The 143,882-nt window shown below is 49.0% G+C and overlaps 4 protein-coding genes across 7 annotated transcripts; 3 read left to right on the top strand and 1 right to left on the bottom strand.

Moving 5' to 3' along the window:
- Positions 1 to 24,940: 24,940 nt before the first annotated feature.
- LOC122365357 (S-adenosylmethionine decarboxylase proenzyme-like) lies at positions 24,941 to 67,341 on the bottom strand. The gene is made up of 10 exons (XM_043336501.1): positions 67,324 to 67,341; positions 63,133 to 63,268; positions 59,659 to 59,745; positions 59,158 to 59,284; positions 58,704 to 58,806; positions 58,079 to 58,317; positions 57,359 to 57,451; positions 29,048 to 29,203; positions 27,511 to 28,663; positions 24,941 to 25,896 (listed from the first exon to the last, which is right to left on the bottom strand). Exons 2-9 carry the CDS (start codon positions 63,240 to 63,242, stop codon positions 28,526 to 28,528), a joined length of 1,053 nt encoding a protein of 350 aa, XP_043192436.1. The 5' UTR covers positions 63,243 to 63,268; positions 67,324 to 67,341; the 3' UTR covers positions 24,941 to 25,896; positions 27,511 to 28,525.
- On the top strand, positions 38,231 to 47,015 carry LOC122365356. Its single transcript, XM_043336500.1, has 2 exons — positions 38,231 to 38,500; positions 45,653 to 47,015. The coding sequence occupies exons 1-2, from the start codon at positions 38,243 to 38,245 to the stop codon at positions 46,592 to 46,594; spliced, it is 1,200 nt and encodes a 399-aa protein (XP_043192435.1). The 5' UTR covers positions 38,231 to 38,242; the 3' UTR covers positions 46,595 to 47,015.
- A 1,997-nt stretch (positions 67,342 to 69,338) lies between the features above and the next one.
- On the top strand, positions 69,339 to 81,478 carry LOC122365360 (GDP-fucose protein O-fucosyltransferase 1-like). 4 transcript variants are annotated; one of them, XM_043336509.1, is made up of 8 exons: positions 69,339 to 69,424; positions 72,133 to 72,288; positions 75,244 to 75,359; positions 76,854 to 76,977; positions 78,197 to 78,406; positions 78,780 to 78,952; positions 79,752 to 79,994; positions 80,534 to 81,478. In XM_043336509.1, exons 2-8 carry the CDS (start codon positions 72,168 to 72,170, stop codon positions 80,780 to 80,782), a joined length of 1,236 nt encoding a protein of 411 aa, XP_043192444.1. In that variant the 5' UTR covers positions 69,339 to 69,424; positions 72,133 to 72,167; the 3' UTR covers positions 80,783 to 81,478. The 4 variants fall into 4 exon arrangements, with proteins under 4 accessions (XP_043192444.1, XP_043192445.1, XP_043192443.1 ...); XM_043336510.1 differs by having other exon boundaries at positions 69,387 to 69,407; XM_043336508.1 differs by having other exon boundaries at positions 69,418 to 69,516.
- Positions 81,479 to 88,427: 6,949 nt separating this feature from the next.
- Positions 88,428 to 117,570, top strand: LOC122365358 (homogentisate 1,2-dioxygenase-like). Its single transcript, XM_043336503.1, has 10 exons — positions 88,428 to 88,677; positions 93,059 to 93,244; positions 108,210 to 108,343; positions 109,378 to 109,555; positions 110,001 to 110,180; positions 112,354 to 112,580; positions 112,770 to 112,896; positions 115,261 to 115,442; positions 115,741 to 115,870; positions 116,256 to 117,570. Exons 2-10 carry the CDS (start codon positions 93,088 to 93,090, stop codon positions 116,264 to 116,266), a joined length of 1,326 nt encoding a protein of 441 aa, XP_043192438.1. The 5' UTR covers positions 88,428 to 88,677; positions 93,059 to 93,087; the 3' UTR covers positions 116,267 to 117,570.
- The last annotated feature ends 26,312 nt before the right edge of the window (positions 117,571 to 143,882 follow it).

Raw genomic sequence — 143,882 nt, 5'->3', positions numbered from 1 at the left:
AAACGAGGTTCGTAACGCCGCGAAACTTGGCAAGGCCCAAAACACATCGAATGGTGCATCCCGTTTCCAAACTTATCCTAGGACACCTAAGATCGATCACCTTTTCAAGCATCCTTGCCTCTAAATCAAAATTTGCAGTCTTGCCAACTCAAAGCTGGTTTCCTACAAGCTGCGAATTGCTTAGGTATGAGTAGCAGTGCCAGCTATTCTTACGTTTCGGACTTTCAAATTTTCGATCTTACGTCTGGTCAGCTTCAGGGCTTCACCATCATATAGTCATGGAGGGAAAGTGGGAATGTCTTCTGCTCTGACAAGTGCGCCAAAACTGCAATATAATTTCAGAATCATGACATCACTACCTGCAATCCATATGCATCGGGCAGGGTGCAGCTAATGGCTAGCCGTCAGTGGTCATGTCATCGGTGGTCACTCAAAAGGCCATGCTAGGTCATGGAAGCTCACCAGCCGTTATTTGATCACACTTTCTGATGAATTTTACTTGCCAAGAGCTTCGCGGGAAAAACGAGCGCATGCACCGTTGAAAAAATTGAGTGAAAGGGTCTCAGGTCCGGCGACCTCTGCAGGTGAAATGTCCCAGGGTAGGATTCCGGTCCTTGTTGATTAACTTCGTCAAAAATGGCAGTAGAGCTGTGATGTCGGCACCATTGTGTTCGTCATGATCGAGCTGGCACGACCTGCATCGTTCTCATATTCACCCTCCAATCGTAACAACTACAGCAGGGATTGGCAAATGGCGGCCGGCACCCCCTTTGGGAGGTAATGAAGGTCTCTGGAAACCTCATCCCATATCTCTTTAGCATTAGTGGCTCTCCTTATGGAACAGGTTTCTTGACTGGTCTGTTTCACCCCAGAATTCAAAGACTAGTCAAGGTAAAACCGAGCGCACCACAGTGAGCACAATTTGATAAGCTGGTGTATCTCAATTTTCATGTAGAACCTTTCACGTATCACGGACCTAAAACCCTTTCGTGCACTCATGCAAAAGCAACTGCCATGTTTCAACAGCTGGTAATGGCATTTTCACAGCCGCTGACGTAAGAAGGGGAGGGATGGGGGGCTCGATTAGACCCCCAGCCGTTCGGCCGCCGACCGAACTTAGTTTTGCAGAAAAAAAAACGAGTGCTATCGAACCCCTTGACGAGAGGGAGCCGATCCAATTATAAGGTCTTGGGCTACTGCGTGCTTTTTTGGTCCTGCCTGTGATCTATCCGAACACTTCTCCCCACAAGTGCTGGGGTTCAATGGCATAGATTTCAAATGGTTCCTGTGGTAGAACTGCCATGCTTGAATTTGACTAATTAGGAATGGAAAATTTTCATATAGTAACGGAAATCTATGGAATTTCAGTGAACATGGTTTTATCGGCAATGGGGTCTGGCAGTGGGGTGGGGAGGTAATAAGTAATAAACCTGCCTGGCGCCCCAAAAAGGGGGCACGATCCCCGAGGCCCTGCCGATCACCTTATAACTACAGGCATCACAGCTCCACACCTTTTGCAGATGGCCAGGACCCCCTGCGATGCATTCCAACAGCAATCTTTATTCAGAACCTGCCTTGATTAACCAACCATGCATTAAATGCGACGGGTAGCTCTATAATGCATTATTATCAACTATTGAACGGGCCTCGCCGATAGGGGGGTACTGTACCCCCCTAACTTTCGATAGCGGGGGACCTGTCCCCCCCGTCCCCCCCGGTGGCGCCGCCCATGCGTATAACCTTTTTTGTTACGTCTTGATTCCTTTAAAAATGAAGATGTTAGCGGCGTTTGAAATTTTGCCGTTTTTGAGGCGAAAATGGCGAACATGACGTCACTAAAACGTCAATTTCTCAAAAAAAATTCCGACAGATTTCGCTCAAATTTTCAGGGAACGTGTCAAATTGATTTAAGAAAAGGTACTGAAAGTTTGGCGGCGCTGCGCGCCGCCATTTGCGAGATATTGCAAAAATTCGCGAGGGGGGGGGGTAAAATTTACCCCCCAGCCCCGCGCGGGCTAAGAGACATGTGTGGTGCCAATGCGACCCAAAATAGACACAACTAACGACATGGGGCTCTCAGAGACTAGCAGCGGCCCTTAAAAACCTGCACGGGCCAAACAGATCGACAGGGGCCCTCCGAGATCGGCAGAGAATAAGAAGATAGCATGAGACGCCTATGATGGGCAGGCCCGGGCTCTCAAAGACCTAAATGGAACTATCAGAGACCAGGGACCCTTGGCAGCAGACATGGGCCCTCAGAAACCGATGCGACCCCGATATGGTAATAACTATATGGTAATAACTATATGGTAATAACTAGTTAGATTAATGCCGGCCCGCTGCGACGAGATAACGGCCTCAAATTCCGAAATTCCGACATGGGGACCAACAGAGACTGACAGGGAACCTTGGAGGACGGCATGAAACGCCAAAGTTCTTCCTTGGACCCCATAGACTAAAGATGGGGCTCTCAGAGTCTGGTGCGGGGCCCTCTGAGGCCTATTTTGGGCCACCAGGGTCCGGTTCGGTCCATCAGATGCCGGTTATGACCCTCAAAAGCCGGTTTGGGACCCTGAGTGGCCACTGGCCAGTACTGGCCCTCCAAAACTAGTTGGTCATCAGAGGCCAGCCCAATATGATCCCTTACAGGCCAGTGTGGAGCACTCGGAGGTCAATGTGGGCCCTCAGAGCCCAGTACGAGGCACCCAAAGTTCAATCTTGAGCCCCCAGCGACCGGAGTGGGTTCATCAGAGGCTAGTGTGGGTCCCTCAGAGGAGCCCGATTCGGGGCCCTCAGAGGTCGGTGTAGGGCCCTCAAAGGCCAGTATTGGCCCTCAAAGGCCTGTATGGGGCCCCCAGACTCAGAGGCCGATGTGGGCCCTCAGGGGCCAGACTAACCTGGCACCCCAGAGACCATAATAGGGTCATCAGTGGCGATGTAGAGACCCCATAGACCGGCTGGGGCCCATTGAGGCCAGTTTGGGGCCCTCAGAGTCCAGTGTGGGGCCTGTCATAAGCGACAGTAGGGCTCCCGCTTGCATTGTGTCTCGAACAAGACTGGTCCACATTCCAACCGCGCCCGCTGACCCCAGCCGTCGGCCCATGCGCCGGTGGGCAAGTCATCGCAGAGGCGGCTCCAGGAAGACAATCGAGGAGCACACTACCACAGGGCCCCTAAACACCGTCATGGGTCCTCAGAGGCCGGCATAGAGCCTTCAGAACTCAGAAGCCAGTACGGGGCCCTCAGAGGCACCCAAGGGACAAGGGCCAGCCTTGGGTGTCAGTGACAGAAATGGGGTTATCAGCAGCCGGTGTGAGACATTTAGAGGCCAGTTTGGGGCCCTCAGAGGCCAGTTTGGGACCCTTTAGAAGCCAGTTTAGGGCCCTCTGGGCTCTGAGACCAGTACAGGACCTTCAAAGGTCAGTTTGGAGCCATTAGAGGCCGACGTGGGTCTTCAGAGGCCAGTGTGATTTCTACAGGCTAACGTGGAGCCCTCAGAGGTGTCAGTATGGGGCCCTAAAAGACCGAACATAGCGTCCTCAAAAGCCAGGATGGGCCCTCAGAGGCCAATGTTGGTCCTAAGAGACCGGCATCGGGCCTTCAGAAGCCAGTACGGGCCCTCAGAAGTGCCCAAGGGTTAGTCTTTGTCCGCCAGAGACAGAAATTGGGCCATCCGAAGCCACGGTGTTGGGCCCTAGGAGGCCAGTTTGGGCCGTCAGACACCAGTTTGGACCCTCAAAAGACCAGCGTGGGTCCGTACCGGCAGTGTGAGGCCCTCAGAGACCAGTACAGAGCCTTCAAAGGGCAGTTTGGAACCATCAGAGGCCGACGTGGGCCCTCACATGCCGGTGTGGTATTTTACAGGCCAGCGTGGAGCCCTCAGAGGTCAGTGTGGGGCTCTAAAAGACCAGCATGGGTCGGTGTTGGACCCCAGAGGTCAGCATAGGGCCCTCAGAGGCCGATGTGGACCCTTAGAGACCGGCATCGGGCCTTCAGAAGTCAGTACGGGCCCTCGGGGACACCCAAAGGCCAGTCTTGGGCCCCTAGAAAAAGAAATGAGGCCATTAGAGGCGTGGACCCCCAGAGACCAGTTTGGGAGCCCTCGAGACCAGTACAGGGCCCTCAAAGGCCAGTTTGAGGCCTTCAGAGGTCGACGCGGGCTCTTAGTGACCGGCACCCAAAGGTCAGTCCTGAATCCCAGAGATAGAAATGAGGCCATCAAGAGATCAGTGTGGGGCCCTCAAAGGCCGGTTGGGGGACTCCTGATGCCGCTTTAGGGCCCTCAAGGGCCAGTGGAGGGCCCTGAGAGGTCGATGTGGGCCCTCATCGGTCAAGGTGGGCCATTGAAGGCCACTGAAGCGCCCTCAGAAGTCAGGATACTCCAAGACAGGTATGAGGGCTGTTACATAATACCTGGCGTTGGTTTCTTGAGCCTCGTGACAATCGGGTAAGAGCCAGGGCCCCTACGCCCATCGGGGCCCATCGGTTGTTTAAGGTGGCAAATTATATGATGGCCCCTGATTTGTCTTTGGGGGGCCATGGCCCTGATGCCCCCCTGCGACCTCCACTGGGCACCACCCCCACCCCCCACTGAGCGGTGAGCGGCGCACCAATAATCGAAATCCACGATTTTTTTAACTGGTCATTTTTGCATGTCCGACAGCTCTATACGGCCTTGTGACAGCTCAAGCTCTTGAGAGGAGGGTAGTACCTACATTAGAGGGGGCGGCGATGGCATTTGCACTTGAGGCGGCAGCGCCTACACTTAGAGGGGGCGGCACCTACATTTTATGGGCAGCACCCTAACTTGAGGGGCGGCACCCACGCATGGGGGGGCGGCATCTATCTACATGTGAGGGAAAGGCATCCTCATTTCAAGGGGTGGCACCTACACTACACTTAGGGGGTGGCACCTACATTTGAGGGGGCTGCACTGCAACTAGGTCTTAGGGGGCGGCAACTACACCCTAGGGGGTGCCATCTACATTCGAGGGGACGGCACCTACATTTTAAGGGATGACCGATGACACCTATGCGGACGGCAGGACGGTTAATACGCTTCAGCATAGTCGGACGTAGTATTGAATGCTCCGTAATTATAGCGTAAATTCTGCTGAAGTGTATGGAACTAGAGTCTGAAATGCAGATTAGAAGATAGCTTAGATGTTGGTGTGCCTAATGGTTGTTGTTTCATCTGGAAGTATGAACTGGCTTAGATGCATTATTTAATTTAATTTTCTTGTTTTTCGCTGTGAAAACATATTTTGCATAATTTTTCCAGCAAGAGATCCTCAATTTTCTTGCTCGAATTTTGAAGATCACGAGAAACAGCATATATACCTCTTTGGTCTGAGCCTCTTCTTTAGTGGGATCCAAGAGTTCGGCTATCAGTGCTAGCGCAAAAATCGAAGTTTCTTTTTGAAAAAGGCAGCAAGCAGTTCGTAAAATGACAACAATCATCAACGAACTGCTGTGCTACATGCTGAATAAGGTCGACAGTATACCTCAGGATACACTAGTGCGCCTGATTTCCGAGAATTTTAATGACGATGAAGTTGAAACTGCAAAAAGTCTTCTTTGTTCTCACGTGGATGATTCTGTCAAGGCTGGTAATCGTCGTGGGCAGAATAAAAAACAGCTGAATATTCCAGATATCTTCAAGATGATCCTTGAATGCAACAGAGGTGACCTGCCGAGGTTCGTCGCACTGAACCTTGATAAGCTGCCGCCGATATCGATAGACTGCATCGATGTGAGCGCGCTCCTCAGGAAACAGCAGTTGATGGAGATGGACATGTCTCAGCTGAAGTCCACTGTTGATGAAGTGCTGAAGGTGAGCGCTGAGACGTCGCGAAGAGTCGAGACTGTGCTGTGCGCCGGTGCTGGTGCCGGCCGGGTCAGTCTGACGACGCTGAATGCTCCCGAGCGACCGGTCCCTCAGGAGAGGACCTCTGCCACTGCCAGCACGGAAGGACCGACTGCTTCGACCCGTCCTGGAGGACACCCCGCCACCCAGAGAACGCCTGGATCTGCGCCAGAGCTTGGCGAGTCGCGTCTTCCTGCCCATCCAGAGGATAGGGTGCCGGAGGCGGCGGTGGCGGCGGCGTCATACGCTGCTGTTGCTGCTGCACCTGTGCCTTCAACGGAGGAGGGCTGGAACATTGCCAACAAGGCTAAGCGCGGTACCAATCCTGCTGAGCGAGGTAAGGTGGCTGCTGCGAAACCGAAAGGCAAAGTTATGCCAGCGAAAAGTGTAGTTGGGCTCCAAAAATCAAATGTGATCAAAGCTGTTCAGTCTGTGAAGCGCATCTCGCTTTTCGTATCTCGGCTCCCACCTGGCACAGACACTGTCACTCTGCAGGAGTATGCCAAGGAGCAGGTAGGAGCGTCAGAAGTGGTGGCAACCAAACTGGAGACTAGGTATGACTCTTACGAATCCTATCGTCTCGATGTGACCGATCCGTCAGTGGATGACGTCCTGGAGCCAGAGATATGGGCACAGGGCCTTCTCGTGCGCCGTTATTTCGTGAAAAGATCTGATCCCGATTCATCGGAGCCCCGTAGACCTGTATCTTCTCGATGACTTGTTATTTTGGCGTCCTCTCCATCTGTCTGGTTCATGCTGTACTGTCCCACATATTTTACAATCAGATGCGGATAAGTTCATATAACTGCCAGTCTTCTAAACGTAACATTGGAGGAATCAAATTGCTTTGCGATGTTTCAGATATAGTTTTGCTGCAGGAGCACTGGCTCTATCCTTTTGATCTGTGAGAAAATTGGTTCCTGGCTGCAGATAATCGCGAGTACAATAAGGGCATAACGCAAAGCACACCTCACGGAACAGAGAAACAAATGACAGTGACAGAATGACAGACGAACGCTTGTTCTCTCTTTCTCTCTCCTCTCTCTCTCTCTCTCTCTCTCTCTCTCTCTCTCTCTCTCTCTCTCTCTCTCTCTCTCTCTCTCTCTCTCTCTCTGTCTCTCTATCTCACCCTCTCTCTCTCTCTCTCTCTCCCTCTCTCTCGCTCGGCACCTCCCCGGTCTGACAGTGTTCCTAGCAGAAGAGCAGTGCCTCTCCCCGGGGGCATCTCCATAATTACGCATTTCCAGAGTTCCATGACCCATGGCCTCAAGAAGCGAGCGGCGCGGACCAGCGCGGACGCTGAGAGGTCATTGTGCGTTTCAGCGCGTCAAGGTGATGGCGTGCCCACGCATTTACATAACCTTAGGAAGTAAAGATACACCTGGTGTGGTTTCATCGCTGTACTATCTGCACACCACAGGGTAGCTTTTGGATATACAGCTTGAAAGAAAGGGCAGTTGAAAAAGTATGATCAACTTCCGTATCTATCCTACCCCATTTCATCAACAGGTCTCAGGGAGGGGAAAAGGTGACTATGCTTGTGTTCACAGCTGTTGGCTCCGGTGCACATATCTTGCTATCAACAGGTGATGGCCGATCAGAATCAGATGCAACATCGGTGCCAGATTACGAGCGGCAGCCCGCGGTTGCGGGAGGGTCGTACACTGCTCAGCTCTGACCCTGAGCGCGCGCTGTCAGTACTTCGGCTGGAATGGAGCGGACAGACCATGGACAGTGCATGATCTACATGCAAAGCAGCAATGCCGGCTCTTCGGTGCGACCGATTTCTTATCAACTCAACTCGTATCTTCTGCACACCTACTTCTGCACAAGTATGAACTGAGAGACAAACCGGACGACCGAGGTGTTGCTTTCGCGGTCATCGAGGGAATGTGAGATGAAGGTACCCCGGCTAACGATTAATTATGCGAACCGTGAAATGGCGATATCCCGTTATTGGAACAGTGTAACAAAAATATTCCAGATAGGCACTCGCGCAGTGGATAGACAGTCGGAAATAGGGACAGCAGCTGGCGCAATGCATCGGTAATTTTGCCGCAACAAGACATCGAGTGAGTTTCGTGTTATCAACATCAGGAAGGGTGATGAGGAATACACATTTAGAAGGTACATGGTTATGCCCGAGCGTTAATTACGGCGTGGCTGTTCAGATACGCGACACACAAAGTACGGCGCACTGATTGGAGTGATGGTGTCAATGTTACGCAGCGACATGTTATTTTGACATGCTTGCGGTAATAGCGGTGACGGTAATTAGGTATGCAATTGCAGGTGGCGGCATGTGTAGTTTAAACGTTGTGGGTAGTATGAACACCGGTATAGATTGTTGTGCATTGTTCGATACTCGATAGGGAACGTATAATGATGCTACATTGCACTATGGTGGTGGTAGATTAGAATATTGTGATATGACAATTGGTACGATATGTGAACGCCATATAGAAATACCATGTGCCGATCACCGGCCGCGCCAGCCCCGAGACGGGCTAGAGACGGGCGCGGCCCTGTGCGGTGAATGTGCGAAGGTATAAATAGGCGCGTTTGAGACCTTCGGGGGCTCTCTCTCGCTCGGGCTCTTGCTCTCTGGTTCGCGCGCGGGCAGTGGTGGTCCCGACGCCGCCCGTGGTGGTCGCCTTGTGCGTCTGGTCTACAAACATGTAAGTTCTTGGGCCTTATCTCCTGCCCAGTCGGACGTCTCTAACCGGACTCTTGCCAAGCCCTATCCACGACACTGGTTCCGACCGGCGGAGTGAAAGGGTTAGAGCCTGACTTCGGTTGAGTCTCTGCTGCGGTCGGAGATATGTCTCAGGCACAGCCACGCACATATAGTCACACTGGCGTAGGTAACAACACTTCAGGATGGCCGCGGTACTGTGGGCAGTTTTTAGGTTCGATTGATTGGTCTATATGTCTTTTTGAGACACCGTGTTTCGGGACTCGACTCAGTCCATTTCGGCACGTTTGGCTGCTATGAGTCAGTTCCACCCCTTTGGCAATATTATTTCGGTGTCATGATTTCGGCTTGATCATTGTTTCGGGTTCCATTGAATGTTTCGGCAATCAGCACTTTGGCAATATTTATTTTAGCAGTGCACGGTTACCGTGACATTGCTCGTTTTCTTGTACTTTTGTTTAATTTGTTCGCTTTTATTTATTTCGGCCTTTTCATTTTCAATACATATTTAATATGTATATCTTACTCCGTTCTTTTTCGAGGCTGGAAATGTCGGTGAGAACGCTGGCAATATGAAGATTCGGACACGAAAGGGTTTGTGGGTCGCATAGTTTTTGGTCGATCAGTAAATACAACTATAGACGGTTAAATGATTGTTGAGAGTAAGACGATACCCCTAGACAACGATGATAGGATTGTGCAGATGACACAGATTAGAATACCCCTAGACACACGAGGAATATTAGCAGAAGCTACCACAACAGCCAGTAAGCGGGCCTGAATCCATTCTTACACCCATCCTTTACCCACTCTACATCCTCATCCTTCTCCCAGTCATCCTTATCCTTATCCCCATCCCAAACACCACTTATAAATTCACAGATCTTCCCAGCCTTAATACCTTGCACAAAGATTTCATGACATTTGGAATTTCATCCATTGATGTATCCGATGGTATTGTGCTAGGACGCCCGTACGGTGGTGTAGCAGTTATGTGGAGAAAGGACTTAACATCTCAGGTGAAACCCATCAGTTTTGATGATCGGAGAATAATTGGACTGGAATGTTGTTTTAATGGTATCAAAATGCTGTTATTGGGAGTGTATTTGCCTTATAACGCAACTCATAATTTTGATGAGTTTGTATTTTCTCTCGGTAAAATTAGGTCAATTATTGATGAGTTTGATTCCCCCTACGTTTTCGTCTTCGGTGACTTCAATGCTGATATAGAGAGGCAGACCTCTTTTGGTAAAGAACTAGATTCATTTTGCCAGGAGTCTGACCTTATTGTTGCTGATCCAGTGTTCCTGGGAAGGGGATCTGTGACTCATGTAAATGACGCTCATGGTACAGAGTCTTGGTTGGATCATATTGTGTGCACGAAAGGTGCGTATGGGCTAATTCAGGCAATCGATATTCGTTACCATAGTGTAATAAATAACAAGTGAAGACACTTCGTTTATTTCGTGTAATGCATTTTCTTCTGCCAGGGGTGCCCAATGAGAAAACGAACGAAAAAGCATGACGTTTTGATGACGTTTACATCTTTTGTAGTAGAAAACATCGTCCGTAGTTCTTATTTATTATCATACAAGATTATAGCTGTTTCTAGCATATAAGTTTCCGTCATTTTAACTACAAATGTAGCCTTTCATCTGACACAACACATTTAAATCGAATAATTCCGCAAATACACAACGTGAAAAATCAGTTAGATTTTCTTGTAGCTTGTAAAAACCTAGGTGATAGCCATTGGCTTGGCTGTCAGGGTTATGTCAAATATCTTAGTCCTTATTTTACTGATAAGTTACCGAAAAAAGGCTGATGAGAGAAAAAAGAAACTTAATTATGTTATTATTAATCATCACTTATTCGGCATACCTACAGCCGTGAAATAGCGAGATCACTGGCCTAGTGCTCAACACAGTGAGCACGCCATAAATCAGCTGGGCTTTTCGTCGGACTGGTACATATCGAAGTCCTCTGATTTTGCATATTCTAACACAATCTATGCCTAAATGGTATTATTTTCTTGTAATAGGTGCAATAAAAAACATGGGTTCTCACAGGTAAGTGTATGAAAGAACCGACTCCAGCAAGACATGCATGAGTGGTTTTTGTCAAAATGCACTACGCTTTTGACGGTCGTGTAAGACTGTGATGTCCTCTGTTTTTGAATATTTTTTCGCCGGCAATGCGAAATTACATGTATTACGCAGCAATCGAAACAATAAAAACAATGGGTTCTCGGATGTAACGTTGTCAAATAGCGCGATCACTCGCCTAGTGCTCAACACAGTGAGCACGCCATAAATCAGCTGGGCTTTTCGTCGGGCTGGTACATATCGAAGTCCTCTGATTTTGCATATTCTAACACAATCTATGCCTAAATGGTATTATTTTCTTGTAATAGGTGCAATAAAAAACATGGGTTCTCACAGGTAAGTGTATGAAAGAACCGACTCCAGCAAGACATGCATGAGTGGTTTTTGTCAAAATGTACTACGCTTTTGATGGTCGTGTAAGACTGTGATGTCCTCTGTTTTTGAATATTTTTTCGCCGGCAATGCGAAATTACATGTATTACGCAGCAATCGAAACAATAAAAACAATGGGTTCTCGGATGTAACGTTGTCAAATAGCGCGATCACTGGCCTAGTGCTCAACACAGTGAGCACGCCATAAATCAGCTGGGCTTTTCGTCGGGCTGGTACATATCGAAGTCCTCTGATTTTGCATATTCTAACACAATCTATGCCTAAATGGTATTATTTTCTTGTAATAGGTGCAATAAAAAACATGGGTTCTCACAGGTAAGTGTATGAAAGAACCGACTCCAGCAAGACATGCATAAGTGGTTTTTGTCAAAATGTACTACGCTTTTGATGGTCGTGTAAGACTGTGATGTCCTCTGTTTTTGAATATTTTTTCGCCGGCAATGCGAAATTACATGTATTACGCAGCAATCGAAACAATAAAAACAATGGGTTCTCGGATGTAACGTTGTCAAATAGCGCGATCACTGGCCTAGTGCTCAACACAGTGAGCACGCCATAAATCAGCTGGGCTTTTCGTCGGGCTGGTACATATCGAAGTCCTCTGATTTTGCATATTCTAACACAATCTATGCCTAAATGGTATTATTTTCTTGTAATAGGTGCAATAAAAAACATGGGTTCTCACAGGTAAGTGTATGAAAGAACCGACTCCAGCAAGACATGCATGAGTGGTTTTTGTCAAAATGTACTACGCTTTTGATGGTCGTGTAAGACTGTGATGTCCTCTGTTTTTGAATATTTTTTCGCCGGCAATGCGAAATTACATGTATTACGCAGCAATCGAAACAATAAAAACAATGGGTTCTCGGATGTAACGTTGTCAAATAGCGCGATCACTGGCCTAGTGCTCAACACAGTGAGCACGCCATAAATCAGCTGGGCTTTTCGTCGGGCTGGTACATATCGAAGTCCTCTGATTTTGCATATTCTAACACAATCTATGCCTAAATGGTATTATTTTCTTGTAATAGGTGCAATAAAAAACATGGGTTCTCACAGGTAAGTGTATGAAAGAACCGACTCCAGCAAGACATGCATAAGTGGTTTTTGTCAAAATGTACTACGCTTTTGATGGTCGTGTAAGACTGTGATGTCCTCTGTTTTTGAATATTTTTTCGCCGGCAATGCGAAATTACATGTATTACGCAGCAATCGAAACAATAAAAACAATGGGTTCTCGGATGTAACGTTGTCAAATAGCGCGATCACTGGCCTAGTGCTCAACACAGTGAGCACGCCATAAATCAGCTGGGCTTTTCGTCGGGCTGGTACATATCGAAGTCCTCTGATTTTGCATATTCTAACACAATCTATGCCTAAATGGTATTATTTTCTTGTAATAGGTGCAATAAAAAACATGGGTTCTCACAGGCAAGTGTATGAAAGAACCGACTCCAGCAAGACATGCATGAGTGGTTTTTGTCAAAATATACTACGCTTTTGACGGTCGTGTAAGACTGTGATGTCCTCTGTTTTTGAATATTTTTTCGCCGGCAATGCGAAATTACATGTATTACGCAGCAATCGAAACAATAAAAACAATGGGTTCTCGGATGTAACGTTGTCAAATAGCGCGATCACTGGCCTAGTGCTCAACACAGTGAGCACGCCATAAATCAGCTGGGCTTTTCGTCGGGCTGGTACATATCGAAGTCCTCTGATTTTGCATATTCTAACACAATCTATGCCTAAATGGTATTATTTTCTTGTAATAGGTGCAATAAAAAACATGGGTTCTCTCTTCTTACCCTTATGTATTTGCGTTACCAATTTATTTTATCTGTTTAAACACCGGTCTCCTGTTTCGATGTTATTTGACTGAAAACTGATATATTCGTTATGAGCAAAAACCTCACTTAGTGTTGCACGTGTATGAAGGGCATCACACCATTTATTTTAAGACTGGAAAGACAGACCAGTCTGTCAGCCGGTTTGATCTGGTTTGATCTTAGATTCTTTTTGAAGAATCTGATGTTATAACTGGTGGCCCCAGCTTAAGGACAGGTGTCATCTGAGTTTTTTTTCATTCATTCTTTCTACTTCCTTTTTACCACGTCATGCATCACTTAGACTATGGTTAGGAAATCTTTAGCGTGCTCTGATCCATTGAAGAAGCACGACAAACTAATAATCACATCCCTTCGACGGCCATCAACTTTGTTACTGAAACACCACCGGGGACTTATCACAGCTTCTTCATGGCTATGCAGTCAATGTCGCAAAGATTTGGGCAGGGGCAGCAAATTGAAATGTTCGACAAGCGAAAACGGCCAGGAAGGCAAACATGATGGAATGCCAAAAGATCCAGAATCAAACATACCGTCAGGCTCTAATTCCAGTTATACGTGCCCATTCATTCCCTCGGATTTGAAGGACAGGAAACACAGCGAACAAAAAAAACGATGGAAGAAGAACATCAATCGGCTCAGAATTCGGCTTTGGCGGAATCAGCGACAGTTGGAGAAGGCAAAAGAAGACCTGAAAAATGTACACCTTTCATCAGAAAATCTTGTGAAACAACTTTCACATTATTTCAAAGGACAGAAACTTGATTTTCTTGCTTCTCAAATTAGGCTGGCAAACAGAAAAAGCAAAGGAAAGAGATACACAGAAGTGGATAGAAAAATTGCATTGGAATTGTACTTGAAGAGTCCTCAGGCTTACCGGGTTTTCTCAAAAATGTTTTCTTTGCCATCACCGAGGTCCCTATCTCGCTGGAAAGAATCCATGAAGACCGGAACGGGGTTCAACGATGAGTGTCTCCAAATGATTCGCCTGCTGGCCAAGAACATGTCGCGCAAAGAAAAGATGGTGGTGTTGACCTTCGATGAAATGCAGATCAGGAAAGGATTGGACTACAATACAAAAGAAGATTGCGTCGATGGTTTCGTCAATTACGGCGACGAAGAGCAAGAGAACGTTTTTGCTACACAAGCATTGACATTCATGATCCACGGCCTAACGTCACGCATGAAGATGCCCTTGGCCTACTTCTTCACTGGACCATGGCACCAGCAACGCTCCTCGAGTAAAGGTGAGACTTACCTGCATTTCACTATGGCCAAACTCGGGGAGGGGGTTCTGCCACATTATACCGGGTGGCCCAGAAAAAAACGTCTCCAACTTAAAATAAGTATTTCTCAGAAAGTGATAAAGATACAACATTGAGACTTCCAATAGTCAATGCGGCATATATTTTCAGTAAATGGTATAATTTTTATGTTATTCGGTCAATTATTTTTTAAACGGTTCGTGTTTCTAGCATGCCATGTAAAAATTACTTTTTTGCTCAGACGTTTACTAGTGAACGGGCCACTTCCATCTCGACGTCACGGCCTGCAGCTATGGATGCTACTGGCAACTAGTCTCATTGATGGTTCAGGCCTCAGGGTGACACATTCCCTCTAGGTCGCAAAATTGACCTGACCTTAGGTCATCGATATCAAAATTCTGAGATATATATTTTGTACATGCTATTGCTCTTAGCAATCGCTGAAAGTTTCAAAGCGATCGGTCACTCGGTGTAGCTATGGCAGACATTGAAACTCTTTATGAGGTGAGGTCACTTCAAGTGACCTGGTGACCTGACCTTGAATGACCTTGGTCTGAAATTTTCACAACATGTGTAGAATTGATGTATGATAAGGTGTACCAAAAGCGGCGGCGCGGAGCGCCGCCGTTTTTAAAAAAAAAGTCAAAATTTTCCATTTTTTCGGAAAAACCTGCGCATACTTTGTGGAGCGATTGAGCAATGGTTTTGTAGGTAAGCTCGATGGGTGGCTCATATAAAGCTTTTTTGCTTATGCTTCGTTATGCAAGCATTAAGCCTACTCAATATGCTTTCAGCCAGCAAGATTGAACAGCTAATGAGAGAGGCGGTGGATCATCTGGAGGAGGCCGGCCTAGACGTCCGTGTCGTCATATGTGACCAGGGTGCCACCAACCGCTCGCTGGCATCATCTTTGGGCGTCTCTCCGAAAACTCCTTTCTTTCTACATAGAGCAAAGAAAATTTATTTCATGTACGATCCACCCCATCTTCTGAAAAGTTTACGAAACAACTTAAAGTCGTACGATATCCAGGTGCAAGGTGGTACTGTGAAATGGGAGCATATTGCAAACTTATTTGATTTCGATGTGTCACAAAAAATCAAACTGGTTCCACGGCTTACTGAGAGACACATTTTGCTGCCGTGCTTCTCAAAAATGAAAGTTAAATTAGCTAGTCAAATATTTAGTCACTCGGTAGCTAGTGCTATAGAGCTGTTGGCGAGTTTGGGAAAACTTCCAGAGGAGGCGAAATGCACAGCACGGTTTATCGCCGAGGTAAATGATCTGTTTGATTGTTTCAATGGCATGTACACGGATTCAGTTCTTCTAAGGAGGCGTATGACGGCCAGCTCGTGTCACGAGGCTGTCCTTAGGAGAAGTCTTATCACAATGTCTACATTGAAAGTCCTTTGCGGCAAGAACACTCAAATTCACTGTGTTAAGGGATGGGAAATATCTATCGAGGCTTTGCTTGGCCTGTGGCAGGATGTGCAGCGTGACGGCATCGATTTTCTCATGACGCGTAAGCTTAATCAGGATAGGTTGGAAAATTTCTTTGCAACGGTCAGGAGAGGGCTAGGAAACGCTGATAACCCGTCATGTCAGAAGTTCCGGTTTTCATTTAGGCACGCTTTCGTAAGCGGTCTCCTGCAGCCCACCGGATCCAACTGCGAAATGGATCCAGACGACTTTTTTCTCCAAATTTGTAGCGCGCTCCGTTCAAAAGAATCAGTCACTAGACCAAGCCGATCATTGGATACTGTCACACCAGACCATTCGTGGGCAATGGATTTAGCAGTAGCAAACGGGTTTCGTTACATTTCAGGCTATTTTGCTAGACGGATGTTAACTCGATGTAAATGTGAAAATCTGCGGAGACTTATCACAGTGGAAAATGTAGGCGCGGGGGAGACTAGCAAATTCTTGGTATTAAAATCGTACAAAAATGAAAAAAGTTTAGGTGGTTTGACTATTCCCAGCGATATGCTCTATGATACTCTCTCACAGCTAGAAGATGTTTTCTCGAGCAATGCAGGCGTTCTTTTGCCAAAGTCCAGGGTTCGCTGGCATCTTGAGGCAATCTGCCACTCCCAACTGCAGGAGTCGCCCTTCCACGAGCATGATCGGTGCTGTGGCTGTTTTAACACGTGGCAGTACTTCTTGAAACTGTTCATGACAGTGCGTATTAAATGGGAGATACGGGAAGAGAACAGGAAAATGTGTGCGACAAGCAAGAGATGCACTAAACAAAACCCAAAACAGCGAAAACTGTCACAGTGATGATGTCAAATGTGTCTTGCGACTCTCAGCATTTGTGTTAGCAACAGCAAGTGACTGGCGAGTCACGCGTATTTCGTTGATTACTGGCGTGTAGGATACTTGTGATGTAGGATAGAATTTCTCTCGCCGATGGCCCCCGCCCCACCCCATCCGGGCTAACCCGTGCCCGGCCCCCCAGCATATGCTGGGCAGGCCGGGCCGCCGGCCCGTCGCGCGGACCGCCTGTGGCCCGCGCTGGACGGGCCCGGTGGTCAGGGGGCGCCGCCTCGTGTGGGTAGTCGCACCGAGGTGCGAGGCGGCGCGGGCGGGGGCAGAGGTCGGGTACACGACTTTGTGGGACTCTACCGAATTGTCTGTGTTTTCCTGAGATATTTACGTCTTGTGTTATTCGTAAATATACCTAGGCATGCGCTGTTACGCTATGAACAATATTATGTGATGGGTAAAGACAACCAATGGAACTTGGAAATGGACGCCCTCCATTCACCACCACCACCACCACCACCACCACCACCACCACCACCACCACCACCACCACCATCATCATCATCATCATCATCATCATCATCATCATCATCATCATCATCATCATCATCATCATCATCATCATCATCATCATCATCATCATCATCATCATCATCATCATCATTATCATCATCATTTTCACACCACTTTTTCGCCTTTTTGCCATAATTTGCCTTTTATGCGTCAGTGAGGGCAGTGACGGCCACTTGGCATCAGTGGGTTGTTACATGAGCCGAGGGTTGCCCACATGCATAGAGAGTATTAGATATTTAGTATAAAGGATGCACCTACCCTAAAAAAGATAACCGCAAGTCAATCACCCAAGTGCGGCGGTTGCTGATATATGGGCATCTCATAAGCACTTCTTCACCAGATTAGCTTGAACATCCTTGACTTTTTGCGTGCCACGACGGTTTCCTACATTTATCAGAACCGCCAATTACGGGGTAGAAGGGATGCGGCTACCCAACGAAAAAGACTGCAGATCAATCTGCCCAGCGGTTGCTGAGATATAAGCCTCTTAAAGGTGCTACAGGCCAGGGCGGGCCGGACAGCCTGTCCAGCCTCTACCGATATTTTCCCGTTATATTGAAAAGACTTCGCTTCACTCGCTCGCTCGCAATAAAACTACTACGCAGAGTTCAACGATCTCACAATGATGACGTTATATGACGTAATGATGACGTCATGCGTTGAAAAAGTGAAGCGTGAGTAGCTACCTATCCCACCCCTAGCTGAAGAAAAGTTGTTACATGAGTTTGCATTATAAATTGGTGAAGTGTCTTCACTTGTTATTTATTACACTATGTCGTTACTCTATTTCTATAGTTCGTTTTTCTTAAGTTCGACCCTCACTGTAAACATCTTTTTGGAAACAGCACGAGAATTGCTAGCTGAATTACTGAGAAAACTCGTTGGCGCACAATAATTTCGCATACGATCAATTGTATCAAAATTATTTCTACCTGGCTTCTTTTTCCCAGACTCGCAGCTCGGTATTTGCAGCCCCACAAGGATCGAAGAATTGTCAGAAAGTATAAGTAATTTAATTGATAAATCGCAACGGCGTTTAGCGTAACAGTATATCATTGGTGTTAGAAACTTATTTTGAAAATATTAATTCATATCTCCAGTACAAAGTGCGCTAACCAGTTTTCTCAGTAATTCAGCTAGCAATTCTCGTGCTGTTTCCAAAAAGATGTTTACAGTGAGGGTCGAACTTAAGAAAAACGAACTATAGCTCTGACCATTTCCCTATGACTGCTGAGCTCAGGATCCCCAGTGGGGTTTCAGTATCGCCAGATGCCCTAGACAGAGAGGATTTCAAATGGGTGGTTGACTGGTCAACGGTCGATCGTGCACGCCTTGAACTGTACAGTCTGTCTTAAAAGTACCGCGCAAAGTGGCGGTGGATCCATCAAGCCTGACCGAGAAAGGGCCTGTTTTAATTTAAAAGTCACCGACCAATTGACCTAGGGAATGGATAAGGATGTCAGTTGCTTCAGTGACCCAAATATAGCAGGCCCTTGCTCAGTCAGGCTCGATGGATCCACCGTCACTTTGCGCGGTACTTTTAAGACAGACTGTACACTGCGGGTGTGAATGAAAGGCTAAACGAGATAAATGCTCCTCTTAATGTTCTAAATTGTAACGATACGCACTGTGTTGATCACTGTTCAGATATTGATAGATATTATAGTGAAATAATATCTTGCTTGCATGAATCATCTCGCCACAGTATAGCTAGAGAGGTGCGCGGCGGACATAAGCCGGTGCCGGGCTGGAGTGAGTTTGTACAGTCTGTCTTAAAAGTACCGCGCAAAGTGGCGGTGGATCCATCAAGCCTGACCGAGAAAGAGCCTGCTTTAATTTGAAAGTCACCGACCAATTGACCTAGGGAATGGACGAGGATGTCAATTGCTTCGGTGACCCAAATTTAGCAGGCCATTCCTCAGTCAGGCTCGATGGATCCACCGTCACTTTGCGCGGTACTTTTAAGACAGACTGTACAGAAGGCTCACTCGACGCTTGGTGACATATATTGTCTGTGGGCTATTGTCGGAAAGCCCAAGACCGGCTACATCTATGATCAGCTGCGTTTAGCAAAGGCTCGTTTCAAATACTCCCTGCGATGGTGCATTCGCAATGATAAGGATCTTCGGGCTAGGAACTTAGCTGATAAGCTCGCAAGGTACCCACGTGATCCCGCTTCCTTTTGGAAGGAGGTCAGAAATCTGAATAGCTCCCCTCCTCTTGCTACAACAGTGAATGCTGTGAGCGGGACGAAAGACATTGCACACATGTGGAAAGACCATTTTTCTGGTATACTGAATTCAGTTTGTGATGATACGTTAAAGGAATCTGTACTTCATCGAGTGAGAGAGAACATGGGTGTTGTGCATAACATTTCTGTGCAGGAAGTGTCTAACTCTTTGCGAGACCTGGCGTCAGGACGGAGCAGTGGTCATGATGGCTTAAGTGCAGAGCACTTTAAGCATGCTGGTCATATGTGTCTCACCCACTTGTCCTTGTGTTTCACCATGATGTTAAAACATGGCCACCTGCCCAAAAGTTTGACCAAAGTTGTGATTGTTCCCATAGTGAAGGACAAAACTGGGAATATTTCTGATAAGGATAATTACCGGCCGATTGCCTTAGCGAGTGTCAGCTCCAAAGTGCTGGAGTCAATCGTTTTAAATCGTAGCCGTGACGTCTTTTGTACCAGTGACCATCAGTTTGGTTTTAAGCCGTCACACTCTACTGACATGGCCATATATGCTGTAAAGGAATTATCTGAGTACTACTTGCGAAACAATAGCCCAGTGTTCTTGTGCTTTCTTGATGCTAAAAAGGCGTTTGATCGAGTTAATCACTGGAAATTGTTTGACAAGCTTTTGCGTAGGGGAATGGATGCTTGCCTTGTAAATCTTCTCGTGGAATGGTATGGTACACAATCATTTCATACGCAATGGGGACAGTACGTTACAAGTGGCTTCACTGTCTGCAATGGGGTCAGACAGGGGGGCATTCTTTCACCATTTTTGTTTAATCTGTATGTTGATTCTTTGTCTGTGAGCCTTGATAATACTGGTGTTGGCTGTCGCTACCTAGGTAGTATGAACCACATAGCATATGCTGATGATATGATTCTTTTGTCACCCACGCCGTTTGGCCTTCAGGTCCTACTAAACACATGTGAAAAATATGCGAATGAACATGACATTGTTTATAATACGAAAAAGACTGTGTGTATGTGCTTGCGCCCAAAAATGTTCAAGAATATGTGTTTGCCACAGCTTACTCTTTGCGGTGAAACTCTGAAATATGTGAATAGCTATAAATATTTAGGTTTTAATATTTCTGAAGACTCAACTGACAATTTGGAAATCCAGCAGCAATATCGTTTACTGTGCTGTCGAACGAACTCGCTGATTCGGAAATTCTCGATGTGCTCGTATCAGGTAAAGAAGTTTCTGTATATGTCCTATTGTGCCACTGTATATTGCCTTCACCTTTGGCACGTGTTCAATGTGTCTGTTATCAACAAGTTTAAGGTTTGCCTGAATAATGCTGCTCGAATGTTTTTTGGCTATGAGAGATTCTGTAGTGCTTCTACAATGCATGTTCGCGAAGGCATTGATAGCTTTGATGTTATGTTCAGAAAGTCATCATGGATATTTCTCCGAAGGCTCGGTTTGACCAAAAACACTGTTTTGAGCGCTCTTGTGAACAGTGATGTGAGCATACGCTCTAGATATAGGGCTGTGTGGAATCGGGCACTGTTGGCAGTGTAAAGTGGTTCTGTCTCATTTACAATTGGACCATGAGTCCGTAAATACAGTTCTCTCTCTCTCTCTCTCTCTCTCTCTCTCTCTCTCTCTCTCTCTCTCTCTCTCTCTCTATGCATAAGTGGCCGGGGCCAACATTTGAGGGGGCGGCGCGGCACCTTCATTCGAGGGGGCGGCACCTGCATTCGAGGAGGGCCGGCACCTACATTCGAGGGGGCGGCACTAACATTTGAGGGGGCGGCACCTACATTCGAGGGGCGGCATTTAGGTACATTTGAGGGGGCGGCACCTGCATTCGAGGAGGGCCGGCACCTATATTCGAGGGCGCGGCACTAACAATTGAGGGGGCGGCACCTACATTCAAGGGGGCGCACTTACATTCGAGGAGGGTCGGCATCTACATTCGAGGGAGGGGGCGGCACTAACAATTGAGGGGGCGGCACTTACATTCGAGGGGGCGGCACCTACATTCGAGGGGGCGGCACCTACATTCGAGGGGCGGCATTTAGGTACATTTGAGGGGCGGCACCAACATTCGAGGGGGTGGCACCTACATTCGAGGGGATGGCGCCTACATTTAATGGGCGGCGCCTACATTCGAGGGGGCGGCACCTACATTCGAGGGGGCGGACATTCGAGGGGGCGGCACCAACATTCGAGGGGCGGCACTTACATTCGAGGGGGCGGCACCTACATTCGAGGGAGCGGCACCTACATTTGAGGTCTGAGGAGGCGGCAACTACACTAGATAGTTGAGGGGTGACTATTGCCTACATGATGGGTAGGGCTCTTTTGAAAGATGGTGCCAAGTCAACGGGTGGCATAGAGTTTTGGGATGGCTCAGGGTTATGGGGGCGGCACCATTCGAGTCGCCCGCCGATTTATTTCAGTTGTAAAGTTGGGGTTGCACAAACCGATGTTGGGGTTGCACAATTCAAAGTTGGGGTTGCACGTGCAACCCCAACTTAATATAAAAATCCACCCCTAAGCATGAATCGCTACTTCGCTGATGTTGGCACCCAGATTGCGAGACAAGTAGACACCTCAGGTCCCGAGCTGCCTGTGCGTCTGCCTCGGGTTACCTCGGGACGCTTTCAGGTTCATCCCGTTACGCCGGAACGATTAGTCAGTATTATGGCCCAAATGAACAACAGCTCAGCATGCGGCGCCGACGGACTCAGCATGCGTTTCATCAAACTGTGTTTTGAACCAATTTGCCACGTCATCACGCACATTATTAATTCTTGTTTAACGTCTCACACAGTCCCTCGGTCATGGAAGCTCGCAGTGATCCATCCCATCCAGAAAAATCCTAAAACTACAGAGACATCAAACTTCAGACCAATATCCATCCTTCCAACGATCGCCAAAATCACTGAACGAGTAGTATATGAGCAACTTTTTTCCTACCTCTCAGCCCATCATCTCTTTTCCCCCAGCCAGCATGGTTTCCGAAACAACCATTCTACCGAAACTGCACTTCTGACCTTAACTGACAGGGTTTTTGAGGCGATGGATCGACGACAGGTGGCGCTACTTTGTATGCTGGACTTGTCTAAGGCCTTTGACGTACCCCACGACCGATTGCTCGTCAAACTTGAGCAGTACGGCGTCGACGTCCGCTGGTTCTCCAGTTATCTTGCCGATCACCAACAACAAGTCCAGATTCGTACACCGGACGGTCGTGGTACTCTGTCACGGCCTTTGGACAACCCCATCGGCACCTATCAGGGATCCGCGCTCGGGCCGTTGTTGTTCAACGTGTACACCACCGATATGTCACTGTTTTTGCCGGAAGGTGCCTTGTACGATCGTTGTCTTGTACAATACTGTGATGACACGCAGCTAGCTGTACTGGGGAGTCCAAGCGATGTCGGAGCTATGGTAACCCAGTTGGAGCGGGACCTTGCAGCTCTGTCACTCTGGTTCCGAAAAAATGGGCTAAAGATTAACGCAGATAAAACTCAGATCATTGTTTTGGGCACAAGGCAGCAAATTCGTCAACTAGCCCCGATAGAAATCAGGTTCATGGGTACCACTACCGTGGGAACGTCCTCAGCTAAAAACCTCGGCGTCACTTTTGACGAGAGCATGACCTTCTCAAATCATGTGACTGATGTAGCCCGCCGATGCACCGGTATTCTGAGCGGCCTGAGTCACAGTAGGCACTACCTACCGAAAAGTACGCTGGCCACTCTGGTTCAGGCTCTAGTAGTCTCATCGATCCGGTACGCCATTGTTGTCTATGGTGGATGTGGTGTCACCCAGATGTCTCGGCTCCAGCGGCTTATCAATTTCGGTGCTCGTGTTGTGTCGGGCAAGCGGAAGTATGACCATGTAAGCGAAGTGCTGAAAGAGTTGCGGTGGCTCTCGGCCGAGAATATGTGGCGTCTACAGTCTGTCACGCTATTAAAGAAAATCCTCGAGACAGGAGAGCCCGAAGCCCTATCCAACGCGATTGTGTCGCGAGGTAGCGTGCATGGGCGTGATACGCGTCAGGCCGACCTGCTCGATTTACCCGTGATTAGAACGGAATCCGGGCGCCGCCGGTTCCTATACGCCACTGTATCGCAGTATAACGCTCTGCCTCAGGCGCTGCGCAATCTCGGTCACAGGCTCTTTCGGAGGGAGTATCGGAAGCTCCTACTGCGTGAGCAACACGGCGACCCAGCCAGTGTGTAGCGGCGCGGTGGCGCAAATGTGAATATGTGTGCAAATGTGATGCGTGTGTGTTGTATGTAATGTTGTGCCCACCTCATTCGTTTCACCTGACTCGGCAGCCAATAATAGCCATTTTCGGATGGATCGGCTTGCCACGATAAGTACAATACAATACAATACAATACAAATATTTAATTTATAGGTAAAAGGGTATCACTATCACTACTAAAATTAATATCGGTAAATAAAAATATATCACTATCACCAGCTATCACTGCTGCGTTCCTTACATAATACATATATTAAACCAGCGAGCTTGGGCCTGGGCCATAGACCACCCCAAGGGCCTAAATACAGACCACCCTAATCCATGGCCCGCTCTCCACGACCGCCAGCGTTTGGGAACTAAGGGAGGTTTGGGAGGAAACAGTTTTTATTGTTACTGGATTCGACAGATACATTTGATTCACCATCCGCATCGTGGCCTCCAGTGATGTAGCACACTGCTTGAGAGCCGCCATCACCCCTCGGCCCTCACGTCCCTAGATTCACTCCACCATCTGTGAATCTAATCTGCCAGTCGTGCCAGATCCTTCCGTTCTTTTTCTTGAGGCCTCTCGGCTCTCCTCCGTGCTCCAGGCCGAGAAGTCGCCAGCGGCTGGGAGGGAAGAGAGCATCGCCTTCCTTCGGAGCACATTCTCCGGAGTCCGGACTGGTCGTCGGAGCGGTGATGTGGCCAGTCATCCGAGTGGTTTCGTGTCCCTCGGGCCTGCTGAGACGCGCTGATTTACCCGATTTACCTACGGCGGGCTCTACACACCGCGCTAACGTCTCACCCGAGGGCTGGCCGCTGGGATGTGACGGGAGCCGCATTTGTCCGTCCTGCATATGGGACATCGTGAACCACGACAGCTCTGTAGAACCTGCTCGGTGCAAAGGGTCCTCCAGTTTCGGGGCATTGGTAGGACGCCGATCCGCCAGTCATATAATGAAGAAACTTTGAAGTTAGAAATTAAGTGACTGAGAAAAAAATCTATGAAAATTTAAGGCTGAACATGAGGCAGAGCGACCATACTCTCAAATGAAACGGGTTACGTTTAGGAAACGGGTTTCACAAACGATCAAGCACCTCCCAGCAGACAACTATGTGTAATGGATAATGTAAATGTAAGAAGAAATGACAAAGTATCCATTAAGGAGCAGCTGGCCGAGTAACACCAGAAGTACACATGACTACGTACCAACGGCCTGTGCCGGGGAGGATTTTAGTGCATCGGCCCAATTACGAACTTGGCTAGTGCATATTCTTTTAAACATTTCACCACGCATCAGCACACAGTCGCAGACGGAAACCAGAGAGCTGGGTCGTAGGCGTTGCCACGAACCACCACCGGACGGCGCGCTCTGTGGCCGGCATTAGAATAAAGAGCCACACTACTGTAAACCCCAGCTCAGTCCTGGCTGGTACCGGCACAAGCGGCTGAACTTCAGCGCTGAGGAAATGGCAGACACATTCATTTTTCAGGATGCTGTTTATTTCCGGTTTGAAGAGGGCTGTCAGAAGTGCAATCAGCGTAAATTCGCCATTCGCCATCCAAATTCATTCTAGAATTACCAACAGACGTAAAACTATTTGGACTACAATTTACCACATAATAATAATGTTAGATTCTGGCTCAGTGAAAGTACAGAAAGAAGATGAATAGTCTAGGCCATCTAGCAGGTTTGCAACAAAAAGGCCATCGAGATTCGCTTCAATGCTGAACAAATGGGAATAGATCGTGCTGGACCGAAAAAATACACCGAAAGGAAACTTTTCGAAACACAAAATCTGTGTTCAAAATCGGATCTCAACTATCGTTAATTAAGGCCAAAATTACGTTCGAAATAGCTTTCACCTTAACTACTTCGGATCTGAACTACAGAGGTCTCACTTCAGTCTAAAGCACCAAACGGCCATAAACCACTGCAAAGCTATCCGAATGAGGAACAATAGCTACGGTTAGAGTCCATAATACCCTATATTGCGGCAGCATTTCCCTGCCAAACTGAGCGTCCTACATACTTAGTGAAACTCGAAATAAGGCAACAGCCACGGCTCGGCTTTTATAAACCGGAATCTCTAAAGTTAGGAAAAAACAGAAACCTCGTAAATTGCATATTAACCAAATTTCCCTATTTACACCACGAAAAGTTAGTACTCCCCTGTACTCCGACTCTTCCTGAACCAACGACCCGGACAGCCGCGGTCAGATCAAATTATGTAGAGCTTCTAGTTAATGCCTGCATACAATATAAACAAAATCAGCGTTTAACAGCACAAGGGTACTTCTATGAGAAGACGCATGAACCACAAACTGCTGAAGTAAGGGGTTTGGTCGCTCCCAAACTGGAGCAAAAAAAAAGTGGTACGAACGTGTCCTATGTTGTCCAGCCTGAGGATTAAGAACAACAATATCAAGGAAAACACCAGGGCCCAGTTTCACCAAGTGGGGTAATTTCGGCATGGGGTAGATTTCCATTCTGCCCCATGGGGTAAAATCCAGTTTCACCAGCTCAAACTACCCCCATGGGGTAGTTTCGGCGTCTCTTGTGAATGTTTGCTAAGCAAGCAGCATCAGCAAAACAACGGAACGTTTTGATTGGTCGAGAATTTCATTTCACGACGGCGTGAAATGAAGAACACATTTGATTTGGCTTCTTGTATTTGTCTACCAATCACCTTGGTAACGATGGCACAATGGCACCTCAGTTTCCAAGATTCACAACTTTATTGAGAAAGGAATGGCAATGCACAACCGCGAATCTTGATGGATAGGTTACAGAACAATGGCATGTTTTATTATCGAATAGTATCGAATGTTTTAAAATTAATTAGTGTTTTAGTAAATTTGATGTTTATATTAGATGTTTAAATTATTTATAGTCACCGTGGTTTAAATTAGATGATTTAGATTAGATTAGATGTTTACCTAGTGTTTTATAATTAGAATGTTTCAGTAAATTAGTGCATGTTTTACTAGTATCGAATACACCTTGCTTGGTATTTTTGGCGACTTTTAACTACGAATCTTTTGCACCAGATGCTTTTATTTCTAATGTGCATTACAAAATACATACAGTACCTACAGATGCACGGCCCATTTAACGCAACTTTATTGAGATATGCACAACAGCGACAAAAATAAAAAAATAGATATGGAAAGTATCGAATCCACTTGGCCTGGTATTTTTAACAACTGCTTATTACGCATTACTTGCACCATTTGCTTTTTATTTCTAATGAGAATTACCTAGGTATGCACGACATTCTCTTGCTGATTTAGGTACGGCATTTTTATTTTTATTTCAGTTGTTAGCGTCTTGACATTTGCTGGATATTTGCACATTGACCGTAAGGCATATAGATACCTCGAATGATAATTTGAATAGATCACACAAGTTGAAGTACTATGATCATTTCAACAAGACACATCGTCAGCATGTAGATAACCACCGTGAAGAATGTGCATTTTTATTGTTTATATTTCAAGGCTTCCTCATCCGGTATTCAAGGTCACTGTTGAAGGAAAACCTTTAATAGTTAAAAAAGTAAAAATCCTGGCATTCAGCTATCGGCGACATCTATAATGCTTCTTTTGGGTGTTGCAATGCAGATCACAAGCATAGGTGGTGCAGGCTACATGCAGTAAAATATTTGGATGAAACTTGAAGTATCTATGCTATGAATAATGCATACTCAAACATGACAGGTGATTGGACTTCAATAAAATATGTTCTTATTACTATTTTACTGTCAATTGTTGCTCACAATTCGTATCATATTCACAGATTACCCCACGAATGTCAGCCGTAATTTTGGTCGGATATTTGGGGTAGAATTGCCGGCAAACAGCTGATTGATTGGCTTGTTCAGATGCTCACGGACCGTGAGCATCTGTTTGCATGGCAAATTTGGGGTAAAATAAAAACTACCCCATGGGGTAGTTTGGAAGTGGCCAATCAGAACCTACCCCATTTGGTGAAACTGGTTTGGGGTAGTTTCGCCGAAACTACCCCAAACAGAGCTTGGTGAAACTGGGCCCTGCAGTTCTCTTTCTAGCATTCGTCAAGAATAGCGGAAAAACACGAGAACTGTCAACAGCTAACATTCCCTTTAACTGATGAATTATGGCAAAACATAGCCCTTCTAAACGTTTACAAGACCTACCCGTTCATGCACGCTAAAAGTACATACAACATATCTCCCGAATGGTTACCCTTCTGGATCTGCATCTATAGCAATAAGGCATATTAACTGTTAAGCAATTGTTAATGTTAAGTGCACCTGGTAAAAGCTGCCCCGATAAATAAAAAAACGTTTTGTTTCTTAGCAGATGCATACAAAGCAAGGCAGTGAAAAATTCACCCCAAAGGCTCTATTAACATTCGAATCCCGTTAATTTTGTTTTTGAGAACATATTAAAGAAAATGGGGGATTTAAGCAGGAACGACAATTTCCCTGGTAGCTGAGTAACGATATTCTTATATCTTGTACCCGAAGGGCTGCCAAGGCGGGGCAAAACTGAGCCGGTTTTGGGTCACAACAGCCTACAGAGCGTGAACAAAGGACGAGCATTGTGTCAGGACCAAGGAGACGGGAGCGCCAACAGAGGCGGCCCGCGCGGCGGACAGACGGGCCGACACCGCTTTGTACACGACACATTGAGATCTGAGGAGCGACTAGCGAGCCGACGTAGCTCTGGACGCAGCCAACACAGCACAGTACACGGCCGACCAACGACAACCCATCCCTGAAGGAGACCGGTACTATCACAGGAGTGAACCTGAGGGCAGCGGGCGGCCCGGGCGCGCCGCCCGCTGCAGCCTACCGACGGCCGCGGACCGGCGGCGCGCACCGCCCGCCGCGGCCGTCCCATCCACGCAGCCATACTCGTGTTAATTGACTCGGCTCAGGAGATGTTATCCACGCTAGCGTCGACGCGCCGGCTGGTGGCGGGTGTGCGCCGGCCGGCGTCGCTCCTCAGCTCGCAGTGCGGTGCGGTGCGGTACGGCCGCCGTCCGCCGACGCGGTGCCGTCGGCGGGCCGGCGGCGCCAGTCCCTAGGAGGGCCACTCCTCGAACAGCGCGTAGACGAGGTCGTAGCCGCGCACGCTGCAGTACTGCAGGTCGCGCTGCCGGTACTCAGAGCGCAGCGTCGGCAGCTTCAGCTGGCGCGCGAACTCGTTGGCCTCCGACGACTGGGGAGCAGCGAACAGAGGGGGTCAGGCGGAGCTCGGACGGTGCCGAGGTTAGGTTGTCCCAGGGCCAGGACTTCGCACCTCTGTACGAGCCAGAATCACCACTGAGCAATGAGCATTCAGGACGAAACAGGGGCTTTCGGTGATCGTTGTGGCGGTATACGCTTAATTTCAAAGAAACTACGAATGCAATGGCTGTGGTAGCTATCTGGTCGGATACAATCGCCTTCCGTTCGTCCTACCCTTAGATCAAGTGTCCGAAATGTTCACGCAGTTCCAGACAGCACAGCAGCTCTGCTATTGAACTAGTTAAGTAAGTAGCTAACGAGTTAGCCAGCTCAGCTGTACCTAACTGACGTCCAGTTGATGGACAAAGTTACCCACCTTGTTGGCGAAGACGGTGACGAGCACCTTGCCGGGCTTGAAGCAGTCGACGACGCGGCTGATGACGTCTTTGTAGCACGACTGCGGGATGTTGGTCTCGAACGACACGTAGCTGAACTCAGTCTCGGGCGTGATGTGGATCGTCACGTAGCAGCCCTGGGGGACGGCGGTGGAGGCCGGTCAGCGGGACGGCGGTGGAGGCCGGTCAGTGATATTACCCTGGGTCAGCGGGGACGGCCGGCCAGTGATATTACCCTGGGTCAGCGGGGACGGCCGGTCAGCGGGGACGGCGGTGGAGGCCGGAATATCACCTGTCAGCGGGGTCAGCGGGGACAGCCGGTCAGTGATACATATTACCCTGGGTCAGCGGGGACGGCGGAGGAGGCCGGTCAGCGGGGACGGCCGGTCAGTGATATTACCCTGGGTCAGCACTCAGCGGGGACGGCGGCGGCGGCGGTGGAGGCCGGTCAGCGGGGACAGCCGGTCAGTGATACATATTACCCTGGGTCAGCGGGGACGGCGGAGGAGGCCGGTCAGCGGGGACGGCCGGTCAGTGATATTACCCTGGGTCAGCGGGGACGGCCGGTCAGTGATATTACCCTGGGTCAGCGGGGACGGCCGGTCAGCGGGGACGGCGGTGGAGGCCGGAATATCACCTGTCAGCGGGGTCAGCGGGGACAGCCGGTCAGTGATACATATTACCCTGGGTCAGCGGGGACGGCGGAGGAGGCCGGTCAGCGGGGACGGCCGGTCAGTGATATTACCCTGGGTCAGCGGGGACGGCCGGTCAGTGATATTACCCTGGGTCAGCGGGGACGGCAGTGGAGGACGGTCAGTGGGGACAGCCGGTCAGTGGTATTACCCTGGGTCAGCGGGGACGGCCGGTCAGTGATATTACCCTGGGTCAGCGGGGACGGCAGTGGAGGACGGTCAGTGGGGACAGCCGGTCAGTGGTATTACCCTGGGTCAGCGGGGACGGCGGCGGCCGGTCAGCGTGGACAGAAACCGGGACCAGGTGAGCGGCACTGGTGACCCAGGTCAGTGGTGCTAGTGACCCAGATCAGCAGTGACCGAGCGGCACTGGTGACCCAGGTCAGTGGTGCTAGTGACCCAGGTCAGCAGTGACCGAGCGGCGCTGGAGTCTACAGCTATTTTTCGTGCACTTTAGTTCACCAATGGCATACATCAAGGTTTGCGGCATGATATGAACTACATCTACAGGGTGTCCCAGAATTACCCGGACATCTATTTTCTGGCTAAAAGTACGACTGCGCTCGCTTCTAATGATATACAAGCATCATACTTTTATAAGATATCCCTTAGCTATCGAGATTGGGGACTGTGTGCTTTTGGTGGCCGGTAACGACTCGAATCAATTATTATCCAGAGTCAAGTAAGAGTAGTCCTTTTCCGTTTTCAGCTTAAGCCACTAATAGGCAACCATGGTGAATCAACTCCCGTTCTCAACTTTGTAAACGAACTTTCGGCATGGTTTTTGCTGGAGAGCTTCAGTAGCTCATCTGCAAGCAGTAAGGATTGAGCAAAGCGCAATTATATCAGCTAACGAAGCCAGAGAGAGCAAGAGATAAACCTGATTGACAAGCTTGGGCTCGGCCAAAAAGGGCCATGCACCAGTTGTCAAACAAGTGGTTGCTTGTCATAGACAACAAACGTCACCGATCTAGCTAAAAACTAGCTAAACAATAGATCAGGATTATCTACAAAACATCAGTCTACTTTGCACCACTATCTTCGACAAAATTTTGGAATTTGGGGTCCTTCGCCAGAAAAATATGCGAAAACTACGGGAAAAGCAGCGCAAATCACTACAATTCATCCCAAAAGCATAACATATACAACAAAACAGTATATTGAGGCACACTTTGTGGTCTAACGAAGGTATTATGTCATTTGAACCGGCCGAAAAAGGCTTGTGTGATCGTCAGATGGCTACAACGCCCCAACAGCAGAGACGGCCAGGCACCCGTCGAAAATCAAATTGTGAGACATTTTGAGCCACCGCGCACTCATTGGGCTTGATATGATGGCCCAAAGACAGCCGTTAGCACAGGGTACTACTGCGGTAATATTCTACCAGTGCGAAAACTGGATGCCGTGAACCAAATGGCCATGAACGGGTTTGTTTTGGAAACCAAATCTGTTGGAAGCCAAAGGTTGCGCAATGTTCAGACATGGAGCTTCTCCATTCCAGATGTAAAAAAAAAACGCAGCAAAAGTGGCGTAGGCAGAAATTTTTGTTTTGGGGGATGATACCTTACGGCCTGGGAACACTTTGATGTCAAGTTTATCTTATATGATCGTATTATCCTCCGGCAAGAGGTCAAAGAAAACAGGCCTACACCCAGTTTCGGGAGACCCGTAAAACAACTGAGACCAGCAATGGCTGGCATTTTCCATCATTGTCGGCTGATCTTGTAACAAGCGTATCTATTGCATGTGCTATTTCACAGCCACCCTAGTTGACTACATATAGGACGGTAAAAAGGAAAAAGCGCAATCATGTTTGCCTTATTTTATACGCTAATTAACAATGTCCGGGTAATTATGGGACACCCTGTACTTATCGACGCATTGGGTGAGCAATGCAAAATGTGAGAAAAAAATCACACACAGATATCTTTTTGCAATGGCTCGCAGGATTCACTCCAGTCTAAGGTGCATAAAAATACCAAATGTCGCTAAAACGGACCATGACCCAATCTTATCGAGGGCGTACTGTTATATTCACGGCAATTGTTAGCATTTACAGACGTGATACCAGTAGTATTTTCACTTCAGCCAGTGCTGTCATATCCATTCTAAAGCACTTATAAGATTGGGTCCATGTTAAAGTTACATTTGCAGCACTGTAACGAAAGTGGATTACATATGCTTTGCATTCCAGAATGCGTCAAAAGATGCCGTCACAGATGAAAAAGGAGCACGGGCCATGCGTCACAAGGGCATTTGCTCGGAATCAGAATGTAACGGTAAATCCGCTATTGGTCATAAGCCAATCCGCCATTGGTCGATCCGCCAAATCCGCCCCCTTCTAGCAGAGGCGGCGGAAGGTATTTTGGGATGGGGGGGGGGCACACCTGATCCTTCCCGGAACCTAGGGTACCCCCAAATCTAGTTTTCTCACCGGTTTTAGGCCACTTATTTTTCACCCCTTGGCCTTTACAACGAAAAATCGAAACGAAAACATTTGCAAAAAGTGAGATATCCCGTCTCATCTGAGTCAAGGAACTACCTTTTTGGTAACTTGGAATAAACGTTTAAAGCTTTCACACATGAGCTGTCAAATCAGGTATAGAGGGGGATTTTTTTACTTAAATAGGTATTGTCTTCCATTCAGCTTTTCTTTGAGGCCCACGGCCGCTAATATAGGGAGGACAAGCTGCCCCGACGGTTCCTGGCCCTATGAAACTTTGTGGGGGCAGCGCCTGCGCCCCCCACGGCCCCAGAGTTGTGGGGGCAGGCTACCCCCATGCTGCCCCCCGGCTCACGAGTCTATGCCGGCTGGCGTCTGGCAGAGTCGCGGGGAAAGGCCTGTGGCACGCTCAGACGCGCTTCTGTGACGTCCGCATGCCGGGCCACTCGCGTTCCGTCCTACTCTTCCGGTTACCGGTAGCTCGTAGATAGCTGCTTGATTTCTGAGCATTATGTGTGGAGGGCGTTTGGTGGAAATGTATGGTATTTAGAGAATGAATATGTGCTTACATGTTGTCACAGTCTTCTGCGTTAGAACGCTCCATAATGAAGGTTGTTTCTGGTTAACATTTCGAAAAGGTAATAAATCTATGAAATTATGTTGGTAGATTTCCGATTTCGATTCCTCCGGTTGGAGGGTCTCAAATACCTACATTACGAGCCCTCCCCCCGCCGAAAAGTTGGAGGGGCTCAGCCCCCGCTAGCCCCTCCAGCCGGTTCCCGGGAACCGCCCCTCTGGTTCCCGCGCCACTGCGGCAAGTCCAGTTCAAATACGTGTAGCACGCTGTGGCTGTCACCGTGACTGTTGTTCGCGTTGAACAACTTGCTTCCTTTAAACCAATGACGTCATTAAAGTTAGCCAATTATTGGCTATTGCAAACCTTTTTGGTTGGTAACACTCGCACTGCAAAATGCTAGCCAATGTGATCAAAATATGTACGACGACATTGACAACAATATCAATCCATTCCAAATTACTCGCTCTATTAACTTAAAAAGGTACTCAGCCAAACTGGCATATGTTCATGACGTAGTATGGAAGTATTGTGGTACTTCGTCGATAACAATTTGGGGGGGGGGGGCAAAAAGATATGTTTGCACCCCCACCCTGGAAGATGGGGGGGGGGGGCGCCGTGCCCCCGCTGCCCCCCCCCCCCCCCGCTTCCGCCGCCACTGCCTTCTAGATAAGTCATTGTTTGCATTTCTTCTTCGTAGTCTCAGAAGTCATTACTATTCTGACATTGTCGGCACGAGAGCAATATTTGTGCAGCGTGCAATGGCAGTCAGACCAATATGCAACTAGTGGCCCTGGCGCTGACAGCATGGACGGTGGAGTGCAAAACAACAGGCCTATTGCCGATAAGTATCACCGTGCGTGAGAAAAACGTTAAAGCACGAGACACCACTGTGCCATAGACTAGTGCCAAACACTCCTCAGTCCTCGTATATCATACTCAGTGATAATAACTACATAGACTAGCGTCACAGTCAAGTAACATAAGACTCGTTCAGTTCGGCCGGAGCCTCGGCCAGGTGCGGACGTGCGTGCGCGGCGCTCCGCAGGCCGGGCGGTGTGGCGGGGCGGTGAGGTGACCCGGTCAGGTCGGGCAGTCACTGTTGGCTGACGCCACTGCCGGCCCCGGGCGGCGGTAACAGAACCGCTGAGAGACAAGTGTAGAAGGACAGCAAAGGTGGAATCGTGAAAAGTGTGAGCGGACTGGTGCTTTACCACGCGGTGCTGGACGGTGCTGATCGGGCGTGGCTGAGGCGGCGCAGTATGAACGGCGCTGCTGCGCACGAGTCCGTCGACTCGCCAGACTCGCCGGTGGCGGGGCCACGCCCCACACCGCCGGTAAGGAGGAACGAATCCACGCTGCGACAGCGCTCAGTCACGGATATGATCCGCCAAATGGACAGCTCTAGCGCCTCGTCAAGTAAACGCGGCAGGGGGGACTCCGAGTCGCCCGTAAATCCAGTCTCCAAGTCTCGCGATACAGCGAGCGACTGGGAGAAATTCGAGACGATGCTCGACACGGCGCTGGCCAGGCTGAGAGAGCAAATCCAGTCTGATTTCGATCAATTTAGAGAAGTCATGAAGGAACAGTTTGTAACAATGGGTCAGCGGCTGCGGAAGGTGGAGGACCGGCTGGCGGAGAAGGAGGCAGAGCTGGCGGGAGTGAGGGCGACTCTGAAGGACACCCAGCGGGAACTCGGAGAGCTACAGACGCAGGTGGAGGAGAACGAGCGGGTCTCCAGACTGCCGTCGCTCATCCTGTCTGGCTCCGTCGTCCCCAAAAAGCCGTCGGCCGGCCAGATGCCGGCGGCAGGGGAGAGCGTCGAGCAGCTGGCGGTGGACCTGCTGCGCCGACACTTCACGGACCTGAAAGTGACACTGCGCGACATCGACAGAGCTCATCGGCTGCCGGGTAGAGGGGACCCGCGGATCATCTGCCGATTCGTACAGTCCGGGACCGGATCCATCCGAGACGCCGTCTATCAGCGCAGACTGGAACTGAGAGGGAGCGGACTCTATGTCAGCGAGTGCCTGTCCCGTAAGCGTGCAGAGGTGCTCCGGACACTGGGTGAGGCCAAAAAGGACGGTAAGATTTATACGGCTTTTTCTCGACAGGGACATGTGTTCTATAAGCTCAAGAAGTCTGGTGAAAACGTACGCGTCGACTCGGTGCAGGAGGTGCTCCAGAAATTCATGACCTAGTGATTTGGGCTGTATATGCATAGTCAGTGGAGCCTTCTCGTACAGAGACGCGGGCACCGAGCCGGGTAAAAGCCGGCAGCTCTAGCGACGCCCACTGTGCCTGAAGTCTGAGCCAGGTCAGACTGACAGCGCGGTCGGCCGGTCGGCGCAGCGGGGAGGGGTGTGGGGAGACGGCGTCTGGCCGGTGGACGGGACCGGGAACTGGGCCTGGGCCTGGGCCTGGACCGGGGGCTGGTGTTGTGAGAGGGATGGGGTGGGGTATGCCGGAGGGGATGTTCGAATGAACTGGCCGGAGTTGACGTTCCTGTGTCACAGTGACGTCACGTCATACCTGGACTGAGTAGAGGTCCAGACCAGACGTCAGGGAGGGGCGGGACGAAATAGGGAGCTGACAGGACCCGGCGGCCGCTCTGCGCTGTCGGGGCCGGCCGTGTACAGGGATGTCGCGCGACTAAGACCCGTTCGGAGCTTTCGTGCAATTACGCTCAGTTTTTGTTTTCGCTTCGTAGGTTAAGGGACGGTGAAGTGTCCGCATGTGTTGCTAGCTTGTTAAGGAAACTGTGTCTGGTGTTGTGTGTGCTCCGGGCCGCACCGTACCGTGGTTAATCTATACGTGTCGCCGCTCGGGGGTTGTCGGTGGCGTCGGCGTGCCAAACGCCGAATTAAAGTAGCTGACAATTCATATAGTATCATTGAACGTAAATGGGCTCAAAGCAACAAGTGGCACAGTGCCAAAACGACGTAAGCTGTTTACATGGCTGAAAAACATGAACGCCGATGTAATATTATTGCAGGAGACGCACAGCGACCAACAATTAGAAGCAATCATTAGAAACGAGTGGGGCGGCAAATGTTTCTTCGCCCACGGCGACAGTAGGAGTAGGGGTGTGGCCATCTTCCTGCTCCCAGGAAGTAGAATAGAATCTCTTGGAATTGACACTTGCAAAAATGGGCGATATATTGTCATGCAAGCCGAAATAAATGGGGCAGTGATTGTAATCGCGAACATATATGGACCCAACTATGATCAACCTGGAGCTTTGGAAGAGCTGTTTCAAAGTATTGAGCGCTTCAGTTGTGACGCTATGATTTTGGGAGGCGATTGGAATACTGTGTTAGACATGAAAATTGACAGACTTACCAGGGCAAAACGAGTTGTTAACAACCACAGGTGTCAAAAAGCAATTGCACAATTCATGGATTACAAAGACTTGGTGGATATCTGGCGTGTGAAAAATCCGGGGAAGAAAAAGTTCACCTACCAGCGAAGTCGCCCGATGAGCAAATCGAGGATCGATTTTTTTCTTATTAGTGAATGTTTGCTTTCACAACAAATCAAACCGACAGCAAAAATACTTGATGGATATCTGGCGGATCACAAACTGATTACCTTAGAAGTGCAAATTGGGAAAACAGCGTGGGGGAAGTCTTACTGGAAATTAAACAACAATCTTCTTCTCAACGAAGAATACGTAGATTATATGAAGCGTTTTATTCCTGAAACCATAGCATCAAATGATACTGAAGGCATAAGTAAACATACGGTCTTACAGACTGTGCTATGTGCTATCAGGGGAGAGTCGATTAAGTTCTCCAGCAGAATGAAGCGAAAAAGATCAGAACGACTTGAGCTGCTGCAAAACGAAATAAATTCAATATGTGACGAGCCAAATGAAAAGGAAAGAGAACGACTTTTTAAACTAAAACAGGAGAGGGATGAATTAGTAGGTGAACAAACTCAACGAAACATGTTTCAGTGCAAAGTAAATTGGCGAGAATTTGGAGAAAAGGGTTCAAGATACTTTCATAAATTAATGCGTGTTAAAAAGGGTTTTAGGCCATACATGGCCTTAGAATTAGAAAATACCGCTCCCGGTAAAATATCCAGTAACATTGAGGACATGCTGGAGGAGTGCGTTGTTTTCTTTGAAAAACTGTACGCGCCATGCCGAGTATCACCAGAGGCAAACTCGGGAACTTTCCTATCCAATATTAAGCCGTTACCTCACGACCGAATTCAGATTGGGGAACAGCCAATAACCATCACGGAACTGGAATCAACTTTGAAAACGATGGGAGAAGGGGCTAGCCCAGGTCCCGATGGTTTTACGTCTGAGTTTTACAAAGTTTTCTGGAACGAATTAAAAGAATTGATTTTCGGGGTAATTCAGGAATTGATAGAGATAGATAAAGCTCCATCGTTGTTAACATGTAGTACCACCACCTTAATACCCAAAAAGGGTAAAAGTACTCACTTGGTGAGGAACCTGAGGCCTATTAGTCTCTTGAATGTCTTGTACAAGCTTATTACGAAGACATTAGCTATAAGACTCGGCAAAATGATTAATGATCACATCAATGAAGATCAAACAGGATTTTTAAAAGGAAGATATATCGGGGAAAACGTAAGACTCTTAATAGATCTGATGAACGAATCTAGCGAGCAAAACATTCCAGGTCTCATAATGTTTTGTGATTTACAGCAGGCATACGATAGTGTGAATTGGAATTACTTGATTGAAGTAACTGATAAGTTCAACTTTGGACCGAAATTTAAACATTGGATATCCATGTTGTACAGAGACTCGGATCAAGATCCTGTTACGGCGCGAATAACTTTGAACGGACACCTGTCTCGGCCTTACAGTATCAGAAGGGGATTGCGGCAGGGGTGTCCCTTGAGTTGTCTTCTGTTTTTACTATGCATCGAACCTTTCGGCGAAACTGTTCGTGCCAGAAATAGTATTGCTGGCATACACATAAACGGCTTTGAAGTTAAGATGTCCGCTTACGCGGATGACACAGCATTAATTCTAGACGGAACGGAAGGAAGTTTACTTGCAGCACTGAAAACCTGTGAGGAGTTTGAAACGGTGTCAGGACTAAAACTGAACAAAAGTAAAACGAATATCATGTGGATAGGAAGAAATAAAATAAGACAGGATATTCTATGTAAAGAATATGGGCTAAATTGGACAAAACAGGTGAACTATTTAGGAGTTGAAATAGGCCCGATGATGAGGAACATGGCAGAGGAAAATTATGCAAGCAAAATAGCTAAATTAAAAAATTTATTAAACCCATGGATAAAACGTGGATTAACGCCTTTTGGTAGAATTCACTTAATCAAATCAATGGCGCTGTCCCAACTCGTTTATCATATGTCGGTGTTAGAAAAACCTAGTAAGAGGATGCTGAAAGAACTGGAGTGTCTAATGTTCAACTTCATATGGAACGGGAAAAGAGATAGAATCAAAAGGACCACGATGAAAAACCATTATGGTGAGGGAGGGCTGCAGGTTCCTGATCCATCAGCGCAAGCGGACAGCCTGAAAATAATGTGGATCAAAAAATTTTTGGATGAAAATAATCACGCTAAGTGGAAATTTGTAGTGCAAAACAAACTCCTAATAGGAGGAAATCTTTCAATATTTGAATGTAAGCTATCCAAAAGGGAGGTCGAATGCAAGTTCCCGGACAAATTCTGGAGGGAGATTTATCTAGCTTGGCAAACAATGGTTGAAGTGTACTGGGCACTGGCAGCGCTGATTGTACTGTGTTGTATTGTGTACTGCAGCGCTGATCTATTTCGCCGGCACGCTCGGATTGGTGCACGTGCGGGCGATCGAAAAATCAAGGATGTGCCGGCGGCCGGCGGCAGCGGCCGACTCGGCAGTGCGAGTCAGGCGGGTGCGGGGGAGTGTTGTTTTGTGTGCAGGTGCCCATTGCGAGAGTGAAAATATAATTTCGGATCACAAGCTATTTCGGCACAATGGCGGGCCTGGACGTTAAGCTGATCCCAGAGTTTGACGGGTCGGGAGAAGATCACGTGGTGGACTGGATCGAGAAAGTGGAGATGGTCTGCACGCTGCAGACGCCGGCGGCCCCACAGGAGTGCGTGATTCCGCTTAGGCTTAGAGGTGGTGCGCTCTCTGTGTACCGGCAACTTCCCAGCGAGGATAAGAAGGACGCCGAGAAGGTGAAGTCGGCCCTGAGAAGGGCATTTGCCTTGGATAAGTTTTCTGCGTATGAACGTTTCGCAGAGCGGCGGCTCAGGCCAGGCGAGTCCGTGGACATATTCCTCGCTGAGCTGGAACAGCTGGCGTCACTTTTTGGCGGCATGACAGAAGAAGGCATCAGCTGCGCCTTCGTGACGGGACTACCGGACAGTGTCAGGCAAGTGCTGAAGGCAGGGGCTCGCGTCGACTCTCTCCCCCTGCGTGAGCTGGCTGATCGGGCTCGCGCCATCTTGCGTGAGAGTCAGGGAGTGGTCGCCATGGCAACCGGCAGTGACGTCAGCGGACCCCGGCGCCGGTGGAGCCGCGGGTCGGCGGTGGAAGCGGGCGCAGGGAGACGGGGACCGTGCTATTCCTGCGGCCAGTTCACTCACTATGCTCGCGCGTGCCCGGCACGTGACGTTACGGGACGCCCCGCTGGTGGTGAGGCGCGGACCCCGCGACAGCAGCGGATCTCCGACGAAGGCGAGTCACCGTCGCCTTTCGGGCGTGCGGGCAGCCGGTGCACCCAGATTCAGTGCTATCGGTGCAGGAATTGGGGCCACATCGCCGCATATTGCCCGGAGGGAAACGACCAGCGAGGGGAGGCACCTGCGCCGGCCTCTTCTCGGGATTGAAGTGGGCTGGCGCACTGCCGATAAAGGAGCTGGATGTGAATGGGGCGAGGTGTGCAGCGCTCGTGGACACCGGCTGCAGTCGGACTCTCGTTCACGTCTCGCTGTGCAGGCGGTGGCACCGGCGTGAGCTGCACGCGGTGACTGTGAGCGGTGAGCATCTGAAATGTGTTGGCATTGCTGATGTGCGAGTGGCCGTACCGGGGCTGCGGCGGGTGACGGTGAGCGCGCTGGTGGTGAGGGATAAGCCACTCGGCTTTTCCATGATAGCGGGCATGGATGCAGTGAGAGAGCTCGGTGGAGTGCTTGTCCACTCGCCCGGTGATGTGCACTTCGGCTGTGAGCCGGCAGGAGAGGCGTGCGCTGCGTCGCCGGTGAAGGAGGGGTCGCTGCGAGTCGACAGAGAAGATTTCTGCGTCACCTTCGACCCGGTCCGGCGGGAGTGGACAGTGTCATGGGAGTGGTCCGCTGGTAACCCACCGCCCGACCTGGCCAGTCACGTGGACGAGTACCCAGTGCCGGCAGAAGCGCGTGCCGAATATGAGGCGGAGCTAGACGACTGGGTGAAGAATGGGTGGCTGCGAGAGTATGATGAGAGCGAGATGGGTCCCCCGAAGGGGCTCATTCCGCTGATGGCGGTCGTCCAGAAGACAAAGGTCAGGCCGGTCATGGATTTCCGGCCCCTCAATCGTCACCTGACAACTCATACGGCAGACGCCGACGTCTGTGCAGAGCAGACGCGCAGGTGGCGGCGGATGGGAACGGACGTGGCCTTGTTGGACCTGAAGAAGGCTTACCTTCAGATTCACGTCGACAAGAAACTCTGGCCTTACCAAACAGTGATCTACAGAGGAAAGCGGCATTGTCTGACGAGATTGGGTTTCGGCATGAACCTGTCGCCCTCCGTGATGAAGGCCGTGCTGGAAACTGTGCTATCGCAGGACGCGAAGGTGGAAGCGGCCGTGTCATCATATGTGGACGACATTCTGGTGAATGAGGCGGTGCTTCCGGCCCGAGACGTGGCTGAGCACCTGAGGAACTTCGGACTGGAGAGCAAGGAGCCGGTGAGGGCAGACAGCGGCGCTCGCGTCCTGGGTCACCGTGTCTGGGGGGAACGTGACGGGCACCTCCGGTGGCGCCGGGACAGTGAAGTGTGCGCGGACGTGCTGGCGACACCAGTGACAAAGCGAAGCGTGTTCTCGCTGTGTGGACAGCTTACAAGCCATTACCCTGTGTGCGGCTGGCTCCGTCCTGCCGCCTCGTTCGTGAAACGACTGGTGAGTGAGGCTGCGCACGGGTGGGACGAGCCAGTTCGTGATGAAAATGTCGTGCGGCTGGTGAACGAGTTGGTGGCGAGAGTGAGAGCAGATGACCCAGCGAAGGGTCAGTGGGATGTCGGTGACGGTGTAGCGACTGTGTGGACTGACGCAAGCTCACTCGCTCTCGGTGTTGCTCTCGAAGTGGGAGGTGAGATTGTAGAGGACGCGAGCTGGCTGAGGCCTCGTGATGACGTCAGCCACATAAATCTGGCCGAGCTGGACGCGGTGTTGAAGGGGGTTAACCTGGCCATTCAGTGGGGAGTGTCAGTGATGCGTCTCATGGTCGATTCTCGGACTGTGTATCATTGGGTTAGTGACCTGCTGAGTGGTCGGGCGCGACTTCGATCGAAGGCGACGTCTGAGATGTTGATCAGGCGCCGGCTCGGCACACTGAGGGCTCTCGTCGATGAGTATGGCTTGAGTGTGAGCGTGTTCAGTGTCTCGTCTGCCTCTAACAAGGCCGACACACTGACGAGGGTGCCGGAGAAGTGGATGAAGGGGCGGACGGCGAACGGAGACGCCGCAGCGGTCGCCGACTCCGGCGGGGCGGCTGTCTCAGACACAGCCGCGGCCGGTGGCACCGCCTCGTCCGACTCCGACGGAGACGCTGTCAACGCCGCGCTCGGCACGGCCGGTCCCGCGCCGGCTCGCGGAGACGGAGACGGCGAGACAACCACGTCGGGGAACGGCCGCCAAGAGGACGATGACGCCCTATTGAATGAGGTGAGGAGAATTCATCACACGGCTGGGCATCCGGGCATTCGAATGACGTACTTTTTCGTGAGACGCGCCCTCCCGGAGGTGTCTAAGAGTGTCGTCAGAGAGGTTGTTTTGGCCTGTGAAACGTGCCGCTCTATCGACCCTGCGCCGGTAAAATGGAAGAAAGGTGAACTGTCAGTTGCTACGGTGTGGGAGCGCGTAGCGATGGATATCACGCACTTTCGGGGCGGCACTTACCTCACGCTGGTCGACTGTGGTCCGAGCCGGTTTACCATATGGCGGCCCTTGCGGCTGCAGACGAGTGCAGCGGTGATTGACCAGCTTGAATCTGTGTTCTGTGAGCGCGGCGCGCCGAGTGAGATACTCACTGATAACGACCCGGCTTTTCGGAGCAGGCAATTCCGAGCCTTTGCGTGTCACTGGGGGATAAAAATGCGTTTCCGGTGCGCTCATGTGCCCTCTGGGAACGGAATGATTGAACGCTGTCATAGAACTGTGAAGGTCATCGCGGCTCGAAAAGACTGCACTATTAGGGAGGCGGTTTTCCGCTACAACGTGCTCCCACAAGATGACACGACGGCGGACTCAGCTCCGGCCTGTCGGCTGTATCAATACAGAGTGCGCGTGCAGGGCGTGGATCAGGATAACGTAGCTCGTGAGTGGAAGGCGACGGACCCAAGTGTATTTTGTCCAGGAGACAAAGTGTGGGTTAGGCCGCCCGACGGGCGGTGTGACAGCAGGGACGGCGCCACAGGGGGGGCAGAGGGGGCAGCCGCCCCCCCAACTCTGAACACTGGGGCCCTCTTTCAGCCAGCAGGTCAGGTATGGGCGGAATACTCTCTGACTGTGCAGAAAGAAGACTTCTGGGCAGAGCTGTAGAAATGACTTCAGGAGTGGGGAATTAAGCCAAAAGGGGCCTTCTCAAGGTGCCGCCGCCAAGATAAAACTTACGGGCTTTGGCCCATGTTTTTGGAAAAGGGCCCAATTAAGCACAAAAAAAGTGAAAGAAAATCATTTATTTTGTATCTTGGGTGATTGTGGCCCTGTCCTATCTTCCCAGGCTGTAGAAAGGGCCCGGGCCAAAGAGGGCCCATGCCACGTCTGAGAGGGCCCATTCAATATATGAAAGGGCCCAGGCAAGGTCTGGGAGGTAAGTACCATATTATGTCTGAGAAGGAGAGGGCCCATACCAGTCATGACAGGGCCCGCAGCGGTGCTCAGATGGCCCTTGGAAGGAGTGCGAGAGCATGTAAAATGCCTGAGAGGGCCCATACCAGCCGTGACAGGGCCCATATCAGTACTGAGGGGGCCCATAACAGTACTGAGGGGGCCATCGCAAGTAATGTGAGGGCCCGTACCTTGACATATTACTGAGGGTTATGTCAGTCAATGGCAATCATGGAAGGGCCCCCAGCAGTACTGAGAGGACTGTTGCAATGACATGGGAGGGCCCGCACCATACCTGAGAGGGCCCATACCACTCATGCGAGGGCCTGCAGAGTGCAGCAGTACTGAGAGGGTCATTAAAAGGTCTGGTGAGGTCCTTAGAATGTCTGAGAGGGAGTACATAGCAGGCCTCAGAAGCCCCCTAGTAGTATAAAAAGGCCCATATCAAGCCTCTGAGGGTCCCTACCAGTCAAAAAAGGGCCTTTACCGGGCTCCAATGGCCATGCCAAACTGAGGATCTACCGAACTTCAGAAGGCCCATACCAGGCCTCAGGGGCCCCAACTAGGCTTCAGAAGGATCATATCAGGTCTCAAGGGGCCAAGCCAGGTCTCTGAGGCCTCTACTAGGCCTTAGAAGGTTCATAATAGACTTAATGGGGACCAGGCCACAAAGTGCCTATACCAGGCTTCAGAATGTCCATACTAGGCCTAATGGGGCGTAACAGGTCTCTGAATGCCCATTCAAGACCTCAGAGGGCCCATATCCAGTCTCGGGGGAACATAGAAATTAGGCCTCATAGGGTCCCTATGATATCGAAATCGCCCGCGAGTACGCCGCACTAAACCCTGGCCGCCGGTCAACCTTCGGGGTCAACCGTACCATACTTGAGAGGGCCCATACCACTCATGCGAGGGCCTTAAGGTCAACCTAATCGCATTACCCCAGGCGCCGCTCCTGTGTCATGTGTGTAACGGTGTTTTTGGGCCGGCCCTGTCGAGCCGAGCTCCTGTTTGAGCCACTCTGTCCGTCCGAGTCACTTTCCAGCCGGGAGGCGGGGCATGATAAACTCGAGTATTGAAAACACGCTTTTGTTCAGAACTTTGGCTGCTCAGGCTGATTCAGGTTGTTTAGTGGAATTCGTTGGTCAGGATAGTAAACAGCTTCCAAAAAAGGTTACCTATTCATGTTACCACACGAACAATGTCTTGCCTGTTGTCGAACGGACCCCCTCGGTTTTTCGCGAATAACTCGCGTAAAGAGCGGCTGATCGAGACGGAACTTTCAATACCGTCGCGTTGATCAATTTTACACCTATCCTAAAGATTTAATGACCCTGACCCTAATGACCTTTGACCTGTGACCTACTTTTTTAGACCATGTTTGGCCGGAATCGCGATTCAGCGTATGTCGGCTCGCATGAGCCGCGCGTTTGCAGTCTTTTCGTGGTTTCAAGCGTTCAAACATGGGATATGATGCTGCTTCCATGAATTAGGGTGGGTGACAAGGTCACCGGAAGGTCAGGTCAGCTCATTGACCTTTGATGACCTCGGTTCACTTTGTTCCAGTTTTACATGTTTATAGGCTAGTTTTTGGAGCTGAATTCAAATTTAGCAGCCATTTGAACATTTACGAAGTAATTTTGGTGCTTTCGTAACATGTTACGAAGCTGTCAGAGGCGGTTGCCACCTACTACGAATACGCGGCAAAACCCTTACTGGTTGACCTGACTTGACCTGACCCGACCTGGCCTAAATGCATGAAGATATCGTCTAGGTTCATCACTTACATGATATTCGTGATCATCACCTCGAAAAAAACCATAGCAGCCATCCTTTGCGACGTTCTAACATGTCCCGATTTTCCCGACTTTTGGGTCATTGGCCTGACCTGGAAGGTTACCCGATGACCAAGGACCTTAAAATTGGGTATCATCGGCTTCCTTTCGTCACGAGCAGCACGCTCGTTTTTTTCTGCGAAGGTCATGGGCGAAACGGCAAGGGGGGCAACGGACTCCCGCCCATACGTTCGTGGCTAGAAAAACACCAATACGGGCGAGGGTTAAGAGTGTGTCTTTTAACACAAAAGTTATTGTGTAGAAGGCAACGGTTGTGGGAATGGTAGGTCAATGTACAAATAAAGGCTTGCATAGTATTGACGGTATTGACGATATTTCGGAAAGTTTGGCCCCCATCTTGTTTGGGCCCTTTTTCTGAAAACCTGCCCCCGCAAGGCAAAATCCGTGGCGCCGTCCCTGTGTGACAGCCGTTACGAGACGGGTGAAATAACTGGTATCGTTTCACCTCAGTGCGTGGAGGTCGGTGGTGTGCCGCGACACGTAAAAGACCTACGCCCGCGTGCGCCGTCTGAGTGTTATGAAGCGTCGTCTGCGAACGACGACGGTGATGAGCCCGTGATGTTCTGGACGGGAGACGCTGGAGCGCACGCCGATGCGGCGGTGGATGGAGATAACGATTTGGCTGCGGATGCCGGTGGTGTCGATGCCGATGGGCGGGCCGAGCCGCCTCTGAGGAGGTCACAACGTCTGCGGAATCCGTGTCCGCCGTGCAATTGTGGCCGTGAGTGACTTAAAAGTCAGGGGGGAATGTACTGGGCACTGGCAGCGCTGATTGTACTGTGTTGTATTGTGTACTGCAGCGCTGATCTATTTCGCCGGCACGCTCGGATTGGTGCACGTGCGGGCGATCGAAAAATCAAGGATGTGCCGGCGGCCGGCGGCAGCGGCCGACTCGGCAGTGCGAGTCAGGCGGGTGCGGGGGAGTGTTGTTTTGTGTGCAGGTGCCCATTGCGAGAGTGAAAATATAATTTCGGATCACATGAAGAAGAGGACAAAACAGACGGATTAGTATTGTATGAGTCTTTGTGGCACAATAGATATTTGAATTTGGACGACATGGTTGGAATACCGAAAAAGAAGCTTCAAAATAGTGGTGTGCTACGTATTAACGACATTTACGATAGAAATGCAGGCAGGCTGATGCCACCCGATCAACTGACAGAAAAATATGGCATTGGGAACTTCCTGTTGTGGCATAGAATCTTAAAAGTAATCCCAAAGGAATGGAGACAAATACTGCGTGAGAAAAGACCGAGGGTGAGAGAAGTAAGGCCGGAGATATACGTTACTTTACAGGAAACTATAAAGGTAGCAAAGTGGGCATATTCCGTACTTATGAAATCAAATAAGCTGTCTTGTCCTCGCAAAGCACAAACCAAATGGGAGCAGGAACTGCAAGGAGTGCAAAGCTCTTGGCCATCAGTCTTTAAGATACTATATAAAAGTACACAAGATTTTAAACTGAAATGGTTGCAACTGCGTATCCTGCATCGAATATTGCCTACCAATAGAGTACTTAATTGGATGAAAATAAAAGAGTCTAGCATGTGTGACCGTTGCTTTGAGCCCAACGAGGATATATATCATGTTTTTTGGGGTTGTAAAGACGCAAAGAGATTTTGGATGAGACTGAAACATACGCTTGTTTTACCGAAACATTTCACACCAGAAGATATCTTTTTAGGTAACGTAACTGGAAAAGGAAAATGGACGGCAGCCCCCTTACGCGTGTGTGTACTGTTAGGAAAACAGTTTATATGGCAATGTCGATGGTCTGGTGAAGAGCAAAGCGTACAGCGGTTTTCTTTGTATCTTGCAAAGTATATATCAGTTGAGAAATGCATCGTAGCACGCAGAGGGGGAAGAAAAAGGTTCGATGAAACTTTTGGGTTACTGTGGGAAGCCTTGTGTACGAGTAGTACCTGATTGTGAAATGGACAGACGTGGGCTCAGGATTGGAAGGGGGAGGAGTGTATGTAGTGGGATTCCTGTTCTAGGTACAAACAAAAATCAGCCACCGCTCCCATGACCCATCCGGGCCAACCCGGGACCGGCCTCTTTGACTAGGGCCGGTCGGCCGGCCGGGCGTGCGGGGCGCCGGCCCTACAAGTCGACGGCTCGCACGCCCGGCCGGTGGATAGGGGGCGCCGCCCGCGATACCCCTTCGCCGGGCGGCGCGGGCGGTGGCTGATGGCCCACGGTGGCTGATGGCAGGCGGGCCACACCACGTCGCGTGGTGGTGAGTGGTGACGAGCTATACTTTTATAGCTCGGCCGCCGCCCAGTCAAAATGCAGATGAAATGTGGCGGGTGCACACCGCAACGTTATGTTGATGCTCATGTAGGGTTGAGGGGGTTGTTTGCCGTGCTCGATGCCGCTACTTATCTCCCGTTTGCCAGCTGTACAGGGGACTAAGCGTGGAAGGCTGTGTCTCACATGGTGTATGTCTGTATGTTCGTGTTTGGGGGACACCGGTGTGACAATTTCGTAACCCGTGTTCTCGGATATATGTAATAAACATATGAAAAAAAAGACTCGTATACCATAGACTGGCATGCCATGACCAACCTAAGCGACATAATTATGCAAGAACGGAGAGGTAAGGAGCTATGAGCCTCATTCTTTGGCCAAGTTCTAATATTTATATTGGATAGTTAGGTACTCCAAAACAAAAGCTGTAAGAGAAGAAAAAGGTCCGAAAATAATAAGTTAAGAGACATGATGACATGAATGCCGCAGCGATATCTCTCTATAACATATGTCCGGTTACCCATACCTATGTTCATTAATTGAACTGAGTACACTAATTCGGTAATAAATGTGACACAGCAAATTCGCGAGGACGACATGCTATTTAAAGGGACCCTCCCACCTTCAAAAAAGTTTATGAATTGGCATAAAAGTGATGTCGCTCGGTTCAGAAAGAGCGAAAACGAATATCTACCAAATTTCACCGAAAAATATTCACCGGTTTTCAAGATATTAGACTTTTACTTTTGTTTACTTTTTGAGATCTCCGCTGTTCCTAGCGACTTTATTTGGAAGCAATAGTTTGGCAGCTGAAAGTGCGGCACTTGTTGCGCGCAAAGCAGCATATACCACCGCGTGCTACAAAACGTTTTAGTCAAACATTAAAAAATCGTTAGATATCTGCGCTGACGTCACACATTCAGAGGGGTATTCCTAAGCCCCTCTGAAACAAAATGCTGCAATTTTGAAATTCAATATTTCCGATTAAAGGCATTTCTCGATGTTGTGAGTGCCGAAACCGGTAATTGTGAGCCAGGGACCCCATTTTGGCTATCTCAACTCAAATCTAAGGTTAAGGTGGGAGGATCCCTTTAACCCGCGCGGGGCTGGGGTCTCCAGCCGAACGCGCGGGGCTGGGGGGGTAAATTTTACCCCCCCTGTTATCTCCCGAACTAACGGTCCGATTTGGAAAATTCAAACGCCAATCGAAAGCTCTCATCACGAACTACTAAAAACATGTACTTAATTTAAAGTTTGAGGTCAAGGTCAAGGTCAGGTCAAGGGTACAAATTGCAAGTTTCTACAGTATCGGCCTTGCACCGTAGTTGCCGAAGAATGGAGTCATGGACTGAGACTGATCGCCCAAAACGTGTTCTTAGGCTACCAAGACAATATTCGTTGCATACAATATCATTCAGAGGTCAAGGTCAAGGTCAGGTCAGGTCAGGTCAGGTCACCAAAAAACAAAATATAGAAAAGGGCATGTGCGACACATGTTTTATGGGTCATTTTACTCATAGAATTCAAAAGGCACACTCAATAAGTGATGTGGACCACCTCTGGATGAATTTCAGGTCGAGGTCAGGTCAAGGTCAGGTCAAGTGAGGTCAAATTTTGAAGTTGGTTGTTAAGGCTTAAAAAGGTGTCTATCTGATGCAGTTTTTCACGGCGAATCGAATGGTGCTATTTTTGTTTCCGTACGAGGTCTAGAACTTCCAAAATAGTCATTTTTCAAAAATTTTGTGTGTCGTGACGTCATAAAATTTTGAATAACTCCCATATTTTTGAACCGATTCTTCTAAAATTTGGTATGTAGGTGCACATAGACCACTTCTCTGACATATATTCCGTTTTTTTCGATAGACTCAAAATTTTGGATTTTATAATGATTTTCCCCAAAAAGTCAGTTTTTTGAAAAAAATTTAGGCCAAAATCCAAAATTTTCAAAAAACGGAGATAGCCATTTGATAGACAAAGTAAAATTACGTATAACCTTTTTTGTTACGTCTTGATTCCTTTAAAAATGAAGATGTTAGCGGCGTTTGAACTTTTGCCGTTTTTGAGGCGAAAATGACGAACATGACGTCACTAAAACGTCAATTTCTCAAAAATTTTCCGACGGATGTCGCTCAAATTTTCAGGGAACGTGTCAAATTGAGGTAAGAAAAGGTACTGAAAGTTTGGCGGCGCTGCGCGCCGCCGTTTTTGAGATATCGCAAAAATTCGCGAGGGGGGGGGGTAAAATTTACCCCCCCAGCCCCGCGCGGGTTAAGCAGCAGGGAGCAACTGCACACATCACTTTGCTTTTTGCTCTGACCGTAACGAAACGCAGTCACACACAGGCAAAAAATGCTCAGGCCAGTTATGTACGGCGATGTTGGGCTCAATAGAAGCTCATGAAGCCATGATATGAGATCATTTTGTTCCGATATTTCTGTCAGCATTTGCGCAATCCACGACCGATTGTACCGAGGACTCCAGATTAAAGGCCCCTAGGGCCCCAGACACTGGGTCGTGTCAAAAGCCCAAGACCTAAGGTACCTAAAGCCCCGGACATCATTGTCTTTCAAACTTGAAAGGCACAGATCTAAGGTCCCAAGTGAAGAAACCCAAGCACCAGTGTCTTTCAATTCGAAAGCCTCCTCTCTCAAACTTCGACGATAGTTGGCACGGTTTATATAGCCTTAGTTGGGACTAATCGTAATCACAGATTCCAAAGGTGCATACTATAATTTCAGGAGTTTACACTTTCAATGTTTGTTTGCCGTTGTACACAACGCATTACATTTTAAGCTAACGTTGCAGCGGTAAGTATGCAGATGTTAGGTACTCTAAGACGGTTGGTCCCAATTCCCAATGACAAAACGTTAACAGCGTAAGATCATTCTTAACGTGATATTTCAAGCCATTGCCCATAGACTTTCTAATTTTAAGCTCTAATAACTTTGAGGATCAAACTTGTTGGCGTTTTTCCTAAATAGGGAGGCGTTCTTTCAATGCGTTCATACGTTCTTTCACGCTTGACTTCAGGGTGAATCCCGGAAGGTCAAGACGTTACATAGACTAGGGAGGCTGCGTTCTATCCCGGCAGTTGCTGGAGTATTTCGCCACCCGCCGTTTGCTTGGGGGGGGGGGGGGGTAAACGCCCCCAGCCGATAACTCGAGAACCAATAGGCGCAGCGAAACGCACGAGGCGGCAAACGAAAGAACGCGACGAGACGCTTCAGCCTTCAGATGAGTACTTTTAAAGGTAGTGTGCCAGCTTTCTTGGACCGTATGGAGTTAATGGCCCAGATAAGGAGAACCAGATTTTTAGAACTTATCCATACCTTCAAAACTCATGGAAACGTCTTAAATTCTTCAAATTTTGAGTACCCCAGTGCGAAATTCGCCCCGACGGGTTGTCGGTCGTACCCCAACCACATTTCACACCACTATGAACAATAAATGCACACACTGAAATCGCTATTACCGATATGTTCATCCAATCAAGTTTCGATAAACCCGTTCATCATCATCTCCTGCGGTTTCGAACACGCCTGTTAGGTGGCTTCTGATGCTCGTCGAGGTCGGAATTTCCAAATACGCGTGGTGCGTCGGGCCGCGCGCTCTGACTTCGGCCAATAAAAATGCGTCAGCTGATCATTGTCATTTCTGCCACTTGCGTGTGGTGAAATGGGGTCATAACTTATAAGACGGCTTTTTCTTATCAATTATTTTACATAAAATCATATTTCAAACCATAAATAATGTTCGACAGCCAAATAAAAGAAACAGTACCAATACGGGCTTACAGTTTAGGGCTCGACATTGTGTTGTCTACAATTAGACAGCTGATAACTCATTCCCGTACGTCGTATGGTCGTAACACTATAATGACCTTTGCTTATTGTCACAAGTGCGCCGCATTCGCGATTGTTGCCCGACGCCTGTTTGCAGGTGAGCCCACTACAGTTGTTATACATATCTAAAAACCGATAAACTTTTAGGCGAAAAAGGCACTATTCCAGGCCCATTTTTGATTTTTTTTTTTGCGATATTAGGTAAAAACAGAAGCTTCTTATCCTAGGAAAAATAAAATGGGAAATCTTTCAAAGGTGGCACACTACCTTTAAGTTGAATTTTGAGGTCACAGGTCGGGTCAAGGTCAGGTCAAACACCTGAAATCGGGCTTTCAGTGACATGGACTTCAGAACCTCGCAATGGGCGTCTCTCGTCATAAACTCTGTCAAAACGGTGCACAAGCCATCATATAAGGCCTACAAGAGTGTCAGGTACATGTAGGGGTCAGTCAAGCATAGGTCAGGGTCAAGGTCAGGTCAACCAGGTAGGCTAATATCCCCGAAAATCAAAACTGGTATTCGCAGTCTGTGATACATGTTTATTTGGCGTTCACGGCATGTCTACTCTGTATCTTTATTCTGTGATTTTATATGATTTTTTGAACATATGCCGTTTTTGGTCGAAAACTCAGAAATCATGACGTCACTAAAACCTCGATATCTCAAACATTTTCCGACCGTTTTTTTAACTTTGTCACAATAAACTTCAATCAATTTCCTACAGGTACCTACCCAAATTTTGGCGTACCCCCCAGAAACTCGCGGGGTAATTACACCCAAATGGTAGCTACAGGTGACCCGCTTGCTCCGCAACGCGAGGAATGGTTATTTTCGATCCGCGGTGATGGCTTGGTCCTGTGTCGATTGGTCTGGTGTCCCTGTGGTTCGATTGCGTTTTGACAGCTAAACATTTTGTTATAGAAAAAAACATCCATCACATTGAGGTGCCCGTATCGGAATAGCATACGTTCTGCTTTTGGAAGGGCTAAAAACTGACTACAAGGTAAGTGAAAGATATCGATTTATTTCGCGAAAAAAAATGTGTAGGTATGCAATGGTTCAGCAAATTTACATTTTCAAGCATACTGTCGTTCGTTATGCAAAAATGATGAGCGGATCTTGGACAAAAATTGAATGCTCTTTCTTACGATACCATTTTCAATTGCTAAGCGTGTTTGAGAAAGTGGCATATCATTGACAAATACCATTTTCTCTAACGATTTGAACCACCTTGATTTTGATCGATTAGCTTTTCGCCATTTTCCATGAGAAGCGGTAGGTACGTTTCTCTGACAAATAGGCGTTGTTTCAACTCGCTCCGTTTAACGTTCACCGGAACACAAAATTAATTCCAAATCCGTGCAAACATCTTTTTTTCTTCAAATAAAGTGCCCTCACAGGTGCACGTGACACGTGGTATCCTCTGCACCGCACACCATTCGATAGCCCGTTCAATTCAGTCTACACGATGCTGCTTTTCCCGTGCCGATCGGGGACGCGGTTACCAAGATATAGCACGGGGACCGGACCCGTGTCGGCTAAATTTAGCCGTTTTTGCCCGATTTGGCATGCCGACCTACACATGTAAAGTCTATGACGCGAATTCGCACTTTTTGGGCACGCGCCACGCGCTCGCTATCGACCCGATCGAGCTCATATCCCTCAAAGGCACATTGCGCATCCTTGGTCTATAAGTTGTGCATTGTGCAAATTCAGCGCGCTAGGTGCAACGGTCTGGCCTGTAGTCCGCGTGATGTGTCACCATGCCGTGACCTCGGTAACAAACAGACAGAATCGGCACCCACCTCGAATATGGTACCTCGTTACGGTCCAAACTCCATAGAGAAGCGGACATACGAACCTACGAGAGTTCATACGAGACATAGGGGAGAGTGGGGTAAGATGCCCAGGGTTTTACAGTCTCATATATTATTCGAATATGACGATCGGAAAGCAAAAACTTCGTGTTTCAACGGAAGCCGACATCATTTTCCTGCAAAAAATAACACACTTTCGTGCCTGAAATATGATAGCTTTTATGCTAGTAAGCATTTTCCTGAAGAAGTGAAAAGGGGCATCTTACCCAACAAGGTGGGAAAGATGCCCCCTGGCGTTGGGGAAGATGCCCCCTGCACTATAAGTGACATAAATGGGCACGTGAATCGCCTGAACGAATCAGTAGTCCCTTCGAGCCTGCAATAGACACCACACGTCATCGTAAGGGCCCTCAAAAGTAGCCGTAAGGGGCTTCAGAGGTCATCGTTAGGGCCGCGCGGCCAAACAAGCCTCCGTGGTGGCGTTCGGAGACCGCTGTGGGGCCCTTATAGGTCTTCGTGATGCTTGAGGGCCCTCGAGCCCATCGTGGGGACCTCAGGTCCCAGCGCGGCCCGTGGAGCCAACGTGGGAGCCCTCAAAGGATGTCGTGAGGGGCCTTGGAGCCAATAATGGGGCCCACAGAGGCCGTCGTGAGGGCTCTCAGAGTCAGATGCCGCCCAAAAAGTCGCTGTGTGGGCCGAGAGACCGGCATGGGGAGCACCCGACCGTACTGGACTCTCAATAGTCCCAGATCGGCTTTTGTCTCTCATCACAAGTATGTAATAAGTGATTTGACGGGTTCCTTGAAGGCCAGCCTACGGATCTTTCCCCATCAGGGCAGGGGGCATCTTACCCCAAGGTACCGAATTAACATTAAATCAGTACCTACAATTTGTTAGCCATAAAACTACACCCTGAAACAAACTGTTTGGGACACAGTACACGCATGTTAATGTATCACGACCATAGCAAGGGACATAAAAATTATTTACCTTCTTTGATATTTACAATGTTTTGACACCAAATTATTTTTTGAAAGAAGCAAATAAAAACATGCAATCACCATCCAGCCGTTGGCCAACTGAGCTTCGCAAATTTTTGTGCAGTTAACAAGGCAGTCTTGCACTTTACGCTAAGAACACTAATTTCCAGGTTCAATTCTTTGTTTCGCTGCTAAGGGGGTGGGGCGTCTTTCCCACCCTGGGCATCTTACCCCACTCTCCCCTACGACCTACGGCGTCGAAATACTCAACTTATTTATTAAGTAATGGGCACCATTAGGCAGGCTATACAATTTTCTGTAGTACCGCATAGTCGCTGCTGTCAAAGGTGTTCTGCTTTTCAAGCTAAATGCCAAAGAAACTTGGCATGTAATCACCGGTAACACGACATATTTCTACTTTATTGGGTTTGGCGGTGAAGTCTGTGATGTCATCACAATGAAAATAGCTTAGTTTTGTAGAACATCAAACTCTGACTCCGGCACGACTCTCACTAGTCCATTTTTTTTATTATAAACAAGCTATTAATTGCGGTACAAAGTCGCGATCTGTCGTGGTTTCATTTTCAAACGACGTTCTCACCCCTTGAAAACTAGGGGGAAAAAACGATGCATTAATCCCCGTGAAAAACCGGCACAGGGGCAGCACAACACCGTCAGAGAGAACCGGTTCACGACGGTACGCACTAATAAACACGAGCAACGGGGGGGGGGGGGTAGGGAGATCCGGCAGCACTACGTGAGCACTGAGCAGTGAGCACGGAAAACCAGCAGTGACATGCAGGACTGGAACCGACTACTTACGAGCTCCGAAACATCCTGGAGAGCCAGAGGCAGAGAGCACGAGTCACACAGGCGATCGCCAGTCAATGCAACACGGCCAAACACTTTCTCAGTGGGGGCGAAACTGACTGATCGACTAAGCAGCTCTACAATTTACTCCCTTCCTCCCCGGCTCCCATTGTGTTCTGTCGTCTGATCGTATTTACCCCACACCATTTATTCAGGTAAATCCACGCAGAAGTGGCTTTCCTTGCCTTTCTTTTCCCAACCCCACTTTTTGCAAGCATCATAAATAATGAGGCCCTCATTTGGTTCCTGTCACTTCCTTGCTGTACGGCGCAGTCGCACTTAGCGACGATCAAGGGAATCTGCTACAAAACTTGCTTATAGTTTTGGTCTATATTGAAATCGCTACTATAGTTTTTTAAAGGTGTTTGGCTCCAAGTAGGTACGTTTTTCAACTAAGCACGAGTTTTAGCCAGCCAGCGGGCTTGTCTGATATGCATCGCTCTCAATCAAAAATATGGAAGGAAAAAGGGAGGAAAAAAGAAAGAAAAAAGATTTGTTTCCTGATATTTTTGAAATAGCCATGGCCATTTATGGCCTTTGGCCAAAATTGATCATGACCATTTATCAGTTCAACTCTTAATTTCACAATGGAAATGAGCTAAGTTCAACTGTAATGAACACTAAATCAGAAACATCGAAAATGGAACGATAGTTTCGGTGCTTCCTGAAGAAGCTCTGCGCAACACCGCTTACATTGAAACACCACTCACATACCACTCACAACACCACTCACATAGATGAAGAGTATCCGTCCTTTGGTAGAAGGGATGCAGCTACCCTACAAAAATTACCGCAAGTCAATCGCCCAAGCGGCTGCTGATATATGAGCCTCTCAAAATCACTACTTTTGCAAAACAGCTTGAACACCCTTGACTTTTCACGTGGCACGTGCCACGACGGTCACTGAGATGTATCAAAAGTAGTCAATTACGGGGTAGAAGGGATGGGGCTACCCAACAAAAAAGACCGCAGGCCAATCGGTCCAGCGGTTGCTGAGATATAAGCCTCTCAAAAGCGTTACAGGCCGGGCCGGGCCGGGCCGCTCATACTGAGATTTTTCCGTTATATTGAAAAGACTCACTTCGCTCGCTCGTAATCAATCAGCATTTATCATTTATTTAAAAATTACAACAGGTGGTCTCGATTAAATTGGACAGTACGTATAGGGTGTCCACGCTTCAACAATTGAAGTGCAGAGACTACAGCAGCCAGTGGTTCCTATCCCAAGAGAACAGCTCAGGAACCTAGTTCAGTGGTAGACAAAGTCGCCAAAAACCTGGCTGTTCGCGGGAGCACTGACCAGCACGCCAGCTAACACTCTGGGGGTCATCATAGAAGCTCCGTACAGGAAGTCGGTTACGGCCAGCATCATGCTAAGCATCCCGTACTGGAAGCGCTGACCAAACTCTGGTCAGCGCCGTTACAGGAGGACCAATCCCATCTCATGCGCATTGGTTTACGAACAAGGAAAAATTGACCGAGGAAAAAAATGATTGGTGTCAAGTTGTGAATTCACAATTTGGTCGCTTTTTACTTCAAATGCAATAAAAGAAGAACGAACAGCCAAAAAAGTTATTACATTTGTACGACTAATGTCAGAAATGCTACATGCTGCTCGCGAGGATTTCAAGTATCTAAGGCATAAGTAACACTGTCATTGGAGCTTCATATTACCTCGGAACGTTTTTTTTTGGGGGGGAAGGGGGAAACCGGTACTTTCAAACATGAACAGAAACATCGTCATACACCGTAAACACGTATCTATGCCTGCCTTAGTGACCAGTATCATCGAGTCGAGTTCACTTTGATATCGGCCAAAAGGCCGAGAAGCGATGTACAGGGTGTCTCAAAAAAAGTCACGGTTTTGAACATCTCCCGTTTCGCAACCATAAGGCCTACATCATTCAAATTTTCCAGATTTAGTGGCAATGTTTTGACATTTTATGTGGTAAAATTACAAGTTAATAGGCAGAATGGTTTTTACATTATAGAACAAAAACAAAAAAGCTCAATTTTTGTGCTGTAGGAGATGGTACGTCACAGCTTGCCGTCGATCCTAAAGAGTCTGGGCAGCGGGCCCCTTTTGCCTGATCATGAATCCAGAAACAAACTCATCAATACATTTTTTTGAAACCTTTATAGGTAAGAACGCCGTGTACAACTGCCATCTGGAGCACAGCCAAGGTGAAGCACAGCCACAAACATGGGCAACGATCAACTCTGATTGATTTTCAGACGACGCGAGTTCCATGCCTCGAAAGTCGACGGCATCTTTGATGGTAAAATCCTCTACTCGGTTTGGTTCCAAAACACATAAAGAGAAGAAAGGATAGCTGATGGACAGTTTTAAAGTTCCTACTCAAACGTGCACAGCTTCTGGGTGTGCGCAATGTGGCAGTGTGTCACAAGTCCTTTGCACGGTGTCAGCGACTGCAGCTTTTGACGGAAGAGTCAGGCATGGCAACGGCGCTGTCCTGTGACTAATGGGTGATTGCAACTTCATTGTCTGTTTTGCGTGACGTTTTTTGGTCTATAATAGTTGTAGATAATTACTGACAAGCACGTTGCTGGGTGCAACAATCAAAAGCCGAAGTCATACCGAAATCGTCGGCAGACTGTGACGTATACCATCTCCTATATGCCCAAAATTGAGATTTTTGGATTTTCTGTTCCGGTGCAAAAACCATTTTGCTTAGGAACTTGAAATTCTGCCACACAAAATGTCATAATATTGCCACTAAATCTGGAAAATTTGAACGATGTAGGTGATGTAGTTAGGAAATGGGAGATGTTCAAAACCGTGACACTTTTTTTGAGACACCCTGTATATCAACGAGTTAACCTTTGGCTACGGACCCCGGGCAGTTGTGAGCGGCGGCGCGGCGGTGGGTGACCGACCACTCCCGGCGCGCGCGCGCGCTCCGTACTCACATTGTCCAGGAGGCCGTTCATGGAGTACCCGCACGGGTCGAACAGCACGTCATCGATCCGCACTCCGGGCAGCAGCTGGTCGATGCCAGAGCGCTGCGGCACAAACACAAACATTAGCTCACCAGCGCCGCACGAACACGTGTCCCCGGACCACACAACATAGGCGGACACTGTGAACGAGCATCACCGAGATCCACTACCGGTAGCTTCATACATATTGGGACAATTATATCCTATGGTCTTAAACGGCGGGACATATCGCACAGCTGGAAAGTGGCAGAGTCACAGTTTTTCGGTAGAAGGCCGGAACTGACAAGCGGTAAGTGGCCAGGGTTCACAGCTGCGTCGGCCGGACAGGACGCACACACCCGTGACTCACAAACCGAGCACGCGGCAGAGGAGCGCGTTCCATCAGCGCCTTATGTAACGGAGCGGGGCAGAGCACACACTGGTGGCGGCGCTGTCTGGGTGTTGAGGACACCCAGACCACCACCAAGCACCACGGCGGCCACCGCCGCCAAATACCAGAGCGAAACTAACGACATGACACACACATCTTAAGATAACTTTGAACGCCTACTGCGGTAACTCGGTACGTGCGGTAACTGCGGTAACTAACTTGGTGGCCTCAGCTGCAGTGGCGCACTGACTCTGATGTCAGTGTGTCAGTAGTGTATATCAGTGTGTCAGTGTCAGTGTCAGTGTCCGTGTAGTTCGTACCTTGGTGGCCTCAGCTGCAGTGGCGCACTGGCTCTGGTGGAAGAGCGCCATCACCTCTGGCTCCAGGTCTGTCATCACCACCTCCAGCGTCTGATCGGGCTGGTGGCGGTGCGGCGCGGCCAGCGCCGGGGTGGCCAGCGGGCCCACCCGGCCGCCAGCCAGCAGCGCGTACGGACGGTCCAGCGCGAACAGGTACCAGCAGTCGCCGTTCAGGCGGCCCAGGCAGTAGGCCTGCCCGGCTGAGCGGCGCGCCGCGGGCAGCGGTCAGTCAGCGCCGCGCACACGGCGCGCGGCCCGCGGCGACAGCCCGCCGCGGGCAGCGGTCAGTCAGCGCCGCGCACACGGCACGCGGCCGGCGGCGACAGCACGCGGCGGGGCGGCCATCAACAACGGACTCAGTGGAACATGGGCCGGTACAACTGAAACTGGTTGGCCAGACGCATTACAATATTGTGGGCCCCTGACGATACCTAGATCCTGCCCATATGAAATCTCCGTCTTCATCACCCACGCAAATCACAAAAATGAATACAGCATTGTCACGTGTAGATAAAGTAGACCCTTAATTACATCAGCTGGCTGGCCCGAGCCCGCCCGCGGCGCGAGGAGGCCGCGCGCTACTCACTGGGGAACATGTTCTCCAGAGCCTCCACCTCGGCCGTGAAGCTGCGGTGCGTCTCGTCCTGCAGACTCGGCTGGCGGAAGTTCTTCCGCGAGTAGAAAATGTCCTGAGGCCCACCACGAACATGACAGCGTCACCATGAGCCGTGTGGGAAAAAGGCGTCACACTACAACAACACCGAACCGTTGTGCGAAACGGGCCATACGGAAGGATTCAGGGTGGACGGGGCCGGGGACGGGAAGCCTGCGAGTTAGCGAGCGGGCGGGGACAGAGCCTTCTTCCGCCCTGCTGATATTGCTTTTTTAGAATCGTTTGAGAAAAGTTGGTTTCCGTGTACTAGAACAAAAGTTGTTTGGACTTCAGTTTGATAGTTGCAAGACCTTGACACCCCCAGCACTTAACGAATGCACCGGGCAACATTCATTAGCAAAACAAAAGGTGATTCGACATGACTTACCTCCACCTGTGTGAAGCCGGTATGCTGCTTGACCAGGCCCAGGAGGCGACGGATACATTTCAGCGGCGTTGTAGTGCCGCACGTTTTCAGGATGAACCGGCAGCGCGATATGAACATGCTGCTCTCACTGCGGAAGATGAGCCAGCCATTAGTCTCACACACCACGGCCGGAGAAGCGGCGCACGGATCACCCACCCTCTGCACAGTGGGGCCAGCAACGCACCGGACGAGCCAAACATCAGCTCTGGCGGGCCACCACACAACGCTAGGCCCGCAAAACTGACAACATCGTCAGGAACATCGCCAGATGACAACGCCTGAAGGCAGTCTTGGGTCAGAGTTGAGGTGTCTTGTGTTTAGTTTAGTAGTGTTTAGCCCACTGGTGCAAACTTAGCCACTGCTGTTATCCCCGGTCATTTTCATATCTCAAAGAGCGGCGGGTGTTTGCACATCCCGGCTATTTCCGGCCAATAGGCCCGTTTGTCAGACGAGCGTACCCACCTGAGAACGTAGGCGTCCACGAGGCTGCTGGAGCGGGTGCTGATTATCTCGCACTTGGCATCCTCCATCAGCTCATCGAGCGCCTCCCTGCAGCCGCCGCCGGAGGCATCAGTCACAGCTCAACGGGCAACACAATCCCGTCACACACACACTACAGCACGCATCCGAAACGCCACAATGCCATTTAGTAAACCCATCATCCAATACAAGGCAATGGCGACTAGCATAATATAAGGACACTACCGTAAAACGACGAGAAGTGCTAGAAACTGCCGCAGAGCGGGTTCAGCCCCGTTACCAGCGCGGCCGGCCCGTAACCAGCGCCCCCGTTACCAGCGCGGCCGGCCTCGTTACCAGCGTGGCCGGCCCCGTTACCAGCGCGGCCGACCCAGTTACCAGCATCCCCTCCCGTTACCAGCGCGGCCGGTCCCGTTACCAGCACCCCCTCCCGTTACCAGCGCGGCCGGCCCCGTTACCAGCGCCCCCGTTACCAGCGTGGCCGGCCCCGTTACCAGCGCCCCCCGTTCCCAGCGCGGCCGGCCCCGTTACCAGCGCGGCCGGCCCCGTTACCAGCGCGGCCGGCCCCGTTACCAGCGTGGCCGGCCCCGTTACCGGCGTGGCCGGCCCCGTTACCAGCGCGGCCGACCCAGTTACCAGCATCCCCTCCCGTTACCAGCGCGGCCGGCCCCGTTACCAGCACCCCCTCCCGTTACCAGCGCGGCCGGTCCCGTTACCAGCGCCCCCGTTACCAGCGTGGCCGGCCCCGTTACCAGCGCCCCCCCCCCCCCCCGTTCCCAGCGCGGCCGGCCCCGTTACCAGCGCGGCCGGCCCCGTTACCAGCATCCCCCCGTTACCAGCGCGGCCGGCCCCGTTACCAGCGCCCCCGTTACCAGCGCGGCCGGCCCCGTTACCAGCGTGGCCGGCCCCGTTACCAGCGCGGCCGGCCCCGTTACCAGCCCCCTCCCTCCCCTTACCAGCGCGGCCAGCCCCCGTTACCAGCGTGGCCGGCCCCGTTACCAGCGCCCCATCCCCCTTACCAGCGCGACCGGCCCCGTTACCAGCGTGGCCGGCCCCGTAACCAGCGCCCCCTCCCCGTTACCAGCGCGGCCGGCCCCGTTCCCAGCACCCCCGTTCCCAGCGTGGCCGGCCCCGTTACCAGCGCCCCCTCCCCCTACCAGCGTGGCCGGCCCCGTTACCAGCACCCCCCCGTTACCAGCGCGACCGGCCCCGTTACCAGCGCCCCCCCCCCGTTACCAGCGCAGCCGGCCCCGTTACCAGCGCGGCCGCGCCGGCCCCGTAACCAGCGCCCCCCGTAACCAGCGCCCCCCGTTACCAGCGCGGCCGGCCCCGTTACCAGCGCCCCCGTTACCAGCGCGGCCGGCCCGTAACCAGCGCCCCCGTTACCAGCGCGGCCGGCCCCGTTACCAGCGCCCCCGTAACCAGCGTGGTCGCCCCGTTACCAGCGCGGCCGGCCCCGTAACCAGCGCCCCCGTTACCAGCAGGGCCGGCCCCGTAACCAGCGCCCCCGTTACCAGTGCGGCCGGCCCCGTTACCAGCCCCCTCCCTCCCCTTACTAGCGTGGCCGGCCCCGTTACCAGCGTGGCCGGCCCCGTTACCAGCGTGGCCGGCCCCGTTACCAGCGCCCCCGTTACCAGCGTGGCCGGCCCCGTTACCAGCGCCCCCGTTACCAGCGTGGCCGGCCCCGTTACCAGCGCCCCCGTTACCAGCGTGGCCGGCCCCGTTACCAGCGCCCCCGTTACCAGCGCGGCCGGCCCCGTTACCAGCGCCCCCGTTACCAGCGCCCCCGTTACCAGCGCCCCGCCCCCTTACCAGCGCGGCCGGCCCCGTTACCAGCGCCCCCGTTACCAGCGCCCCCTCCCCTTTACCAGTGCGGCCAGCCCCCGTTACCAGCGTGGCCGGCCCCGTTACCAGCGTGGCCGGCCCCGTTACCAGCGCCCCCGTTACCAGCGCGGCCGGCCCCGTAACCAGCGCCCCCGTTACCAGCAGGGCCGGCCCCGTAACCAGCGCCCCCGTTACCAGTGCAGCCGGCCCCGTTACCAGCCCCCCCCCCCCTCCCCTTACCAGCGCGGCCAGCCCCCGTTACCAGCGTGGCCGGCCCCCTTACCAGCGCGGCCGGCCCCGTTACCAGCGCCCCCGTTACCAGCGCGGCCGCCCCCGTTACCAGCGCGGCCGGCCCCGTAACCAGCGCCTCCGTTACCAGCGCCCCCGTTACCAGCGCGGCCGGCCCGTAACCAGCGCCCCCGTTACCAGCGCGGCCGGCCCCGTTACCAGCGCCCCCCCCCTTACCAGCGCGGCCGGCCCCGTTACCAGCACCCCCCGTTACCAGCGCGGCCGGCCCCGTTACCAGCGCGGCCGGCCCCGTTACCAGCGCGGCCGGCCCCGTTACCATCGCCCCCGTTCCCAGCGTGGCCGGCAGTTCAGTTAAGCACATGGTCGCCGCCCACAGGCACTGTAAACACCCGTGGCCAGTGTGTTTATCAGGGCGGTGTGTTTATGTTACCTACGTATGTTTGCGAGGTGAATCGAGGCGTTTATGAGATGTGTGACTGCAACTGGAATGTGAAGTGTAACATTTTGTTTTCGAGAATATTTAAGCCGCATGCCATTACTGTGTGCTTGACCTATTCAAATACATTAGCAGGAGAGGTGTGGTGCAAACTGGTGTAAGCAAATTGGCCACGGTCAAAATGTTACACCAGTCTGGTCTGCACTCCATCCAATATTTTGGGATGGCCTCGTTGAAAGGCTGAGAGCTTTGGTCTAGAAAGTTAATTTAACGTTGGCATAAAGTAAAACACATACCTAACTCGGCCGTTGATAAATTATCAAGACTTTATTCCTAATTAAGTTTTTGCCTCGGCCTTCGGCCTCGTTCAAAAATCCAGTAGCAACATAGGTCTTTAAAAAAAATCATTTACAACGATCTAGTTCCGTACCATATATTACTGAGCGGTAAGGGCTGCCTGTTTCAGTGCCCTCTGAGTGGTGAGAACCGACTGTTTCAGGTGTCTCTCGATAGGTAAGAATTGACTGTTTCAGTGCCTCCTGAGTGCATTGGTGGAGGCCGTCGTGTCTCAAACACCTGCATAAATGACAGGCAAAGTTAAGGCAAGATCGACTGCTTCAGTAAATGCTCAATTCAAATGTGTGTATAACACCGGCGAAGAGAACGAAGAGTATCATTATCGCGCCAATGGAAATCAATATTTATTGGGGTTAGTCGTCTCTAGCCCCGCCACTTCCATCCATCGCCTTCCAGCAACGGTTAGGTCGAAGGGGTCGAAGTCCGAATGTGTTACATTCAAAACTCCCGTGAAACGGTCTGGTAACGTCTGCTCCCTCGCGGGCCCGGGGGGAGGGGGGGGGGATCGGACGATCGGATTACCATGCTGAGGTTCAGATAAAACCCCGACACAGGAGGAATGGAAAATCATCGATATAATTCCAAATTACCTGGGAATGTTCCTGAGGTCACTCTTCTGATTTCTGTGATCGTATGGACCGACCCATACTTCGAGAAGTTTCTCGACCCCTTCAAAAAAATGTTCAGCGACTTCTTTCATGCTGGTAAGGTCTTCTTGCTGGGAGCCTGAAAGTAAAACACGCTACGTCAGCTTCACATCAACTCCACTTGGAAGAATGACAGCTCACATTCTAACATGGAGTGCATATGCATACCACAAGTACCACAAGTAAAACGCATAGCAAACACCCTCAATGCAAAACATCTGATTTCCATGATCAGGGCGAGGGGAGGGGACGGGGGGAAAGGGGAGGTTGCAGCGGCTGATCCAGCCATACATTTTCGCACTCTTGGCAGGTGAAAAATCAGCTTGAAGTTTGGTATTAGTGACGCCGAGGTCCACATGTTTTTTACAGGGTAAATTTTGTTGCTTTCCATGTTTCTCAATGTCCTGAATCTAAAAATGATGCTCATGAGTGCAGCAAATATCATGAAAATTCATCGAAGGTCTCCTAACCCAGCCTAGCCTAAACTTCTACCAGAGGTAGGTGTTGGGTGTTAGGTAGGAATAGGGATAGGGGTAGGGGTAGGGGTAGGCCGTAGGGGTAGGGTGGGGGACGGGGGTAGATGTAGTGGTAGGGGTCCCCTCAATCAACTCTTGGCCATCAGATTTCCTTCCAAAAACTAACTTAACCCGGTCACCAGGTCACATCAAGTGACCTTACATCAGAAAAAATCCCACAATCGCCATAGCTACACCGACTGAACGATCGCTTTGAACCTTTCAGCGATTGATAACAGCAGCAATATGTATAACACGTATATCTCGGAATTTTGACATCAGCGACCTCAGGTCAGCTCAATTTTTCGACCCTCCCATTATAAGTCAAAGGAAGAAAAATGAAATGCGCCTCTTTTGGACGAACGTCGTTCCCAACACTCTCAAACATCGGTTTAAAGGTAAACACGACACATCCAATCTGAAAATTGCACCCGTGAACCCTCTTAGTGCCCCTGAGGTCATCTCAGGTCATGAAAGGTCCCCAGCATCTTTTTACGATAACTTTAGATAGATACAGGCTAAAGCGATGAAAACACCTCAGATGTGTTCAGCTCGACGATACAAGTCGCCTGATCTGCAACATGACCTTTTCCGATCAGGTCATGACCTTGACCTGAGGTCAAATCTTAAAAATGACATTTCAAGGTCAAATTATAGTTCATTCGACAGGTCTCGACGAGAGGAACACGAAGCTGGCAAAAGTGATGTCCTAAATCTCTTGAGTCAACAGTTATTACAGAAAAAAAACGTCCTTCATCATAGCGGTCAGGTATTTTTATAGTTTTTGCCCTCTAAACGCTAAACCTGAGTCTGTGGATACGCTCCAGAAAGAGAGTTAAAAGGGCCATCGAGCGTGCTTTTCCGCGACTCTGTAGATCTATTGGTTCCCGAATTATGCGCCGTTGTTTCGTAAATACAGGCAAAATTTGACCTTTGATGACCTCCAGCGACCTGAACTTTGAGCTAAGATAAAAATAACCGCAGCATTTCTTCTTCATCATTTTTGACGCTCTTTCGAATGCCGCTTATCGCTATGTGGCCCAGGAGCCGTGTTAGACAGGAAACACCCCTCCCCGCTTTCACGGCGGGGAGGGGTGCTTTCCGGCGTCACTCGTTAGCTCATTAGCTGTGTCGAACGAATCTGATCGAAAAATCATTCACAGCGGATTTGACTACATGAGCCGCGGCAAAGTCCTCACAGCCTGCCATCAGCCACGCATAATGCACATACCTCCCTACCACCGAGCCACAACGCCATAGCCAAACTCTCACATGACCCGAGCGCATCTCGTTTACCAATGATGCATAACGCAAGTCGCAACAGCCTTAGATTCTGTTTCATACGATAATAAAATATATGTATTATCTTTAGCAAGATGGTAATACAATACAGTTAACAGTCTAAACGTAGTCCAAGTGATTTTCCTCATTATTCATTCTGGTATTGCAATGTGATAATTTAGAGGGCTCGCAGAGACCTTCGCGCTTTATGGATAATGGAGAGGATCTTTTGACTCAACTTGTGAGCTGCGTCGAACATATGTAGGTACCGTAAAGTGGGGCTATTTGAGACAGTGGGGCTATTTGAGACAGTAAGGTGATGGTATAGTAAAATCGCTGTAAAATGAAAACCGTTTGATGTTTTTTCGTCATTTTTGCTTAGGCTAATGTGGAATTGAACAGTGAATGCTCTGAATAACCTTTTTGAAAATTTCGAAAAGCTCTGAAAGAAATTAGTAATAAAATACAAAATACAGAAAAACGCACAATTTAAGTTGCTCGAAAAGGACCCCTACCTGCAGCTTAAAAAAGTTGAAGTTTTAACAGCTTCGCCACTGTATCTATCGTTACTACCTTTTTGCTTATAGGTTAAGCACATTTTCCATGAAAATATTAAATATTGTTAACGGTACTGCCGATTGCGTAACCCATTGTCTCAGAATCCCGATGATGCCCACCTGGTCAAACCTCAACGGATATGCCAAATAGCTGATGATAACGGTGATGCGATGCACCCGAGAAAACTTACCGCCATCTACCTGAAGTGCATCGAACGTTCGACATAAGCAACACCGGTGAATCGGTCGTGGTCATAAACGTGCAGTGGGTTCATGGTAGGTACTTTTAGCAGCAAGCAATATTTACATGTTCGTAGTGTAACATAATAACCCTTTAGCTGGTGACCAAACTAGTTATTCTGATGAATATGTGCTTAAAATGTGCTTCATCAGTCACTGACTCATTCGACAATCAACATATGTCTACCTTGGTTGGCCAAAAAACACCATTGAATGTTACTTAACACATGAACGTACTGTTAGGTGAGCCTATCCAAGTACATACTTGATGTGATAGGGTAACCGACCAATTGATACAGCATGCAGCGATCGAGGAAAATCGGCATAATATCAAAACCGTTTAACATTTTTCTGTTATTTCTTCGCATGGAGATGTACAAAGGAACAAACAATCATGCAGACCATTCACTCAAATGTTTTGGGAAGCCTTTTGCCTTGTTTGATTCATTACAGTGTGCTTCATAAGGTAGCGAGACTGTCTCAAATAGCCCCACCGACTTTCGGTATATATGTTTTCACGTCACCGGGGCTATATACAAAAACTTACTTTCAAAATTTTACTGTCGATGACTTTAAAATAGTCGTTGATGATCATCCTGTCAGTTTGAAAGCTATGGGTCACATCATATTATGATAGCCTTAGCATATAGTGATGCAATTTTATACCCTACCGAAATGAACTGTCCTACGAAAAAGGAAAAGGTTGAATATAAAGGTCATATAACAGTCTTTGAAAAAAACAATTTTTGCCAAAATGATCAAAATTCAATTTCCAAATGGATGGCGTTTAAAAAATTATGTCTAGCGTGACCGATTTTCTTTAATTTCTTTGCAACTAAACTGTCTCAAATAGCCCCACCCTATGGGGCTATTTGAGACAGGCTTTAACATAAAAAATAACCTTAATCATTATTACTAGCTGAACCAAAATACACCTATATGAAAGCGCTCACAGAGAACTACATTTTTGCAATTTACATGCTATAAGAAATATGAACTGTATTAAAGGGAGAGGCCAAAAACTGTAAAATCCGTTTCAAATAGCCCCACTTTACGGTACCCAATAAATCGTTGACAGAGTATTATGGACTCTGCCGACTACTGGAGCCGGTCCCGCTGGAACCGGCTGAGTCTCACTATGTTCCGCAGTAGTCGGCTGAGTCCCACTTTGTCCCGCTGGGACCGACCGAGTCCCATTGTGTCTCGCAGTAGTCGGCTGAATCCCAATTTGTCCCGCTGCAGTCGGCGGAGTCCCACGATGTCCCGCAGTAGTCGGCTGAGTCCCACTTTGTCCCGCTGGGACTGGCCGAGTCCTATTGTGTCCTGCTGAGACCGGCCAAGTCCCGTACTATGTCCCGTTGTAGTCGGCTGGCTGAGTCCCGTACTACATCCTGCTGTAGTCAGCTGAGTCCCACTTTGTCCCGCTTGGACAGGCCGAGTCCCATTGTGCCCCGCTGTGGTCGACTTAGTCCCAATTAGTCCCGCTGGAGTCGGTTGAGTGAGAGTCCCACTATGTCCTGCAGTAGTCGGCTGAGTCCCACTTTGTCCCGCTGGGACAGGCTAAGTCCCATGGTGTCCCGCTGGGACAGGTCGACTCATCCCGCTGCAGTTATCATGCCCAGTAATACCTCCCTCATCGATAGAAAAACATGCATCGAAAGAACGTCCGTGACGACATGATATAGGTATTGCGCCAAAATGCTGAAAAAACGAAGATCTAGAACCCTGAAAATATATCTAGAGAATACCACGAAATTTACACATCAATCGAGAGAGCATTCCATTGGTAACATTTCTCGATGGTAAAAATAGAGCTAGGTAAGCAAAAATCAGCGAAAACCCTCCCCAAACGCCACCTAACTCAATCCAACCTACCTCGCTGTTTTCGTCTCAATTTATGCCACGAATGCCGACTTTGTTTATCTTTCATTCATTATTTCTAATTACTTTTCTTTCAGCGCTCAGCTGGATGTAAATGACGTCATTGATAATAAAATGCCGAAAGACGTGAATTTGTTGCATAATTAACCCGCGCCCAGATGGGGTCTGCCGAGCAACGCGGTCTGATGGGGGGGGGCCATTTTGGCCCCCCCTCAGATCTCGAGAACCACGCAACATAGCGACAAGCGGTAAACGGTGTTGGATAGCCCCAACGGGGAACTACCTTGTGACCCAATTTCATTGACCTCGGTCAAACCGATGACGTCACAGGTCAGGTCAAAGGTCGAATTTTCACCGTTTACAGGCATTTCAAGAAATGCGTTGTAAAATCGTGTAAAATGCATTTCATTGAAAATCATCGATGGGGAAATGTTCTTCAAACACATATTTTGCTATTTGAGGTCACTGATACCAGGTCAGGTCACAGAGGTCAGGTCACTGGGGGGTCACAATATGAAAGTGTCGTGTGATACATGTTTTATGGTCCATTTTACATGAAAAATGCGATTATGTGGGTCAGACAGACTTAAGGGCCAGCTTAGGTCACGTTTTGGTCAAGGTCAGGTCAAGGTCAGGTCAAGGTCAGGTCAAATTAGGTCAAATTTCAAAGTTGATATTTTTGCATAAAATGGGTATCGATTCGATGCAGCTCGTCACGGGGAGTTCAATGGTGGTCTCCGTGTTGCGCTACGAGGTCTAGAATTGCTAAAAATTGAGTTCAAAAATTTGACGTCATCAATTTTTAACAGTTTTTTCGCTATAACTTGGCCAAAAAAAGAGGTATCGATCTAAAATTTGGTATGTATATCGAAGAGCGCAGGGACTATCACATATATTCCGGTTTTTTCGAAATTCGAAAAAATTTTGGAAATTTTTTGAGTTTTTCTAAAAAAAATCATTTTTTTGATTTTTGGGGGTCAAAATCCAAAAATTTCGAAAATCCGAGATAGCAGTTTTGTAGCGCCGTCTTTTCTCTACACAACCACATAAAGAACTTTAAAATTGCTTGTTAGCTGTAGAATTGGTGAGCGTTTCAAGATGTCATGTTTTTTGCTCATTTTTACTCGAACATGACCTCAGTTTGACCTCAATAACTCCTGACCTGAGGTGACCTGTGACTTGAAATTTTGTGTGAAGGTGTCAAATTGATGTCCGGTAAGGTACCCAAAATTTGGCGGCGCTGCGCGCCGCCGTTTTCTCGCTATTTAAGAAAAACCACAGGGGGGGCCAAAATGGCCCCCCCCATCAGGGCGCGGGTTAATAACAATGCGTGATAAGGCTAAAAAATGAAGGTGAAATTACAATAGCTCAACTTTGGTAACCTTAGAATAAATACGACTTTAAAAAGGATTTCAATTTATGAGTGAAATTCAATAATCTTTTGACGTAATTTTATAACAAGCCAACAAATGTGTGATCTCGTGAAAATGTTCGCTGTAATCTGTTTATTTCATTGTCAGTCTGCCGTTTATGCATACTGCTAGCTGACGTATTTCGGCCGCTCATTGGCGATCAGCTTAGGCCGCGTGAAGTTTACCAATGAGAAGTTGTCAAACGATAGCAGACTGACAGTAGAAAATAACAACCGAACAGCGTTTGACAGTAAAGCGGCGCGGCTCATAGGCTACTGTTGCCAAGTTGTTGCAAAGCGCCGGCTTTTTATTCAACACTCAACAGTCAATTGGTTTTACACAGGCAAATGTCTGGAGTATTTTAGGAATATTGTCGGTTCTGTGTCTCTGTCGCTTATTTCTATGTGTGTTTAAGGGTTCAAATATGTATGCTCGCTGAATGTAAGCCAATTCAGTTGTCATTGTGGGTCAGTTGATGTTTTTAAATGATCTTACAAAATTAAACTTGCAACATTCACCTGTAGGTGTTTTTGGTAATATTACTAGGTGTTTAATGTTACTAGGTGTAATGTTACTAGGTGTAGGTGTTTTTGCTTGAAATTTGAAAAATATGCATAAATCAGTATTGGTAACCCTGGCGTCACCGGTAGCGTTTTTGTTCAAGGTTAAGGTTTCCTGTATTAGGCCGCTGTGCCAGGCCGAAGCATGCTGTGACGTCACTGGGTAAGAGAAGATAACGTAAAGACTAAAGAATGACTCACTCAGGCAGACTCAAACTGAATCAGCAATTAGGCAGACTCAAACTGACTTGACCGACTCAAACCGATTCAGATTGACTCAGACTGACTCAAACTAACTCAGACCAACTCAACTGACTCAGATCAATCGACTCAAATCGATTCCGATTTCCGATCGACTCAGACAGATTCAGGCAGACTCAGACCAATTCAGATCGACTCAGACCAACTCAGATAGACTCAGAACAACTCAAACTGACCCAGAACAATTCAACCGAATCAAATCGTTCCATTGATTCAGACAGACTCAGAATGACTCAGACAGACTCAGAACGACTCAGACAGACTCAGGCAGACTCAAACCAACTCAGGCAGATTCAAACCGACTCAGGCAGACTCAGACCCACTCAGATAGACTCAGAACGACTCAAGCTGACTCAAACCAACTCAACCGACTCAAGTAGATTCCGATCGACTCGGACAGACTCAGAACGACTTAGACAAACTCAGGCAGACTCAAACCGGCTCAGGCACACTCAAACTGACTCGACCAACTCAAACCGATTCAGGTCTGATGATTCAGGTCAAATCGGGTCTGTCTGAGTCGGTCTAAATCGGTTTGAGTCGGTTCGATTTGAGTCGGTTGATTCGGTCTGAGTCATTTTGAGTTGTTCTGAGTCTAGCTGAGTCAGTCTGAGTCGATCTGAATCGGTTTGAGTCGGTCGAGTCAGTTTGAGTCTGCCTGAGTCTGTTTAAGTCGTTCCGAGTCTGTCTGAGTCGATCGGAATCGATTTGAGTCGGTTAAGTCGATCTGAGTCAGTTTGAGTCGTTCTGAGTCTATCTGAGGCGGTCTGAGTCGATCTGAATCGGTTTGAGTCGGTCGAGTCAGTTTGAGTCTGTCTGAGTCGATCGGAATCGATTTGAGTCGGTTGAGTCGGTCTGAGTCAGTCTGAGTCTATCTGAATCGGTCTGAGTCTGCCTGAGTCGGTTTGAGTCTGCCTGAGTCTCTCTGAGTCGTTCTGAGTCTGTCTGAGTCGATCGGAATCGATTTGAGTCGGTTGAGTCGGTCTGAGTTAGTTTGAGTCGGTCTGAGTCGATCTGAATCGGTTTGAGTCGGTCGAGTGAGCTTGAGTCTGCCTGAGTCGGTTTGAGTCTGCCTGAGTCGTTCTGAGTCTGTCCGAGTCAAGCAGAATGGAGTCGGTGAGTCGGTCTGAGTCAGTTTGAGTCGTTCTGAGTCGGTCTGAGTCGATCTGAATCGGTTTGGGTCGGTCGAGTCAGTTTGAGTCTGCCTGTGTCGGTCTGAGTCTGTGTCTCAGTCGATACTGATAGCGTGGTACGTTATCTTCTCTTCCAGTGACATCACAGCATGCTTCGGTGATATTTATTCACTTTCGATGACAACACGAAAGCAAATATTCAAAATTGAGCAAATATTCTAAATGAGATATATGTATGTGCAAGTTTTGAGACCTCTACATCCCTTTACATTCCTTTTTAAGGAGCCCATCACGAGGACAGGCGACCCAGCCCCCTGACAGGCACCGCACCCGGCTACGGGCCTGCTCCCGGGGGAGCTACCCGCATGGGATAGCATTGCCGGTCCAGCCCGGAGCAGGGGGGTGGAAGCATGGAGGAGCAGGATTTAGGATTTTGCTACCCTGAGGATGGAAATGACGGAACGGAGGACGTCAATTGACCCGCGTTCCTACATATGTTAAGCTAGCTGGCAACTGGCGAGAGGGGCACGCTGGGCCCATGAGGACCGTTCCGCCATTTACCTGCGGTACGTAAACTTCCGATTCAAATTATAACCAGTGAGCCGGGCGCGGGCGAGGTTGGTGGGGGGGGGGGGGCATGGCGTCATTCGCTACGAGCACCGCTCAGCGGACGGCATCCGGGTCCAAAACCACCCATTCATCCATTCGGACAAAATTTATCAGGAAAGAAAGAAAGAAATGAATGTATTCGCAGTAAGTACACAGAGCATTGGCTTTTCACCATTGCACGTTAATGGACGCGAGTCAATTGACGTCAATTGGGTGGGGTTTTTTAAAGGGCTGGTAGGGCCTGAGACATACCCATTGTTTGATAATTTTAACATTAGCTGTATGGCGCTGCATGGTAAGGATGGTTTTGCTATCCTAAAATAATCATTAGAGTCCTACTAGTAAAAATTGGGGAAGTGGTGCTCTTGACACCAGTGATGGTTATGGGCCCATGCATAACACACCATCACTATCGTGTCATAGAGCGTCACCATCAAGTGGTGGACTATCGCCCAGTTCGATGATTGTCTTCCATAACTGTCTTATGGTTTCAGATTGTCTATTGTATAACGTTCATTCTGAATCAATAATGAGGCAGACCGCCCTGTTCTTGAGCGTTTTGTGTTTGTTGATTGCTTCATCTACAAGTGAGGAATCGGCTGCCAATGAAGTGGACGAGCGTGGCTACATCTTGTTCTGTCCCTGTATGGGTGAGTGTTCAACTGCTGTTCTGGCACGTAAACACAGGGGCTGCGCCACCGGGGGTCGCGGGGGTCCGGTCCCCCTTCCCCCGATTATTTCGTTTCCGTAATGCCTGCCGGATGACGTATAAAGTGGTGCATTTTTGGGGTCGGACCCCCAATCATGAGGGTGTGGCAGAGCCCCTTTGTAAATAGCATACAGTGTCGTGTAATGGATGTGCTACACATATGTGCTAAATGTTAGATGTTTATCACACATTTGTCAGTACTTCTGGAGCCACCACCAGAGCCGGCCAAGGAGCACGGAGTGTTCCAGTGCACAGTGGTACACTCGGGGGCAGATTGATGTTCCACAACTCTTTATCCACCGGGTTCCTATGGCTCAGCATTGGCAGCAGCCGCCTGGTACCGGTAGACTGTGCCGCTTCACTTACTTGTCAAGCGGCACAGCCTACCCACCTGTATGACACCGGTCTGGGTCGGTGGCTGGAAGGCGATGTGGGCCGCCTGTGACGTCAGCGCAGCGGTGAGGGCCGAGCCCGGAGGCATGGCTCGGGTCGGCGCGGCGCGGCGGCTGGCGAGGGCTGGGGAGTGAGGTGGGGTGGGAGCACGGACCATCGCGTGGCTGAGCGAGTGTAGTTAACTTTCGCATCTCAAGGCGCCAATTATTCTACCTAACAATTGTGCTAAAGCAGTTGTTAAAATGTCCTATCCCCAAGACAGCGCCTATCATCATACTTGCAATGCACATTACGACACACTTAAGCGTGGCAATGGGACAGCCGATAGAACTTATGTCACTCGTGCATCGAGGTGCGGAGCTATATTTTGTATAACATATTAGTATTAAGGCCTTGATTGAGCATATTGGTGTCTATTGTTTCGCACGGCAATCGTCCAGAGACGTGGGAACTGGGGGTTATGAGTAGTGCCGCAGCCAACGCTCCAATTTAAAGCGGTAGACTGATTTACTGTTGCTCTAATATGTGGTCGCAGCTTCCAATAGCAAACCGTTCCAACTAGGAGCCAAAAAGTCAGCCACTCAGGGGGGCTCGAACCGGGCTTCTCCCACCGGCCAATTCACGACACGAGCGTTCATCCACTGAGCTACCGAGAATGGTCCGCGTCCGCACAAAACAAAATGACATTGACCCGCTGACCGGCAATGACAGTATTGTGACATTTGATCGCGTTTGACCGCGGCGGGTGGTCGCTGGTTTCGGCAGCTCAGTGGATACACGCTAGCGTCGTGGGGTGACCGGTTGGAGAAACCCGGTTCGAACCGTCCCAGGTGCGAGACTTATTTGTTCCTAGATGGAACGGTTTGCTATTGGTGGCTGCGACCACACATTAGAGGAACATAAGAGTTGCTTAAAGTTGGGACGCCGCGCTATCCAAAAACCCCAGTTCCCACGTCTCTGGACGATTGCTGTGCGAAATAATAGACACCAATGAGCTCAATCAAGGCCTTAATACATATCTGTTAAAAACAATGTAGCTCCGCAACTCGATGCACGTGTGATATAAATTCTATCGGCTGTCCCAATGTCACGTTTAAGTGTGTCGTAATGTGCATGGCAAGTATGATGAAAGGCGCTGTCTTGGGGATAGGACATTTTAACAACTGCTTTAGCACAATTGTTAGGTAGAATAATTGGCGCCTTGAGACGCGAAAGTTAACTACACTCGCTCAGCCGCGCGATGGTCCGTGCTCCCACCCCACCTCACTCCCCAGCCCTCGCCAGCCGCCGCGCCGCGCCGACCCGAGCCATGCCTCCGGGCTCGGCCCTCACCGCTGCGCTGACGTCACAGGCGGCCCACATCGCCTTCCAGCCACCGACCCAGACCGGTGGCATACGGTGTGGGTAGGCTGTGCCGCTTGACAAGTAAGTGAAGCGGCACAGTCTACCGGTACCAGGCGGCTGCTGCCAATGCTGAGCCATAGGAACCCGGTGGATAAAGAGTTGTGGAACATCAATCTGCCCCCGAGTGTACCTATGTACCAGCAGTGCATGGTGGATGTTGTGATGGGGCACGTTTTCCCTTCCCTTCATTTGGTATCACCCCCCGGTCATATGGAAGCACAGAAACAATAAACAGTTCCATGGTCGCCGCCATTGTGTTTCGAGGGTAATCGGCCGCTCCCGATAAATCGCCGCGAGAGTGCTAAACTAACCACCGGAATCGACCATAACATGGCGCGGTCGGTCGGTTTCGTAATCTTTTATTAACTTTTCGCTGACGGCCGCGACTAACCGTACTCGTTGTGCCTGTCGTGTGTAAATATCTGTGCGGCGCGCGCGTCCAAGATGGCGGGCGGCGATGAGGCGCAGTCGGCCGCCGCCGCTGAGAAGCCGTCTGAGATGGAGCTGCTTCGGGGCATGCTGCAGCAGCAATTGGAGCTGGCTGCAGCGGCAGCGCGACGTGAGGAGCGGATGGCCGCGCTGATGGAGCGGGTGCTTCCCGGCCCGACGGCCGTGCAGGACGCCACGGCACCCGCCCAGGCAGCTGCGGGGCCCGATTCCGGCGCCCGGCCGCGTGCACGAATGCCCGCCGCCGGCACGCCCACGCCCCGGCTGGCGGCTACCGCTACCCTCAAGGAGTTTGAGGCCTGGAAAGAGAAGTTCTCCGGCTACTTGTTGTGATGGGGCACGTTTTCCCTTCCCTTCATTTGGTATCACCCCCCGGTCATATGGAAGCACAGAAACAATAAACAGTTCCATGGTCGCCGCCATTGTGTTTCGAGGGTAATCGGCCGCTCCCGATAAATCGCCGCGAGAGTGCTAAACTAACCACCGGAATCGACCATAACAGTGGAAGACCATGCCAATTCAGGTCAATGCGGGGAGGCAGCTGCTGACCTGAGTGCTGCCGCTTTTGCGGCACTCATGGAATATGTATGTGCTGTTTATTGGTCACTAATGCAGGAAAAGCTGATGGCCATAAGTGTACTTTTGTTGGCAGGTCGATTTGGAAACCAAATGGACTACTTCTTGGGCACCCTTAGTTTCGCTAAGGAGCTCAACAGGACACTAGTGCTGGCACCGTGGGTGGAATATCACATGCGTCAGCCGAAGTCGGTGGGTATTGATTTTTTTGTCAAGACTTCTGCTATCGTTTTTCGTGCTATGTTTGGTCTCATGCAGGCGCATATGGAATAAGGAATATGGATCATTTAATAACAAACACGTATTCTGAACAAATGCCCCTTTGCCAGCCGATACTTATGACCACATTAATAGCTGGTCTTGCTATAATCTAGTCTCGCTTATGTAGATTTTTGGTCATCGAACTTTTTTTAATGATCTTTAGATAGTAGGTCTCATAAATCTTAAATCAACCACTAATCATAAATACAAATCTTAACCCTGGTCCGTATAGGGGGGGGGGGGGGGAGTCGAACGGTCCCCCTCGGTTTTTCGCGAATAACTCGCATAAAAAGCGGCCGATCGCGGACTCTTTCAGTACCCTCGCGTTAATCAATTTCACACCTACCCTGAAAATTGCATGACCCTGACTCAAATGACCTTTGACCTGTAACCTACTTTTCGAGACCATGTTTGGCCGGAATTGCGATTTGGCGTATGTCGGCTCTCATTAGTCGCGCGTTTGCAGTCTTTTCGTGGTTTCAAGCGTTCAAACATGATATGATGTTGTTCCCACGCATAAGGTTGGGTGTCAAGGTCACCTGAAGGTCAGGTCAGGTCATTGACCTTTGATGACCTCGGTTCACTTTTTTATTTTTACATGTTTCTAGGCTAGTTTTTTTAGCTGAATTCGAATTAAGCAACCATATGAACATTCACGAAGTAGTTTTGGAGCCTTCGTAACATGTTGCGAAGCTGTCAGAGGCGGTTGACACCTACTACAAATGCTCGGCAGGACCTCTACTGGTTGACCTTCACCTGACCTGACCTGACCTGACCCGACCTGGCGTAAATGCATGAAGATATCATCTGTGATCAAAACTAACATGATATTCGTGATTAACGCTCCGAAAAACCCATAGTAACTATCCTTTACGACGTTCTAACGGGTCCCGATTTTCCCGACTTTTGGGTCATTGACCTGACCTGGAAGGTCAACCAATGACCTAGGACCTTTAAATTCGGTATCATCGTCACGGGCAACACGCTCGTTTTTTCCGCGAAGCTCTAGCTCGATCAGGGGCGAAACGGCAAGGGGGTCCAATGGACCCCCCCCCCCTATACGTTCGCGGCTGTAAAAACACCAATACGGGCGAGGGTTACTTAATATTCATCGGCACTTAGATTCACATTTCATTCACATAATCCATTCATAAGCTGGGTAATTCGTTTTTATTGGTTTTCATTCCTACTCGACTCATCTTTGCAACATCTTTGCCTCATTTTCCCTAAAAAAAATTCTGTGTGGACGGCTCGCACTATAAAGGCAAGAGTACTGCCCACTGCTCGTAAGCAATAGGCATTATTTATAAGCGGGTCCTTTTTTAATTTGATGTTATCCTTTATAATGATAATACAATGCATTTCATTAAAAAACATTGAGCTCAGTTTTGTGTGAAAAGCTAATGATGGTATTTCCTTTTTCAGATTCAGGTACCGTTCGACGAGTATTTTCGAGTGGACGAAGTAGCGAAGTACCATCCTGCAATTACCATGGAAACATTTATGAGTGAAATAGCCCCGAAGATATGGCCGCCTTCAAAGAGAATTTGTAAGCATTGTTTCTAAACAAAGTTACTGTCGTTTTGTAGCACCTAGAATCCTGGAAGGCTGCAAGCACCTATTGACTCGCACTTTGGTTAGGATACTTTCAAGAATTCTTGTTGTTGTATCCAGGGTGATGTAAAGAAAAGTTGCCATTCGAATTGTTTAACAGTTATTTATTACGGGCCTTGTAGCTCAGTTGTTGGAGCATTGGACTCCGTGTGATTAGAGTCCGGGTCTGAGACGCTCCGGGGCTCGATATTGTGAGACCTGACAGCCGACAGGCATTGTCTGTGGTTGGGGGAGCAGCCGCAGCCAGTTGGAGTCAGTTGAGTGGGGGCGGGGGGGGGCGTTATATTTCGATGGGTATCCACGTTAAACTTAACATCTAAATCCTCCCGTTTCCTGGAATTACCGATCGTACGGTTTGCTTGGGACCTACGCTCAAGCTCAGCTTAGCTCGGGCCTCGACTCTTTCATCCATCAGTCAGCCATTTGAGGTAGCCTATTTGATAGCCTAATGCCTATTGCTTAGGATAGCCTATTGCCCTATTGGAAATGGAGGTTCTGTCTCGTGGCTAGCATGCCTCCGCGAACACGACTGAATAATGCAGATGAGGTAGGGAAGGACAAAGGACATACGATCGCGCTGGTCAGTGTTCACTCGTGCGAGTGAGTTCACTCGCTCAGTACAGGCGGCGCTACCCCGGTCACGCCCGTTCGACTGTGGCACAGTACTGCCGAATGATGTCCCAAAGTTCCTCAGTCGGAAGTCGGGAGCTGTTCCCGGGGCACACCTCCCTTCCCCAAAAGTCTGTCAGTCAATTCACACCGTCTGAAGGGTGCAGCGGATCTACTTTGTCGGAACCGTGGCTGAGAGGGATGACGGACCGTGAACTCGGATCGTGTGTCCAATTCCATAGGCAACCTTCCTGTCTAACAGACTGTGGGACAAGCATCTGGAGCGCTGACTTTCCGCTGGATTACGTCGGCGTACCGTGCCGGGGCGCGTTTGTGTGTGTGTGTGGGGGGGGGGGGGAGGGGTGCTGGTCGCTGTGCGCCGCTGATGCGCCCTGTTATCCCCGCAGCGTTCTGCTACCAGCAGCAGTCGCTGTGTCCCGCTGATGCGCCCAGCAGCGGTCGCTGTGTAGTGTGTCCCGCTGATGTGCCCTGTTATCCCCGCAGCGGTCGCTGTGTCCCGCTGATGCGCCCTGTTATCCCCGCAGCGTTCTGCTACCAGCAGCGGCAGGCGTACGGTGAGCCGCCGACCGACCCCTGCGCCGCCAAGAACGGCAACCCGCCCGGCCCCTTCTGGGACACCTACGGCATAGACTTTGTGTCCTCGGAGCTGCACAGCCCGCTGTCGTACGACCTGTGGAACGTGGCCGGCGAGGCGGAGCGCTGGCGGCGCCGCTACCCGCCGCACCGCTGGCCCGGTGAGTCCGCCACCCGCCGTCCGTAGCTGGCCCGGTGAGTCCGCCACCCGGCGTCCGCAGTCGGGTCAGTGAGTCCGCTGTCTGCAGTCGGTCCGGTGGCCCGGCGTCGATGTAAGGTCCGCGCTTTGCTGCCGGGCACGGCGCTCGTTAGAGATGGGACCGATCGTCAGAGATGGGACGTTGTCATTAACTAACGGCCATTGTATTCTGCCATCATTTGTATTCACCTAGCAAAGTCCGAGTCCTCAGCACTGTTTTTGTTTGTCCGAAAAGAAAGGTCCTCTTATGGAACTTAAAAATGGAGTAATGAAGTTGGTTAGATTGTTAATGTTGTCGTCTCGGTGACATGTGACCCTTTGCGTCGGCTGCTCAGTGCTGGCGTTCGCCGGCTCGCCGGCCTCCTACCCGGTGCTGGAGGTGAACGCCGGCCTGCAGCGCCACTTCCAGTGGTCGGAGTCCGTCCGCGAGCGCGCCCGGGAGCTGAGGCGCCGCCTGCTGCCGGCCGCGCCGTTCGTTGGCGTCCACCTCCGGCTCGGCTCCGACTGGGTGAGTTCGGCCACCGTGCCGGGTCAGCTCAACAGCTTACGGCTGGGTGAGTTTGTCCTGACTGGGTGATTGTGTTCGGACAAACCCAAGATTGATATATAGCTACTGACTACTGAGGTTATCCGGACCCATACCATTAGCTATTAAGCCATGGCTCTGTATGGGTTTCTACGTCTGTGATGTTTACTGATTAACGTGTGTACTCGGATCGTATGTGCTCGGCCGCCGGTGAGCTCACGGTGTCTGGTTTCCGGCCGTCGGTGAGCTCACGGTGTCTGTCCGTCCGTCGGTGAGCTCACGGTGTCTGTCCGGCCGTCGGTGAGCTCACGGTGTCTGTCCGGCCGCCGGTGAGCTCACGGTGTCTGTCTGTCCGTCGGTGAGCTCACGGTGTCTGCTCCGGTCTCCAGTGAGCTCACGGTGCCCGTGTCCGACCTCCGGTGGGCAGCTCACGGTGTCAGTCTCCGGCCGCCGGTGAGCTCACGGTGTCTGTCCGGCCGCCGGTGAGCTCACGGTGTCTGTCTGTCCGTCGATGAGCTCACGGTGTCTGTCCGGTCTCCGGTGGGCAGCTCACGGTGTCTGTCCGGCCGTCGGTGAGCTCACGGTGTCTGTCCGGCCGTCGGTGAGCTCACGGTGTCTGCTCCGGTCTCCGGTGAGCTCACGGTGTCTGTCGGGCCGTCGGTGAGCTCACGGTGTCTGTCCGGTCTCCGGTGAGCTCACGGTGTCTGTCCGGCCGTCGGTGAGCTCACGATGTCTGTCCGGCCGTCGGTGAGCTCGCGGTGTCTGTCTGTCCGTCCACCAGGAGCGCGCCTGCGCCCACACGCGCCAGGCCACGGGCAACATGTTCTCGTCGGCGCAGTGTCTGGGCTACCGTCAGCAGCACGGTCGGCTGACGGAGCGACTCTGCTACCCGGACTGGCCGACCGTGGCGCGCCAGATGCGCCGCGCCGCCCGCCACACGCGCGCGCCCGCCGTCTACGTGGCCACGGACGCGCCCGAGCGGCTGGACAGTCTGCGCCGCGAGCTGCGCGGCCACGAGCAGGAGGTGAGCGGCAGCGCACGGCGCCGGCTCTGAGATCCTCCACACCCACCCACCGACACTGACAGACCGTGAAGACAACGGAGGGGCGGGAGCTCAGTGGCGAGCGGCGCACAGCCCAGCCCTGCCGAGCTGTCTGCCCCCCCCCCCCCCCACACACACACACATCTAGGACCGTTCCATTCCTACTTGTCGCCCATTCACCCGTCTGAGTGCTTCTATGTGGGCAGATGCACAATGCAATTCATACCTGATAATCGATTGATTTTCCGGAGTGGCAACGTAGTGCTGTGACAGGGGGACATTTCATCGACTATTTAGTTAAATATGATCACTTTTTTACCATCGTCTATCCAAATAGTTCAGTGGGTTTCGTGATCTTCATGCGCCTCCCTTGTTGTCGCCTGTCTGGGGCTTATTACGGGTTCGTTTGCTCCCACTGCCGCGCCCCCTCGCCGTGGCCACCGATACTGTTCTCGCTGCGGTACTGGTCTGTGTGTCCGCCCGTCCGTGTGTCCGCCGCTGACACCCGCTCTGCCCGGCAGTTCGAGCTGGTCACGTGGCAGCCGGCCGAGCCGGGCCGGCCGGCGGACGCGCACGCCGAGCTAGCGCTGCTGGCCCGCGCCAACCTCTTCATCGGCAACTGCGTCTCCTCGTTCTCGGCAGTGGTGTTCCGCGAGCGGGACGCGCTCGGGCTGCCGTCCGCCTTCTGGGCGTTCCCAGAGGACTCTGAGTCGGAGTCGGAGTCGGACCGGGATGCCGACCCGGCGCGGCCCGGCAGGGACGAGCTGTAGTCAGCCCGGCCGGGCCCGGCAGGGACGAGCTGTAGTCAGCCCGGCCCGGCCCGGCAGGGACGAGCTGTAGTCAGCCCGGCCCGGCAGGGACGAGCTGTAGTCAGCCCGACCCGGCCCGGCAGGGACGAGCTGTAGTCAGCCCGGCCCGGCCCGGCAGGGACGAGCTGTAGTCAGCCCGGCCCGGCCCGGCAGGGACGAGCTGTAGTCAGCCCGGCCCGGCAGGGACGAGCTGTAGTCAGCCCGGTCCGGCAGGGAGGAGCTGTAGTCAGCTCGGCCCGGCCCGGCCCGGCTCGTGGGGACAGGGATCTCGCTGTGGCGTGCGCTGCCGCACTGCTGGCGGCAGTACCTCCGGGGACGTGTGTGTGCTCAGATCGGCCTGCCGCTCAGCCCGGGTCTCCGCGGAGACTGGCGGTGGCGCGGTCCCGTATGCCGGTCATTGGGCGGGAGTGTTGGTCGCGGCCGGCCGTGCGCGGTGGCGGGGCGTGGCTCGGCCGCGCGGTGATCTCAGTGACGACAGAGCAGCGATCAAATGGCACCCATTGGGTGTGTACTGTGTCCGGTGACATTCACCGCAACCGGCTCGTGTAGTGCTTTGAGTACTTACGAATGAGCCGTTCATGCATTGATACATTCATTCCCGTTTTCTATTTTCGCTTTTGCAGCGATCATCCAACCATTAATAAAGTTTACTTTGGAATATCAGGCGCGGATACAAGGGGGGGCCATGGGGGCCATGGCCCCCCCTTGGCCGATTTTTTTTTCAAAAATAAAATAAAAAGTTAAAAAGTTAAAAAGCTGAAAAGGGGGCCTCCTGAAAATAAAGTGGCCGAAATCCGATGAGTTTTTTTTAACCTACCCACTTAGTTATTTCTTAGAAGACTAGCTGAGAAGACTTCTTTGTTAGAAGATTGGTAAAGCTTTTCATAACTTGGAGGTCTCTTATACTCACAGAGATGACCACTTTTACAGGGCCTCCTAACCTGCACAGAGGGCCTCCAAGCCTGCACAGATGTTGAGATGTTGCCTGAACAGCTAGATAAGCTCAATAGACGCAGTTTTTTTTTGGGGGGGGGGCCCAACCAGTGGGAAGATGGGGCCTCCAACAGGTGGGATTATGGGGGGGGCCTCCTGGTTTCTAATGGCCCCTCCCTTGGAGATTTTCTGGATCCGCCCCTGTGGAATATCCGATATGTCTGTGCTACCCTGCGGCTATTAGAACATTTCTCCGGTTATCGGGGTGTTTCTTCTTTATCCACCTACCATGTACCAACCTGTTAACATAAGAACGATTTCGACCCGATATTTGGAATCCTTGCTAACATTCGAGATCACCTTTTGTCAAATGGCATTCAGAGTTGAGGGGGTGCCGTGTAAAATTGCACTTCTAGTGGGTTGAGTTGGCATGTGATGACCCATATACTGATTGCCTGATCTCTGGACTGGTGCCGCAGCGGTGGACGCCCGCGTGAAGTGATGGCTCTTCCACTGCACATATTATCACGGTTAAAAAGCACCATTCCGGTTGTTTTGAGCCTCGTTCGTTCGTTTGTTTAATCCTCGTTACGGAACATGCCGGACAGCACCGCCCAGTGCCGGGTGGATGACTACGGAGTACGGAGGGGCTCAGTTGGCTCCTTTACGATACCATCGATCGTAGTGAAGACAATATTTTGTATTTTGTGGTCTCTCGTAGTTTGTGGTATCACGAATGTAAGAGCTGAACAGACCAGGGAAACGGGTTACACAGCACATTGGGTGGACGCGTTTCGTGTAAATGACTTTTTCGACACCCTCTCGGAAATTAAAACAATACAAACACCGAGAGGGTGTCGAAAAAGTCATTTAGACGAAACGCGTCCACCCAATGTGCTGTGTAACCCGTCTCAATATATATATTTGTCTATTACTACTCAGACCAGGGAAAGTTATCACGCAAAATAAGCAACATCCACATTTACCACATGCCGAGATATCCCTTTAACATTAGCACGTGCATTTGGGAAATGGCTTCGGCCCGCCTCGGCTAATGTTGAAGGTATTTGGGAAACGATTCGGCCCTAGGGCTTTTTGATTTTCCCAGACAAAATTTTACTGAATATTCTGAGCGGAAGAACCAATTTCAAAGAAGATATTTACGGATTGTGTGTTCACTAACAGCAACAGCAAAAGTAAGTGACTGCGTGTTTACTTACTTTTGCTGTCAACGTAATTCAACTAAACAAGTTTATCGTTCCAATGCCAATGTATTTATTGCTGCAGAACATGGTCGGAAATCGGAATAATAATTATTTCTACATAATGCACGCAAAAAACGATCATTTTAAATGCGTGAAGCATCTTAACGTGCCACAATGAAACATTTGATATTGTTCCAGCTGGGATCCAAGACGCGTTTGATTCAGCGTTTCACCCAATTTTCAGTTTTCCTCACGGTTTCCTCACTCCTGCTGGACTCCATATCTTTATTCTAACTTCTGGCGCTTCACCATCTTCATCCTCAGCTTTTTCAAACCCTAAATAAGGGGGAAGTAGGAATTTCATCTTTCATACTCAACGCCGCCCAATAATGAAAAAAAATAATCACGGTGACGATAGAGATGAACAAATTATTGAACATAGTATTAAAGGGACCCTCCCACCTTCAAAAAAGTTAATGAATTGGCATGAAAGTGATGTCGCTCGGTTCAGAAAGAGCAAAAATGAATATCTACCAAATTTCATCGAAAAATATTCACCAGTTTTCAAGATATTAGACTTTTACTTTTGTTTACTTTTTGGGATCTCCGCTGTTCCTAGCGACTTTATTTGAAAGTGCGGCAATTGTTGCGCGCAAAGCAGCATATACCACCGCGTGCTGCCAAACGTTTTAGTAAAAGATTTAAAAATCGTTAGATCTCCGCTGACGTCACAAATTCTAAGGGGGCATACCAATGCATTAGCCCCTTAGAATCCGAAAACTGCAAGTTTGAAATTCCATATCTTCGAATTAAAGCATTTTTCGATGTTGTGAATGCCCAAACCGGTATTTTCAGGCCATGGCCACCAATTTGGCTATCTCAACTCAAAACTAATGTTAAGGTGGGAGGGTCCCTTTAATAGAATATTAACACCATATTAAGAACATAAAATATAATACCAAATGAATATGAAACTAACTGTTGCGCCGGTACGGCATGTGGTAAATCTCTTCCCAACCTTGGGCTGTGAAAATGCAGTTTTATTCAGGGTATATTGGATTAGGGTTTTATTCACCTCGGTTTTTGCTACGGACCTCGTGCCTACCGGCACTCGGTCCTCCGCACAAAACCTCGGTGAATAAAACGCATTTTCCCAGCCCCGGTCGGGAATATATATTCTCATTGAGATGTAAAGTTATAGAAAAGTTCACGAGACTGAATTGACTTTAGGCTTCCTAGCCTTAAAAATTCTCGAAATATTCTAATCAAGCCGGGACGAGGGAGGCGTTTTCACGCTCCTTCGGCCTTATCCGAATATCTTAATTGGGCACGTTGATAGGTAAAATCTCTGTGAAGTGTGAATGTACATTGATAGGCTACATCTCCGTAAATATAGTAAAAGTCTCGAGGTCATTCATTCAAGGATAGGTCACCAAGTCATGTCGGCAGACCTAACCTCATGGGCAAATTCAAATGTTCTCCACAGCCATGACTGAACGACAGCTTTGCAGCTTTCACCGACGGATGAGCGCGACGGATGTGTAAACTGTAATACAAAACGTACTTGCTTGTTTACTTTTAAACGGTTGCCCAAAAGTTCTCACACCTTGCCATGAATTGCCCTTAATCATATGTTTTTTGTTGCAGATCACGTTGAAAATTTCATGAAACGTTCCTTTGGATTAACGCTACAAAACAAAGTTGGCAGATCGCTTGAATATGTCCGCTAACCAAAGTTATGAGGCAAATCGTATGGCCATCTATCGGTTACTGCAAGCGGGCAAGAGGGTCGTCGACATCGTGAGAGACCTTCAGGTGTCCAAGTCGACCGTTATGAAGGTCAAGAGGTTGATCAAAGCTGGCCAGAGTCTTGATAGTCAAGAAGTGGAAGGCCTAGGTCAGTGAGGACGATGGCGAACATCAAGAAGGCCCGAAACGTGATCAACAAGAACCCAAAGACCACGATTTCGAAGGTTTCCAGGACCCTTGGGATCAGCCGCCAGACGGGCCAAAGGATTATCAAGAAAGACTTGTCGTCGAAGAGCTTGAAGATTAGAGACGTGCCGAGTGTTGGTAAAAGTGCTGAAAGGAGGTTGAAGCGTACAAAGGCCTTGAAAAACTGGATAAAGAACTCGGCCAACTCCAAGAAGGTGCGAATTTTCTCAGACGAGAAGCTCTTCGTCATGGACGCCGTGGTCAACAAGCAAAACGACAGATACATCTCTGACCTTCCCGTGAGCTTGGTAAGCCCTGAGATCAAGTTCAACTCGGTATCCAAGAACCCTGCGAAGATCATGGTCCTCGGCATCGTAGCCAGCGATGGCAAGAAGTGTCCAATGATTTTCATCCCCGAGAACGAGAAGGTCAACGCCGTAGTGTACCAGAACCTGCTGAAAAGGCATTTCTTGCCTTGGCTAAGGAAGAATTACCCTCCTGGCACTTATGTCTTGCAGCAAGACGGCGCCCCCTCCCACACAGCCAGGTCGACGCAGGCCTTCTTGACCTCAGAGGGGGGTCGAGTTCTGGCCACCTTCCATGTGGCCCCCCTTCTCACCCGACCTGAACCCGCTGGACTACGCCATCTGGTCGCGGATGGTCGGGGAGGTCAACGCGGAGAGGCACAGCAGCATGGACAGTCTGAAGAAGGCCATCAAGAAGAGCTGGAGGCACATCGACGTGGCCTTCATCAAGCACGTCACCGGCCGCTACCGCGACAGGCTCGAGAGGGTTCTGGAGGGTCAGGGGGCGTATGTGTCTTGAGTGTGTGGAAGATACTATGAGGTCATCATTCTGTGAAAATTTCAGTTTGATATCTAATAAAATGGATGACCTATTGGACTTTTTCTTAAAATGGTGCGAGAACTTTTGGGCAACTGTTTATATCGGTGACCAAAGGTCAGATCAGTAACAGTTTAGAACCTCTCCATTAGGTAGGCATAAAGTCAATATACAAACTTCGTCACTCTTTTAAAATCACTGGACCCGCCCTTGGCTGGATTGAGTCCTACCTGCACCAGCGCTCCCAGCGAGTCATTATCGATGGGAAGCGCTCTGACTGGCTGCCGGTGCTCTCCGGGGTGCCGGAAGGCAGTATTTTGGGCCCGATTCTGTTTAGCTGCTATGTTGCAGATATTCCGAGATGTATCAGCAATGGTTGTCTTGCCTACGCTGATGACGTCAAGATTTTTCACCGCGTCAAAAATCACAAAGACATTGATTCTCTTCAGGCTGATTTGGACCGCCTTTGCGAGTGGTCAAAATTCTGGCGCTTGAAACTCAATCCATCCAAATGCAAGGTCATCACGTTTACTCTACGAAAGTCTCCATTCATACACTCGTATACTCTGGACAGTCACCAACTTGAGCGTTGTGAGCATATCCGTGACCTTGGAGTGATTTTAGACAGTAAGCTCACCTTTGCCCAGCACGTTGACGAGGTGACCAGGAAGGCGAACCGCATGCTTGGCTTGCTCATTCGGAGCATGCAGACCGCGCCATGTATGCGCGGAACTAGGTTCGACCATCGCCCCGTGATGACTCCTATATCGCCCACGTCCGGTCGGTGATTGAGTATGCCAGCGTCATATGGTCAGGGGCTGCTGTAACCCACATGGCTCGCCTAGAGCGTCTCAATCACCGCTTTCTTATGTGGCTAGCTGCAAAAACACAGGGTAGGTGTCCTTCTCTGGACTACCAATCCCTTTTAAATCACTTTAGATGTCAGTCAATTAAGGCACGCATGACACAGGCTGATATAACTTTTATGCGTTCTATCTTTAGCGGCCGGATTGACTGCCACGAGCTGGTGGCGAAATTCAGCCTTGTCACTCAGGTTAGGCGTTCTCGGCACACAGGCCTTTTTCATGTCCCATTTGGTAGAGTTAATGCTGTGAAGTGTGGCTTGTTTATTCGACTACCCAACCAACTAAACAAATTCTTACACGAGCATTCGGAGGCCGACTTCTTCCAGCCGTCATGTCATTGGAGAGCACTACTGCTCCGCTTTGCGAGTAGTCAGGGCACTTTTAATGAGTGATGTCGACTGTCAGCCAGCACTCTGCTACTTACTTTCTGTGATCGCGTCTGGTGTATGTATGTGTATGTATGCTGGGAGGGGATTGTATGTGTGTAGGGGGAGGGCAGAGCGGGTTGAATGCCTGAGGGGGTGGGATGGGAAATTTTATTGCGACTGCAGCCTTAATGTGGGCCTCGGCCTGTGGTTGTTATGAAATAAATAAACAAATAAACAAATGGGAGAGAATAGAACTGTGCCGTTTTCGGATGAACGTCTCACTACTCACTTTTGAATATCGTTAAACCCACGTCGAGCGTGGGGGGAGGGTTAAAAACCTTCTGTGGTTTTTCGCGAATATATTAGCCCTCGCATGCGTAGGGGGAGGGGTCGAATGGAGCCACCCATGGTTTTTCGCGAAAAACTCGCGCAAAAAGCGGCCGATAGCGACGAAACTTTCAGTACCCTCGAGTTGATCAATTTTACACCTACTACTAATTCATGACCCTGACCCAAGTGACCTTTGACCTGTGACCTTTTTCTCGAGGCCATGTTTGGCCGGAATTGCTATTCAGCGTATGTCAGCTCACATTATCCGCGCGTTTTCAGTCTTTTTGTGATTATGAACGTCCAACATGTGAAATGACGTTCGTGGTCAGATCCGATCCTTCCCAGGTGGATGCATATAGGCGGCGGAACGGGGAGGGCACCGGGGCACCGTGGCCCCTTTGATTTAGGTACGCATTTCAACATAAGCCCTAGGGCGTTGCATGGAAAGAACGGGACCAAAAGTCGGCAGTGCCCCCCCCCCCTAATTGAAGGTGTTCCGCCGCCACTGGGTGGATGTGGGGACGGGAAGAGCTCAGACGGTGCCGTGCTACCGCCTCACTCTCGACTTACGAGCGTGGTAATGTTCAGAAGCTCCGCCACCAGAGGAGGGTTGCGGGTGTCCGCACCATAGAGATCTTATAATATAAGATCTCTATGGTCCGCACCCCTCCCCCTAATAAGTTCACTTCCGTAATGCCGATCTATGTACAGTCTAGTCGACTATAGAATGATGTTCCACTTTTCACAGGCAATTATTTGCCTGGAGTGGTAGGCTGTGCCGCATCACACGGGCTGAGTTCACAAATTATAGCTTTGTCCCAATGCTCACAATCGATACGCTTAATTGCGTGATAAACGGCACATTTTAGCGCTCCGGTCAACTGATAGCTTCTGAGGAGTGGAACATTATTCTGTAGTCGACTATAACCTATGTATACCTATGTACATACACACTACACCACTGTGCAACGTGCTGGGTGTGTTGAATCTCACCCTCTCAACCGTAAAACCGCGGCGGAGCACCTAAGAAGTCGTGTTAGGAATTAGGATATGCCGTGTTCAAGTTTATCTTTTTTTGTGCTGAGCAAAACGTCGGCTGTCACTGAAGACGGCCGCCCTGAGTTCCCGGTCGGTCACCGGCCGACCAGGGAAGCTTGCCGCGTGACGTCACGCCGGCTCGCGCCAGAGCGGGGCGCCGGCTCCCTCGCTCTCCCTCTCTCGAGCCAGCCGACCGGGCGACCCGCTCCCGCAAAGTCAAGGCCGTATAAGCAGTGAGGCTGAGGCCGGGGCGCCGGGAGGTGTGTGGTGCTCTCAGCCCCTGACGCGCGGCGCACGGCGGCTCTGACCTGGCCTAGAGGCGGGACAGGCGTATTCAGGTGAGTGCTCCCGGCTCCGCGAAATGAGCGTACTAGGGTCTTGAGACCACGGGGTAATGGGTTTCGAGTGGTAGGTGTCCATTCTGGAATCCGTAGCTGGATTTTATAATTTTTGTGTAGGGGAGAGCGGGGAGAGTTGTATCATGTCCAAGTTGTATCAGGGCGAATTGTGCGAAACTTATCCAATTGATGGCGCTCGTGACACGACCAGCCGACGAGGTTTTCCGGGCGCCATCTTTCCCTGTTCTGTCGTGTGGCTAGGTGGACGCGTCTCGAGGTGAGAGCCGATTTTATGTTTTTTTAATGTCATTCTAAAAAAATAAGTTGCAAGAAAATGTGTGTTTTGGACATTTAGATGTGCACGAATTTGAAAGATCTCCGTAGCGGTGGTGATCGTAGGTTCTAAGGCTGCGTGAGTGAAAATGGATTTCTCCAGCTGTCCGCTGTTTTTGAGCACGAGGATGCTTTTCCAAGATGGCGGCGAGGTACATGTTGTATCAGAGCCGGGTGGGGTATGTTGTAACATGTATGTATGTATGGGTATGTTGCTTTTGATCGCGAAAGCTAAGCCCTGGCTCGCGTTTGTAGGTAGCTAGTCAATACTCGTTCCATTTTGGCACAATGTGTTGGCTTCTTTGCTCTTAACGGGCCACTTTTGCGTCTAGTCTGTTGATGTTTCGTTCGTTTCGATGTTTCGTTCGGATTGCATTGACCTAAGTTTGATCTAATAAAAGTGAAGCCTTTGAGCATATACATTGTATCAACCCCATTTAATGTTGTTGTTATGCTCAAAACCAGTAGCAAGCGCACTCCCTGAAACGTGAAATACCTAGTGATACAAATTACCCCACCATGTGATACAACTCACCCAAGCCATGGGGCAAGTTGTATCAAAAACATTGTTCTATTCGGCACACCGTAGAAGAAAAACTGGTAGAGGTAGCGGAAAAGTTACTTTGCACAAAAAAGCAGAAGAATCAAGGAAGGAGATAGTATGGAAATAATGAGTTTATCACGGATAGTTACGAGGTTATGGGTCTCGGAGTAAAAACTGATACAACCCACCCCACTCTCCCCTATTTTAGCCCGTCCACTGTGCAGCTGCTCCTAATTTTACAGGACCATATTTCCATCATTAAAACCAATCCTCGAATATCTTGATACTTACCGCTGCAAGAGCCGCTTCAGCAAAGCTTGCTGACGTGGGGCCTGACCACGGTTCGTCGGAAGGTCATCTCAGGCTCAAAAGAAACGATATATACCATTCGAAAGCTGACGGTGAGCTGAATCCAAAAATGTAATTTTTATCAAAATCGATCGATGGCCTTTTTTGAAAATTGCGTTTTTGTAAAAACTTCATAATTTTTTATTCAACGGGCTGTCCCGGACATTCGTGAAAACATAAACATGTATTTTTGAGTTCCAGTGAAAGCTGAACGCCAAAAGAACAATATTTAGGGAAGCAATATTTCCAAATATTAATATGCGTCTCCCACAGCCGACAATAAGGCGCAATCACACAGCTCAGTGTCACGATGGACCAAAGTCAGCCACACAGAAGCGTGAAATGACCCTTATCGACTCGCAGACCCGGCGCTCTCGGCCCGCCTGACCGGCCACGGCAAGGAGGTTCGGCTTTCGTTCTACTAAACAGACGTCATATTTGTTAGTTTAACGATTCAAGTCGGTACTTGAGTTATTCAGGATACATGAGCAGAAGATTCATTGCTCTGTCATCTTCACATCATGCATTAATTTGCATTTGTTCATGTCTACTTTGCTCAATTGAGCTTGGTATCATGCCCATATAAGGAAAATTGGCCGCGCTGAAATGTCAGAGGTTGTACCGGCCTCAGCTCGGGTGGAGTGGGGGTAGCGATCGGTGGGGCAGGGTAACCTTTGACCGGTCGCACGGCCGAGCAGCTGTCACCAGTACAGCCTCTGACGGTGAAACCCCGCTCACTTCCCCTGCGCGGGCACTGAGCGCAGCTGGATGGAACAAAGCATGTATAAGAAAAATGTAAATTAAAGCATGTTGTAAATCAAGCAGAACAATGAATTTTCTTCACAGGTATCCTGAATAACTTTAATAGCGATGTAGACAGATAAACTGACAAATATGACATTTGTTTAGTAGAACGAGAGCCGAACACTCTTTCCGTGGCCGGTCAGGCGGGCCGAGAGCGCCGGGTCTGCGAGTCGATAAGGGTCATTTCACGCTTCTGTGTGGCTGACTTTGGTCCATCGTGACACTGAGCTGTGTGATTGCGCCTTATTGTCGGCTGTGGGAGACGCATATTAATGTTTGGAAATATTGCTTCGCTAAATATTGTTCTTTTGGCGTTCTGCTTTCACTGGAACTAAAAAACACATGTCTATGTTTTCAAGAATATCCGGGACAGCCCGTTGAATAAAAAATTATAAAGTTTTTACAAAACCGCTATTTTCAAAAAAGGCCATCGATCGATTTTGATAAAAATTACATTTTTGGATTCAGCTCACCGTCAGCTTTCGAATGGTGAATACCGTTTCTTTTGAGCCTGAGATGACCTTCCGACGAACCGTGTGACCTCAAGGGCTATAATCCATCTACTAAGTAGGTTATCGGGAGGATTTAGAAACCAAAGTAAACCGTGCCCACACAGCCGCACACGCTCCGCCCCACTCGCTCACAACTGGTCGCGGTGTCTCTCCTACCTCCTACCAACCGCAGGTCGTCTGTGTCGGGAATCTTCACACCGCTGCATCGGACGGAGGAGCGTCTCTCGGACCCGAGCGCTCACTACCGGTAGTCAGACATTTACCAGCATACTCCTTGCCAGGGGTGTCAATTTGTGAAAATGGTTGGGGCCTGGGGGTGCCCATAGCTAATGCAATTGCAGAACTCACATGCTATCAGGGGCGTCGCCACAGATTTTCGAAGGGGGCCAAGGGGGGGGGCACGGATCGGCCGACTAAAAACCCAAAATTGGGTATTGTTACTGTACTTTTTCAGGCCGATGCATTATCTGCTCAACGATAATGGGCCGAATTCCTACACGGTATAGGGGAGAGTGGGGCAATGGCGACACCATAAGCATTTTGCTCAATAGCTTAGCTATTTGAAGCTATTTTATGGTGATTTTGACTGTGGTTATAGCCAAAGGAATAGGCTTTCGGATAACACCCAGTTTTAGTATCTCAGATCACTGATGACAGATTCAGAGCCCACGCGAAAATGTGGTGAAAAATGGAGGTGCAAAAAAGCGAGGGGTAATGCCGGCCACTAAGTGCAATAGCACAAAAAGTCGAAATATCGTCACTGGTATTCATCCTTAAACCGTTCTTTCGATGGAAATTTAAGTGAGAATTAAGAAACGACAACTGTATTCAGCAGTTAACAGTGCACTGCACTGCAACACAACACTGCACTCGCTGCAACACAACAGCGCGGCGCCAACAGAACAGCAAACTAACACAACCGTAAACAGCAAGCAAACTAACACAGCCGTAAACACAGCAACCCGAAACGTTGAGCTTTAACGACAGAAGTTGCAAACAAAACCGCGTGGAGTCATTCGAGGACACGTGTCCGGTATTACCCCGAGGTCAGCTTTATTTTAAGAAAGCAGGCAGCAGTCAAAGGCATTGCGTCGCAAACGCCTCACATCCAGCAGTCGCCTAAGAAAGGCTTAATTGAAGGTCATTGCAAAGCAGCACTTCTGAAAATGCGTTAACACATTTCACAGTCAGCAAATAGATGCAACAAAAATTAAAAATCAGATACGAAAAACACATTTGACGCTATAAAAATGAAAATAATGGAGCTACCGTGACAAACTTGCACCATGTGCTAGAATGGCGCTCAACTGAAATGTAAACAACATCAGCTGATTAGTGATGGACAAAGTACTCGCTAGAGATGGGTGGCCGGCATTACCCACCGTCCGCCATTGCCCCACTCTCCCCTACATGTCTGAAGTCAGTTTCATTTTGACACGGTTATTGGTTAACCAGAGCCTCTGGTCTTCTATCAGGGTAGGTGTAATTGTTGACGTATGCCGTCAATCTGATAGCTAATGCATACTAGCACCCATAGAGCGTGAGCAATGTCGACGGTTCAAATTACGGGGGTCGCTGATAAGGCACCTTTCCCTATTCGTTACGATCCTTGCAAGTTTCAACGCTTAACTTACGAATTTTCACCTTGTATGACGTCATATGAGATGTCACTAAGGTTGTTGTTTGATGCAATCGAAGTTTTCGTCAATGACTCTCGATCCAGTTGAGCTGGCGACTCGAGAAAGCCACCATATAATACATAGACATGCCGAATTGAAAGATATGCAGCATGACTTTCTTTGACCAATTCCGGCCGTCGTCTCCGCTGTTTAAATTTCAGGAAGCCGAGCCGGAGGGCTGGAGGCAGCCATGGCGTGGCACCAGTTGCAATACCAAAGTGGCTTTGGGAACGAGTTTGCCACGTGTGACCCGCGGTGCCCGGATGCGCTACCGAAGGGTCAGAATAACCCTCAGAAGTGTCCGTACGGCCTCTACGCCGAGCAGCTCTCTGGCACAGCTTTCACAGGTGAGTCGGGAGCGGCGGCAGTCCCAGCCGGATCCGGGTGGCCGACCCGGTGTCATCGTGTTGCCAGTCACCACTAGGTGCCGAGTGCTGCAACTTCCGACCCGGTGTCATCGTGTCACCACCACTTACCGAGTACTGCAACTTCCGACCCGGTGTCATCGTGTCTGCACCACTTACCGAGTACTGCAACTTCCGAGTTACCAGGCTTTTATTATTGGTACCTAATGGCGCCGTCAAAACTTTCTGTTGAAGTTGGACTTAGTATAAGATTAAGGTTTAATGCAGGAAGTATGACCAGACCAATGTCCTTCAAAGCGCGGTGCATATTTATAGTGCTGTCGTTTTTGTCACACCTTATAGTATAGGTGTGTCTTTTCGGCACCTGTGGTCAATTTGTCAGCTCTGGATTGCTTTCCATCATATTTCCATGCACCCGGCTGGGAGGGCGGGGTGTGTGGGGGCATAAGCATTAAGTAGCTCCATTAACCCGCGCCCCGTTGAGGTCTGGCAGGTTTCACGTTCTGTGGGGGGGGGGGGCAAAGGGCCCCCCGTCGTATCTCTGGAAGCAACAGCCGGATCGGAACAATTCAAACGGTATTCGAAAGATTTCATCGAGATGCACAAGATGAAATAACGATGACCTTGATATTTGACCTGTGACGTCACATGGAGGTCAAACAAGGTCAAATCAGTTCCATTTACAATGACGTGAAGTCGGTCATAGAAATACATCTAAGTTTCCAAAATGAGTCTGGATATGATGTAAATGATATATCTGGCATGTGAGTGACCTGAGTGGACGATGACCTCTGACGTCACAACAGAGGTCAGCCTCGACCAATCAGAAAACACTGTCGTGAATCGTAAGGAAAGGCATGTTAAATTCTGAATATTCGAGTCTTTATGAAGACATGCCATATATATATATATATATATATATATATATATATATATATATATATATATATATATATATATATATATATATATATATATATATATATATATGCAACCACAGAAACCTCCTTGACCATGTTTCTTGGACCTATGACGTCACAGAAAGGTCAAATAAGGTCAAACTGTCCCGGTTTACAACGAAAAACAATTTTTTTTACGTAAAATTGACCTTACTCACGTAAAAGATCATATTAAGTCAGGAAGAGGTTGATAAGTATCATAAATATTACTCCTGACTGATTTCAAGAACAAATATCGAAAATATTGTGACGTCACAAGAACAGTCGCTACTTTTTCAGTCATTCAAATGGCTATATATCTGGCATTTTTAGAGATATTTTGATAATTTTTGGGATGGGTAAGGCTCGTAAAGGAGTTCTCTGACATATATTCCGGTTTTTGAAAATTTCCCCAAATTTCAAAAATATCCCAAGAAAGCTAAGTTTTGAGTTAGAAAATCCATAGATCTAGGGGACTTTTTTAACTTAGATATATCCATTTTGTTTGCTATGCCTTTTTATACCTACAGTCTAATTTTTGAGTCGCTAAGTAGAAAATCTGATTTTCTGCGATTTTTCTCCGTGAACAACTTTTTCGACGAAAAAATCGCTGAACATTACCTTCAGTTTGACCTCTATAGCTCGTGACCTGAGATGACCTGGGATCTAATTTTTCAGGAGATGTGTAGAATTGATGTCCGGAGAAGTACTGAAAGTTTCAGGTCGAAATTCGCAGCCGTTTCTGAGTTATCTGCGAAAACCCACAGGGGAGGGGCTTGGGCCCCCTCCCAACGGGTCGCGGGTTAACCGGCGCCCCTCTGGCCTCTGGGCAGGATCGAGGGGGATCCTGAATTTCCACGCCCTGATGAGTGGGTGGGTGTTTGAACACCCCCCCCCCCCTTCTAACTCAGCTCCTGGGCCCGTGTAGGCGGAGTTCGAAAGAGCGTAAAAATAATGAAGAAACTTCTTCGGTCTCTTTTTAGGTCGAGTCGAAGGTTAGGTCACCAGAGTTCATTGAAGGCCAAATTTCGCCGATTTTCAAGTCGAATGTCGACAGTTTTCAACAAACCGACTCATAACTCGAAAACTAATAGAGCTGCAGCGCCCCGGGAAAGTGCATTTCATAACCCTATTAACACTTCCTGAGTGTTTCTCTCAGATTTGACCTAGCGACAACGGTTTTGCATGCAGGGGGGGGGGGCAAAAACTGCCAAAATAGATATTTTTGCGGGAACAGTTTTCTGCAATACCTTTTGACTCAAATCTTGCACGAGCTTTTTTACCGGCATCATGTTCCTCTCGTCAAGCGCATCGAATGAACTTTAATTTGACCTTGAAAGGTCAACTTGAAAATTTGACCTCAGGTCAAGGTCGTGAGCTTACCGGAAAGGGTCATATGGCATATCAGTCCATCCGTAACGTCGAGCTGAACACAGCTATAAATAAGGCTTTTTCATCGCTCTAGCTTGACTCTATCAAAAGTTATTCGCGAAAACTGCAAGATACCTACCATTCGTGACCTGAGGTGATGACTCTGGGGTATAAACAGGGGGTGGGGGTCACGGGTGCTATTTTCATGTTCAGTGTGTCATATTTATTTGAAATCCAGTGATTGAGAGTGTTTAGATAAACGTTCGTCAAAAAAGCGCCTTCAATTTTTCTTCCATTGACTTATAATGGAGAGGTCGCAAATTGATCTGACCCTAGGTTATCGATATAAAAAATCCGAGATATTCATTTTGTGCGGCATACTGTTGCTCTTATCAATCGCTGAAAGCTTCAAAGCGATCGGTAACTTGGTGTAGCTATGGCGGACATTGAAACTTGTTACGAGGTGTGGTCGGTCACCTGAAGTGACCTGGTGACCTGACCTTGAGTGATCTTCGTCTGAAATTTTCACAACATGTGCAGAACAGATTATGATAAGGTGTGCTAAAAACCACAGCGAGGGTGTTCAAACACGCTTCTGCAGGGCGCGGGTTAAAAGAACTTCGAAACTTTAAACCAGGGTTTCGGAGTCGGAGTCGGAGTCGGAGTCGGAGTCGCCCGGAGTCGTGGCAAGCAGTCAGGAGTCGGAGTCGGAGTCGGAGTCGGTCAATCTGCCTCGACTCCGACTCCGGAAAATAACTAGAATCTGTGATATCTGACTTTTCAGTTTTTTTTACCAGTTGCCCGCGGTAGAATTTGCTTTCGGCGATACAAATTGTACCAGCTTGTTTTTGTTCTGAATGACAGACATTGGATCTTACAAGTTTCAAGTTATATCATAATTTAGTAGCCAAGTATTTTGCATGCGTGATGCGCGTTATAACTTCCACTATCTGAAGTAATTGACGAGTCAAAGACTAAATGACAACTGTATTTTTACTTTCTTCGTTTATGCTCCGAAAAGAATCAAAACAGGAATGACCGACATGATGGCGATGCTCGTGTTCGTGATACGGCCGCCTCTCGCGCTTCTCGGCGGGTTTCCACGCTGGCCGCTGACCTCTTGTGGATTCAGCTGCGTCCACATGGGAAAAATGGTGACTGCATGAAGGAAACCGGAGAGTAAGAGCGTTCTCCCCGTGCACGTAGACCTAGCACGTGGCGTCATATCACGCAAAATCTTGGCGGCCGCCATTGCCCTTCGTATCAGACCCGGAGTCGGAGTCGGAGTCGGTCAGGAGTCCGGAGTCGGAGTCGGAGTCGGAGTCGGAACAGCGCTACCACGACTCCGAAACTCTGCTTTAAACGCGCCTTGCGTCTTCAGTTTTTTTTTTTTTTTTAGGGGAACAAGATGTAACAAAACATGTAAGCGAATCCGCTTTGTCCTTATAATGCATCTCGCTTACTTTTTTTGCTCTTGAAAGTCATTTTTCTGTCTTTTTTTTAAAACAAATAGTCTTTCACTCTTTTACCTTGATTCTGTTAAAAGAAGTAGGAGAAAGTGGGGTAAGACGGTCAGGGTAGGTAAGACGGACACCCCTTCTGCAGACCAAACCAATAGCGCTACGAGCGAGAAAAATTAGGACCAGAACTGCCTTTCCCACTACATACCACCATTGAAGTCTGGTGACTTTGTGTTCAGTCGATAGGGTAAGGTGCCTAATTAGCGACCCCCGTAATTTGAACCGTCATTGCTCACGCTCTGTAGATGCCACTGTGTTACTGGCTTGATTTTCGGAGAGATCGTTCATTTTTCTATTAAAATATAGTCATTTTCTGTCCCAATATTCACTAACTTATTTGTAGTGAGCATTTTGTCAAACCATTGCAAAAAACGCTAATAGGGAACTCTTCCCGATTAGCGACCGGGGACGGTCGCTAATAAGTCTACGGGTTTCCCCATATTAAAAATGGCAAACAATGCGACGCCTGAAAAGATGAAATATGATCTCAAAAAGGTAACCTATACGCAAAGCACTCAATCACTCGAACAGGAACGTTTATCCAACACATTTACGTAAGTAAAAATTGATCACGTGACGCACCGAAGGCGAAAAGAAGGCGAAAACCCAAATTTTGCGGGCTATCTTGTATGATATTTGAGGTCCGCGCTGAATTCCGCACCCCTGCAGTCGGTGACGACATTTGGCATCCCCTGCCACACATTGCAAGCTTCAGCAACACCTCATTTTCATTTCTCTCTTTTCCACTTTCTTTCCCTTCTTGAGCTATTTGCGACCATGTCAGGCGCAAAAAGGAAATATGAGTTGCGACACATTTTTAACCGCCATGCTGTGCACAGTTGAGCAATTCACTATGGGAAAACGGCACTCAATTAAAAAAGGAATTATGTCGATTAAGAATAAAAAAGGTGCATCATCCTAATGTGCATCGCTTTTCGTCAGAGAGGGCCCAAACACACACGTTTTGGATAAGAAACTCGTCATTTTTATTTAAACTCACCTGAAACGTCCCACCAGAAACATCGACGACCGGAAAATAATTTAATTTGATAATCAAAGTATGGCTGACCTTTTGACGATGTTTTTACCCCGTTTTCTCCTGCCAGTTTTTATGTAGGGAGGTAGGTCGCAAATCGGAAAGGGTCGCTAATTAGGCACCTTACCCTACTCTTTTATTTTGATTTCTTTAAAACACTCATTTCATTGAAAACATCCATAATGTATTGTGCAAGCTTTTGTGTGCAGCACTATAGGGTTAAAAACTCGCAATCACTTGTGATACACTCATATGCCACCAGTGTTTATTTACCGCGGATTTGCTTTGTCTGCATCAAATTGTCCACAGAGAAAAATCGTGCTGAACTTCTGACATTGAGTTTGGGGTAAGACGGGCAACCATGGATCCAATGGGTCTGTAATGGTGAAAATATTTTACTGCTGTAGGAAAAAAGAAGCATTTCTAATAACAATATGTTCGATTCCGATACTCACAGACATGTTAGCAATATTCCTTCGGCACAGTTTATTCTGGAATAATGAATGTGAAAAACGGTTCTACATGGCTTCTGAACTAGGGCCTATATACGAGCATATACGCCTTCTGCACGAAACTCGTAGGGGAGAGTGGGGCACATTCGTGCAAAAAAATGGATAAACCCATATATCTGTTCTTTGGTTAGTGCAATGGCAAAATTGTTGATTGTAGTATGGAAAGGAACTATTGCAGATAGTTTTCCTCTTTAGAAGTTATCCTCTAAAATTATTGCTTCCATTAGAAAAAATGACTTTTAATAACTCTGAACATTTGCACGAAACTGCCCCACCTATGGGGCACATTCGTTCAAGAGGTGGGGCACTTCCGTTCACCCTGCAAAGTTCGAGAAATTACCGGGCATTACCAGAAATTTACCAAAGGAAATTGGCAGGGGGTCATTTCACTTGACTCCTTTCGACAAGAATGCATTGCACAACATATGTAGAAAGAATGGGCTGGCCAACAAGAATGTGCCAACTGCCGGCCTCCGTGACCTCGCCAAGTTCGCGTGAATTGCTCGTCACGACGTCGCAAGCAGTCGAGACTGAGTCAGGCGAGCGTCATTAGAGAAACCTACTACAGATAAAGTCATAAATCGCAAAAACTAAAAAAATATGCACGAATGTGCCCCCAGGCAGTGCGTACACGAACCTGCCCCACAACGTTATTAGTAATATATTTCAAAATTTCTTTTTGAAAAAATGACACTTTTTCAACAAACAAGTTTGCAGCAGTTCCGTGAATAGAGTGAGCTTCTTCACCCCCAATTTTGAAAAGCTGAACCACATTTCCGAGTCAGGATCACGAAAATGGATAATATGAGAAAAGTTTGGAAAGCTCACGAATATTACAAATTTGCGTTTTTATCAAGCATGACAGCAGGTACAGTGTTGTCTTCTACGGTGAACGAAGGGCGGCAATGATAGACATATTTCCATAATTTACCTTGAGCTCGTGCAGTCACTCGTGTTCCCATAAACTGCTGAAAACGAATGTGTCCCATGCACGAATGTGCCCCACTCTCCCCTATACTGCCATTTCCGAAGCACTTGAGACTAACGAGCGACTGTATCAATGCGGCTAATCTCGGCATTTGATGCGAGCTGTGCTGGTCGGTGAAAGAAGCTGGCCGTCTTGCCCCACCCAGGTGACCGTCTTACCCCATGGGGTGGGGTAAGATGGGTCTTTGCAAGGTTTTGCAAAAAAGCTGCAGTTGATTTGTTGAATCAGGTCTAAGTCTCATCTTCTGGCAAATGGAAGTAAAATGTATATAAAAGGTTTTCACTCAGTTTCCCGTTTCTATGATGTTTCTAACCGGCCGAAAAATGGCTCCAAAGTTAAGGTGCCCGTCTTACCCACTTTCCCCTAACAAAATAAATTGAGTATGGTGTAGTCTCGATGACCTATGTGTTGAGGTCATCGAGACTGCATATTGTGCATCTTGATGTGATCTTTCGAAAGCCGTTTGAAGTTCCCTGATCCGACTAGTTATTGATTCCGTACGGCGGGCGTCCTTTGCACTCCCCCTTCAACAGGACCTGTGACTTATCAGTTGGGGGAGGTTCGGTCAATCGTTGTCATTTTTAGCACGTGCTATTTTTGTCACACGTGCCAAAAATGGCAACGATTCTGCTGTTTTTGACAACGATGAAGCTGGTTTCACTCCTCAGCGAGGAAATCACGATTTTGGAAAGATAAGCACCGATTTTCGAAAAGAAGTGCTGCCACCTAGTGCAAGAAGAAGAAGCCAGCTTTAATATGCCCGTTGTTTGTATGGTAGTTTGTTTTGTGACCTGAAGTTGGAACTTAAAATTGAAGCATCCGAAAATGATCGATATTGATCGAAAACATGATGTTGATGAAAAAATAATACGTTAAGTTGAGAGAGGAGGTCATTTTATCCAGATGCGGTGGTTAACTTCTTGAAATTATTTTTGCGAATTGACGGCCGCGCATCATCCGTCATTACCTACATGGCGGTCGTCATAAACAAAAATAATTTCAAGAAGTAAATCACCGCATCTGGATGAAATCGCCTCCTCTTTCAACTTAACATATTCTTTTTCATCAAAATAATGTCTTCGATCAATATTGGTCATTTTGGGATGCTGCAAATTGAAGTTCCAACTTCAGGCCACAAAAAAGGGTACCTATACGTCAACGTTGGATTACCATACAAACAACGGCTATATTAAAGCTGGTTTATTCTTCTTGCACCAGGAAGCAGCACTTCTTTTCCAAAATGAAGTGCTTGTATTTCCAAAATCATGATTTCCTCGCTGAGGAGTGAAATCGGCTTCATCGTTGCCAAAAATAGCTGTTAGAGTTGTCATTTTTGGCACATGGTTGCCAAAAATGGCATGTGCTAAAAATGACAAAGATTGACCAAACCACCCCCGACTGCTATTAGACCCCAACGGGGCGAGGGTTAGGTCAAGGATGGCGAAATTTTCCAATTGAGTTGTTGCATGCAGCTCTGGCGGCTTAAAAACAGGCATACCGAAGCTGGTGGGGCTATTTGATACAACCTCAGCAATAGCACCACATGCAACACACGTAGTTGTAAGCCGTACAAGACATAAGATTTTCTTTAAAGGTAGTGTGCCAGCTTTCTTGGACCATATGGAGTTAATGACCCGGATAAGGAGAACCGGATTTTTAGAACTTATCCATACCTTCAAAACTTATGGAAACGTCTTAAATTCTTCAAATTTTGAGTACCCCAGTGCGAAATTCGCCCCGACGGGTTGTCGGTCGTACCCCAACCACATTTCACACCACTATGAACAATAAATGCACACACTAAAATCGCTATTACCGATAGGCTCATCCAATCAAGTTTCGATAAACCCGTTCATCATCATCTCCTGCGGTTTCGAACACGCCTGTTAGGTGGCTTCTGATGCTCGTCGAGGTCGGAATTTCCAAATACGCGTGGTGCGTCGGGCCGCGCGCTCTGACTTCGGCCAAGAAAAATGCGTCAGCTGATCATTGTCATTTCTGCCACTTGCGTGTGGTGTAATGGGGTCATAACTTAAGAGACGCTGTTTCATATCAATTATTTTACATAAAATCATATTTCAAACCACAAATTAATGTTCGACAGCCAAATTTAAGAAACAATACCAATACAGGCTTACAGTTTAAGGCTCGACATTGTGTTGTCTACGATTAGACAGCTGATAACTCATTCCCGTACGTCGTATGGTCGTAACACTATAATGACCTTTGCTTATTGTCACAAGTGCGCCGCATTCGCGATTGTTGCCCGACGCCTGTTTGCAGGTGAGCCCACTACAGTTGTTATACATATCTAAAAACCGATAAACTTTTAGGCGAAAAAGGCACTATTCCAGGCCCATTTTTGATTTTTTTTGCGATATTAGGTAAAAACAGAAGCTTCTTATCCTAGGAAAAATAAAACGGGAAATCTTTCAAAGGTGGCACACTACCTTTAAAATGTTATGCGAATGCTCTGCATTAGTAATGTCATTCACTGCATTATAAATTATTTCATAAACTTGCGACACCCTGCAAAGAAATGCCAAAAAATCAAACGGTTTTCATTGTAGGAAACCCTGCCGATTTTCCTGACCCGCTGCATGCCGTGACCGACCCGATGCCGGAGAGGTGTAGCGGGACCATCACATGGAATGGGTGCTCGGTGACGGCGACGGTGAGGGCTCCGTCAGATGACCGATAGGGGACGGGCCGGCGGGCCCCTCCGTGCCGGCCTGTGATTGGTCGGAGCCGCCGCGCCAAGGTGACCCGGCCGGCCGCCAGCAGCCCGGCCCCGCCGAGCAGACGCCATCTGCATACAGACTGGCTCGGCCGGCCCAGCTGCCAGCGGCTGTTGGAGAGTGCAAGTGGTGCCGCCCTGCAGCGGATATGTCTATGACGGCCCACGTTCATGAATCCAGACAGTAGGGACGGAACACCTTCAATTAAAGGGGGGGGGGGGCACTGCCGACTTTTGGTCCTATTCTTTCCATGCAACATCCATAGGGCTAATGTTAAAATGCCAAAATCAAAGGTGGGCACGGTGCCCCGGTGCCCTCCCCGTTCCGCCGCCTATGCCTCCAGAGGGCAAGAAGCCCAAGATAGCAGTTTTTATGAACAAGGATTTTCTACAATAACTTTTTGCCCAAGACAGTGACGCCATTCATTTTGCCAGCATCCTGTTCCTCTCGTCGAGACGCGTCGAATGAATTATAATTTGACCTTTTTTGAAATTTTACCTTAGGTCAAGGTCATGACCTGACCGGAAAAAGTCATGTTGCATATACACTTACAGTCGATCCGTATCGTCGAGCTGAACACATCTGAGGTGTTTTCATCGCTCTATAGGATGTCTATCAAGATTTATTGTAAAAAAAAAACTGCTGGGGACCTTTCATGACCTGCCTCAGGGGCATAAGGAGAGGTTACGGGTGCTATTTTGTTGTTCACAGCTTGTCAAGTTTACCTGTTACTTGATGTTAGCGAGTGTTTGGGATCACGTTCGTTCAAAAGAGGATCTTTTCAATTTTCTCTCATTGACTTATAATGGAGAGGTCGCAAAATTGACCTGACCTTAAATCACCCATATATAAATTCCGAGATATTTTATACATTTTATACATACGCTGAAAGTTTCAAGGTGATCGTTCAGTCGATATAGCTATGACGAGGATTCAAACTTTTTCTGAGGTGAGGTCACTTGACGTGACCTGGTGACCTGATCTTGGGAGCCATGGGTCTGAACTTTTCACAACATGTGGGGAAAAGAGGCATGAAAATGTGTGCCAAAAACCGTTCAAACACCCCCGGCCCGGCGCGGGTTAATGTTTTGAGTCGAAATCGGCAGAACATGACGTCACTCTAACGTCATTTCTGGCCGACTTATGGTAACTAATAGTTTCACACAAGGCAAGGTGTCAAATCCATACAGCCGAAGGTACTGAAAGTTTCGCGTCCATAGGCGCGGGAGCCGGGGGGCAGTGGGGGCAGCTTGCCCCCCCCCCCCCCAACTCTGGGGCCGTGGGGGCGGTGCCCCCACAGCTTTGAGACGGAATACCACACTTTTTTTGCAAATGTTTTCTTTTTTTGTTGAAAAAGCCGAGGGGTGAAAAATAAGTGGCCTAAAACCGGTGAGAAAACTAGATTTGGGGGTACCCTAGGTTGATCTCTATTATGGTGTGCCCCCCCAGTCGGAAAGTAGTTCCCGCGCCCCTGTTCGCGTCGTTAGGTCTAGCGGTTTAGAAGTTATTGCAGGAAAACGAGAGGGGGCTATTAATAGCCCCCAGTGCACGGTAGGCGATCCGGCCGGTCTAGCCTCGCGAAACCTCAGACACTTTTTTCCGAAAATTGGAAAACAACGCACATTAGTCGACAGTAAATTCATCAATGATTACGGTAAGTGCATTTGCATGGCTCAGGAGACATTTTTCGTTGACAAAAATATCGTTAAAGACAGCATCATGGTCTGCGGCAACAGGACGGCCCAGAGCCTATTTTAAGGGAATTTGACTGGGGGGGCAACCTGGAAAATTGTCTTTAATAATCCATTAACCCTCGCCCGTATTGGTGTTTCCAGTAGCGAGCGTATAGGGGGGGGGGGGTCCGTTGGACCCTCACCCTTGCCGTTTCGCCCCTGATCGAGCTAGAGCTTCGCGGAAAAAACGACCGTGTTGCCCGTGATAAAAGGAAGCCGATTATACCCAATTTTAAGGTCCTAGGTCATCGGTTGACCTTCCAGGTCAGGTCATTGACCCAAAAGTCGGGAAAATCGGGACCTGTTAGAGCGTCGTAAAGAGTGGCTGCTATGGTTTTTCGGGGTGCTGATCACGAATATCATGTTAGTTATGATCATAGATGATGTCTTCATGCATTTAGGCCAGGTCAGGTCAGGTCAGGTCAACCAGTAAGGGTTTTGCCGGGTATTCGTAGTAGGTGGCAACCGCCTCTGACAGCTTCGTAACATGTTACGAAGGCACCAAAACTACTTCGTAAATGGTCAAATGGTTGCTTAATTCGAATTCAGCTCCAAAAACTAGCCTAGAAAGTAGAAACATATAAAACTCGAAAATGTGAACCGAGGTCATCAAAGGTAAATGATCTGACCTGACCTTCCGGTGATCTTGACACCCACCCTAATGCATGGGAGCTACATCATATCCCATGTTTGAACGTTTGAAACCACGAAAAGACTGCAAACGCGCGGCTAATGCGAGGCGACATACGCCGAATCGCGACCTCGGCCAAACATGGTGCCATGGTGCTAGGCCGCCGGTGCATCTGAAAGAACTGTGGTGCCCCTGACAAGCCTGAAGTTCCAACGACAGGCCCGTGGTGCCCCTGACAGGCCCATGATGCCTTTGCGAGGCCGGTGGTGTCCACGTGAGGCCGGTGGTGCCCCTGGGCCCTGACAGGACTGTGGTGCTCCTGACAAGCCTGGAGTGTCCCCGACAGGCACGTGGTGCCACTAACAGGCCCAAGGTGTCCCAGTCCCTGCGAGGCCGGTGGTGTCCCTGCCAGGCATGTGGTGTCCATACTAGGCCTCTGGTGCCCCTGACAGGTCCGTGGCGCCCTTGCTAGGCCTATGGTGCCTCTGGCAGGCCTATGGTGCCCCTGGCGGGCCTGTGGTGGTACCCCTGACAGGCCCAAGGTGGTGCCCCTGCGAGGCCGGTGGGGCCCTTGCAGGTCTGTGGTGCCCCTGGCAGACCTATGGTGCTCTTGCTAGGTTGATGGTGCTCCCAACAGGCCTGTGGTGCCCCTGACAGGCCGGTGGTGCCCCTGGCAGGCCTGTGGTGTCCCCGGGCCCCAAGAGGGTGGGGGGTCATGACCCATATGACCCACCCTTAGATACACCACTGGTCATTACTTACAGACTGACTCATTTGACATCCATTGCAAAACAAGTCACAGTAGTTACGTAGTATGTTTGTCACCCTGTTCCTTTATGCCCATTTTTATAGTGGGCAAATCTCGACGACTAGGGGGGCAATTCTGTTGAGTGCGGGGGCATTTGCCCCCCAGTTAACATGTTAAAATAGGCCCTGGGACGGCCGTCAGATCTAACTGAGCGCATGCCGCATGGAGCAGGCCCTCTTTTCTCTCGACCTTTGGTTTCGCGCAATTCTCTTAATTAACCCCAAGGGAACCCCGACAAAACTCAGCTGATTGTTCTTGGCAGTAGACAAAAATTGCGGAACGTTACACCTCTCGGCGTGAAATTCCGCGAGCGTACAATATAACCGGTATTGTATTAGAAGTAAAAAAAAAACTGAAGGTGATCACCACCTTTCCTGGGACGCCCATGCATGTACAAGAAAGCATAGGCGGCGGAACGGGGAGGGCACCGGGGCACCGTGTCCCCCCCCCCTTTTGATTTTGGCATTTTAACATTAGCGCTATGGGCGTTGCATGGAAAGAATGGGACCAAAAGTCGGCAGTGCCCCCTCCCCCTTAATTGAAGGTGTTCCCCCGCTACTGCAAGAAATTATGTGCAAATGCTTCGGGATCCTCATTGGCCTATCGCACATACGTCATTACCTTCCGGCTGAGATCTTCCCCGCCATCGATAGCCGCCCTGTGCTCTCCCGCGTCCGCTATTGCCTCCCTATGTACGTACGGCAGCGGCAGCCGGAAGAATCTTGCTAAGATTCAAAAGGTGGTCATTGATCAACTTTGCCGCGTGTGTCGTCTCAGGTAGAAGGAAGTTCAGCCATTTTGCAGACGTTCGGAGGGCGCTGGGATGGCTCGATGCAGAGGATCTACATATTCAAATATCATACGCCCGCATTACTCCACAAAATTATCAAATACCATACACCAGTGTCGCTTTCATCCTTTATCCAAAATCGTGAGACACGAGTTCGGAGCACTCGTCAGGGTGACGACCTGCGAATGCCACCTGCCAGGACGGAGGCTGGGAGGTGCCGATTTCTGATCTGTGGCCCGTTGCTATAGGGAAGAGTGGGGCACATTCGTGCATGGGGCACATTCGTTTTCAGCAGTTTATGGGAACACGAGTGACTGCACGAGCTCAAGGTAAATTATGGAAATATGTCTATCATTGCCGCCCTTCGTTCACCGTAGAAGACAACACTGTACCTGCTGTCATGCTTGATAAAAACGCAAATTTGTAACATTCGTGAGCTTTCCAAACTTTTCTCATATCATCCATTTTCGTGATCCTGACTCGGAAATGTGGTTCAGCTTTTCAAAATTGGGGGTGAAGAAGCTCACTCTATTCACGGAACTGCTGCAAACTTGTTTGTTGAAAAAGTGTCATTTTTTCAAAAAGAAATTTTGAAATATATTACTAATAACGTTGTGGGGCAGGTTCGTGTACGCACTGCCTGGGGGCACATTCGTGCATATTTTTTTTTTTTTAGTTTTTGCGATTTATGACTATCTGTAGTAGGTTTCTCTAATGACGTTCGCCTGACTCAGTCTCGACTGCTTGCGACGTCGTGACGAGCAATTCACGCGAACTTGGCGAGGTCACGGAGGCCGGCAGTTGGCACATTCTTGTTGGCCAGCCCATTCTTTATACATATGTTGTGCAATGCATTCTTGTCGAAAGGAATCAAGTGAAATGACCCCCTGCCAATTTCCTTGGGTAAATTTCTGGTAATGCCCGGTAATTTCTCGAACTTTGCAGGGTGAACGGAAGTGCCCCACCTCTTGAACGAATGTGCCCCATAGGTGGGGCAGTTTCGTGCAAATGTTCAGAGTTATTAAAAGTCATTTTTTCTAATGGAAGCAATAATTGTAGAGGATAACTTTTAAAGAGGAAAACTATCTGCAATAGTTCCTTTCCATACTACAATCAACAATTTTGCCATTGCACTAACCAAAGAACAGATATATGGGTTTATCCATTTTTTGCACGAATGTGCCCCACTCTCCCCTACAACCAACTGCCAGCTGAAATGCGTACGATGTCAATCGGTCGTTTTAATTTTATCAAGCAAGTGATAAATACGCAGCATTAATAATGCACTGTCATCGTCACTTTTATCATATTCTGGTTTATTTTTATCATTTTTATCAATGTTAGTTCGTACCGCGTCTGTAACGTGTGGAACCGTCCCATCATTGTACCATGTGTTTTACCATTGACTCTAGGCAAGGAAAAGCCACTTCTTCGTGGTTTTGCCCGAATAAACGGTATTGGTATTGGTAAAGCCAAAACGTTTTAAACTGCAGATAAAGGCAGGTACTGTTTTCTGACAAACGACCACAATTTTCACTTTAGAGGGGGCCCCAGAGGCGAAGAGGAGGCCCTCTTATGAAGAGGCCCCCTACTTCGGCTTGCCATGGCAAGCCGAAGTAGGGGGCCCCTGGCAAAAATCCGTGGCGCCGCCCCTGCGGAGATCCCAAAATATAAACAAAAGTAAAAGTCTAATATCTTGGAAACCGGTGTATGTATATTTTTCGGTAAATTTGGTAGACATTCGTTTTTGCTCTTTCTGAACCGAACGACATCTTTTTCATGCCAATTCATTAACTTTTTTGAAGGTGGGAGGGTCCCTTTAAGCTACCTGAAGTGGCTCGGGAGTGTGTTGAACTATGGAGGTGGATCTGACTCCCGGCAGCTCCGCGGGAGTCCAACCGCCGCACGTGGCTGTACCGGATCCGGCCGTCGGTCTGCCACGAGCCGTTCGCGGCGCTGGGTCAGTGCAACGACACCACCATCCGCTGGGACGACGAGCCGCCCAACCCCAACCAGGTGAGCCGGGCGCCGCGCCGCCCAACCCCAACCAGGTGAGCCGGGCGCCGCGCCGCCCAACCCCAACCAGGTGAGCCGGGCGCCGCGCCGCCCAACCCCAACCAGGTGAGCCGGGCGCCGCGCGCGAGCGGTACTGTCGGCCGGTCGGCCCGCCTGCCTGACCCCGGCCCGGCCGGCGCGGGTCGCCCTCCGCCGCTGGCGCTGGGGGCCTGGGAGATCGCGGGCGGGGACAGTTTCCACATCCAGTGATGTCCTCTTCAGCAAGGACAGGTTAATTTGAAGAATTTGTCCGCATGTCAAATCTTCTGTTTTTAATAATAATGCTTATCTGTCCTCGCGGCCCTCCAAATCATTGGCTGTAAAGTACTGTACTTTCCGCCATTGGCGCCCGTCTCTATGCGCGCAGGCCCTGTTCTACGCCGTATGGTACGCTTCTTCTAGCTATCCTCGTCCGCCGCCTCCCTCACAGACTCTGTGGTACGCTAAGTACCTACTTCTAACCGCCGCCGTCTGCCGTCTCCCTGCCAGACCCCGTGGTACAGTACCCCTAACTGCTGTCTGCGGTCCGCCGCCTCCGCTCGCAGACGCTATGGTACAGTACTTCTAACCGCCGCGGTCCGCCGTCTCCGCGCGCAGACCCTCTTTGTACGCCATATGGTACGCTTCTCCTAACCATCCTCGTCCGCCGTCTCCCTCACAGACTCTGTGGTACGCTAAGTACCTACTTCTAACCGCCGCCGTCCGCCGCCTCCTTCACAGACCCCGTGGTACAGTACTTCTAACCGCCGCGGTCCGCCGCCTCCCTCCCAGACCCCGTGGTACAGTACCTCTAACTGCTGTCCGCCGTCCTCCGTCTCCGCTCGCAGACCCTGTGGCCTGTGGCTGTGGCACGCCGTTTCTAACCGCCACCGTCTGCCGCCTCCCTCACGAACCCTGTGGTACAGTACTTCTAACCGCCGCCGTCCTCCGTCTCCGCTCGCAGACCCTATGGTACAGTACTTCTAACCGCCGCGGTCCGCCGTCTCCGCTCGCAGACCCTGTGGAGGCCGTTCGAGATTCCCAGCGGCGCCGTGGACTTTGTGTCCGGCCTGCACACTGTGTGCGGCGCCGGTCACCCGCGCGACCGCTGTGGCCTGGCCATCCACGTCTACTGCTGCACCGTCGGCATGGCAGACACGTGCATGTACAGCAGCGACGGCCACTTCCTCATCGGTGAGAACGTCAGCTCACCGCGCCGCACAGTTCTAGAGCGCCGCCGGGTGACGTCGTTCCTTTGACGACATGTTATTTTGAGGTAACGAAAAATGTCGATCAAGTCTTTGACTCAAAACTCGAACCGACTGATGAAAATATGCAGTGCTAAGTTTGGTCAGTTTCAGCCAGAAAATGTCTTTGAACATCGCTTCATTTAAAGGTCATATGTCATAATTTGATTTGTCTCCACTTGTCTCGGGAGCGGCTTCCAGACCGATGTGTTAGTTCAACATGTGTCACGCGGGCCACCCAGTCGGCCGTTTTTCTCGGCGAGAAGACCGGCCTGTTTTGTTTGGTAAATGCTGGTGGTTGTAGTGAGGTACTACGGGTGCTGTCGGCACGTGCCGCTCTGTGCCGGAGTGTTGTAGAGTCACGGCTGTGGGTCTGTGCTGCGTGTCCGCAGTGCCTCAGCAGGGAGAGCTGCACATCACCACAGAGCTCGGCAGGCTGGCGGCCAAACCCAACGAGATCTGCGTCATCCCCCAGGGCGTCAAGTTCGCTGTGGACGTCAGCGGTCCGAGCCGCGGCTACGTGCTGGAGGTGTACAACAACCACTTCCAGCTGCCCAACCTGGGCCCCATCGGTCAGTTCAGTCCTCCCAGCTGCCCGGCCATCAGCCCAGCTCAGCCCCTACCCCATCAGTCAGTCAGCCGTCCTTCCAGCTGCCCAGTCATCAGTCCAGCTCAGCCCCTACCCCATCAGTCAGTCAGTCAGTCAGCCGTCCTTCCAGATGCCTGTCATCAGTCCAGCCCAGCCCCTACCCCATCAGTCAGTCAGTCAGCCGTCCTTCCAGCTGCCCAGTCATCAGTCCAGCTCAGCCCCTACCCCATCAGTCAGTCAGTCAGCCGTCCTTCCAGCTGCCCAGTCATCGGTCAGTCCTTGCAGCAGCCCAGTCATCGGTCAGTCCTTGCAGCAGCCCAGTCATCAGTCCAGCTCAGCCCCTACCCCATCAGTCAGTCAGTCAGTCAGCCGTCCTTCCATCTGCCTAATCATCAGTCCAGCTCAACCCCTACCCCATCAGTCAGTCAGTCAGACGTCCTTCCAGCTGCCCAGTCATCGGTCAGTCCTTCCAGCAGCCGAACGGCTCGGCCCGATCGTCAGTTCAATCCCCCCGGTCGCCCAAACATCAGCCCTTCCAGCTGCCAGTAATCAGTCCTCCTAGTTACCCAATCATCAGCCCTTCCAGCTATCCAGCCCCGACCCATCGCTCAGTCACTCAAATCGCGACACACGGTTTTCACGCGTGCAAATTGCTTCTCCCTTCTCCCATTGGAGTATATGACATATTTTTCGCTCCTAAGCCGCACCTTCGAGTTGGGAGCGAAACAGTATGCCATATGAATATTCCAATGGGAAGAGCGAGACTGCGACTTGTGCGCGTCACGCGTGAAAGCTGTGTTCCAGCCTTTAGATCTCTCTTAGTCGATGTTATGTTCTAGTAATCTTGAGTCGATGTATTGTTGCACTCGTAGGCTTGGCACCCACTGAAAACTAGCCCCATTTTCTACGTGCAACTGGTCTGCATGATTGTTCGCATTCTCACACGTGAAGCAACTGCTAAAGGATAGGTAAAATGTTGAAGTCGTTTTTTAGAATGTCAGCTGCATCATCTCGGCTACAATCGATAATATGGAAGGTGATAGGTAGGCATTATATGTAATGTATATGTAATAGTCGACTACAGAATGATGTTCCACTTTTCACAGGCAATTATTTGCCTGGAGTGGTAGGTTGTGCCGCATCACACGGGCTGAGTTCACAAATTATAGCTTTGTCCCAACTCCCAATGCTCACAATCGACACGTTTAATTGCGTGATAAGCGGCACAACTTAGCGCTCCGGTCAACTGATAGCTTCTGAGGAGTGGAACATCATTCTGTAGTCGACGACCCGCTTACGGCGGGGACTTATTTTGTGGACCCACTGTACTTGCTCACTTAGGTTGGTACTCTTTGGTTTTAAGTTAGTCTGCATGACCAGCAGCCATATTATTTCTTCGCAATGATATCTTCTCATTGGAACGGCTTTAAGGCAACTGTGCGCTACCTGAAGTCCACCAAGCATGTGCGTTTATACACTTACTTCATTGAGTAACTCTTAAAGGGACTATCCCACCTTTAACATGGGGTTTAAGTTGAGATAGCCAAGTTTGCGGCGAGGTTCAGAAACCACTATCTATCTAGGTTGCAACCCCCGTGGCCTCTTGGTGTTGAAGAAATTCGTTCCCTTCATTTGAAAATGGGCCTTGTGCAAGGCCCTATCTTCAACATGGAGCGACCGTTAGTGTGACGTCACCTCGTTTAGTCATTCTGATTTAAATGGGTTTGTTCGTTGAAAAAATCGCTTAAAACTTGGTCTGAACTTTGTTGTGGTGCCTACAGAGTAAAAAGAATCAGCTTTATGACAGTAATGTGGCCTGGGGAAGGGGGTAATTTTGGGCTGTGACGTCACATATTTGAAAGTTTGTGTTTGGAATATGGAAAGCCTAAGATGTTTAATGAAAAATAAATGCCAGAGCCGTGCTCCTGGTCATCCAATCTATAAAGTCGGGCACAATTTAACTGGTCTTAACATCATTTTGGAAGGTGGGATAGTCCCTTTAACGTTAAAGTCCACATAACCTATTATGGAGGTGGCAATCAGTAAAATTAACGAGCCGCATTTTTACTGCTGGTCGTATAGAGAAGAGACCTGTGCTTGGACCCAACAACAGACGCTAACTGGACTGACGATCGGCTGTGACGTGTGACCGTCAGGTGCCAACGGTCTGGCCAACCCGCGGGACTTTCTGTCGCCGTGCGCGTGGTTCGAGGACCGCGACGGGATCGAGTTCCACGTCATCTCGAAGTTCCAGGGCGGCTGGTTCCGGGCGCGTCAGCAGCACTCGCCGTTCGATGTGGTCGCCTGGCACGGCAACCTGACGCCGTACAAGTACGACCTGGCCAACTTCATGGTGATCAACGCCACGGCGTTCGACCACGCGGTGAGTCGGTGCCGGTGCCAGCGGGCGCTTATCGAACTGCCCCTGGTCTCGGACGTTCGAGCTGCTATTCATTTCCCTTTCATTGCTCAATGGTCATTTAGTTCCCAACTGATGTCAAACACCTGCTTATTGTTGCTGGCAGCGATGCATTTACATTTGTTATTTATCTCTCGCTTTATTTTGTTTCAGGACCCGTCTATTTTCACGGTTCTGACATGTCCGTCAGAGCGACCCGGGACTGCCATCGCCGACTTCGTCATTTTCCCACCGCGCTGGGCCGTTCAGGAGCACACCTTCCGGCCGCCCTACTATCACAGTGAGTGCGACAATGACCACCGTACCATCACAACCAGTGTGACAGAGACCAGCACCTCGCAGCCGCCATGTCGGAACTCGGCCTCGGCTCCCGCCTCTGATTCGAAACTCACAAAGGGGCAGCTTACCTCAGACTAACTCCGAAAATAGTTTCGTGATGCTTCGCTACAAAAATGCGTATATATCGTTTTAACGGTGTTATGTTAAACATCGACAGGCTAGAGGCTTTTCCATACTGCCAACAGGCAGAGGCGAGGTAGGTAGGACCCCTCCCGCCCCCGCCCCCGGCAATTGGGTCTGATTGCAATAATAAGCGCCAAATATTTAGGCTGGCTGGACCCGTAAGAAATTTAACCCTTTCGCAAATTTAATGACTAGGCCGGGGGATGCAGGATGTCGTAAGAGTAAAAGTGTTGCTAGAGCTCACCAAACGTTTTTGGCATAGCCTGCGTAGGTATAACTTCTGTTTTTGTTAGGCTAGAGCAGAATGGAGAGCGTCAGCAAGCTCAGGACGTCAATGCGCATTGAATCGAGTGCTATTCTACTAGTTAGAGTGAACTTTCAAGGTTCTGTTGGAAATAGCATGACAATAGAAGGTCCTGCGATGCATGCATGAGCTACATGCTAGCAAATGGCGTCTGATGTGAGCTTTGCTGGATCATTTGATTTATTACAGTCGGGTACATTGCTGGCAGTCCTGTGAGGTAGTTCATTATGTTTGCTTTTTAACCTTCCAGGCGGTGGGGGGGGGCATTTTTTTGCCCCCCCCCCTTTAGTTTTTTCAATATATCTCGAGAACCGCTGCGCCAATCGTCACCAAACTTTCAGTACCCTCCCGGGAGCAGCTAGCGCACATGGTGACCAAAACTTTTTCCAAAGGCTATGATAGGTTGGCCGCTAATGACGTCAGAGTGACGTCATTTTTGCCATTTTCGACCCCAAAAAAAGGTTTCGCGGGAAGAGCTGTCAGGCCTACAGCTTTAGAGATACAGAAAAATATTTCAGACATAAAAGGTGTGGAATCAAAAGGGCTACAAAACTGCTATTTCGGTTTTTCGAAATTTTTGGATTTTGACCCCCAAAAATCAAAAAAATAGATTTTTTGAATATAATAGCCAAAAAATCCAATTTTTTTTTAATTTCGACAAAACCGGAATATATGTGATAGTCCCTATCGACTTCTATCTACATACCAAATTTGAGATCGATACCTCTTTTTTTGGCCAAGTTATAGTGAAAAAACTGTTCAAAATTGATGACGTCAAATTTTCAAACTCAATTTTTAGCAATTCTAGACCTCTTAGCGCAAAACAAAGACCACCATTAGACTCCCCGTGACGAGCTGCATCGAATCGATACCCATTTTATGCAAAAATATCAACTTTGAAATTTGACCTTTTTTGACCTGACCTTGACCTGACCTCCACCAGAAAGTGACCTAAACCGTACCTGATGGTCTTATAACCAACACCATTGAGTTGGAAATGAAAAACTGGCCATAAAACATGCATCGCATAACCTTAGTAAAGTTGGGCTCATGTGGTGACCCTTGGTGACCTTTGGTGACCTGACCTGTGACCTGACCTGGTATGATCAGTGACCTCTAATAGCAACATATGTACTAGACAACTAACGCCTTATCGCTGATTTTCGACAAAATGCGTTTTACTCGGTGTTATAGCGCTTTCCCTAGAAGCCCCGTGAACGGTGAAACATTTTATCTTTGACCTGACCTGTGACGTCATCGGTGACCCCGAGGTCAATGAAATTTGGTTTCCATTGACAAATTTGACAGGGCTATCGAACGCCGTTTGAATTTTCCGGATCCGTCCAGTAGTTTTGGAGATACGGGGGGGGGGCATAAAATGCCCCCCCACCGCGCGGAAGGTGGCTGGTAGGCCCACCGCCTGCCGGGTTAATTTAGTCTGAACCTTTTAAATGAAAAGATTCATAAGCACAGAGCCCAGCCAACCAGACCTTATTGTGTTGAGCCTGCCCCCCTACCCTCCGATCGCGCAATTACCGGTCTCTGGCAGAATTTTGAGTCCGAAGTAAGTAAAACGTACGCGTACAGCTGCCTACGGGCGGTCCTCACTTCGACCGGCTACGGCTTGCCACCAACCTCAGCCACAACCGCCAGGCTCATAAACCGTCGTGCCTAAAACCGGGCGCCCGTCGTGTCTCGCACCCGGAACCTTTTCAACCAGAACGTCTGCACAGAGTCACACACACAGAGTCCAGCGCTCTACCGACTGAGGTACGGGACCGGGTTTCCGTAATATGTAATTTTCAGTAATTCTAAGATGTAGCGTAATATCGTGAGAAGGGAAGCTGACCCGGCCGCCCGGGTGGCGGCTGGTTGCAGGGAACTGCATGTCCGAGTTCATGGGGCTCATCTACGGCGCGTACGAGGCCAAGGAGGACAGCCTGCGCCCGGGCGGCGCCACGCTGCACTCGATGATGACGCCGCACGGCCCGGACGCCCAGTGCTTCGAGGCGGCCAGTACGGAGCCGCTGCAGCCCAAACACATCGCCGCCGGCACCCAGGCGAGTCGCACCGCGCGCCGCTCGGCCAACACCGCCGACCGCCGAACGGCGCTCACTCTGTGGCTACACAACTACACACAGTTTGCAAGAACCAACACTTAGACCACGTTGTCTGGCACTAAATATTAATACAAACGTCTAGTTTTGAACTTATACATGTGGAGCGTAGGTAACTATATTGCATATTGAAGAAATGATCTATTGGATTTCACTTACCTATCAGATTCCTTGCTAACCTCTGTTTAACGTTTAATCAAAATTTTCCTTTTTCCACTTACCATTATGTGCGTTTTTGCAGGCATTCATGTTCGAGAGCTCTCTGGGCCTGGCCATAACGACGTGGGGTCAGCGGACCTGCGACAAGATATCAAAAGACTACTACAAGTGTTGGCAATCCCTGAAGAAGCACTTCAAATCACCTGAAAAAGGCGAGTCAACAACAAAGAGGTGTTGGGATTGGGAAGAGCTTTCTAGCGTTCATTCCACTTCAAGGGATCAAACCGTTGCATCTTTACATAGATGCTGTCAGCCGCGGCCCGTGGAGTGACTGTGAAGCGTACTAAGCCGATGAATCAGTCACGTGGGGCTACTATCATTACTCATTGATTTACTGAATTGGCCTACCGATGGCGTCCTGTTGATGTCTCGGTGGCGTCCTGTTGTCTCCGTGGTGTCCTGTTGACGTCCCGGTGGCGTCCTGTTGACGTCCCGGTGGCGTCCTGTTGATGTCCCGGTGACGTTTTGCTGACGTCTCGGTGGCGCCCTGTTGATGTCCCGGCGACGTCCTGTTGACCTCTCGGTGGTCCGTTACAGCTGAGGAGTGAGGTGGAGGGCCGTGCGCCGCGGCCGCGAGGACCGGTCGGGAGGAGAGCGGCCGCGGCTCTGTCACCCGCCCTACAGTGGCCGTCACAAGGGCTTCCGTGAGCTGTGGGCAGGCGACAGCGCGATGCTCGTGGCCTGCGGGTGTCCTGTCGGCCGGTGTAGGGAGACTGTGCTCCGACCACGGCGGCCTGCCGCGGAGCCAGCCATTCCGCTGTCCCAACACGACAGCGGCGTCGGCAATGGTGCCATTGGCGACGATATGGGCAATAGCTGCGGCGTCTGTGCTGGTGGTGGTGGTGTCTCCGAACATTGCAATACTCTTACGGCTGCTGAATGCGTTCCAAGGTGGTGGATTTCGCCCAATGAGTTAGATTGTATGGATATCAGATATGTCGTAGGTATCGGCTGAAATCCGATATTTCATGAAGCGTCTAGGCATTATGTGAAATGCCAGCAAAGATTGAAATATTCGTAGAAATACGCGCATTACAGCGAATGCCTGAAAATTTAGCGTTTTCATGAAATGCCAGGCGGAGACCAGGCTGTCGCTAGAATGTGCTCGAAACTAACTGAGTACAAACGTGTCGCCTAGGCATTACATGAACTGCCCAAGTGACGACCGGCACTTTCTGTAACGATTGCCGTAGATGTGCGAGTTCCTGCGCCTTTTTCATATAACATGAAAATATCACCGGTGGAACAGGACATGATACCAGATATTAAACTCCGTGGCGAGTTGGCGGGTTCAAATCCCGTCGGGCCAAGTTCATTTCTAACTCAAACATGCCATAATCTAGCCTTAATTAACCTATAACCTAAAACCTACCTTTATCTACATGACAGATCAAACCGAACCTAACGTGTTATGTGAAAAGTAGCTAGGCTAGTTCTGTTTAGGTTGGGGTAAGTTTGGTGCCAAGCCAGAAGCCTTTGGATGCGAAAAAGCACGGGAACTCGCAAATCTGCGATAATTGTTACAGAAAGTCACGGTCGTCACATGGGCATTTCATGTAGTGCTTATGGGCAACGAGCCAACGAGTGTAGGTAGTTTGACTCAGGCATTCGCTCTATACCGCGCGCATTTCTACGAAGATTTCAGTCTTTGCCGGCCTTGCACGTAATGCCTAGACGTTTCATGAAATGCCGGATTTCAGCCGATGTCTACGACAGACACCTGACGTCATTGATAATTCCGCTGCGTCGAGTGTCTCAGATATTCAATAAATGTGCGATGTGCAATACTCATATCAAAGTCCAGTGTCTTTATATTGTTCACAGCTTATCAAATATAATTTGTCTAAGCTCAGAGGGTTAACACTCGTGACTCGCCCGCATTTGGCAGAGAGCTGGGCATTGCGCAACTTTAGTCCGCGACTCCGCAACTCCGCAACCTGCAGGTATATAGGGCTTTGCGGACTACCCTCTTTGTAGCAGAGTTAGGGGAAAGTGGGTGTATTGCGCCCTCCTGACCAAATTGCGCCCACCAACATTCCCACGAATTCAATGGCATGTTTATAATTTTGTGTTCGAAAACAATATTTTCACCACCGGATAGTTCATTTTATGCCCCAACCTCTCCGACGGAGCCAATCAGCAGGGCTCATTACGCCATCAAAGATATTGCGACGTTTTTTTTAGCTTTTTTGCTGTATTTTGAACCGTTGGCTATAAAAATATGTTATACGTGTGTGATTTTTAGAGTGATATTTAGAAAAAAAAACCCCTTTTTCATTATATTTCACTTAAAGGTAGTGTGCCAGCTTTCTTGGACCATATGGAGTTAATGACCCGGATAAGGAGAACCGGATTTTTAGAACTTATCCATACCTTCAAAACTTATGGAAACGTCTTAAATTCTTCAAATTTTGAGTACCCCAGTGCGAAATTCGCCCCGACGGGTTGTCGGTCGTACCCCAACCACATTTCACACCACTATGAACAATAAATGCACACACTAAAATCGCTATTACCGATAGGCTCATCCAATCAAGTTTCGATAAACCCGTTCATCATCATCTCCTGCGGTTTCGAACACGCCTGCTAGGTGGCTTCTGATGCTCGTCGAGGTCGGAATTTCCAAATACGCGTGGTGCGTCGGGCCGCGCGCTCTGACTTCGGCCAAGAAAAATGCGTCAGCTGATCATTGTCATTTCTGCCACTTGCGTGTGGTGTAATGGGGTCATAACTTAAGAGACGGCTGTTTCATATCAATTATTTTACATAAAATCATATTTCAAACCACAAATTAATGTTCGACAGCCAAATTTAAGAAACAATACCAATACAGGCTTACAGTTTAAAGGAAATAGTTCACATTTTAACATGGGTTTTGAACTGGAATAGCAGTTCCGTAGCTTGGGCTGAGACGAGCATAAATCAGGAGCTTTTACAGCCCAACGATCACCCTAGGCAAAGATATTCTATTTCTCGTCCCGAAAAATGTGTCTTGCGTTGAGGATGTGTGCCTTGCATATATTCGCATCCAGTATGAAACGAGCATGGGTCCCGAAAATTCTTCAGAAACTAGAGAAATTATCTACGAGAACTCTAGAGAAATTCGCTCCAGTGAGGCGCTCCAGTAACAAAAGCACGAGCAGATCGCCCAAATGCCGGTGGCAGCGATAATTTCTCTAGTTTAAGAATTTTCGGGACCCATGCTCTTTTCATACTGGATCGCGTGTGCCTTACAGAAACTGAAAAGTTCTTCCTATATCAAAAATATGGAAAATAATCTTTTGTTGTAAAAAGGTTTTATTTTCTTTGCTGATCATTTTGAACATAAAAAATCACAAATCCATTGCAAAAAAAAAATAATTTCGTGAAAGTGAACTATTTCCTTTAAGGCTCGACATTGTGTTGTCTACGATTAGACAGCTGATAACTCATTCCCGTACGTCGTATGGTCGTAACACTATAATGACCTTTGCTTATTGTCACAAGCGCGCCGCATTCGCGATTGTTGCCCGACGCCTGTTTGCAGGTGAGCCCACTACAGTTGTTATACATATCTAAAAACCGATAAACTTTTAGGCGAAAAAGGCACTATTCCAGGCCCATTTTTGATTTTTTTTTGCGATATTAGGTAAAAACAGAAGCTTCTTATCCTAGGAAAAATAAAACGGGAAATCTTTCAAAGGTGGCACACTACCTTTAAACAGTAAACTTCCTTCAGCATATTTATGATAACTTCTACGCTTTTATCAAAAAGTACCTCAATTCTAATTGCGCCCCATGGCAATTGCGCCATGGGGGCGCAAATAGAATAAGGGTGTAGCTATTGTATCACGACAGTGTAAATGTATCATTAACTGATTGCAATAAAGAAGGAGTTAAATGCCAGGCAGGGGAGCAGCCCGCTGTCGCCAGTCCGCAAATTATTTCTCTCGTCAAACTTATAAAGCAGCTGCCATTTAGGCTGCGAACGTGCGGTGTAATTGACAAAATACGGCATTTTCAACATGAACTCGGGCGTGAGAGATGACAGCTATGATAAAAAGTAAAAACTGATGTCAACAAGTTGTCGAAACGATAAAAATTATTAATTTTGAGAGAAACGATTGAAAATTTAACCGTATAAGCGCATACTTTTACATATATTTAGTCGGTTACACAAAACGTTTTCGTTGCACTTTTACAAACATACGGACATATGTAAAGTTATCTACCTAGGCAAAAAACATCGCAATTTATATCTACATTTATTATTTATCCAGCCTGATTAACATTATAAATGAGCCACAATGACATTACACTGCCGGGGTGTATGCATTCCGTCTCATTCGCTTAGCCATGTTTAAGTATAGGGCGCAATTGGATTCTAATTGCGCCATCCCCCTGGCGCAATTTACAGCAGTTGTTGGTAAATGCGCCCTTTTGCATGTTTCTGAAAAAGCAGCTGTCGGAAGCAAACGAAACATTCTTAATTGATCGGGAGGCTCTTAAATCGTAGCTAATGAGATCCTCTTTGAGTGCATGCTTATATCTCCAGCGGTTTTCTTACAATTAGCGTTTTTCCTTAAGGTGGCGCAATTCACCCTCCTTCCTCTACAGATCGGCTACCAGGCCCGAAAAAGTTGCGGAGTTGCGAGTTGCGGAGGCGATAAATTCTACAGGGCAACCGCTACTGGGGCCGCCACTGAGATAGAGGATTGACGCGAGATACAGGTTCCAGAACAAGTTCATTGTGTTTAGGTCGTTTATACTGATCAGTTGATTAGCAGCATGACCCTTTTGGGTTAGGTCGTGACCTTGACCTGAGGTTAAATTTTCAAAATTGACCTTTCGAGGTCATATTAGCCGTTTTCACGACGGCCATCTGGTACACATTTGGTGCACATCTGGTACAGACATAGGTGTAGGAACGTTTTCGAAAGTGGGGGGGGGGGGGCAGGCTCCCAGAGGCACAAAACCTCACCTACCCCCAAAATCCATTTTCTCCTCGGAGTTCGGCCACTTTATTTTCTCAGGTATGCTCTAATTGGTAAGAAAAAAAACGTGACAAGAAAAAAAATCGACCAAAATCTCGGGGAGACTCCCGTCCAGAAATTAAATATCATGGACGCGTCCCCCTGGCCTCCGCAGCCGCGTTGGCACCAGGAGCGGATCCAGGAAAACTCCAATTGGGGAGGGTCATGAATCGAAGTAGTGCCCCTATCTATACCAAAAATTAAAACATCAACTGATTTCGGCCACTTAATTTTGGTGGTGCCCTATTTTCATTTTTTATTTATTTGTTTTTGCCCTGGCAGGCCTGTGGTGCCCCTGGCGGGCCTGTGGTGCCCCTGCTAGGCCGCAGGTGCCCCTGGCAGGTTTGTGGTGCCAGCCCCTGGAAGGACTGTGGTGCTCCTTACGATCCTGAAGTGCCAGCGAAAGGCCCATGGTGCCTCTGCGAGGCCGTGGTGCCCCTGCGGCCTGCTAGGCCGCTGGTGCCCCTGGGCCCTGGCAGGACTGTGGTGCTCCTGACAACCCTGAAGTGTCCCCGACAGGCACGTGATGCCCCTGACAGTCCCAAGTTGCCCCTGCGAGGCCAGTGGGTGCCCCTGGCAGGTCTGTGGTGTCCCTGGCAGACCTGTGGTGCCCCTGCTAGGCTTCTGGTGCCCCTGACAGGCCTGTGGTGCTCCTGAAAGGACTGTGGTGTCCCTGGGCCCTGACAAGCCTGAGGTGCCCCTGACAGGTCCGTGGTGCCCTTGACAGGCCCAAGGTGCCCCTGCGAGGCCGGTGGTGCCCCTGAAAGGCCTTTGGTGCCCCTGGAAGACCTGTGGTGCCTCTGACAGGTCTGTGGTGCCCCTGGCAGACCAGTGGCGCTCTTGCTAGACCGATGGTGCTCCTGACAGGCCGGTGGTGACCCTGTCAGGTCTGTGGTGCCCCTGATAGGTCGGTGGTGCCCCTGGTAGGCCTGTGGTGCCCCCGGGCCCCAAGGGGGCATGACCCATGTGACCCCACCTTGAATCCGCCACTGGTTGGCACCCATGCGAATTCCAGAAGCATCCAAAAATATTTTTTATTACCAGCGAGCGTGAAACGTGAGAAGTGAAAAGTCAGCAAAAGGTGTGTGTGTGTGGGGGGGGGGGCAGTTAACATTGCTGGCCCCCATTCGAAAGTGGGGGACCATTGCCCCCTGCCCCCCTGTTTCTACGCCTATGCCAGTAACCGATCAACTAATGCAAGACCGCCTAACATAAATAAATTGATAGTTTACGCCGTTTACGCATTCTGCTACGCCAGTATTGTCTCTATTTGCAGCGCGCGCTGCCCCTAAGCTGCCACTCATTGCTTCTGACAAAGTTACCTTTCATTGGGTGGAGGAAAATTGCACTCATTGACGATGAAGCACAAATGGAAATCTTCATGGAAGGGCAGGCCAGAGAACCGTCAAGTTTGTTCTTCGGGGTGATACCTACAAATACATTAAAAAGTTCGGCAAAAAGTGTGGGGGGGGGCAGTTAACATTACTGGCCCCCCACCATAAAAAGTGGGGGAGGTGGGGCACCGGTCACCCCGTCCCCCCCCCCCCCTGTTCCTACACCTATGGGTACAGATCAGGTGCAGATTTGGTCAAATCAGGTTCAGTGTGTCTCTTAATAGCTATCAGCTAGGGTTACACTAATTGCTTATATGCCTGCTTTGTCGTATTATGGGCATTCCACGTCAAGTGGGACAAAAAATGATCATTTGGAACCTCACCTCCTCCGATTTTGGCGAAACTTTGTGAAACTACTCATCTATATGGGAAAAGAAAGGAGACATATTTTTGTCAAGATATGACGTCACGTTTCCGAGATACACGTCATCAAACATTGACTTAGGCAAGGCACATTATCATCTTTAAAGCGCCATAACCATTGAAGTTTTAGACATATCACCACGAGACAAAGTGTGAAATGGAGGAAATAAGTCAGGCTTTGATTTGAGGATAGCAATATTGACGTAATTAACTAATTACTGAACTTAATTAAAATTCAAAAAATAAATTTTGATTTTCTGAAAAATGGGTACCCTTCGATTTTGCTGATTTTTACATATTTTATTCTCCTATACATTAGCTACATCATATAAAAATCCAGAATGGGCCGACGTCTACATAACTGTCTTTTGGACTTCGTAATGTCTGGCACTCGCGTGTTTCGTTTTAGCAACCAAGTAGAGGCGCTACCCGGAGATGCTTCTATCTATCCCAAACCAAAGCAAACCTAACCTGACCTGACGTGACCTGACCTAATCTAACACGCGTAAATATGTACAGCCCTCACGGCAGTTGCCGACTGGCCAAATGCTACCTAGATACGAACATTAGCCCTCACGACAGTTGCCGGCTGGCCATAGGTAGGTCTGCTACTTAATTAAAAAAACAAACCAAAATGCGTGTTGAACACTTCAGGCTGACCCGCTGCGAGCCAGCGACCTTTAGATTTCGAGGTGGGTACATTTGGCACACTTACTACTTTAAGCCACGAAGATAGCTGGTCTTCGTAAGCCAGTTTTCAATGATGAAATCGGGCATTCTCCGGGCAGCGCCTCTCTTTGGTTGCAAAAAGAAAATACGCCTGACTCTCCCAGCGCTAGGGGAGAAAAGCCCGGTTTAGCCAAAAAAGGTATTTAAAAAAAAACGGAATTTGAATTGTAGGTGAGGCGGCGGGGAACTTTAACGTGTGCCAATTTCATGGCCCTAAATCAATATATTCAAGATCAAATGAGGTTAAACTTGATCAAATTTGCTATAGTGACTATTTTGCGTTTTTACGCCCCAGAGCTCTATGCCGATTTTCTTTACGCCCAGGCCGATTTTCTTTTTTCTTCCTTTATACGACATTTGTAGTGTTATGAGAATCTCTAGTTAATCTTACCATAAATTTGGCAGTTAGTGGCTTGCTAAGAGTAAGATGTCGCCGGCAGAGGCGGGGATCGGCCGACGCGGGAAACGTCATAGTCACATATTGTGTTTGCACCCTAATAGTTAAATTTTACCAGTTGATTTTCGTATTTATTTAAACATTAGATTGCCTGTACATTTTTAAGCCTTCACACAAAATTTGACACGAATCGATCATAATCAGCGGTAAGAAGCGCGGTGCAAAGATGGAACCGTCCCGCGCCGGCACAGTCTACCATTCAGGCGGCAACGGCCGGCGCCGGCCGCCGAGCCGCTCCGGCAGGAATGTTTACTTTACACCGCTATAACTAGAAAAGTTGTGGACCGATTTACCTATTTCTTGCACGGGAGGATTTGCAATTCGATTCTGGACAGATACTGAAAGTTTGACGTTAATATAATAATTATGGCGTGAGTTATTGGCGATAAACAGGTGGAGTTAGCGAAATCGGCCCCTTCCACCGCCCGGGCTACGTTGCACTACTTGTTGCTATATCATCCAAAGTTATCGTTGGCCCACTCTAATTTTCTCAGCACGTGTGCCTTGCGTGTAGTGGAAGACAATATCTAAATTTGAGCAAAATTGAAGGTTACCCATTTTCAAAAACTACATTTTAAGAAATTAATTCAAAATAAAATAAATTCAAAATCACCAAAAAATGTAAGAATTGTCAAATTTTACTAGCATAACTCCTTATGTACACGTTTCAGTTTGTTTGAAATTAATAGCTTCAAAAATGTTGAAGCTATAGATCTTTCAAGATTGCAATACACGTCCAATTCTGCTCAAAAAGCAGAAGTTTAGCGACTTGTATCTCTGTAGCCCGATGGCATATGACAAAATCCTTTCACCCTCAGAGGTTTCACCCTGTTCTAAATGAATCTGTATATAACCTCGCGTTGTGTATTATCTTAACATCTTAACGATATTTCTTAAAAAGTGATACTTTCCTTAATTCTTAATGCTACTTCAAAACACCACGGTTGCTCGGTTCCGACTACTTTTATTTCTCTTCTCGTATTTTCACTGCGCAAGATATGCGCCTCGCGCTATGCCTGCTACTCATCCTCGTCTACATCTCCCCCCTCTTTGGACTGACCTGTCAATCCAACACATAACTAACTCAGAGACCACCTCCTATGGAAGTGGTTCATCGACACTGAGTTTGACCAGTTTGACTACTGGTCTCGTGACTGTTTTGCCCTTCAGCTTGACTGAGACCACTCTGACATGACCGTCAGCACCTGGCATCACCTCCTCCACACGACCCATTGGCCACTTCCCCCGTGGTGCGGTTAGATCGGTCACCAGCACAACGTCACCAGAGGCGATGTCGATCTGAGGCTGAAGCCACTTCTGCTTCTGCTGCAGGGACGGCAGGTACTCTCGCAGCCATCGTCTCCAAAACTCCGTCGACAGCTGCTGGATTCGCTTCCAGCGCTGTCTAAGAGAGACATCCTCACAGCCGCCAGGTGGCACCATCTCGATGTCTGATGGTCCTGTGATAAAGTTGGCAGGCGTCAGTGGAGGCTCGTCATCAGGGTCAGCAGACAGCACCGTCCACTGAAAACCAAAACGATTCTCTATTCCCTTTGATCATGGTGTGTCATGCTCCTATAACTCTGCCGTTTTCCTGGCGGAATGCCCTTAAGATACTCAAATGATTCCTCAAATGATTCCTTTTAAGCATATCAGGGGTTTTGGTCTAAAACAACACCCTGATCATTTTCTTCGAACATACCCAAACTATACCCTCATTCTTTAAATTCCTCCCTTGAATTCTTCTAATATACCCTAGTGTACAGTCTCTGCCGCTACTGTCAGATACCGTACCTGTGCCGCTCGGCGCCTCCGGCGGTGACCGGTCGGCGGGCCGGGACTGGCCGGCCGGGCGGGCGAGGAGGACGGGCAGTCGCTCCCTGGACGTGTTGCTGACCACTAACCCGCGCCCCGCTGGGCTATTCAGCCATACGCACCCTGCTGGGGATAGAACCTTAACCCTCGTTTTGGATGTGTTACGATATATAAAGGGAAATCGGACGAGGGAGCTGAGAGTAATGAGACAGTTTCTGAGCAAGTTCTACGACGAATATACCTATAGGGCATTATTATTTTCCCTTCTGGGTTTATGTGGGGTCTAATGCAAGAATACATTGAGATCAGTGATGGAAATTACAGAATAATACGGGAGTGTTACGTGGTATAATGCGAGTATAGTTTACAAAATATTCCCCTTATACGCTTAGAAGGAATACTAGAGGTTTCGATGTAAGGGTATTTTGGTAGGTTAAAAGGAGTGTACTGTGGGTATCGCAGGGAATAGAACAGGAATCATATTCCTTTCCTCTTCGGTACTTACTAGGGTATATTAGAAGAATTCAAGGGAGCTATTTAAAGAACAAGGGTATAGTTTGGGTATATTCGAAGAAATGATCAGGGTGTTGTTTTAGACCAAAACCCCTAATATGCTCAAAAGGAATCAAAAAGGTTCTCAGTGTAGGGTATATTAGAAGAATTTCAGAGTGATATTCAAAGAAAGTGTATTTGGGGTATATTCGGAGAAATGATCAGGGTGTTGTTTTAGACCAATTCCCCTAATATGCTTAAAAGGAATCAAAACAGCTCTCAGTGTCAGCGGTCTGGTGTTCATGAGCGCTTCTGCTTTGCAAAAGGCTGTCTGGAGCTCTTCATCCGACAGATCGGCATGTTCCAGGGTTTTCACCAGCGCTCTTTTCGCCATCTTAACCATGGCTTCGCAGGGTCCATTGAAATGCGGAGCACCGGGCGGTGTGAATGTCCATTTTGTGTGCGACTTCAGGAGCTCCCGCTGTATTTTGTTGTTGTCTAGACGTTCCACAGCCTGCCTCAGCTCTTTGGAAGCTCGAACGAAACTTCTTCCGTTGTCTGATGTTATCTCCGTGGGTCGACCTCGTCTGGCTATAAATCGCATCAGAGCCCTGACGAAACTGGCAGTGCCCATTCCATACGTCATTTCTAGGTGAACGGCTCGTACTTGAAGGCATGTGAAGACGCATAAGTATCTCTTCTGACGAGCTTTTCCTCGACCCTGCTTCGTAATGAATGGACCCGCAAAGTCCACTGAGCACTTGTCAAACGCACGGTAAGATGGGCAGACTTGAGAGCTCAGTTTGGGTGCCATCACTTGCGTCTCTGTTTTCTGGCGGAGTTTCTGACATGTCACGCACTGACGAATGCAGGCTTTGATCATTTCCCTTGCCGCAGGAATCCAATATCGTGTTCTCAGTTCAGCCAAGGTGTGCTCTACTCCTACTCCGTGTCCTGCATCTTCATGGATTTGTCGGATGATCAGCCTACTGACTGGGTGTTTCTTCGGGAGAAGAATCGGGTGTTTTGCATTGTAGCTGAGGTCCGATCTTTGCAATCTACCTCCGACACGGATCACGCCGAATTCGTCCATGAATGGACTCAGCTGCCTGACTTGGCTCTCACGACATGCTTTTTTGGAGACGAAGTGACCCGTCTGCACCTTCGTCAGCTGCTTCACTTCTACGGGGAAGGACTCTTCCTGAACTTGTTTGACCCAGAATCTTTCAGCTTCTTCTACTTCATCTGGAGTCAGTTCATTCGACTTAGCTCTCTCAAAATCGCTTCCCTTGCTGCTTTCTCTAGACTTGAGTGCGTGTATGAACCGCCATACCCAGGCAGACACTCGGAGAAATCTCGTCCAGCTAGAGTAGTTCTCTGGCTGGAGCCGGAATCCTGATGCAACCGGTGTTGTCACAGCAAATGTTTTCCTCTGTTCCAGCTTGCGAAATTCACTCTTGTCGAACTCTTCCTCGCTGAATTCCTTTCTTTTTGGCCAGCACTGTTCGCCATCTAACAGATATGCCGGTCCATGCCACCACAAGCTGTGGTCCCTTAGTTCTTCCAGACCCAGGCCTCTTGTCGGCGCATCCGCAGGGCTGCTTGATCCTGGAACGTGTTGCCACTGTTCCGGTGCGGTGAACTCTCGGATTTCAGCAACACGGTGCGCTACAAATGGCTGAAAGTGAGCCACTTCGTTCCTGATCCAGCATAAGATATCCATGGAATCCGACCAGAAGTATACTTCCTTCAAGTCCTTTCCAAGTGCCTGGCATACTTTTTTGACCAGGCGCATGCCGAGCAGCGCTCCCATGAGTTCCAGTCTCGGAATGGTTTGCTTCTTTGCTTTTGGAGCTACTCTAGCGCGTGCTAGAATGAGATTCGAGACTCGAACGCCATCGTCTTCTGACACCACATACACCGCTGCGGCGTATGCTTGCTCCGAAGCGTCGCTGAATACGTGTACTTGTTGTTCAGGCTGTCCTCGAAATGGGTGGATGCATCGAGGCACAGATATGGTGCCGAGTTCGCCCAGCTCGTAAAACCACTCTGACCACTTCTTTTGCTGGTCTTCGGGTAGGACGTCGTCCCAGCCAGCACCATCACTCCAAGTCAGCTGGAACAGCATCTTCGCTCGTAGCGTGAACGGTGCAAATAAGCACAAGGGGTCAAACACCGTCGACATCTCTCTCAGACCATCTCTCTTCGTCCAACTTCCAGACTTTGAACTGCGTTTTGTGGCATCCAGTGAGAGACTGTCATCTCCTGCTGACCACACTACACCTAGTGTCTTCGTTGGGTTTGCTCCTCTGTCTTCGATCCGGTGATGAGAGGTTGGAGCTCTGTCCTGCGCCGGTATCGTTTCCATAACTTCCTGGCTATTTGACTTCCATTTCTTCATCTCCATCCCAGCCTTTTCTAGCATTTCACGAAGCTGAGCTCTAGCTTCAATGGCAGACTCTGCATCCTTGAAGGACGCTATCGCATCATCCATGTAGACATGTTTGCTGACGACTTCTGCAGCTAAAGGAAATTCATCAGCATTCCTCCGTGCATGTTCTTTCAAGACGAACTGTGCCACAAAAGGCGCTGCAGCATTGCCGAAGATCCAGCGTTTGGCTTCATAGACGGTAGGTTCCTCATCTGTCTTCATGTTTCGCCACAATACGCGATGAAACTTCTGGTCTTCAGCCGCCAGTTCTACTTGGAGGAACATCTCACGGACATCCCCAACAAGCGCGACTGGGTGCTGGCGAAATCCGACGAGAGTTTCGATGAGGTCACTGTACAGTGATGGTCCTGGCAGGAGCTGGGAGTTCAGACTCATTCCTCGGAACTGGGCTGCCGCGTCGTACACAATGCGAATCTTGGTTGATGCCTTGTCTTCGCGTATGACTGGGAAGTGAGGAGGAAACGCATTCCTTTTTCCCACTGTCCGATCTTTGCTTGGCAGGAACTTTAGTCATGTATCCTTTCCGAACGTAGTCCTCCAAAATCTCGTGATACTTTGATGCTAGATCAACTCCTTGACGACGGAGAGAGTTTTCCAGCCGCACGAGTCGGTGTAGCACAGCTTCGTAGTTGCTGCTCAGCTCTGGTTCCTTCTCGCGCCATGGGACCGCCACTTGATAGCGAGTTCCTGTTTTCTTCAGAGATTCTTCAGCTTTCTTGACTGCCAGCCTCTCTTCACATGATAGCAGGTTGGCTTCAGATGTCTTCACTTCAAGGAGTTCTATGTCCGTCATTGCCTTCATCGCTTGGAGTTCCTCAGAAAGTCGCTTATCCACCAGATGAGTCCGCAGCGTACTTGCAGTGTTCGTCATGCTCTTCAGCTTTTCCAGCTCATACGACTCACCACTCAGCTCCGCTTCACCGATGCAGCCAAAGGATGTCCATCCCAGTGGCGTCAACACGGCGACCGGGCTTGTTTTGTCTCCAGAAATCGTCTTGATAGGCACGAAGATCGGCATGGTTTCAGCACTGAGACCAATCAGCAAATCTACGCCATCACCTGCCATCTTGGGGAATGGAACGTTTGTCATGTGAGGCCAGTGTTGCTTGATATCCTCCCATTTCGAACAAACGGAGGCACCTTCCAGGCTGGGAATTACGTTTACGTCCAGCGACGCCTGAAAGCTACTATGCAGTGATGATATCTCGACAGAGCCTGACATCATGCTGACGTCGTTTCTGCCGCTAACAGTGCCAAGCTCAAAGTGTACTTCTTTGCCTTTCAGGCCCAGTTCATCAGCAGCAGCCTGGCTGAGAAAGCTGGCGTCCGAACATGGATCCAGGAGTGCATTCAGCTTTAGGGAACGATTTTGGCACCGTACGACTACTGGAGCCGTTTGGAACGCGATCTTGCCGTTTTTCTTCTCAGGATCCAAGGATGCGACGTTGAAACTTGTACCAGGGGTGACTCCACTTCCTTCCGAGTTCCCTGGAGTTTCCACGCTGATGTGCTCTTGAGCCGTCCGTGGTATGAATTCTCGTGCTTGATGATTCATCTGCTGGCGACTCCCTTGCACCCGCTTCTCTGTATCTGATTTGGCATGACGTGGCTTTTCGCTCCCATTGGCATGCAAGAGGCTGTGGTGGGTTCCTCCGCATCCTTCTATACTGCACCCAGGAAACTTCCGGCAGTTCATCCCTCGGTGTTTTCCAGCTAGGCATCTGAAGCATATTCCTTCACTTTTGCAGAAGCCGTATCGTCTGGCCACATCCCAGCTTTGCAGTTCAGCGCAGCTTTCAGTAGGGTGTTCCGCCTGACACACCCAGCAGCTCGGTCTGCTGGTTGGACGACTCGGCTGTTTCCGGGAAGAAAATGTCTTTTTCTGTCCACGAATCGTTTTGAACGTCGGCACATTTCTCTCCTTGCTTGAAGTAGTGGTTTCCTTTGCCTTTTTCTCCCACATTGCCTCTTCAGCCAACCAATTGGCAAATACTTCAAAACTGTCTTGCCGGCCCACAGTACTGAGCCATCTGTGGTAGTTTTTAATGTAGGAGTGGTGTAACTTTTCCGATACCAACATGTAGAAAGCTGACACTTCTGACAGGTCACCCTCCGAGCCACTTTCTTTGAGACAGGTGACGAGACTCAGTATTTTGTCAGAGTATTCTTCCAGTCTTTTGGTGTCGTTTTCGTCTATCTTCGGGTAGCTTCGAATTTCGTTCATCTCGCTCCTTACTCGCCTTTCCCATCCACCGTATTTTTTCTCCAGCTCTTCTCTTGCCTTTGTGTATCCTGATTCAGTCAACCGGTAGCGTTCTACTATCCGAAGAGGGTCGCCACTCAAACTATTTTTCAGATACACCATCTTAATCATTAACGCCGAGTGGCAACTATAGTTGCCATCTACAAAAACCTACTGCTGAAGGCAAGTTAATGACGTCAGAACAGCATTTGTGGGATGCCTAATCAGCATAGTCCCTTCTCATCATGATCAGACGGTTTTAGTCACGTCCTGTGCGCAACATGCTTCACAAATCAAGAAATAGTCAGACGTTGCAGAGACGGCCGCCATATTGGCTTGACGGTCCCGAAGAAAACGACGCTGTTTTTCCAGAGTGTCCGGTATTTCCGAGCATTTTCGGCTTATTTTGATCCAGAAAGGATGTAGGCAGGCTACCAGTGTCTCAAAACTTGAAAGCACTCTACTCATTTGTAGTTATTTGTACTAGATTTGTACTTGGCAACTATAGTTGCCACTCGGCGTTGGCGTAGTCAAAAATATGAGCGGTTCATAGTTAAATAGTTGTGTTTACGGATATACTGTAACGAAACATATGTTATTCAACCAGACTGTCCCCGTGTATACCTTGGGACCATGGACTTTTGCAAATAAATTAACAATTAAGGCAGAAATTAATTAAAAAATACATGCATGTCTATACATTACCATAGTGAACCCTACCCCCATCCATTGTTTTCTTGGTCTATTCTCGACATTGTTAAATCTGTTTATGTTTATCATCTACTGAAGATATTTTTGTGGAATGGGATGCAATCTCGCTTTCTCTTTCCTCTCTCTCTCTCTCTCTCTCTCTCTCTCTCTCTCTCTCTCTCTCTCTCTCTCTCTCTCTCTCGCTCTCTTTCCCTGTTCCTCCACTGGCGGATGCAGGAAACATTACGGACATTCATAGCTCACAGAGTCCGACTTGCCCGATTTTGTTTCGTTTTCTTTGTAAAGAAAGAGAACTAAAACGGCATTTATACGATAAAGATTGCCTACGATTGCACAGTAATGCATTTATAACAAACCGAAATCCGAGAAGTTTAGGTACGAGAATTTTCAAACCCTGCTGCGTGTGATATCACCTATCACCTTTCTGGATAAACCAGAGTCGCTCTCGCTTTCTATGTCGAAGACTATGCTTTGCTGGTTTTTCCTAGCGTTCGTTAGTCGCGCCACTTGCAGTATGCATAACCAAACTCAGGCATGCTCATCTGCAGGCACCGTGCCATGATGCTAAATCGTGTGACCAGCTCGTGTTTCAATTTGGAGGGGCACGTAGGTATTAAGCCTATTTGCATCAACAAATTAAGTTTTTAGCATCGTAAAGACGCTGTATGACGTTTACAAACAGGGACCCATAAACGAAAGCTCCCCCACCTCCTCCGCTGAGCTCCCATTGACGCCGATTATGACCTTGACACAGTCGTGATACCGAATTGATTCCGATGAAGCTGCTTGCTATCTGAACTTTCACAGCAGATGCTGGTGATTCAGCTGAATGAGACGGTGGAGGCGGCTTTGTGCTTTGGGTTTCGTGCGAGGATAACAGCACACGAAACTTTAGGTTACGATCACGTAGCTGATGTTGTCTCATGGGACTGAATGAAAATTGTGAACCAAAGGCGAGACATCGCCTGACTTGGGGCAGTGCTGATTCCTGGCACTGCCAGCTGGAAACGAGGAAATGGGGATTCAGGTGGTAGAAAATATGTGGGCCTGTTCAGTTGTCCTAAACTAGATGAAATTGAACTATATTTTTATGACACGTGGAATGTGTTCAAGTGCAAGTAGTGGTGGTCGCCTTGTACTTACACCACTTTTACTCGTCAATCAACATATCCCCATTCTTATTCTGAAGTACAACCGCCAGTGTGTGCTCGAGTCGTGATCACGAAAGGGATCCAATTTGTCCAGACTCTCGTCCGAACAGTCTAAAAAACATTCGAAGGCGAACGGATTTACTGGTTAGGTAAGGACAGCAGAAGTACGTACGTATGCGGGAATCAGAAATGGCAATTTATGCGCCAACAGCGTATAAAGACTTTTATCGGTCGTCGCCAACTTAAGCGCTTGTCAACCTGCGGCGGCTGAGCCGGCGCGGCGGCGCCGCCGCAACCGCAGTTGACGCAGCGACAGGCGACGCAGAGCCAGCAAAAAAGTCGTTGTTCGCTGTAGTTATTGGTCTTATGTCTTCTACTGGAGTCTCACTGCGGCAGCACGCCTTGTGAAACATTGCTGGCATCCAGGTGGGTGATTACGTTCCGATATCTGGGACATACTCTCTGCTGATGGCAGTATAGACCTAGACGCGTTGTCTCGGTTTACCATCGCCTGGGCCCTGGTTGCGTGCTTTTTGTCGCCATTTTACCGATCTACGGCGTCGGTCGCCACCGGCCGTTCATGCATACTCGTCGAGTTCCATTTTGCCCCCATTTCGGTGTATGACATGCGAGGCACGCTGCTCTGACCCAGGCCCGGGCCTGGGTAGGGCCGCGTCCCCCCTTCTTTGTTTCGCTCCCCTCCCCTACCCAGTGTTGTCGCAGAGCGTCATCCCGCCCCGGAAGGACGGATCGTATGGGCGTCGTGGCTCAAGTGTAGAGCGCTCGCTTCTCACCCGGGCGACACGGGTTCGATTCCCGGTACAGGATCGCTTGCGTATTTCGCTTGGATGGGGGATGTGTATCGTCGCATTTCAGGTTATGTGATGTCATGTTATGTTATGCCGCGATGTGTACATACCCGCTCCATCTGATGGTATGCGACCCTAGTCGCGTGAGCGTACCTCTCTGTCCGGCTGTGCCCCGGGCTCGTGTACAATCCAATTCCAGACACCAGCCGCGTCGGCCCCGACACGGCGGCTACCCTGAGTGCCGGCCGCGGGGCCGTCGTGCCTGCCCTCTGCACCATGTGCCATCATCTCTACCGCCTATCGCGGTCGCGCGGCGCGGTCTCCCAATTGTTCGTTGCATAGTTTAAGGCATATCGCAGCGCACGGGCGCCGTTAGCACTCACTCAATCATGCTGTGTGGTGGACGTGTCTCGTTGTGTTTCGTATCACTTCGGCTTGTGAGCCGGTTCGCTTCGTTGTTCCGATGCCCACGTCGGGTGCGTGTTTTTTTTTCGCCCGGCTGTGCCCCACACTCGTGTATTTAACAGCAGGCCGCGTCGGCCCCGACACGGCGGCTACCCCGAGTGCCGGCCGCGGGGCCGTCGTACCTGCCCTCCGCGGCGTGTACCGTCACGTTACTACCTCTCCCCGTCGCGCGCCTCGCGGTTCGGTGGGGTGGTTGGGCTGTTCCACCTCTCCAAAAAACGGACAAAATACAGCCCCGTTACACACTGTGACAATGTTTTTTGCAAGCGCGAGGGCGGCGACGGATAAATGGCAATTTATGCGCCAACAGCGTATAAAGACTTTTATCGGTCGTCGCCAACTTAAGCGCTTGTCAACCTGCGGCGGCTGAGCCGGCGCGGCGGCGCCGCCGCAACCGCAGTTGACGCAGCGACAGGCGACGCAGAGCCAGCAAAAAAGTCGTTGTTCGCCCGCCGCCACCCCAACGCCTCCTGTGCCTTGTTCGTTTATCTTGCTTTAGGCGGTGCTAGGCTCCGGTAGGCCTGTAATCAGCGTGCTCGCAAATAGGCATGAATAATCGAGTTGCTTTGTACCCCGAGTTTTTACAAATGTATCATACCCGGTAGAAAGTTTTGTGATAGGACGGTATACCTGCCATCAACCATGTACGAGTAAATAGGGATCTGGTGAGAACTACGTATGAGATAATATGCATTCTTTGTTGAATTGTTTTCGAGCAGATTTTATTTATGCATGTCAAGATAAATGGTTAAAAAGGACTGGTAAAGAGCATCTGCTTTGGTACAGAAAAACACTTATTGATGGATAAATGAACTGTGTTTCCTGGATACCAAGGACTGCAGCTGCTTTGGGCACAGGCTACAGGCTTATACCATAGGGCATAGTGTAGATTCCACTACTTAGACGTAATTACCTTATTAAAAATTTATATTGAAGTGGCGTAACCACTTTTTTCTGTTTGGAAATTGGATTAAGGCTCGTGGGGGATAAGTTGGGACATAAATAGATTCAATGCATCCCGGCGATTAGTATTTGTTTAATGAAAAGTTACGATAGCGGCAATTTTTGACTACGCCAACGCCGAGTGGCAACTATAGTTGCCAGTCCAGAAATATATGTTAAAAATATTTTTATTTTTCAATACACCGTATGTGCATTTCTAGTGCATGTAGAAGCACAGGGCATCAAGAAAAACTGCCGAAATTTGCCCACGGAATTATCGTCGTTAATGAGTTAAGTTCCGCTGAAACGTTAGCGTTGCCCACAAACGCGTCGAAAATCGCACACCAATCACTGTATCCTTTGTGTCCATCAAAGTTGGGCAGTTCGGGTGGCTTGATTCCTTTTATGGCTGTTTCATTTGTTCCATGACGATTCTGACTTTTTTCTCGTTCTTTCCTTCCGTCACCAAGTTGAAAGAACGTTATGCAAAAGCATCTTAAAATATTCCACACTTAGGTTTTTTGGGTATTAGGGTAAACTGGCTTAGAGGCGAAGCAGAACGTCTGGTTCATGAAGAACACACACAGTGTTTCACATAGACCGAAGACACGTGCTGCTTCTTCGCGTGCAATCTTAGTGGCCCCAGGGGGGCTTCAACTCGACCAACACCGGTTCTTCTTCGTTCTCCCTAGTCACGTGATATTACGTCACACCAAGCGCGCGAAAGATAAACCCTTTGAAGGTTTTGCACGAACTAGCATCGGGTTTAAGAAGAAGGGGTTGTGGTTTAATCAGTGTAATGGCTTTCATCAAGACCACGCCCGCGGTACCACGTTCTAGCGTCCACCGGAAGCGATCGCCATTTTTCGATCGCGTTGGATCACGCTTTGTGCAGTGACGAGCGGCTGGTGCAAGATTGGGTGAATGGCAAGTAATCAAATATTGAAGAACTGAAATAAGGTTAATTTTTTGCTTGTCAAGTGTTGTGTATTATTTATATTACTTGTGATTGACCATAATAAGCAATATCACAACGCTCTTCAAATGCATGGATGAATGCATTGGATGAAGACAATTCATATGCAAGACCAATCAATGCAGTAAGTATTTATATGTTGTATAAATGCCCCATAGCTTAAATTATGCATGTGGTATTTAGACAAATCTTCCAAATGAAGATAAACCAGGAATAGAATCAGCTTGCCATTTTGGGGTCAATTGATTTAGGTATAAATTTGGCTGATTTTAATAAACATATGTTCGTGCTGATTTAGTGCAATATTTTATCTATACTGCACTTTATATGTCAAGTGCATTATTTTATTTTTGGAGTAGGCTCATGGTCTCTGAAGTCAATCTAAGTTTCTTTACTCCCTGCCTGTTGAATAACGCATCCGCCCGACTCTTCATTCTAGGGGACGAGGCCATCTCCGCTCTGATTGAGGCCCTGGAGTCTGAGGAGAGCGTCCTGGCGCGCGCCGCGCGGAGACGTCGACATCGTCGAAAACGCTGGCTTGAAGCTGGTGGTGGAAAAAGAAACTGTATGTGATTTGGGAGAATGCGATATCGCCACCCGGCTGCTGACATGGGCGATAGCGCAAACATACAGTGTTTGTGAAAACATCCACTTGCTAAAGCTAAAAATGTGTTCATATTTGGCTCCTGGAGTTCTTTGGCTTGGATGTGTAAGGCAAGTGACGCGGCCGAATGGAAAGCGTTCCTGCAGGCTGATTGCGGGCTGATCGCAGACTGAATGCGGGCTGGTTGCGGGCTGATCGCATGGGCTGGTTGCGGGCTGGTTGTTTCTGACTGGAGACTTGCAGGCTGATTGCTCAGAGTAAAGTGGAAGGTAATACATTTTAAGGTGTATCAAGTACTGTGTTTGCGCAGCAGATGTGACGGCGCAGGTCGATAGCCATGCATGGGAGGTTCAATAGACGAATGAACGGGGATTTTGCGGTATTGCAATAGAACTGAAAGGGTTCTACAACCGATATTCAGAACACAGGGTGGTTTCCCTATAAACCTCAGGGACTTCTTCACAGACCCTTTGGGGTTCTTATCTAGGTGCTAAGAACGCTCTTATTATAAACCCTAAACCTCATAAGAGTCTTTGGAAGAATCGTGTGGATTCTTTTGATGAGAATGCAAAGCCGTCTGCGTGAAGAACCATGGAGGTTCTGAAAAACGGTGGCATAACATTTTACCCCACAGCGGTCTAAATACCCCTGTACGTTCTTAACGTTCTTCCAAAGTGTTTTCAGTGGCTTTTTTCTTGATCTGCCTCTACACTGGTTTCTGCAGCGGAACTGTTCTTTTCACAATCGATGTTTTCTGTCAATGCTCTTCTAATGTATCTGCTTGTGACATTCACCGACTCTTGAACGCTAGCTTCCACGCTGTGATACATCTCCCACAAGGGGCCCGATTGCACTTCACCACCGTTTGTTTCCTCCCAGATCGCTTCCACCACATCCAGTAGTTCACCGGCCTGTTCTCCGAGTTGGCTAGTAATCGCTTGCAGCTCTGCTACTGATGGGCTTTGGCTTCCAATTAGATCATTTAACTTGCTCTCACTCATACGAATTTCCTTCAGAATCCGTTGTTTTGTTCTCATTTTGCTCTCTGGCTTCTGTCTGTCCATAGCTTCTTCATTCGATGGATTAGCCATTCTGCGCGGCTTTCTCATGTCTGGGTCACATGCACCAGGATGTTCTAAATGAATCTGTATATAACCTCGCGTTGTGTATTATCTTAACATCTTAACGATATTTCTTAAAAAGTGATACTTTACTTAATTCTTAATGCTACTTCAAAACACCACGGTTGCTCGGTTCCGACTACTTTTATTTCTCTTCTCGTATTTTCACTGCGCAAGATATGCGCCTCGCGTTATGCCTGCTACTCATCCTCGTCTACACACCCAAAAGCCAATAAGTATACCAAGTTTGAACAAAATCGCAGAGGCGACCGATTTTGGCTGTCCCGGTTGACATGGAATGCCCCATTATCAGAATTGAGAATTCAGATTTATTCAAAAGAAGTCCACTCACCATGGCTTTTCACTCTTTCACGTCAGTTACCTACAAGTACAAAAGGGACGAATTTAGGCCACATTCACGTTCCACACGCATACCACTCATACATCAACTCACTCCGATCATCACTGCAAGGATCGACAGATCCGACGACCGCCCTGACAGCTCTACGGAACCCGGGCTCACAGGGATCTGCCCTTATACTGTTGAGCAGTGTCACGCCACGGTAACACATTCTCCGCCTACCGGATTCAGTGCGTATGTTGGGGCGGCTGAATAGATCGGCTTGCCTCGTTCTGTAGGTGTGCCTTTGGCTCGATCTCGGTCCAATAGTTCCACATAGAACTCAGGCTGCTGAGTCACGATAACACTCGCCAGCGCACACACGGTGTGGTAGTCGATCAGCTGCTCTACCTTGAGCCAACGGAGCCGCTGTATCTCACCGCTAATATGGTCGAAACGGCGCTTCCCTGTCACTACACGGGCACAGAAGTTGACTATCTTCTGTACACGTTCGCGCTGGGTGACTCCGCATGAGCCGTCGACGGATAGGCAGTATCGAACCACGGACAGGACGAGTGCCTCGACAATCACCTTCAGCGTCTGTTTTGGCATGACGTGGCGCGCATGAGATAACCCTATCAATATGCCTGTACACTTCCTTGTGATGTATGCCACATGTGTCTCAAAGCTGAGGTGGCGATCAATGAACACACCGAGGTTTTTAACCTCTCTCGAGTCGGCTATAACATTGCCACAGAAGCGGACAACAGGCGGCAGCGTACGGAGTATCGCGGGTGTTCCCAGCACAACCATCTGTGTCTTCTTGGTGTTCAACTTCATCCCGTTGTGACAGAACCAGTTGTACACATAGCTGAGTGCGTGTTCCATGCTGCTGATGATTCGCTGGATGTCACGCTTGCTGCCGGATAGGGGAGAGTGGGGTGGGTTGTATCAGTTTTTACTCCGAGACCCATAACCTCGTAACTATCTGTGATAAACTCATTATTTCCATACTATCCCCTTCCTTGATTCTTCTGCTTTTTTTGTGCAAAGTAACTTTTCCGCTACCTCTACCAGTTTTTCTTCTACGGTCTCCCGAATAGAACAATGTTTTTGATACAACTTGCCCCATGGCTTGGGTGAGTTGTATCACATGGTGGGGTAATTTGTATCACTATTTCACGTTTCAGGGAGTGTGCTTGCTACTGGTTTTGAACATAACAACAACATTAAATGGGGTTAATACAATGTATAGGTATGCTCAAAGGCTTCACTTTATTACACCAAACTTAGGTCAATGCAATCCGAACGAAACATCAACAGACTAGACGCAAAAGTGGCCCGTTAAGAGCAAAGAAGCTAACACATTGCATGCCGAAATGGAACGAGCATTGACTAGCTACCTACAAACGCGAGCCAGGTCTTAACTTTCGCGATCAAAAGCAACACACCCATACTTACATACATACATACATGTTACAACATACCCCACCCGGCTCTGATACAACATGTACCTAGCCGCCATCTTGGAAAAAACATCCTCGTGCTCAAAAAACAGCGGACAGCTGGAGAAATCCGTTTTCACTCACGCAGCCTTAGAACCTACCCTCACCACCGCTACGGAGATCTTTCAAATTCGTGCACATCTAAATGCCCAGAACAAACATTTTCTTGCAACTTATTTTTTTAGAATGACATTAAAAAAACATAAAATCGGCTCTCACCTCGAGACGCGTCCACTCAGCCACAAGACAGAACAGGGAAAGATAGCGCCCGGAAAACCTCGTCGGCTGGTCGTGTCGCGAGCGCCATCCATTGGATAAGTTTGGCACAATTCGCCCTGATACAACTTGGACATGATACAACTCTCCCCGCTCTCCCCTACTAATAGCTGCGTATCGTCGGCATACTGTACAGTAGTGACGTCACTCGGCAGTCCAAGGCTCAAATCATTCGCAAACAGCATGTACATGATACAGCTAAGTGCACCGCCCTGGAACACACCGATGGTATTCTCCCTAGTCCTAGATAGCTGATGCCGCCCCCCAATAGAGCTCACGCGGACTTGCTGGGTATGGCCGTACAGCTTCGGAACCAGTCCGTATCAATGCCGTACAGGGCGAGCTTCGCTAACAGTGTGGCATGCGGCACAACATCGAAACATTTCGATAGATCGAGCAAAACTAGCACAGATATTTCGCCTCTATCCATGGCACAGAGTACTCGATCGGTAACGACGTGAGTGCTGTCTCGGTCGACCGACACTTGCGATATCAGAGAGCATCATCGATTAAAACACTGAAATAAATTCATAAAATGAAGATATTTGCTGTAAAAGAGATTAGGTACAGATTTGGTCAAATCAGGTACACTCGCCGGATAGACCGTCGTGAAAACGGCTATTATATATCATTGATGACCTCGAAACGACGCGCCTTGATGAGAGAAATGCTGTGGTGGTAAAGTTATTGACCTAGCTATGTCAGAAGCTATGCCCGAAAAAGCTAGTTTCGTCTATACTGGCTATTTTGGGATTTTTTTACCCCTGGAGGCCAAACCGTTGACCTGAGGTCAAATCTGACGCTTTCCTACAGATAGTGCCGTAAATGGGCTATCGTTTCTTTTTACCGCGTCGCTCTAGCTCATCTGGTTCTCGAGTTAAAGCGTCTGTAGCTGAAAATTATCGGAATCCGGCAAAACCGGGAACATTCTCACTTTGCTGGCCATGCCATATGTGGAAGGCTTTCTGATGTCAATGCCTACAAAACATACATACATGCATACCTACATACATACCTGAAAGGGGTGGGTAGCGGAGTTCTGGAGTTGCGAGTTGCGGTTTTACGATCTGCAAAATAGTTTCGGTGTTGCGATTGCGCTTTGGGTACCTCAGGTTGCGGAAGGTATAGCGGTAGCGGTTTCCAAATTTCGGAAGCGATACCCACCTCTGGTATTTGGTCTTCTCACCGCGTCTTACGCATGGGGAGGGGGCGGCTAATAGCCCAAAATGACCCCCAAAAAGCCCTCAATGTCTACCGGAAGCCTTATATGATATGGTCAATGGGCTCTTGTGGGTTAACACTGGTCCCTGATAGACCTCTCCTGGACACAGTGGACCTATAGCGACCCATAAATGGCCCATATCGAGCCCTCATGGGTCCGATGACCACATGCCGGCATTTCTGATCCCCATCAGCACTGGTTCGTCTATGCCGGGTACTTAAGTAGGTACGTTCTATTTGACCGATTTCACACAAGTAATATAGGTAATAAAATGTCATGGTTCCATGGTGTCACTTCATAGCTAAAGGTCATGGAAATAGAGTTCTAGCACAAAAACGGCCTAAACGCGACTTAAAGCTGAAATAATCAGCTTAATAAGTCATAACTCTATAAAACGTCATACGGCATAACTGTAGTCCCCCTCTTTTTCGTCACGAGCATTGAGCCAATCAGCGTCGAGTATTACCGAGCGCTGATTGGCCGATTTCCGCTAGCTTGTAAATGCTGCTTGCGGATAAGTTCTTGAACAGGCAAGGGTCGCGGCTACTAATTATCGCTTGTCAACACTTTTTCGTCGGGAGCGTTCTACCTGGCCTTTGTCCCGACTTCCCCGACTTTTTGGTCATTGACCTAGCCTGGAAGATCAACCAATGACCTAGGACCTTAAAACTGGGTATCATCGGCTTCCTCTCGTCACTCACGGGCAACACGCTCGTTTTTTTCCGCGAAGCTCTAGCTCCATCAGGGGCCAAACAGGAGGTCCAATGGCCCCCCCCCCCCTCCTCCCCCTTATGCGTTCGCGGCTGGCAAAACACCAATACGGGCGAAGGTTAAACCTTTCTCTTAGGGCTCTTACTTCCTAGGCTTCTGAGTGGCAAGATATCTAACCCCTCACCAGACTCTAAGGCGAGTGAGCGAGTGTCCAGCGACTAAATCTGTATGCCTGTGTTTCTTGCCTTAGAGACTAAATGTGGCCCTTGTATGTATGTATGTACCTATGTATGGATGTATGTATCACCATCATGGACAACCTACACGGGGCGGGGCGATTACAGTCCAAAGTCTGAGTCGGGTTAAAACAGAAACTTGCGGGGGCAAGAAACACAGGCATACAGATTTAGTCGCTGGACACTGGTTACAGGACAATTTGCCGAACTGCATTTTGCCGAATGCTTATTCGCCGAATGTCAATATGTCGAATGCATTTTGCCGACGTGTCAAAAGGGCGAAGTGCTAAAAGTCGAAATGCAATTTGCCGACATGCCTTTTTGCCGACGTGCAATAAGTCGAAAATGTCAATTTGCCGAAATGTCAATTTGCCGAAAAGTCAATTAGTCGAAATGTCAATTCGCCGAAATGCTCATTTACCGAAATGCTAATTAGTCGAAATGTAAATTTGCCGAAATGCCAATTTGCCGAAATGTCAATTTGCCGAAAAGTCAATTAGTCGAAATGTCAATTCGCCGAAATGCTAATTTGCCGAAATGCTAATTAGTCGAAATGTAAATTTGCCGAAGTGTCAATTAGTCGAAATCTCAAATTACCGAAAAGTAAATTAGTCGAAATGTCAATTTGGCGAATGCCAATTAGCCGAAATTAACCTAACCTAACCTAACCTAACCTAACCTAACCTAACCTGACCTGCAAGTATTAACTTAAGGACCGACTCTCTTTTCAAAGGTAAAGAAACCCACTTACATGTTACCAAAGTATAAGAAAAACATAACCAAACCTTACCTAACCTGACCTACTGATTTTTGCCTACCCGTGGATAAGGAAGAAGATACTCACATGAATATATTGCAGACAATGATAAGTCAATTATTTTTAGGTCAAGTGGTTGTGCATCAGGCTTCAGGCCGAGGCCTGAAGCCAGATTCACAACAATTTAACCCTCACCGGACCTGTTGGTTTTCTATATACGTGCCGGCCAAGGTGGTAATTGCTTAAAGGCGATTTGCCGAATGTCATTTTGCCGAATGCATTTCGCCGAATGTCATTTTGCCAATGTGCTTTTTGCCGACGTGTCACAAAAAGTCGAAATGCCATTTGCCGACATGCCTTTTTGCCGAAATGCCAATTTGCCGAAATGCTTATTAGTCGTTTCGCCCCTGGTGGGGCTGGCGCGTCGCGGAAAAACGAGCGAGTGCGCCGTTACCAGACGCAGAGATTGATACCCGATTTTAAGGTCCTACGTCAACCAGTGACCTCTGAGGTCAGGTCAAGTGCCCCAAGGTACGGTTCAGTTTTTGGCGAATAACTTCGCCACAAATGGCCGCAGGGCCGCGATTTTGGCAGCATCGTGTTTGCCTTGCTTAAGCGCGTCAAATGATATAATTTTTGTTTGGGTCAGGTCAACTTAGGGTGTTGACCTCAGGTCACGGTCAGGTCAGCAACCCCAGGTCATGAAGTTGGTGGAAAGAGGTCATATCGCATAGCATTCGATTCGGCAGGTCTTCCTGAGTCCATTGATGGCTTTCCCGACTCGCTAGCTCAATTTGATCGGAAGTTATTGACGAAAAACTAATATGACCTTGATGCCGTCATAAATGACGTTACGCAAGGTCAACATTGCAAAAGTTACGCAGCTAACCTTGCAATGAGTGCGTCAAATCACGATTCTGTGTGCTTGAGTTAGTTAGAGGTCGTTCCCGGCGCCAGAATAGCAGTTTTCATTTTTCTTCTTGACTTATAATGGTGAGGTCACGAAACTGACCTGACTGCAAATAACCTTTAGGACAATCTGAGATATACAAGCTGTGAGACTCGTAATGGATATTAGGTCCTGCAAGTTTCATTTCCCTGTGAAAGCTCCTCTGGCCGTGAGGGCGTTGCGAAGTTGCGACATATGAAGACCGTGCAGAGGTTCACTTATGACGTCATAGGTCGGTGACCTGACCTGACCCGAAAATGCGGTTGGTGTAAAAAGATCCGGCTTGAATCAAAGGTCAGCTATGCCAAGTTTCAGCTCTCTATTGCCAGCGTGTTCGGAGCTATCGCGAAAAAAGCCCTATGGGGGTGCGGCACCCGCAACCCCTCGGCCGGCGAGGGTTAACCTAAAAATATTTGACTTATCTTTGCCTGTA

This window comes from Amphibalanus amphitrite, unplaced genomic scaffold (genome assembly GCF_019059575.1).
Source record: "Amphibalanus amphitrite isolate SeventyFive unplaced genomic scaffold, NRLGWU_Aamphi_draft 000734F_arrow, whole genome shotgun sequence".
Classification (NCBI taxonomy): Eukaryota; Metazoa; Arthropoda; class Thecostraca; order Balanomorpha; family Balanidae; genus Amphibalanus; species Amphibalanus amphitrite.
This window is presented reverse-complemented; position numbering and strand designations above follow the sequence as displayed.

Excerpts from the sequence above, each read along its gene's own strand:
- LOC122365356 (XM_043336500.1), top strand. The coding sequence starts at position 38,243 with ATGAAAAACCATTATGGTGAGGGAGGGCTGCAGGTTCCTGATCCATCA. Across the intron at positions 38,501-45,652 it reads CTTGGCAAACAATGGTTGAA|GAAGAGGACAAAACAGACGG; the intron begins GTGTACTGGGCA and ends GGATCACATGAA.
- LOC122365360 (XM_043336508.1), top strand. Across the intron at positions 78,407-78,779 it reads CCCGCCGCACCGCTGGCCCG|TGCTGGCGTTCGCCGGCTCG; the intron begins GTGAGTCCGCCA and ends TCGGCTGCTCAG. Across the intron at positions 78,953-79,751 it reads TCCGGCTCGGCTCCGACTGG|GAGCGCGCCTGCGCCCACAC; the intron begins GTGAGTTCGGCC and ends TCCGTCCACCAG.
- LOC122365358 (XM_043336503.1), top strand. The coding sequence starts at position 93,088 with ATGGCGTGGCACCAGTTGCAATACCAAAGTGGCTTTGGGAACGAGTTT. Across the intron at positions 112,581-112,769 it reads CCACGGCGTTCGACCACGCG|GACCCGTCTATTTTCACGGT; the intron begins GTGAGTCGGTGC and ends ATTTTGTTTCAG. Across the intron at positions 115,443-115,740 it reads ACATCGCCGCCGGCACCCAG|GCATTCATGTTCGAGAGCTC; the intron begins GCGAGTCGCACC and ends GCGTTTTTGCAG.
- LOC122365357 (XM_043336501.1), bottom strand. The coding sequence starts at position 63,242 with ATGAAAGAAGTCGCTGAACATTTTTTTGAAGGGGTCGAGAAACTTCTC. Across the intron at positions 29,204-57,358 it reads TGAACGGCCTCCTGGACAAT|GGCTGCTACGTGACGATCCA; the intron begins GTGAGTACGGAG and ends GCCGTCCCCCAG. Across the intron at positions 28,664-29,047 it reads TCACCGTCTTCGCCAACAAG|TCGTCGGAGGCCAACGAGTT; the intron begins GTGGGTAACTTT and ends GCTGCTCCCCAG.